Raw genomic sequence first — 144179 nt, forward strand, 5'->3', positions numbered from 1 at the left:
TGAGGACTCCCTCTAACTGTAGTTCATTCATCTAGGTAAAATAATTACTATAGCCCAAGAGAAATTAATGGTCTCCTGCTTCAACGCTCGAGTAATTCACTTGGTTTACCAACTGCCTAAATTCCACGCAAATTTATTGAGCACCTACTGTGTGCCACATCTGATAGGAGTTGGAAATAGAGAGGATACATGATTGATTTCCTGTAAGGGGCTCATGAACCAGTTGGGAAATGATCAAGTATACCATAGCCTAAGTGAGAGAATAATATAGTATAGTATGGAGAGGTGAGGGTAGCTGTAAGATTAGGGAAATCTCCGTAGTGGATAGGAACCCAAGCTTTGGAGCCAGGTTGGACTGGGTTCAAATCTGAGTGATTATGGGCAAGTTATTTAACCTTTCAATGTCACAGTCCTTGTGTATAAAATGGGAACAATGATGCCTCTCTTGTAGGGTTATGAGGAGTAGTACTCCAGAAAGAAGTTATAGTTATAGTGGCAATTGCTAATATTTACCAAACATATTTGCTCCTGGTAAGTAGAAAGATTAGCAATAATATTTGAATTGGGAATTGAAAGATGAGTTAGGGTTTGATTGGGCAGAGGAGAGGTGATAAGAAATTATAGATATAAAAGTATCACATTTGAAGTCATAGAAACATGGAAGTGTATAGTATGTCTCAGGATTATCAAGTACTCTGGTGGCTGGAGCATGAGCACATGGCATAGGGGAGAAGGAGAAATGATAGCTACATGGCATGAGAACTCACAGCCTTCACCGAGGTTTTGGAGTTCATTCTCTATCCACAGTGCCCCATCTTCCCACCCTAGGGAAGTGACACCATTTTATAACGTAAAAATACTCTAAAGATGGGGAAAAAGGCCACATATGCTGCTGGCTGGGCTATACGCTGGAGCAGTCTTTTGGAAGAATATTTAATAATAGGAATCAAAATCCTTTATACTGCTTATAGCTCTTGACCTATTCGTTTCACTTTTAGGAATTTATCATAAGAAATTCACTGGAAGCATTTGGAACAATTTGTATGCCAGGATTTGTAATGGTCAAAGGTGAGAAATAATCTAAATGTCCAAAACCACAGGATTGGCTAATATTCTATTTATTCTATTCTATTATGTATTGGTTAATATTACATTCAAGCATTGGAATAGTATAGAGTCATTAAGAATCATAGTTTTAAAGAGGATATAATGACATAATGTTCATGATCTAATTTAAAATGAAAAAAAGTAGGCTGCAAAGCAGTATATAGTTTAATCTCAATCTTGTGGGGGGAAAAAGGAAAGGATGTGTGTGGGAGAGAGAGAAAGAACAAGAGAGAAATAGGGTGATCCTATTGAGAATAAGTTTAGATTAAGGACTTGATATTCTTTGTTTTAAGTTATGGTTGAATTTATTTATTTTCTTTAATTTTTAATTCTTATTTTTATTCAGACAGGGTCTTGCTATTTGCCCAGGCTGGTCTCAAACTTGTGGGCTTAAGTGAGCCTCCTGCCTCAGCCACCCAAGGAGCTGGGATAACAGGCATCCCTCACCACTCCCAGCTGAGACTTGGTATTCTAAACACTTGCTTTGGGGGCATATACTTGCTCAAGTGATTTGCATAGGAGAAGGACCCTAAGAAGCTATTTGGGAGTGGAAGAACTAGGGCTAGAGACAATAGAGACAGGTCAATCAAGAGTTCATAACCCTAGGGAGGACAGAGCTCCCTTAGAGAAGGTATAGTGTCCCCCAGAGACCACAATGCCAATGGAATGCAGAAGATGTTCGGTGGAAAACCAGCAGACGCTCTCGGGGCTTCCCAGAAATTCCCAGGGGTAGACGTTGCATAAGCAGGGAAAAGGCTCCAAGCCAGTGCATTCAGAATGTGAGCACTGAGTTGACATCTCTTGCAAGCACTCGTAGGCGCCAGTGACTGAAATGTCTGCATTGTGTGTGGCTGTGTCTAGAAAAAGAAGATGAAAAATAGTCATTATCTCTGGGTACAAGATTATGGTTGTTATTTTTTAACTTTTAAATAATTTTTCAAATGTTTCTGTGATGAGTGTTTTGTTTTATTTTATTTTATTTTTTTGAGACAGTCTTGCTCTGTCACCCAGGCTGGAGTACAGCGGTGTGATCTCAGCTGACTGCAACCTGCGCCTCCCAGATTCAAGCTATTCTCCTGCCTCAGCCTCCTGAGTAGCTGGGATTACAGGCATGCACCACCATGCCTGGCTAATTTTTGTATTTTTAGTAGAAACGGGGTTTCACCATCTTGCCCAGGCTGGTCTTGAACATCTGACTTCAAGTGATCCACTCGCCTTAGCCTCTCCAACTGCTGGGATTACAGGCGTGAGCTACTGCACCCAGCCTGTGATGAGTATTTTATAATAAGGAACATCACTCATTTTTAAACCATCTCTGGCTTCCTTATGTTCCTCTTGCCTCCATGCGTCCTGCTGCCCCACCACGCACACACACTCTGTGTTCTCATCTATGCATAAGAATGGAAACTCTGGCTTTTGTTGGGGTTCTGTCCCCCAGGGCACAAGAAGGAACTGGGGTGGAATAGGCCTGGGCTTGACTTGGTAGTTCGTAATCTGCCTAGCTGGTAGCCATGGCGCAGCAAACTCAAGCTGGGTGACCTCCAGGCACTTCATACTTTTTGGCATTAATAAAAATCACCGCACTTTGTTGACTTTGCTATTTCCACCCACAGGGGAATGTACAAATACATGAAATCTGCTAAATGATCCATTTAACTATGTGGTAAACACTCTGTATACCTGTTTACCCTGCCAAAACAGTCCCCTTTGTCATATTTTACTGGGTCATTTGATTTAATTCCCTAAGTCAACACAGGGTTTGTTTTCTTATAAAGGAAAAGAAGATAAGGTTTATCAAAATTAACTGACTCAGGACAGTTTACCTTGAGGGTAAACCAAAGGACAGTATGAGAAAGGGTGCAAAGGAGCTTCTGGGTTCTGGTAATGGTGTTTCTTAATCTGGATGCTGGTAAATTGGGTTTCCTTTGTGAACATTTATCAAGCTATACACAGGATTTGCACATTCTTACCACTCTCACCACAGCCTCCCCCTCGACCCTCTCCTCCTGGCTGGCTCCCCACATCCTTCACTCCCCAGGAGGGTGTCTCATGACTCCTCAGTGAAGGCACTGCCTACTTTTTCCTGTTTGGGTGTCTCCTAGAACCTGCAAATCCCCTTCATAGCACTGATTGCAAGAGAAATAATCTGGCTGCTTTTGTGTTTATTGGTTTCATGTTTGTCTCTCACTAGATTCTAAGTCCACTGGGTTTGTGTGTCCACTGGACCTGCTGCTGTGTTCCCTGAGCCTGGTGCAGTGCCTGGCAACATGGCATGAGAAACAGTTTGTAAGGGAATGATGGAGAGGCAGAGAGGGAGACAGAACAGTGGGGTTGGGAGAAGAAGACAGAAAAGGGAAGGGGAAGGAAGGAGAGAGGAAGAGTTATATCTCTCAAGATCTGGGTACTCTGAGGCATGGCTAGAGGTTGGTGAGTGGGAGCACTCAGGAGTGCGTTGACATGATTAAGTAAGGAGTCTCTGGAGAAATAATTCTCTCTCAGAGAAGGTGGGTCTCCCTGTGGGCAAGATTGGTTCAAGGACTGTAGCCTAGGTTGATAAGGGGAGGATGGGGACCCTGAGCCTAGTCTGGCTCCACTTTTCTTCTGGCTCGAAGTGATTGCAAGAAAAGAGCTATTTCTTTGCATTTCTTTAGGACACTGAGCATTAAATGTCAGCGACATGAGTGCAGGAGCCAGTCACATCAGGGGCAGCCATGGTGTGGCAGAGGAAGTGCAGGTATGGCCACAGCACAATGGCAATGACAGCATTTCCTACACCCACAGTTGGCACTGGAAGAACAGCCCTCACAGGCCAGGCGTAGACAGCCATAGCAGGATCAGTGTATTTGGTAGACACAGGTAGTGGCAGGGGAGGCCCCAGTGGGGCTCCACGACACAGAAACCATCACATACAGTGAAGGAGACCGAGACTTAGAGGGAGAGGAGGGCTGTGGTGGGTCCCATGCATGCCGCAAAGGACTGCATCTCAGGGCAGCTATGCAGTGCTCAGCAGGGAATGCCAGAAAGGCATTGGAAGGATTTAAGGGGCATGCCATATGGCCTTCAGAGTTGGAGCAAGTCCAGCTAAGAATTTACTGTTAGATGTTGCCAAGTTTATAGCCCTCGGCTGGAATTCTCTGGAAAACACAAATCACTGAGAGTTGGCTTCTAAAGAGCACCTATAAATGGGAGGAAGAACACCAAAGAATCAAAGATGCCAGAAAAGAAAACAGCCCCTGGGATTTGTGAACAAGTGTTCTTGACAGGGTCCCTCACCTAAGCCATTCTTCCGGCACAATTATCACCCAGAGCGGCTTGTTTCTTGGCACCTAGAACACTCCATCGGGAGCTGTTTCCCTTTTTAACTCAATACTCCCCAAGACTGCTCTGGGGATAACAGCTCCCACTCTTAGGGGGAAAAATATATTTTTAGAGATGGGAGATGACAAAATCATCATCAATAAGCAAGAAAACTCCCAATTAATTTTCTTGAGACACTGTCTTGTGATATATCCTTGTGGATAGGGCTTTCTGAAGCATTTTCTCACCATTTTTTTCTGAAACTATGGCTTTCCAACATTTTTCATTGCACACTCTATTAGTAAAATCATTTTGAACATGCACCACAAATATCTGCGTATTTATTCACTGATGATGTTTATGCAATAGTGTGTGTGTGTGTTGTTTACTGTATTTATAGTGAAAGTTCTAATAGAAGGTGTCCGCTGGAGTGCGGGAATCCCACTAAACAAACACAAGGCAGACAGGGTAAGCATCACAATCCTCAGCTCATGGATTAATAGACTAAGCCTTGGATGGGAAGGGACCTGCCCAGGTCACACAGCCAAAAGTTGCAAAACTGGGGTTAAAACTCATATCCGTACTTTCCAGCTTCTCAGATTCTTCATTCATGTGCCAAATATCCCTTTCTACTCATCAGAATTTGGGAATGGGCCAGTCATATCAGTTTTTGGTGATTTCCACATTATTACCCTGCTTTACCTATTTTATCATTATTGCCTATAGCATAGGGTATGCCATGCGATCAGGGTTCTGCAACTGGCTTCTAAAGAGCACTTACGAATGGGGATGAAGAACATCAAGGAATTAAAGATGCCAGAAAAGCAAATAGCCCCTTGGATTTGAGAACAGGAAACATGCACTTTACATGCCTCATCTCTTTCTGCCCCATCCAGCAAGCAGGGATGACGCGGAGACCTTCCCTGGGTCTCGCCATGCCCAGGAGTTAATGTGTTCTACAATGTATTTGTAGAAAGAAGATGCTGTGTCTAGTAGAAAGAGATGTGATATGATTGACATGGAGTGGCCACTCTTGACACAGGAGACATGGCAATTGTACTTCCCTGTATGAGAATGAGGCCTGAAGGAATGTTGCTTCCCTCAGTCTTTTCTCAGCAGAGGAGTTTTGTAAAACAAACCAAAACAAAACACCAATTCCCTGAAGCGGAATAAAGAAAGAAACTGAAATATCTGGAAACAATGGAAACTGCAAGAGCCAAGAAATGGGCAGCTTAGGGGCCCCAGGAAGTGAGGTGGGATCAGGCAGAGATAGGCTTGGGGCGGAGGATCTGGAAGCTGTTGCTGTTTACAGTCAATGTCCTCTCTCTCTCCAAGAGGTGGCAGGCCACTGCCCAGTGCTGAAGTCACTGTTTAACGAAGGTGGAGCCTGCCTTTACCTGGTACACCCATATAAGGAAAAGCCTGAGGTCAGGAGCAAGCAGACACCACCAGCACTGCTCTTTCTCCAAGACGGCTGGCCATGCTCTCCTCCTCTGCCAGTCTCCTCCACCACTCTCTAATCTGAGAGCCTGTGGAAACTGCCCGTCTCCCCTCCTCCATCAGACGCACCTGCCTCGGAAACAGGTAAGGTGTGCGTGGTCATCTCCCAGAGCTGTGGACCAAGGCAGTCCTCTAAACATTAGTGAGCACGTACAATTTTCTAGAGAGCTTCATGATGTCACTTCTGAGTTCCCACCTCCCAAGGTACATATTCAGTAGCTCTGGAAACTGGGTGTTTTTGATGCAAGTTGTCCAAGGATATGCTTTAAGAAAAACTAGGGCAAAGTGGGAGTTGATTTTCTAAGAGAATCTAATCCAAACTTTGCATAGTTCATGCAAAGAGAGTATTTCTTAATCATTCTGTCACCTTTGATTTCTGATCATTCTAAGTTGTGACCTTGAGGTCTGTGCTCACCATAAGGGACACATTGATGGCAGAAATCATGTCTTCTTTGTGCACTGATGTGTAGTTTCTGATAGATAGCAGGTGCTTAATAAACATTTGCTAAAGGAAAGAATGGGACCTGGGCCCTTTGTTTTCTAATCATCTAGCTTATTAGTTATAGGAATGAAGTTGACAACTCTGGGTTAACCACAAAAGACAGATCATTACAACTTCAGAGATTCAGGAGGTTCCTATATGCCTCTAGTGGTGTCATGGTCACACATATGTGTCTCTGTAATTGCTAAAGTTGTGTAGTCTTTGAGATGTGATGCTGTTCTCCAGGAGACAGTTCCAGCTGCTCAGCTTGGACCCAAGTTAACCAGATTAGAATAAATGCAGATATTTTCCCTCTATAGTTAACAGTTGGGTCATGAACTACTGACTGTCCCATTTGTCCTGGGTCGCAAACACAACTTTGTTTACCCCCAAGTGGCATTAACTAGACTTTCAATCAGATTATCCTCCTGAATTTTTTCACCTTTGTACCAACCTTGACATAAGTGTTGTGGGTTTTTGTTGTTGTTGTTGTTGTTGTTATTTTGAAGGTTGGAGGAGTGACAGCTAAAGGAAGGCTTACTTATTAGTAGATTGGTTGATGGAAATGTAATAATCTACCAACTGTGTAATAGGCAAAAGGTATATGTAGCATGAGTTCATTATCCCAATTTGTAGATGGAAAAAGTGAGGGACCTGGTGAGTGACTTGCTGCTAAAGTTTATACCAGATGCAAATGACAGAGCTGGAGTTCTGCTGTGTCTGGTAGGTACCCCGTCTTGTCCCCTAGTTATTTGGTTGTATTCAGTTACCCTCTTGAAAGAACACCTTAGAAGAAAAGATGCTATGAAGAAATGCACACATTAGGCCAAGCACTGTGACTCACACCTGTAATCTCAATACTTTGGGAGGCCAAGGTGGACAGATTGCTTGATCCCAGGAGTTCAAGACCAGCCTGGGCAACATGGTGAAACCCTGTCTCTACAAAAATAAATTTAAAATTGGGGGTCTGGGAAAAAATATTAGCTACATGTGGTGGTGCACACCTGTAGTCCCAGCTATTGGAGGCAGGGGGAGGGGTCCATGGTTGAGGTGAAAGGATCGCTTGAGCCCAGGAGGTTGAGGCTTCAGTGAGCTATGATCATGCCACTGCACTCCAGCCTGAGTGACAGAGCGAGACCCTGTCTCAAAAAAAAAAAAAAAGACCAACCTACTGGCCCTGAGTCTCACTCCATATCAAGCGTTGTGCTTGATGCTTCCATATGGTGAGCTGTGTGATTTGGGGCATGCTCCTTAACCTCTTGGGGGTCCCAGTTTCCTCATCGCTAAAACATGGTAGCAACAGTAATCTACCCCAAAAGATCAGTGAAAGGATCAGATGAGATCGTATATGGAAAGCACTTAGCAGTACTTGAGCACATGGCAAGTGCTGAAGATATTTTAGTCATTATTGTTGACATTATTTTAGCCTGGGTTCTCTATAAAACAAAGCCTGAGGCAAAGCTTAAGTGCTACTTTAGCACTTAAGGTAAGACACCAGGGGAGTGAGAGTCAGGGAAGTGGGAAATGGGAGGAGAAAAAGGGGAAGCAGTGAGGGATGATGTGCCACCACCTGGCGTCTCTTCACAAAGAGACATGGCCTGCCACTTGGCCAAAGCAGGGCCCCTCTGGACTGGTGTTGCAGATGCATTGTGCCTTGGAAGAGTCCATCTGAGCAAGGGTAGAGAGGACATTTGTATGTTGGCTCACTCTGTCTCCTCTCTTATTGTTCAAAGCTTGCCCTATGGGGAGTTAACTGTCCTGCACTTCCAGCTTGTGTCTTCTGAGCCCCGTGGCAGCCACTGGGAAAACTAGATCTAATTGCTAGAGGCTTGGCACCTCATCTGAGTCCAGAAGTGGTCAGAACAGCCACTTCTTTGGCTGGAGTAAAAAAAGGACCAAGAGTCCTAGAGACAGGTTGAGGCTAAGAGAACCTGAGATGGCACCTAAGAAAGGTTTAATAAAGACTGAATTATCATTAATATCTACTGAACACTGCGTACAGCACTAATGTTCCTGCCTAGACGTCACCTCTTTCTCCCATGAGAAAACCATAAAGGGGACCTTGGATAGGCTGGTCCATTCCATCTCTCCTCAAGGTTTGGAAGAAGTCAGGTTGAGGGCATCCTAACTCTCTCAGAACGTCCATGGTGGAACATGCCACTGATAGACAGCAAGGAAGTCCACAGCCATGCAAAAGATCAGAGCAGAATCAAGAGGAGGTGTTGATTTTCTACCACCCTTGGGACTCTGTCTTTTGGTCAAGTGTTTCCTAAAGCATGGTATACATGGAACACTAATTTTGGGGGCTGCTGCTGGGGGCTTCTTGATATAAAGCATTTATGATCAAATATTTAGATGAATGTTGCCTCCTACTCTTCCCTCCTCAGAGAGTTATGATTCCAATTTACTTAAAAAGGCTCTGTTCATGCCTGTAATCCCAGCACTTTGGGAGGCGGAGGCGGGCGGATTGCCTGAGGTCAGGAGTTTGAGGCCAGTCTGACCAACATGGTGAAACCCTGTCTCTACCAAAAATACAAAAAAATTAGCCGGGCATGGTGGCATGCGCCTGTAATCCCAGCTCTACTTGGGAGGCTGAGGCAGGGGAATTGCACGAACCAGGGAGGTGGAGGTTGCAGTGAGCCGAGGTTGCGCCACTGCACTCCAGCCTCGGTGACAGAGTGAGACTCCATCTCAAAACAAACAAAACAGGCTCTGAGAAAGCCAAAACAAAGGAACCAGTTTAACTGAGTGCACCAGAGCTTCCCATACTGAACTCCAGTTGGAAATACAGCTTTGGACCATGTGTTCATGGGCTCAGTCTCTTTTGTCTTGATTCCTGAATTCTTAGGGCACTCTTCTCCACTATGCACTACTTTTTGCTTTGCACAAACCCTGTTGAATAAAAAACTCTGCAGTACAAGGGAAGACTGTGTGGTGCATGAGAAGCTTTTACCAATCTGCAGAGCTCATTCTCCCAGGAAACAACCAGGAAAGCTCAGCCAAGCCTTAAGCCCGTTTCCTCGTCTCAATAATAAAGAGAGGTGAACAAGGCGATCCCCAAGGGGTCTCCCAGCCTCTTGCAATCCATGATACTCATGTTGAAAGGCAGCTAAAGGTCACCTCGTCTACCTCTTGTGTTGCCTCAGAGACATATTATTTAGCGAATAAAGAGATCCAAATTGTTAAGACATGTTGTAGGGGTATGAAGTGGAGGTTTGCCCACTGCCACCCTCTCTGGTGAGTTGAACATGAGATGGGACATGTACCATGTCCCACAGTAGTGGCCGGGGCGATGAGCTGCCTCTAAGGACTTGGGCTGGAGGACAGCCAGGGCTCTAGGGTTAACATCCTCACTTTGGCCAAGTAAGTCCTGAGGGACCTTTAAAATTGGGAGTAGCCAGGAGGTTTATTTCCTTTCCCTCTGAAAGAATGGTGCCTCTGGCAGCACTCTGCCCTCTGATCTCCACTGGTCAGCCCTGCCATGTCCGCCTCCCATGCCTGTGGACCAGGTCTGACCAGCATCTCCCATGCAGCTCAGAGGACTGAGCCAGACCCTGTCCCAGCCTGCAGACCAGAGACACAGAGGGGCGCTGTCTCCCATCACAGCCACACACCTGCCTTCGGGAGATGTGCCCAGTGGCGCACTAGAGACCACTGGTTCTCAAGGATCTGAAGCCAGAGGGGTGATGGAGAGATGACAGGAAACGTTGCCCCTGTTCTCCTCGCCAAACATTCTCTTTTCTCCCCACTCTAATCCTTAACCAGACGTGGCTGCCAACCAGCTGAACTACATATACCATTAAGCCCCACCTCAGAAAACTCTAGCTTTCTGCAGGAACTTAAGATACAGTCAGATGGCATGGCCCTGGGGGAGATGAGGGCAGAGGCTTTCTGCAGGGGCTGGCTCCTGGGACTCTACCCAGCAGACCACCACAAGCATGTTCCGTCAACCCAGGGGCTGTCCTGAGCCAGTGCTGCCATCCCCTCAGACCTGTCCTCAAGCCTTCTTCCTCAGCCAGGTCACCTGCCCTAGGTGGGCGTGGGGATTCCTCACAGCTCCCTGCCTGTTCTGGAACATAGGCCAGACAGCAAGAGGGGCGGAGGTCTCCTGGGACTGCATCTACCTCTCTTTTCAGGCATAGGCTCCCAGGCCTGCACCCCCTGCCCCAGGTCCTGTCCTTCCCACCATCTCCCCAGTGGGCCCTGCATGAGCTGGTTTTTAGGCCATTTCTGCTCCTCTCTCTTTCCTCTGTCTTTCCTTCTTGCCCTCAGCCCTTGCCTTCAGAAGCTCTGGCTCTCCCCGTTTCTTAGGTCTGGAGAGAGAAAGAATGACAGAAGGAACAAGGGAAACCTCAGAGGTCTAACCACCACCCTCCCCAGGCTGCCTTTCTCTGCTTCACTCAATCATTTAGACACATTTACATTCACATTTACACACACACACACACACACACACACACACACACACATTCTAAGCTCCTTCTTTTTCATGTTGCTTTTTGACATATTTAATATAGAAAGTTCTTGTTTTTGAAAAACATTTCTCCTCCCACTGGTCCATACCGTGACCCCAGAGATGGGACCCCCATCTGCTTGGATGGAAGCTTGCTCCAGAACAAGAAGGTTGACCTGGGCCTTCCTGGGGACCTTCATCGTGTGTCTCTGAGCACCTGGTCAGAAAAGGGAATGGCTCCCTTAGTTAACGTGCTTGGCCACTGGTACTACTGGATCTGTCTCCAACCCCCCGCCACCCCCCCACCAGAGCTCCCAGTCCAGGGCTCAGCCCACTCGCCTCTGCAGCCTCCACAGGTCAGGCCTGAGAGACCCAGAATGGCCAGGCACAGACTGGGATGCCCAGGTAACCTGGCCAGGGGTCCAACAGCTGGCTCCACTGTCCTTTCTCTCTCCACTGTGTTGTGGCTAGAGGCAGCGCAGGGAGTGGTGGTCTTTAAAAAGCTCCATCTGAGAGTCACAGCATCTGCATTACTTGTTTTCCAGCCATGCCTTGAGAATTCACATCTTGAGGGATAAGAAAACAGGGTAATATTTGGACACAATTCTGGTGCGCCGTCAATGCTGGGCTGGCGTGAGAATCCCTTATCCTGGTGGGCTTCGTCCTCCCTGCGTCTGGGCCATCTCATTCCTCCCACTCTTTTCCTCAGTCTGCATCCCTGCTGACTGGCTGTCCCTGGCTCCCTTTCTGTCACCCAGCCAGTCTTTGACTTTCTCTTTGTGTGGTTGATGTCTTGGCCTCTGCCTCATCCATTTTTCCATTTTCTTCTTCTTCTTTTTTTTTTTTTTAAGATGGAGTCTCCCTCTGTCACCCAGGCTGGAGTGCAATGGCATGATCTCGGCTCACTGCAACCTCTGCCTCCCGGGTTCAGGTGTTTCTCCAGCCTCAGCCTCCTGAGTAGCTGGGATTACAGGTGCACACCACCACGCCCAACTAGTTTTTGTATTTTTAGGGTTTCACCATGTTGGGCAGGCTGGTCTCAAACTCCTGACCTCGTGATCCACCCGTCTCACCCTCCCAAAGTGCTGGGATTACAATCGTGAGCCACTGTGCCTGGCACTCACCCATTTTCTGTTTCTCTTTGTCCATTTAAATGAAAAAGCCTAAGAAGATAGGCTGAGGGAAATCTTTTAAGAATAAACGGATTATATAAATGTGGCCTCAACTTCCAAAGAACCTTAAAAAAAAAAGAAAGGAAAAAGACCCCAAACCTAGCCTTTTGTGGTTCAAGCCTTTGGGAAGTGAGCAGGCCTGGAGCCGAGGGTCTGCCTGGGGAGTATTCGTCTGAAACAGCGGCTCTCAAGACCCTGCATTTTAACTTGGTACCTGGCAGGCCCCAACTTCCTAAGTCCACCAAATTTGTATTTGTTTCAGAAAAAATTTGAATTATCTAAATGAGAAGTGCATCTCTTCTTCAAGGATGAAAAAAGAAAAAAACCATGCCGAGAAATCTAAGCACAGATTAAATATTACACAGTGTTTCTGAGACCCATGTAGTTTTAGTTCCCAGAAAAAAGAATGCTCTACCTCATCCTTAGAATATAGTTGAGTCTACTCAACCCTATCATAATTGAATGACACCTATCAAATACTCTAGGGAGGGGAAAGGAGGAGATTTCCATGCAAAGACAAGTTTCTTTTTTGTGTGTATTGGCACAAACCTAAACTTAATTGAAAGGAATAATACATTCTGTGGGTTCCTATTTTATTGTCTAACAGTATCATTGAGGCTACATAAGAACCTGTCGTCTCAGTTCCAGAAATACAGAATCTTATAGTAGAAAAGCACTTGGAAGAGCGAGACCAACCTCCTTAGTATTCCAAGTTGGGAGACCGAGGCTAGGGGAGGGAGCGATGTGCCCAAGGCCCATAGAGTTTAGTGGAGCTGCACAGATTCTTTCTGTCAGGCAAACCTTCTCTTGGTTACCCCCAGGGTCTCCTGAGAAGGACCCATCAGCAGAGCTCTCTGAGCTTCCTTGCGCTATGATTCAGGAAAAGGCTGGGTCCACACAGCAAGGGCAGTAGGGAGAGAAGAGGCTGGGGTTGCCCTGCCTGTGGAACCTCAGTAAGTCGCTTCTGCTTTCTGCCTGTCTTGCACCAAGCTGTTGATCTCTTTGGCAGTCAGCTACAGTGCTGAACCCAGAGTCACTGTCAGGCAATAGAGAGGTCTGTTCTGTTCTGGGCACTTACTTCTCTGGCACCTGTTCCAGGTCTACGTAGCTTTCTTTCTTTTTTTTTTGAGATGGAGTCTCACTCTGTAGCCCAGGCTGGAGTGCAATGGTGCAATCTTGGCTCACTGCAAGCTCTGCCTCCCGGGTTCACGCCATTCTCCTGCCTCAGTCTCCCGAGTAGCTGGGACTTCAGGCGCCCGCCACCACACCTGGCTAATTTTTTTGTATTTTTAGTAAAGACGGGGTTTCACCGTGTTAGCCAGGATGGTCTTGATCTCCTGACCTCGTGATCCGCCCGCCTTGGCCTCCCAAAGTGCTGGGATTACAGGAGTGAGCCACTGCGCCCGGCCCTATGTAGCTTTCTACATCTGAAGACACGAGAGAGGTTTCTTTCATTTCATTTCATGGCCTCTTCCCTGGCCCTTGGTGGATCAGAGGTTATCTCAGAGGATGAGAAACACTAGCTTACCTGTGCCCCTCTCAGCCCTGATTAGGCATAAAGTAGGATGCCCTTGGCAGGGACAGAGGCATGCTTTGCTCACAGGCCAGATCACCCCAGCTTTGAAGCTGGGGGCAGGACAGGAGTCAAGCCCAAGTGCTGCCTAAACTTCTCCTGTTTCACCTTGAGCCCCACTTTCCCCTTCTGCAAAGTGAGCCCCACATAGTCTTCCTCTGAGGTCTGCCTTTCTGGGGGCCACCGATCCCACCATGGTGTTCAGGCCACACATGCATGGAAACTTACTGAGATGATTCTGAAGTGCAGAGTGGCTCAGGGACAGCACTGATCTGGCAGTTAAGTTCCATCTTCAAACCCAATGTTTAAGCTCATTCTCACACTTAAACCATCTCATATAAGCTCTCTTTGAGAAATACTCACATGTTCTCCCAACTTGCTGTAGATTTGTATACACACCAAATTTTCTGTCTTCTTTCCTCTCTCCCACCCCCTCTCTCCTCCTCCTCCTTCCTTTTCCCCCTCTCTGTCTTCCTTCCTCCTTCCTACCCCCTTCCTTTGCTCTCTTCTCTCTCTCTGCTTCACTCTCTCTCTGTCTCCCTCTCTCTCCTCAAAGCCCTGAGGTATGCCAAAGTGGTATATAGCTGAAAGTGGTTTGCACATCTTTTTCCCACCAGAGAGCAGTTAAGTGCCTATTTTCTCCACTCGGGTAGCTAAATTATTCTCGATGTGTTAAACAGTGTAATTAAACACACACATACACACACAAGTGCACAGGCCCCTTCCCCCACCCTTCCTTGTTCCTTGTCAGCAGAGAGAGTGTCAGCCCCAGCCTTCAAGCTCTGTTAGTTTTAATTTGAGCTGTGGAATTAGTAATGGGTTTTGCTGGAACACTGTTGTGGGAAATAGATTGCTCCTCGTGCAGGGTTTGGGCACCATGTCAAATGAGTATTTGTTAAGGGGAAAACCGTCCCCTGTCGTGTTCTGCTGCATTACATCAGATTTATTTCCATTGTTCTGAAAAACACCAGCCAGGAGAGGGCCACATGCAGCACTCCTGGGCAGGAAACCATTGAATGCAGCTTCCTGTTTCTTAGCTGATTGAAAACAAAATGCAAACAAAATTACCCTTTGTTGCTGGGATATGCTAGGAGCATCCTGCGGACAGGGACGCCAGAGCAACCTGTCACTGGGGCAGGGAGGTGATCTCGTCACTGGCAGAAAGTCACTGAGTGGTTTAGTGCCCAAAATATGACACTGAAGAAAAGCAGAGAGAGAGCTCAGTAGGTTGAAGTTGGAAGGGATCTGCCCAATCCAAAGGCTCTTCTGGGCCCCCGTGTAGAGTCATCCAGCCTCTGCTCAACCATTTCCACCCAAGAGTGCTCACGGCCTTCCTTGTTCTGTGGTAATTCATGTCATTAGAAGTTCTCTTCTTCAGTACCATCCAATAAGGCTGCATGTGAATATTTACATTTAAATGCAAATTGTTTAAAATTGAATAAAAATTAAAATCCAGTCCCTGAATTGCACTAGCCATCTTTCAAGTGCTCAATAGCTACATATGGCGAGTGGCCACTGTATTAGACAGCACAGATATAGAACACTTCCATCATTGCAGAGAGTCTAATCAAAATCACTCTTCCCCAAATTTCTGACTCCTTCCACCCTCTGAACTGCACAGATCACGTGTTCTTCCTTTGCGTTCATATCCTTTCCACTGGACATGTGTTTGGCCTCAGAGACACCTGGCCATCATGTAGGACAGGGTAAGCAGAGGAGGAAAAAGCCCCCTGGGACGGGATAGAGGCTGTGGGACACTGGCCCAGCTGGAGATGCTGACAGATAGCTTGGTCTACAGCATGGCTTAGGGCCAGAGGCAAGGGTGCACCCAGTGTTTCTGTCAGGCAGGTGGAGGAGGTGACAGTCTCAATGCATGGAAAGAACACAACTCTGGAACCTGGAGAGACCTGAGGTTGGGAGTTCAGAGGTGACTGGCAGGTGCCTGGTATGCCCACCAGCTGGTACAGGGTTGTAGTTACTGGGCTCAAGTTCAGGGCCAGGCAGGACACTCAAGGAGTTGCTGATAGCATAATGGACACAAGCTTTTACTATGTGCCACGCCAAGCCCTTTACAAGAATCTTCTCAATTAATATCCGTCTGGTGCTATGAGGCTGGTTTTATTACCTCCACCTCCCGTCCACTTTATAGGTAAGGAAAGGAGGCTCAGAGATATTAAGAGTATTGGCCAAGATCATTCAGTCAGTAAGAGACAGCTGGATTCAAACCCAAGTTTCAACCTGATTCTATGTGCCTGTGAGCACTGTTCCATGCTGCTTCTTTTTCCTTTTTCCTTAAGACACAAGGCAGAGTTCAGTTTTCTGAACTAGAGCATAATATTGGCGGTAGGGAAACTTAGGTGTTGGGAGTACAGTTGTGGGGCCAGAGGTGGTTAAGTATCTGCTCTCTTGGAGCAGGATTATTCTGAAGGGAGGGGGACCTGGGCTGCAGGGGCTGAGTCTGAGGATCACTGTAGGCCCCTCAGTTGGCCTTCTTCCCAGTAAACCTCTCTAGATCTCCGACTCTTCCTCCCAGGAAGGGATTTCCAGGCTTCCTGTCTATTTAGCTGGACTGCCTCCCACCCGTATGGCACATTTTTGCCAATATGAAAATTTGCCACCTCTTTCAGGTGGATATAACTGCATGCCAGGAGACCACGCTTGTAAGCAAAGGGCTTGCCTCCCTGCCAGGCACGCTTATGTTACTCAAACACTCATTTTCAGATACCATTGAGCATGCTGATGAGCCTCTTGGAATGTGGCCCCTAGAACTGGGCTAGCCTGTCGAGAGCAGTGCCTTACTGCTGTTGAATCTGGTCAGAGCCTGCCAAATCTTTCATTTGTCTCATTTTAAATAGGAAGTCAAGTGAGGCATACAAAAGATTTTCAAAATGAAATTTAGCCAAGACAGATCCTGCTATTTACTTGCATAGTTAACTTCTTAAATGTAAAGACAGGTTTGCAGTTCCCTTAGTTAATTTCATCTTCTTGGTTCTGAAGTCATTTAGAATTTTGATTCTGCTATCTGCTTGGTTAATTGCTCTTGATTTCCACTATTAAAAATGATGAAAGAGTTGAAAAGGATCTTCATTTTTATTTCAACATCTTCTTTAAGGACCAAGATAAAAATGTAGAATAGGACAGGACACGGGACAGAGCTCTGTAACTATTACAATGCAATGATTCTTAGCTATTCCAGACCATTCATCCATGATCTCTGGGTCAAACTGCGAATTCTATTTACTACGCTGTATTCTACTTTACTATGCTACGTTGCACTCCACTATCATAGTACGTAATATACAACCTACTCAATGTAGTCTACACACAGGGAATAGGTGGAGATTTTATCAAATACTTTTTAAAAATCAAGACTATATATATATATATATATATATATGTAATTCTCTTCCTTCAAAGTAAGGACTCTATTTTGGGGAAGAAAGGAAAAGGGAGGGAAAATTAAGTAATTGGCTTTGGCAAAGCTATATTTGCTAATACAGATACCAGCTTTATTTCCTAAGTACTCAAAGTATTTCTCTGTAAGTCTATTTCAGATTTTGATATATATGTTGGACTTCATAAAAATATTATTATAGAGCTATAAGAAATTTTTAAATCAATGTTTTGGAAGAATGTGTTAATTACAAATTTTCTATTTTAAAAAGAGAATCTCTTACAAAGTTTCTTACATTAAATTCCCATAAGAATTAATATTGGCTCAATTATAAAAATTAAACATAAGCAAATATTTGTAATACATTTGTATTAGTGTAAAGAATATTGATCTTTTGTTTGTCTTTTGTTCATCAAAAGATACTGTAAAGGGGTTAAGAAGATAGGCCACAAACTGGGAGAAGATATTTACAAGACATATGACCAACAAAAGACGAATATCCAGAGTGAGTATTGAATTCCTACAAATCCATAAGAAACAGACAACCCAATAGACAAATGGGCACAAAATATGAATATTCCTCAAGACAGGGAACATGAATGGAGAATAAACATATTGAGAGATGCTCAATTTTACCAGCAATCAGGGAAACAAATTAAGACATACGAGTTGCCACTTACTCCCACGAGATGGGTACAAATAGAAAGCCTGCCAATACCAAGAGTTAGTGAGGATATATAGCAATGGCAACTCTTTTACACTGTTGGTGAAATTATAAATTGGTACAACCTGGGAAAATAATTTGACATACTTAATGACATTGAGTATGTGAGTTTCCTGAACCCAAAAATTCTACTCCTTGTAATATAAACTAGAGAAACTCTTGCATGTTTATCAGGAGATATGTACAATAACATTTATAGCATTATTTTTCATTAAAACAAAGAGAAGAGCATTAAATGTCCATTGAGAGGAGAAGTACAAATAAATCATAGGATAACATACAGCAGTGAAATAAATGAAATCCCGCTACTTTTTAACCATGGGTGCAGGGAGAAGCAAATTATTGAAGACTATATAAACTATATATAGCACTTAATTTTTGAAACAACTCTACTTAGAATATACAAAAACTGCATATGTTTAAGGTATAAATTTTGATGAGTTTTGACATGTGTATACACATGTGAAATCATCACGACATTCAAGATGAAAAATATTTCTATCACCCCCAAAAGTTTCTCATAACCCATTCCTCCCTCCACCCCTATTTCTGAGCAACCACTGAACTTCCTTCTGTCACGGTACATTAGTTTGCATTTCTAGGATTTTGTATAAATGGAGTCATATAACATGTATTCTACTTTGACTGGCTTTCACATAGCATAATGATTTTAGAGATTTATTCATGTTGTTGCATGTATCAATAATTCATTTCTTTTTATTGCAGAGTAGTACTTTATGGGTACATCACAATTTATTCATTCACTTTTGATGGACATTGGATTGTGTCCAACTTTTGGCTATTAAATATAAGTCTGTTTTGATTATGCACAAGTCTTTGTATAAATGTATGCTTTCATTTCTCTTGGGTAAATTCCTAGGACTGGAATGGCTGGATCATTTTGAAGGTGTATGTTTTAACATTTTAGGACACTGCCACACTGTTTTCTAATGTAGTCATACCAATTTACATATCTACCGAGAGTGTATGAATGTTGCAGTTTTCCATCTCCCCATAAACAGTGTGATCAGTCTTTTTAAATTTTAGGCCATTAGAAAATGGCCTATAGTGAGCTTTCACCGTGGTATGAATTTGCATTTCACTGATAACTTATGATGTGGAACATCTTTTCAAGTTGGGTTATTGCTTGTTTTTATATATTCTTTGGTGATGTGTCTATTCAAATCTTTTGGCCATTTTAATGGTTTTTTTTCTGATTATTGATTTGTAAGAGTTCTTTATATGTTGTGGATTCAAGTCCTTTGTCTGATATATGTGCTGCAAATATTTTCACCTAGTCTGAAATTTGCATTTTTGTTTTTTTAATGGTGTCTTTTAAACTTTCGATGAAGTCTAATTTATCAATTTTTTTTCTTGTATGGCTCATATTTTTTGTATTCTATCAAAAACACATTTACCTACCCCAAGTTTGCAAATGTTTTCTTCTGAAAGTATTATAATTTAAGTTTTACCTTTAGGTCTGTGATCATTTTGACTTGGTTTTTGTGTATGGTGAGAAGTAACATCCATGTTTGTTTGTACTTTTCCCATTTAGAAATCCTGTTGATCCAGCACCATTTTTTTGGAAAGACTTTTCTTTCCTCCATTGAATTGCCTTGAAACCTCTCTCAAATTAATTGGCCATATATGTGTTGCTTTATTCTAGATTCTGTACCCTTCTCCATTTATCTATTTGTCTATATTTTTGCCAGTACAGTAGCTTTATAACATGTATTGAAGTCAGGTTGGGTAAGTCCTTCAGTTTTTTCTTCTTTTTAAAAATTGCTTTGGTTATTCTAGGTTCTTCACATTTAGATGTAAATCTTAGAATCTGCTTATCAATTTCTAACAACAAAAAAAAGCATGCTAGAATTTTGGTTAGGATTGTATTGAACCTATAGAGAAATTTGGAAAAAAACTGCCATCTTGACAGTATTGAGCCTTCCAATAAATGAACCAGATATATCTCTCTATTTATTTAGTTTTCCTTTAATTTTTCTCAGCAATGTTTTATAGTTTTTTCTTTTTCTTTTTTTTTTTTTTTGAGACGGAGTCTTGCCCTTTCGCCCAGGCTGGAGTGCAGTGGCGCGATCTCGGCTCACTGCAAGCTCTGCCTCCCGGGTTCACGCCATTCTCCTGTCTCAGCCTCCCGAGTAGCTGGGACTACAGGCGCCCGCCACCACGCCCAGCTAATTTTGTTTTGTATTTTTAGTAGAGACGGGGTTTCACCGTGTTAGCCAGGATGGTCTCGATCTCCTGATGTCGTGATCCACCCGCCTCGGCCTCCCAAAGTGCTGGGATTACAGGCGTGAGCCACCGCGCCCGGCCTATAGTTTTTTAATGTAGATATCTTTAATGTCTTTAATGTTAGATTTTTTTCCCAAGTATTTTGTATTTTGGATGTTACTATTCTCTTATTTTTTGTTGCTATTATATAATAATATAATTTTTAATATTAACCTTGTATCTTGTGACCTTACTAAATTTAAGTATTAGTTCTAGTAGTTGTTTTGTAGATTTCCTACAATCAAAATGCCAAAATAGGACCTTCTTGTTTCTGATCTTTTTGCCTTTAATTTTCTTGTTGCATTGGCTAGGACCTTCACAACAGTGGCAAATAGAACTAAAACAGTGGGCATTCTTGCCTTGATTCTGATCGTAAAGGGAAGAAAATGCACTTTCCATCATTAAATATTATGTTAGCTGTAAATTTTTCACAGATACCCTCCTGAGGATGTTACCTACTATTTCTAGTTTTCTGAGAGTTTTTATCATAAATTATGTCTTTGTAGCTTTTTACTGTGGTAGATTGCAGGTGGATTTTAAAAAAATATAAATCAATCTAACATTCCTGGAATAAACCCAACTTATGATGTGGTATCTTTCTTCTTCTTCTTTTTTTTTTTACATTATTGGATTTGATTTGCTAAAATTTTAAGGCTCTTTGCTTCTCTATTCCTGAGAATATTGGTCTGTAATTTTTTTTCAGGAAGAAGATTTCTTTATGAGGTTTTGTTTTTAGTATTTTGCTGAGCTGATAAAAATAAGTTCAGCCATATTTCCCTTCTCCTCTATTTTTTGAGGAAGTTCGTGTAAGATTAGTGTTACTCTGTCCTTGAAGGTGTCATAGAATTCACTAGTGAAACTATCTGAGCCTGGGGGTTTCTTCTGGAGAAAGCTTCGGATAGTAAATTCAATTTCTTTACTATATGTGGCATTATTCAGATTTTCTGTTTCTTCTGTGTCAACTTTGATAAATTGTATTTTTCAAGAAATTGATCCATTGTATATAACTTAGCAGATCTGTTGGCATTGGGTGGTTCGTAGTATTCTCTTATTAGCCCTTTAATGTCTATAGGATGTGTGGTGATAACCCCTTTATCAAATGATAATATTGGCAATTTATGTTTTCTCTCTTTCACTCTTGATCAAGTTGACTAGGGGTTTGTCAATGTTGTTGATCTTTTCAAAGAAGCAGATTTTTGCTTTGCTCATTTTATCTGTTGTCTCTCTTCTGTTTGATTAATTTCTGCTCTTATCTGTCTTCTGTTTTACTAATTTCTGCTCTTGTCTTTCTTATTTATGTCCTTCTACTTATTCAGGTCTTCCTAATTCTCTTATGATATTATCTTTGACTCATAAATTATTTAAAAGTGTGTTTAATTCCAGATATTTGGGGTTTACCTAAATATTCTATTGTTACTGAATTCTGCCTGTGAATTTTCATGTAGAAGAACAACATGTAGTTCAGGGAAAAGAGAGAAACTGGGACAATAAATGCCCTTTTCATGTTTCTGGGCAGAAGTAATTTAGGTAATTTATCTGTGTATTCTTACAACTATTTATTTCTGAGAGAGAGAAATACAAGCAGGTTAAGACAAGATTAGAGTCAGATAAATAAATAATAATGAACATCTTTTCATAAAATATTTCATGGTTTAAGTCTCCTTCCATATATTTTCTTATTTGATTTTTCAACAAAGTATCATGTTCCCATTTGACAGATGAAGAAACAGGTGTTTAGTGTGTACGAGGCAGAATGAGGACTTGAGTCAGGATGTTCTGAAGTCACTTAACTCTTATGCATCTTTTCCATGAAATGTTAATAAAAGTTCTCCAATAAAAGGACTTACTGGTTATATGTGTGAAACACTGGGAGCAAACTTAAGTTTCTTTATCGAAGGGCTTCTTGGAGCTTTTTGTGAATTTCTGTAAAGACTGTTCAGTATCAGATGTTTTCCAAAATAATTTCACCTCATAATTTGTTATTTGTGGAGTGTTTCATGAAGCAACTGCTTCATAGAACACACTCAAGAATAGCTGATATGTAATATTTAATCTGCTGACACTCAGGAGATTTTATTGAATACCTACTATGTGCCAGGCCTAGCGCTAGGTGCTGGCAGATCAAGATACTGCTAAGACATAGTCGTGTGGCTCAGCAGTATCTAAGACATATCTCCCATTAAGGAGCCCTTATCATTTTTCCATTAATTCAAATAATGTTTACATACTTATCACTGTTGCTGCTCTGTCATTTGTTCTTGTGTCCACTGGCATCCTCCGTCTATTCTCTGAGAACCTTACCGACATGACCCAATTCCCCTTTGATCTGCACACTCCCTGCAGTATGCAGCCAGGGCTAGGAGAGTTGTTGGATCAGGCTGGGGTTAGTCACTGCCATGGCCTGAACTGTACTGTCCCCCTCCCCCAACAAATTCATATGAAACCCTAACCCCCAACATGATTTTACCTAGAGATAAGGTCTTTAAGAGGCAATTAAACTTAAAAGAGATCATAAAAGTGGGGACTAATCTGATAGAACTGTGGTCTTATAAGAAGAGGACGAGGGAAAGATCTCTTCCCCACCCTCCACCACATACTGGCACTCTGATCTGTGACTTCTAGCCTCCAGAACTGTGAGAAATAAATTGTTAACCCATTTATGGCTAGTGTTCCATTATTGGAACGCTAAGCATGTGGGAGTTATTTATATCCTACTGCTCAAGGTCATCACCAAGGTCTGATTGCAAAACTTTAAAAAAATTGCAATCTCAGGCATAAATGCAGTTAAGCCCCTCAGTTGGTGGTATTTTGCTATGGCAGCCCGAGCTCACTCAGTCACCCAACTCAGCAAAGGATGCAGGGAAGCTCGTTTCATAGACAGCAAGGGCAGCTAAGGAGGCTTTGTAGCCCTGAGCCACAGCTCCTGCTTGCTTCTCAGCCTAATTCTGAGCTTGACTCATGAGCTCACACAAGCTTCTTACATGAAGAACTTTATATCAATTATTTTTGTGATGTTTCTAGCTCCTCTTGTGTGATTTTTCTTGCAACACCCAAGAGCTGCCCCAGCAGCAAGATAAACTTTATCTTGAATATCAGGTAGGCCTTTCAGCAACCTTTTTTTCCCTTAAATTAACAAAACTGGGTCTTCTTCTGCCTTTGGCTACCCTGCAAAGTGAGACAAATTGGGTAGAGAAGAGAGGAAAGAACCAGAAAGCCCTCCCAAAAATGACAGCAGGAAAATCAGGTGGTCCTCTTCTGCTGTGCAAAAAAGTGAAATGTTGTCAGGTGCTGTGGGCCCTTCCTGAGAACATGAGCCTACAGGCTGTTCCCTGGTGAAGCCAAGAGCAACTCAGAGGAAAGAAGAACTATGTGTGTGGAGGCGGAACAAGCTTCCCCTGCCTGCTTCTCCCTTCCCCATCAAGAGTCTCCTCCCAGAACAGCCCATCTCCGCGGCAGCAGACACACGGCCTGCTGCCTGTCCCCAAGCCTTCCCTTCCCCCAGGCCTGGGCAGCCCATGTAGTGAATGCAGAGCAGTAACAGAGCCCAGGGCCCAGGTCTGATTGACCATCCTGACCCTCACCCTGCAAGCCCCTCTGAGCCTAGCCTGTCCTGGATATGAGCAAGTCCTCGTCTCAGACAGTGTTGGGCCTCTGCGCAGTCCTTTCCTGCTCAAAATCACAATGATCATCATCCTAATAACCACCATGTATTGGCTGCTTTGTACTTACCAGTCACTGTGCTGAGTGTTCTGGAAGCATGGTTTCATCTGAGTTTCACAACAACCCTATAACATGTGTAATAGTATCATCATCTCCATTTCACAAATGAGGCAAGTGAATCTTAGAATGGGAATTCCTAAAGTCTGGCCAGTCCCCTACCCAATAGTGGACAGTGGGGGCCCCCGACATGGACTAGGAACTGATCCTCACATATAAGACCTTTGTATGATTCCAAAGGAGAAATGAAGCAAAATTCTTTAGAATTTCATTTTTATATGCAATTAAGGGCTACTTGCAGGCAATCCCATAATTATATTATTAAGGGTAACTACAATTTGGTTTTCATAAACCAAAACTAGCTCATTGCTAGAGTTTATCACACATTGTAATTCAATATTTTCCTGAGAGGTAGGAGGCTTGGCAATGCTATACCGGTTCCACTGTCCCTGAGCATGCACAGAGAATTGGTAGACCCATGATTTTCACAACTCTTCATTATTGAGTGCCATTGCCTTTTGTCTTGAATTGACAATCAATTTCTATCACTGTTTTCTTGCTCTTGAATGATACCTTGACATTTCAGCTTTATCAGTATTTAATTTGTTGTGGGCCCTCTTTTTAACCCTATTGTGAGTGGTGAGACATACTGAATATTTTGTGCCATTATTCTATAAGAACTCAATTGAAGAAATGTACATGTGTATTAGGTTAAACTAAACAGAGCTGTTTGTATTTAACCATTTCTTACCTTAGGTTAAACCCTATGAAACTGACTATATTCAACCATTTTTGACCTACAAAAATGGCAGTTCTGTATGGTCCAATCTAATAGTTCAAATGTAAATGTAAATTATTCATATCTTGTTTGTCAGACAGTTGTATGCACAATTCTCTCCAAATATGCTTGCACAATGACTGGTGATATTCTGTCTACAAATTTGTGCTATCTAAATAACTTGCCACATGCTATTACAAGGTAATTGTAAGAAAATTGCTAAGTTATGTTAAGTTTACATACATTTTTCCAGGATTCAAAATTTTGATTATGAGTTCATATTCTTTTCTTAGAATTTATTCCTTTATAGTCCTTGCTCATTCATTATCACCTGCTTCCTTTTCCACTGTGAAGTGGAAATGGGTGGAACACACGGACCCTGGGATTTTTTGTGCCACCTGCACTGACCCTGGTCGAAGAAGCTTGAAAAGCCCTATTTTAAGGACCAGAGAGGTTTTTCAATTCCCATAACTAGGAAGTGTGGATTCAGGATTCCCATCCAGGCCAGCCTCACAGATGGAGGACGTGGTACATTTTTGGTGAATGGCACCAGTTACATTCCTGTGGCTGCCTGAACAAGAAACCTCAGCCTTCCTTGTCAACTCAAGGAAAATTGGGATGCTAACATTTACTGAGGGACTACTGCATGCCTGTCACTCTGCTCAGTTGGTTAGGCCAAAACTTATTTAATATCATAACAAACCTATGAGATTTATAGCTTCAATCCATACAGCTGGAGAAATAGGTTCACAGGCTTGAATATTCGCTCCAAATTGCAGAAGCAGTATGTAGCTGATGAAAGCAGAAAGCAAACTTCAAAACCCATGTGATATTCACTGCACTATCTTTTCTTTGTTTTCTTTTTTTCCTCCCTATCCCCCATATTCAATTCTCCACCTATGAAATTACACAAAATCTGTCCACACTCCACCATCTTCCCTTCTGATGCTCTAGCACCGTCTCTCCTGTGGACAAGTGCAGCAGCTCCTGGCTTCCTTCCTGCATCCAGTCCCTGCTCACACCCTCTCTCTGGTCCCCAGATTGCTCCTAGCAGCCCCATTCTATGTACAGATCTGATCATGCCCCACCTCTTCAACAGCCCTGCAGAGTTTACGGGGTGTATAAAACATTTCCTCACCCAGCTTTCCAACCTACCTTTCTGACAATCTCTTCCAACACTTCCTACCCACCCTCTGCCCCCATCCCACAAAACCCTCCAACACCCCATGACCTTTCCAATGCAACTCATGGGCTTCTGTGCACTTGCTACTCAGGGAAGCTGTGGACACCTTTTTTTAGCCTATCTACCAGTTCTTCACTTGGCAGTGCTCAATAAATGTTCATGAGATGTACTAGTACTCCATAGCATCTTGCGCACGTGAGAGCACATTGGAAAGCTGTTTTGTACAGCAGATTGAAAGGTTAACTGGGAGTGAGGATGCTTGAATCCTAGTTCAGGCTTAATGACTGTGCCACCAGGGACAGTGCAGACTTAGTCTCAGTCCCTGTAAAGGGTGGTATATCAGAGTGCCCATCTGGGGCTCACATTTGATGATGCAAAGGACTTGATGGCGTACCCCAAAGGTATCCCTTTTTCTCACCAACAGGAAAGGACCTCGGAAGTCTTCTAAGGAGAGTCATGGCGTATAACCAGGAACCTTCAGTGGAGACCTCCATCATCAAGTTCAAGGACCAGGACTTTACCACCTTGCGGGATCACTGCCTGAGCATGGGCCAGATGTTTAAGGATGAGACATTCCCTGCAGCAGATGCTTCCATAGGCCAGAAGCTGCTCCAGGAAAAACGCCTCTCCAATGTGATATGGAAGCGGCCACAGGTGAGTGAGCCCATCAGGAGCATACCCAGCTCCAGGGTCCTCGGAGTCGCCTGCCATGGCACCTCCAGCCAAAAGGAGGTGGGGCCAAACCAAACTGGAAGGAGAATGAAATTCACCGGGTGTCTCTGCTCCAGTGTTGTAGCTACTCAGTGGGATGGGAAGATGCTATAGCAGGAACCAGGAGCCCAGACTCCTGAGTTCTAACCCAGTTCTAACACTAAGTACATCACTAAATTAAAATACCTCAGTTTTTCATCTAAAAAATAGGAAACCATGGGTATGAAATTGTAGTTGTTGCTTTTTGGAGTCTCCTCCACCCCATAAGTGACCCCATCTATCACTCTGTCACCCTTTCTTCTCTTCAGGTGTCAGTATCTTTATATTCTTTTTTCCTTCCCTGTTAGAATTTGCTCAAAGGGAAGATATCAGGTCAGTCATTTACACTATAGGATGAATTGAAATAATCACCTCCCCTCTCTCTTTTATATTCACATTCTCAATCTTAGAGAGGCTTGACCACCTGTAAGAGAATTTTAGACATCAGCTTTAAAATTAGGGAGAAATTGCAGGACAACATTCAGATGTCCCTGACTCCACAACCCCAGCAGATGGCCACTACCTCTACCTTGCAGCCAGGTGAGCCCTCCTGGTTTTTCTAGAACTATCTCAATTTTAGGGCATGACAACTCCACGGAAAATGTCTCAGCTGACTCAACATTCTGATAATCTCATCAGGACTACTGTTGATGCAAAGCACCCGGATAAGGACCACCCTAAGGACCCTCCTTATCAAACCTCTATCCACACTTCTGTAGGCTGCCAGCATAACGTAGAATGAGATAAAATAATAGAATGTCTAGTAAGCTAATCATTATAATATCTGCAACCATTATTGAGCACTGATTAAATGCCAAGCACTGTCCAAACACTTCCCATAAAGTGAAGGTAGGTTACAGAGTAAAGTTATTTTCTAATGGTGGCTACTAATAGGCTATGAGGTCCTCTAAAGTATTTGTCTGGTCTGTGGATATCTAACTCAGTTCTGCACATGGGAAGGAGAACTGAAGACATCAGGGTCTGGGAGGCAACACCTCTTGCCCTATGTTGGGACAGATTTGAAGCTTTGGTGAAGGGAAGGGTTAGGGATCAGGTAGCGTTTGGAATGCTGCTTAGAGAAAAGTGGGGTGTTTCAGCATTCTAGGATCCTCTTATCAGCCATTGGCAGTAAGTCCTCAACAATGACTCTCTTCTTCTAGCCTTTACCTCCTGAGGAGAGCTGAAGCAGAGAATTCTATTTAAAGAAGTTCCAAGAGGTCATTTTTTTTCCTTTGCTATTTTCAGAGGCTGAGATTATTTTAGAAAGTGGTGGGATTTTTTTCTCACAAGGTGCTGAGCAATAGATGTGAGACCATATTTATAGTGTTGAAGAATTTATAACACTTCTCTTTAGAAAGGATTGAGAGATTCTAATTATCTGAATCTCACAACAACTCAACTTGTGATGTCTTTTGGGGGCAAGGAGAAACTGAGGCCAACAGAAGTGAAATTACTTATAAAGAATAATGCCAGGAATCCAAAATAGAGGCAGCCAGGGGCCGAATCTGCTTTTCCCATTACTACTCTCCTCATCCAAAATCTTACCTGAGCTCTACTGCAGGGATTGGGGAGAGGGGTCTTTTTCATTCTGGCACTTCTTTTTAAATGTCATATTTCTTTGTCTTCTTATCACAGTTGACAAGACTTGCCTTTGTGTAGTGCTTTCCAGAGCTTTCCATGTGTCTTCTCATGCTTTATCTCCTTTGTTTTCTCCTAACTTTATAGAAAACTGATGTTCAGACAGTTGATATGATAAGCCAAGGTTACATGATTAGTGAGGGAAGGATCCAGAATTTAAATGAAGATTCTTTCCATCTGCTGCACTTTCCCCCCACTGACTTAAGTGCCTAATAGGGGCTCTGTTGGAATTTGGATGAACAAGTACATGAGTGAATGGATGAATGAAGGACCCTATCTACAGGTGCCTGATGCATGTTTCAAGTTCACACGTTCAAGAAAGAAACCTTAAGTCGACCTATTTTCCAAGCAGGACAGTAAAGGAAAAAGCCAATGCACTCACCCCTTCTACACTGTGATGTCCTTGACCCACCGTGTACAGCTGTGACTGCAGAGAGCACTGGAAGAGGAGCCACATCAGCCTGGCCCAATCCTAGTAGCAATGGCCACACCCACAGAGTGCTGACCATATGGCAGGCCTGGCTTTAGGAGCTTTGACTCATCAATCCTCACAGTAACTCTATGATAAGGTACTGTTATGAGCCTCATTTTGCAGCTGAGAAGCAGAATCAGAGAGTAGGGGGACTTCTGCCCAAAGTCATATAGTTGATGATAGTAGAGCTGGAATTTGAACCCAGGAGTCTGGTTCCAAGACCTGAGCTCCTAACACCATGTTACATGGCTCCTGTAAGGCCTCATCATAAGCTCATGTCCTATTCTGGGCTCCTGCCTGTCACTAGTAATTTTTTTGCACTAGTAGAATCTTCTACCTCATGTGAGTAAAACAGGAATCAATCCCTCTCTAAAGTTGATCTGTCTATGTTCTGCCCTTTTTTCTCTTTTTAGGGATAAAAATGGCACCTGTACCACATATGATTACTTTAAGTACTAAATGAGTACAATACTTAGAACAGTGTCTAGCACAGTATAAACACTAAGTAAACACTAGTTTTTGTTACTGTGATTAATTTGGGAAAAGTCATAAGGTAGCAGCTCAGGGCCTATTCCCTGGGATTCTTGGGTTTTCACAGTCCAGCCATCTCAGCTTCAGCCCTTGGCCAGTTTAAGAAAACTCTTTCAGGGAAAAATATGGGTCAGGGGCTGAAGGAAGGTTGGCAGAGAGTGTAGAAAATGCCTTTCTTCTCATGTTCTGCTTTTTTTTTTTTCTTTTTTTTTGAGATGGAGTCTTGTTCTGTTGCCCAGGCTAGAGTGCAGTGGCACAATCTCGGCTCACTGCAACCTCCACCTCCTGGGTTCAAGTGATTCTCCTGCCTCAGCCTCCTGAGTAGCCGGGATTACAGGCATAAGCCACCATGCCTGGCTAATTTTTGTATTTTCGTAGAGACGGGGTTTTACCATGTTGGTCAGGCTGGTCCCAAACTCCTGACCTCGAGTGATCCACCCACCTCAGCCTCCCAAAGTGCTGGGATTATAGGCACGAGACACCACGCCCGGCCTCATGTTCTGCTTTCTATCACTATTGTTAGAAAGTTGACTCCCAAGCCATAGCTTGCTGAGTGCCTGTCCAGAGGTCTGACTAGTGGCCCTTAAACTTCAACTATATAATGGCTGAGGTAGCACCAAGGTGTTTTAGGCCATCTCCACATTCTAAGTTTTTCCTGACAATGAGAAAGCTCCTCCTGTAGGCAACTGGTAAACCACAAGGGACATCATTCTGTTTTGAGTATTCATCCCAGCTTGGCAGGTTCAACACTAGCCCAAGAGTCAGGGGCATAAGAACCAGGCTTAGCTTTCTATGCCTGGTGCAGAAAAGTTGTTTTGTGTCATATATCTTACTTTCTCTCACCTCCCCACCATCTTACCTACCCTTTCCTTCCTCTGGCTCTTGTCCTTCCTTCCTCTAACAATTAACCCAATAATCTAAACCATTTTGCTGCTGAAACTTTTTCTGAAGTAGAAGGAAGCCCTGTTCACATCCTGCTTCAGTCTGTTCCCAAGCCCTCCCCCTCCCCCAGCCAGGCTCCACAACAGCCCATGATGGTGCCCTGTGCAAATGGCACTGAGAGGACCCGACTCCTCATCAGCCTCAATGCTTCCTACAACCCCGGTCTCAGCAAGGGACAGTGCTAAGGATTACACTTACACGTGAGGTATCTATGTGATATTTCCCTGAGCTAAATTTAGTACTTAGAGTAGACGCCTTTTAGGAGAACTTTTATTTCATGGATAGTTTATCAAGCATGTACATGTGAGAAGTATTATGCTAAGCACTTTACATGCAATGTTTCATTTAATTACCCTCACAGTCCTGTGAGGTAGATAATATTATCATCCTCATTAAATAGATCAGCACCATCCAATAGAACATTCTGTGATGATGGAAATGTTCTTCCTGCACTGTTCAATACAGTAGCCACTAGTCACGTGTGGCTATTGAGCACTTGAAATGTGACTGATGCAACTGAGGGATTAAAGGTTTAAATTTTATTGAATTTAAATTAATTTAAATGTAAGTATCCACATATGGCTTGTGGCTACCATATTGGACAGTACACGATGGTAGACAGTAGAGCTTCACAACAATCACCAATGTTGTCAAATAAACTGAAATTTCATCTTTGTACCCATTTTATAGTAAAACACATTTTACTTCTCAACTGAAAAATGGGCTGTGTGCCCCAAGCACGTTGCTTAACAGGTGTTCGAAGCTCAGCACAGCCGCGTTGTGGCTTCCCGCCTGTGGTCATCCTAGAGGGAGGCACTGCCTATCCAAGTGACACCTTCCTTCCATGCAGCCAGAGCAGTTTCTGAAAGGATCAGTCACTAGAAACGATTCGCCTTGAGACCAAAATATGTTCTTCAGGAAAGGAAGAGGTTAACAAGGTAAAGTTGTAAGTGCAGGTTAGGTTATGAAAACATTCCATAAGGCAATAGGTAACAAAAAATGGCAGAAAGTGACCCTGCCAACAGCCAAGTGTCATTCAGCCAGAGAACTTTAATGCCAATAAATCAAAGTCCTCTAGCAAAAATAGAAAAGGGAGTGATGCTGCCACCTGTCCCAGACTGAACTCTGGCCACCGTGTGAAAGGGCCGAACACTAAGATGCTAAACACAGGGCTCTCTTGTCCAAGAGCAGCATGCCAAGTGAGGATGTGGAAGTCTTTAGAGAGAATGCAGAAATATGCCCAGTGATGTCACATGGAAGACATTATTTCTTGGCATATTTCTCTGTCTACCTCTGGAGATGATTAGGGTAGAGCAGCTGGCTTGAGATCACATCAGAGAGGGTATTTTCTAAGATGCCAGGAGCCCTTGAAATACAAGAGCTCTGACATACCTAATATAACACAGATTACCCCCAAGCTTTGCCTGGAGAAAGGTCTCCACAATCCAGAATTAAGTTCCTAAGATTACTTAGCTTGACTATTGCTGTTGGCTTCTGTATTACTCAGGGTTCTCCAGAGAAAAAGAATCATTAATATATATCCTGTTGACATATTTATTGCTAGTAAATATATCAATATATCTTATATAAATATATCCTAGTATATATCTCATTAACATATTGATGTATATCCTAATAGATATCCTATTGATATATTTATGATGAGAGATTTACTAGGAGGGATTGGCTCACATGCTTATAGAGGCTGAGAAGTCCCACAATATGCCACCTGCAATCTGGAGACCCAGGAAAGCCAGTGATGTAGTTAAATCTGAGTGGGAGGCCAGAGAACCAGAGAATGGATGATGTAATTCCCTGTCCAAGGACAGGAAAAGACCAATGTCTCAGCTCCAGGAGTCAGGCAGAGAAAGGGCAAATTCTCCCTTTATCTTTTGCTCTGTTTAGGCCCTGAATAGACTGGATGGTGCCCACCCACCCTGGGAAGGGAATCTGCTTTGCTAAATCCCCCAACTCAAATGTTAATGTCATGTGGAAGCACCCTCATGGACATGCCCAGAAGTAATGCTTAGCCAAGTATCTGGGCGCTCCGTGATGCAGTTAGGATGGTATATAAAATTAACCATCCCAGCTTCCTTCTGTACTAATAATGTTTCAGAGCCCTCAAAGGCCAAGTCCATCTCACAGGATCTGAAAACATAAAGTTGAGAAGATGCTGCCTGCTGGTGTGGTCAGAGTGAAGAACAAGACACTATGGAGGCAGACACTTGATTCAGAGCCTGTTTCTTGTGTGACCTGGAACAAATCGCTCAACTTCTCTGAACCTGCTCCCTGGCCCTGGCTGGGTCTCAGAATCCCCTGAGAAGCTATGTGAATCTTAAACGCTATCTCTGAATGACCTATGAAATCAAAGTAGTGGGAGGTGGGACACAGCAGTCTCCCTGTCTGTGAAGCTGCTGGGTGATTCACAGTCGGCTGGAGACTGCCCATTGCTGGCAGTTCAGCCTGAATCTAATCTAGGTTCTCATCACACTGGCTTCACTGCCCTGATGTGCCTGGCCCATCTGGTAACAGGTGGCCTTCCCAGAGTCAGCACATTCACATTTTCCCAGCCATCTTTACCTGTTTTCTTAATGGGCCTCGTCTCAGGAAGTCAGCCTGGCAGACTAAAATGCTCCTGGGTATCATTTCCATCCCTTCCTACCATCTCTCTTTCTGGATTATTGGTCACAGCTCTGAAGTCCAGGGTCTGGGAGGAACAAGCAGCTTAGAGGACAGGAGACACAGAAGCTGCTTTTGTGCCCACCTTTGATGCAAATGATTCCTGTGTTTTCCCATAAACTTGAAGTCGACTATTGATTTGTGGTTTAAAATCATCACCATTTAATTTTCATCACATTAAAATATCTTTTTGTTCCTAATTAGCTAAAATTTTTGTTTTTAATTTTTATTATTCTAGTAAATCATAAAAAGTTGTTGTGTGTTTATCAAATGCCTTCATAGCATTTATTGAAAGGATACAAATTTTTCTCCCTTTGGCCCATGTAAGTGCTACTTCATATTATTAGATGTCTGACGTGAAACATCCTTGCATTCTGCATTTCTACAGCAAATCCTACACGATGATAACAAATTATCCAAAATAAGTCTGGTATGTCTGTGTGTTTTCTCTCAGGTTGGGCATCAAGGCTATGCTGGTTTCTTAAATGGTGGCAGGATTCTTTTTTAATTTTTATTTTTACACTGAAACTGTCAATGACACTGGAATTGTCTATTCTCTGAAAGTTTGAGGGAACTCAGAGGAAAAATTGCATGTACCTGTAAGCCTTTATAGGGCATTCGGGTGATACTCTTTGGTAACTTTAAAATACTATTCCAAGGCTGTTAGTCTTTTCTGCTTATTTGCTAACATGAGTTAATGTTAGCCAAGTTAATTTTTGTCAGAAAATCATCAGATTTTTTAATTGATTGGCATAGAATTCTACATCATGATTTTATATTTCTAAAGCCCAATTTTTAATTCTATTTTTATTTGGGTTTCTCTACCATATTTGCCAAAGGTTGGGTCTATGTAACCCTCCCCCAAATATTAGGTTGGTGCAAAAGTAATTGTGGTTTTTGCCATTGAAAGTAATGGCAAAAACCATTATTGGACATTACTTTCAAAGGCAAATAATAGAACAATTTATTTATTAATCTTGCTGTTTTTCTGGTATATAATTCACTAATTATTCTTTTCAGTTCTTCCTCCTATTTTTGTGAGGCTCTTTTTGTCTTTTTCTTTCTAAGATCTATGCATTGACTGCTAAATTCATGTTTTTATTCTATCTTGTTTAATAATGAATGCATCTGAGGCTATGGGTTTGTCTGAGTATAGCCTTTTTAATTTTGCAAATATTTCAAAAGAGGGGGATCAATATTTATTGAACATGTACTATGTCAGACACTGTGCTAAGTATTTCACATCCTTCCTCATTTGTAAATGTAAGGACTGGTCCAGCTTTACAAGGCTGTTGGGAGCCTACCAGAGAGAACCCAGGAGCAAGGTACCTGCCCTCAGCAAGGGTTTGATGAATGACAGCCATTGCCTTGATTGCATCATCATTAGATTCTCTCAAATGTCCTTACATTTTGTATTATTGTTCCCATTTTACACATGAAGAAACTGAGGCACAGCAAAGTAATGGGAATTGTTCAAGGTCTCAAAGTCACGCAGGAAGAAATGTTAGAGTAGGATTCCACAGCAGGTCTGTCTGAATGGGCTTTCCAAGCACACCTACCCCTGCCCTGGGGATCCCTGGAGGGGAGCTAGCAAGACCACAGTGAAGAAGAGCTGTGGCCAAGGTCAAGAAAATGGAGGAAAGCTGTCTTTGTTCCTGGTCTGAAAATGCCACAGCCTCCATCTCTTCTTTACTTCTCACGAGTGGAGGATCTTTGACAGCAGGCCTCCTTTGAGACCTTAAGTCCCCTTTTCCAGTAGAGAGAGGAGACAAGTAAAGGCTACTGAAATGCCCTACACCATTTTAAAACTGGCTCTACTTGGAGCCCTGCATGCAGCCGAAGGCCCTCTGAGCGTCCTTCTCTCTTTCTTGCGTTGGAGGAAATGCCAAAGTTCTGCCCACCATGGCTCTGGCAGAGGGTGGGACCTGGTGCCACCCCAGGGTCCCCCTCACCCGGGTGAGGCCTGGGCCTGAGATTTCCCCTCCCGGCATGTGACGGTGTCAGTTAGTTGCAGAGAAAGCAGTGGGAGGAGTTTGGTAAAATGATCCCCACGGCCAGGATCCTGTGTTTGCAGGCGGGCACACCTTCGTTTTCCCCTTAGTGTGCATCTCTTCCAGGAAACCTGGGCAGTTTATGAAGAGCTGGCAGGTTCTACAAGGCACATGACTCTGTACATGAATGGCTACTGAGAAAATGAATCCAATTCTAGTTTGTAGGCCTGCTCTCTGCAGACTTATTGGTCAATGTGAAAAGAAATGATACAAGGACCAATTACCAAATTATGCAAATCCAGGAACAGCTGCATAGAGAGGAGGCCGAGGTCATCCTGGCCAAGTCTAGAGGACCGGCTGGTGCTGGGGCAGAAGCCAGACCTGTGGCCTGGTGTTCTCCCAAAGTGCCTGGGGATTCCCTTTGGGAACTCTCACAATTTTGGTGCCTGCTGAGAGTTCTTCATATTCTTCCCAGATGTGGCAGCACTGGTGGAATCCTCCATAACCACTTTCTCTGGCTGGCAGGCACTATGTGTGTTAGAAGTTAAGGAAGGACCGGGCACTGAGTACCAGCTCCTCACACAAGTGGACTGCGGCCTTCCAGACCCAGTCTGTGAGTTACCCAGGGAGTGGGCAAAGAGCTGAGTCATGTGTACCTTGTATCCCTTATAGCATATGGCTAGACTTAAACCTGGAGTCCAAAATACCTATGCTAATTTCTGAGATATACCATTTCACAACAAAAGCTTTATTATGAAAGTTATAGTACTTTATTACATTTATAAACCTCTCCTCTAATAAATGTATTCTATTCATTTTTGATGGTTTATTTACAACCTCTTAATAAAGCACTGCCTTGTCGAGATGGAATGGCTATTTGATCCAAGGACTCCAAGTCCTTATTTATGTTATCTCTTCATGTAGTATGCTAATGCATTTATGGCCTGTCTCGTCAGTTACATTTACACTCCGTGACACCTGCTGCCTTCCTGGTAGCAATAAAGGCTGAAGGACGTGGTGAACTTTCCTAACTCGGATTTTAAGCACCTATTTAAGAATTAACCTCGACCCTTGAAAGACAAAGTGAATGACGTCACTTTGGGATACAAAGGAATAAACGATGTTCATAGCTTTTCTCCCTCTTTCCTAAAGGATCTACCAGGGGGTCCTCCTCACTTCATCCTGGATGATATAAGCAGATTTGACATCCAACAAGGAGGCGCAGGTAAGAGTGCAACATCTTCCCTCCGTGCCCTGGATAGGAAGTGGTGGAGGGTGGTGCCTACCCACAGAGTTCTGCCCCACTTCTGAGGGAGAAAGGCCAGTTCCCTTGGTGCTTCTGTGGACAAACTGCTCACGCCCAATCCTGCAGCCTGCAATGAGCAGGGGAAAAGGAGACAGGAAAAATGCAAGCAAACATACACTGAGTTTCTGCAATGACTGTGCAAGACACCTTGTATGTGCAACAACCCCATTTCATATATGTGACAATGGAGAGTGCAAGAGGTAAAATAATTTGCTTAATGTCACACACTCAGTTAGCAACAGAGTTAAGAATCCAGCACTCTCTGACTGCTTCCCACCCCACCAGACAGCCCCAGAGCAAAGGAGCTGCTGAGAGCTGGAGGACATGGACAGTGAAACAGGAGGGGCTGCCTAAGAGGAGGTACCTGGGCTGTTCCAGGTGTGGCCAAAAGAAACCTCAGAAAGAGAAGCCTTGGAGTGAAAGGGCAGAGCTGGCTGGAAAGTGTATAGGAGTTGGGAGACAGCAAAAACAACAACCCTTCTGAGAATACACTCTAAGCTTTCAAAATGTCAGCTTGCAGATGATGGGTCCTGTACTTGAACTTCGCCTGGTGAAATCACCGTGCCTTGGACCAAGTCAATAGAGCCTGCCTGGCCACCAGCCAATGGTTCCCCTGTTAGGGTTTCACCTAACTGGAGAAAGGACCTCTCTGAGGCCATCTTTGTGGCTTCTGTACTGAACCCAGTGCCTGATGTGAAATGGCATTCAAAGACAAATTGATCATGTTAGGGGTGAAGGAGAAAGGACTCAGGGAGGGGAGGAGAGACTCAAAAGGGCTTACAAGGACGTCCAAGGAGAAACTCGAGGCCATGCATCCCTCAAGGAGGAAAAGGAGAGAACGTCCCCCTACTTCTGCACAGGGACGGGCTGAGCTAATAGCAAAGAAAAACATGAATCAGTTTTCCTCAATTGTACAAAGCATCATTGCCAAAATTTGCTGTAACTGAGCACCTGTGGCAAAAAGAGAATCAAAGGCTGGACGTGCTGGCTCACACCTGTAATCCCAGCACTTTGAGAGGCTGAGGTGAGTGGATCACTTGAGGTCAGGAGTTTGAGACTAGCCTGGCCAACATGGTGAAACCCTGTCTCCACTAAAAATAAAAAAAATTAGCCGGGCTTGGTGCAGCTGTGGAGGCTGTGGCAGGAAAATCGCTTGAACCCGGGAGGCGGAGGTTGCTGTGAGCCGAGAGCATGCCACTGCACTCCAGCCTGGGCTACAGAGTGAGACTCCATGAACACCACCACCACCACTGCCCCTTCTTTATCTTGCTTGGAGCCAGTCCCTGTGACTCCCTCCCCTGGTTCTCCTCTCTCAGAGGAAAAAAAATGCATTATTTAGAAGGAAGTGTGTGGCCTCTGGTGGTAAGGACCTTTGAAATTATGGGACGGGGTTTCCAAGTGTGTCCAGTCAGCCTTTCCTGGCTTATCTCCCCTCACAGCTGACTGCTGGTTCCTGGCAGCACTGGGCTCCTTGACTCAGAACCCACAGTACAGGCAGAAGATCCTGATGGTCCAAAGCTTTTCACACCAGTATGCTGGCATTTTCCGTTTCCGGGTACGTGTGCCCTTGCAGCGCTCATTATATGATGGGGTTCTCTGTGAGTACAGGGAAGGTGAAAGTCTTAAGTTTTCTCATGGCCGGGAAGCCTGAGATGAAAGTGACAGTCGTGTTAGTTACCTTCCCTACCTTCAAAAAAAGGATTCAAGCTTATAATCTGACAACACACAGGGAAGATTAGAGTTGAAATGTTTTTGTGTAAATAAAAAGAAATGACAGAAATGATTAGCAAAAGAGTCACTGATCGAGAACCCTGTAACTAACATCGAGTTTTTGTCTCTGTCTATTCCTGTGCCATATCGTGCTATTTTGATTACAGTAGCTTTATAGGAAATGGTAACATCTGGTAGGATAAGTTCTCCTTCATTATTCATTACCATTTTCTCAAAAATATCTTGGTAATTCTTGCACATTTATTCTTCCATGAGAATTTTAAAATTATTTTGTCTATTTTTTTAAAAAAAAGCCACTGTGATACAGAATGCAGCAGCCTTTATGTATTAATTTAGAAAAATTACATTTTTATTATTTTAAGTTTTCCTTTCCAGAAACACGGGATACCTTTCTATTTATTCAGAACTAGTTTTATGTCCTTCAGTAAAGTGTTATATCTATATTGGTGCTGTGTCTTTCTTGATAAATTCATTCTCAAACATTTTATAATTTTGTGGCCCATGTAAATGAGGTCTTTTTCCCCTCATTTTGAACTTGGTGCTGCTAAAAAAGAGAAAAGCTACTACTTACCATATATTAAACTGCATCTAGCCATCTTACCAAATTCTTTTATTAGTTCTTAATTCTTTCTTTAACAGAATCTGGAATGGTTTAGTTATCTAATACTATTATCTGCAAATAGATAATTTTGTGTCTCCTTTTAATATTTGCAGAACTTATTTTGCTCTCTTGCTTTGTCACATTAGCTAGAACCTCACAATTTTGAATGAGTGACAAGAGCCAAATCCTGCCTTCTCTCGACTTCAGTAATGTGCTTCCTTGATTTACTCTTCTTTCAGTACATTCAAGTTGCTAAAAATTGTATTGGAATTTTTGTACCTATCTCATGCATAAAATTGATCTCTAGTTTGTGTTATTTTTATCATGTTTAAGTTCTGCTAGCTTTTTAAAACAAACTGATTGAGCTTTACATACCTTGATTTGAAATAAGTAGAATAATGAGAGCTAATCATTGATTAACTGTTCTTTGAAAGTAAAATAGACAATAGTGAAATTACCTGGGCCTGCCTCCCTTTTAAATGTGATTTCTTTAATTCTTCCAATGTATTCAATAGCTATCCAACAGGTCTTTTATTTCTACCGAAGTTAATTCTTGAAATTTATACTCAACTAGAAAAATCAACTGTTTCTTCAGTATTTTTAAATATATTGCCACCGAGTTGCTTATATGAATCTCTGACAATTCATTTAACCTCTTGTAATCTGTGACTAAATCTACTTTCTCAATCTGTGCTGTATTTTTACTTTTCCTTTTTTTCTTAATTCCGCTTTTCTTTATCCAATCGATCTGTTGTGTGGGTGTTGTTTGTTTTTTTTTAACAAATCAACTTTTGATTTTTATTAGTTTTTCTATTCTTTTTCTTTTGAGGTTTTGTTTTCTATATAACTAATTATTTCAATCCTATCTTTATTAATTCCTTTATGCTTTCTCCTAATTTTATTGTTTTTTGTGATTTTCTGAAACTGCACACTTAATATTCTTAGTCTTTTTACTTTCCTCTGAGATGTGTATCCATAGGTTTTGATGTAAACAGTCTTACTTTTATTAATGTTTAAGATAATACATTTTTAGTTTTTGTATCTTTTTTCATATAGGGGTTGTTTCTTTAAAGTTTATTTGATTTTCAAGTGATTAAGTTTTGCAAGGGATAATCTTTTAGTTGCTGAGTCTCTGTTTTATTATAATCGGAGAATATAATTCATAACTCTCTGCATTTGGGGAGAGTAATAAAGTAGTTTTATTTCTAGCCAAGCCCACAGCAGTTTTTATGAATGGCTCATGGACACACAAGAACAATCTATATTATCCAGTGGTTGTGAGTTTTACATACTGAATCAAGCTCTATGATTTGCAGTTGTGTTATCTGTCATTATGTCTTTCATCTTTACTTATTTTTCGTCTGCTTGATTCATTAGATCATAAAGAGGAGAAGTTCCTCCCATAGTTATTGTTTGGAGAATTCTTATGTTTTCAGGTGCTCTGGCTTTACACTTTTCCTGCTATGTTCTTTGGTGCCCAAAGGTTTATGATCTTGCTATTTTCTTATTGCAACAAAATTTGTACAATATCCCTATTTGTTGCATTTAATGCTCTGGCCTTGGATTCCTCTTTGCCTGATATTCCTATTGCCACTTTGGCTTCCTGTTATGTACATTTCCCTGTTATATTTTTGTTCATCTCTTTATTATTAATTTCATGCTCACTTTGTTATAGGTGTGTTTCTTATAAAAAGCATATTTAAAACTCATTGCCTACCACTGTTTCTCCCACCCTTCATTTCTCCTTAAAATTTTTGTTCTAATTAAACCTTTATTAGATAGAATTTCCTTAATAATTTCCTCAGAATATGTGAGAGTTTTTCCTTTGCTCTCACTTAAAAATGATATTTCAGTTAGGTTTAGGATTCTTGGATCACGTTTCTTTTCCTGAAAAGTCTGTAAACATTGTTTCATTGTCTTGTAGCTTCCAGTGCTGCAGAAGAAAAATCTTATGTTAATCTATTCTCTGGACTTTGACTTTGTATGCGACGTGTTCTTTCCAACTGAGAGTCTATAAGAAGTGCTGGCTGGGCGCGGTGGCTCACGCCTGTAATCCCAGCACTTTGGGAGGCTGAGGTGGGTAGATCACGAGGTCAGGAGATCGAGGCCATCCTGGCCAATATGGTGAAACCCCGTCTCTACTAAAAATACAAAAATTGACTGGGCATGGTGGTGCATGCCTGTAATCCCAGCTACTTGGGAGGCAAAAGCAGGAGAACCCTTAAACCAGGGAGTCGGAGGTTGCGGTGAGCCGAGATCATGCCACTGCACTACTGCACTCCAGCCTGGCAACAGAGCAAGACTCCGTCTCAAAAAAAAAAAAAAAAAAGAAGTGCTCTCTCTCCTTGGAGTTCAGAAATCTATATGTACACCTGCTAAAAATTAATCTTGTCTGGGAATTCAGTGATATTTTTCAATCTGAAGACCTATATCCTTCTAGTCAACTAAGTTTCCCTCTGTTATTTCTGGGCCCCTCCTTTATCCTGCTCTTGCCTCCTTACATTCAACTATTTGCATATTAGGTCTTCTGTCAGGCAGGTGATGCTACTGCTGCTGGTTCAAGGACCACACCAGGGAGTGAGCTAGAGGATCCAGGATTGAGCTGTGTCTGGGCTTGTCCCAGGGTGCCAGCATTGGTGGAGCTACTTAGGTGGTTAGGACAACTCAAGGCCCAGGCAGGACTCACTCTGCCCTTTTGGGTGGTGAAGAAAGTCACACAGTTCCCCAGAAGCAGCTGCAGCACACTGACCTCTGTAGATCTCCTCTCATTGCTGCGAGCTTGGATACTGCTCTCCAAAAGTTATCCAGTGCCCAGGTTACCTCAGATGCTTCACCTGAAACACTCTGGTTTCCCTGTCAGACCACTGAGTGTTGGCAAAATGGCCTCCAGCATGGTTCTTGGAAGGTACAGACATGATCCAAATGCCAGCCCTCCCCACCCAGAGGCATGGACCAGGAAATGCAGGTGGTGGCCTCATTCTTGACCACCAGTCAGGCCCTTTGCATCCTCTCTGAGAGTGGCAAACTTATCTGATGTCCCCTTTGTATAGGGAGAGCAAGTTTGGTCAGCATTACTGGTGTGGGAAGATAGGGCTAAGAGTTATTTTTAAGATGAACTAACCAGAGAAGCTCATTCGAGCCGGGACTTACTCATTCTTAATGTCCTACTGTGTGCCAGGCATTGTCCTAGGTGCTGAACCAAACGGCCACTGAAAAAGAATCTCTACTCTCATAACTACAATCTTGTTTTCATAATCTCACCTTTTGTGATCTCATCTAATCCTAATCACAACCTGTGAGGCAGTTCTTACTCTTACTGCCATTTGACAGATGAGAAAACTAAGGCCCAGCGAATTATCTTGTTCAACATCTGTTGCTAAAGTAATAAGAGGCAAGACCAGCATTCAACTACAGTTCCATCAGCTGACTGCTGTCTACTACATGCTGCCACCCAATTAAGCACAAAATCCAGGTTGTCCTTTTGGTACTCCCTTCTGGGGACTGGGATTAGCTTCCCTCGGTGCTTTGGATGCATTTTGTAATCACCTTCCTAAAACCATCCCTGTTGCCTCTCAGCCTCACTGCCGACACATCTTGCTGCTCACTGCAATAGGAACACAAGTCCACAGCTGTGCAGAACACGCCACAGTGCACTGGCTCATTAGCAACTATTAAAACATCTTTGCTTTGTCTCCACTGACATATCTGTCTCAATCTCCATCTCTGCTCTGAAATTGCATCCTCGGCTGGATGCAACAGCCTGACATCTGGGACATCCAGATGTGGAAAAGGCCATGTGGATGAGCGATCCCATCCACCCAGCCTTCCATGGAGTCCACCCAGTGGCAATTTGCCTTCACCAAAGCTCAGGGCTGAAGCCGGAAGCCCTGCTGCTTCTACACAGGGGAGGCCAGCAAAGAGAATCCAAAAAGCTGGCTTTGTTATGAATTTTCCTCATTTGGCCATGGCCCCGGGTGAACCATTTAGAGCTGAATGCTAAAGATTCAAATAGTCTGTTTTGGAGAGGAACATCTGGTTCATTTGCGCTCTTAGCAGTAGCAATGCCAGCCAGTATCCTTTCTGCTGCTATAATGGCAGGGCCAGCTTGATGGAAGAAGAGGGGGCCAGAGGGAGGCTGTCACTGCTCAGTCCTCCTGAGCCATCCATGTCATCTGTCTCCAGGCCTTTGCCCACAGTGTGCCTCTTGTCTGGGATACCTTCCCTGTCTCCCTGCCACGTGCTTAAATCCTGCCTCTTCTTTCAAGCCCTCAGCTCCTGCAGGCTCTGCCTCTCTCATGCTAGCCCTGCCCCCAGCACTCTCCTCCGTTGGTAGCATTGCTTCCCTATTGCCATTTGTGCACAAGAAGTACCTGGAGAGTTTCATTTGTGTCACTGAAGCTCACAAAGGACTTGCCAAAGACAGGCAACACTTAGAAGCAAAGTGAAGCTAGAACCCAAGTCTGCTTCTTCCCTGACTATATCTTCCTGGACTAAGTTGGTCTGTGACTCATTTTCTCCATCTGCCGGTTGAGCTGACATGCCTGCCTCCTGCCTGGCAACCTGAGCTGGGATTTTGTTTGGAATAGAGTTCATTATTGCATTGTAGAGGTCATGTTGCAACTTTTGGCTTAGGTTAGAGGACCCAGGAGCTCCCTCCTGCCTCAACTCTGTCAAAGCATATGCTTGGCTCTCTTCCAGTTCTGGCAATGTGGCCAGTGGGTGGAAGTGGTGATTGATGACCGCCTACCTGTCCAGGGAGATAAATGCCTGTTTGTGCGTCCTTGCCACGAAAACCAAGAGTTCTGGCCCTGCCTGCTGGAGAAAGCCTATGCCAAGTAAGTACAACCCCGCCGCCCATCAGCCCAGAGTTTCAGGGCTGGTCCTGCCTACCCAGAATACAAACAGTCCCTGTTGGAGCATTGCAGCCTTTGCCACCTGGCTGGACATCTCCATAAACAATCACCATGTGCAAAGGTCCATGTTGGGGCCATCAGGAGGGTCCCACAGGCACATAGTGAAGAGTGGGCAGGGCAGGGGCTGGACAGAGATATGCACTGACAATGATATTATTGCAAGGCTGGTATCAGGGCCCAAAGAAATATATTTAATAATATCACGGTCAAAGTCCGATGAGAGCGCGGAGGAGAGAGTAAACAATTCTGACTCTCTGACTCACAGAAAGTCAGGCTGAGGCTGTGTGGAGATGGTGGCATTTGAGTGAGGCCTCAAAGGATGGGCAGGATTTCAGCAAGGGGAGAGGGGATAGGTGGGAGGAGGCATCTCCAACAATGGGAGTGATTCAAATAAAGGCATCATCAGGGGTGGTCCAGGCAGTTGGGCACCCGGTGTGGCTGCTACAAGGTGGCATTTATGTGTGGGCATGGGGCAGGACATGCTTATTCTCATATGGTCAAAATACCATGACTTAGGAACTGCCTTTAGGTTCTGACAAGCTTAAGAACTTACAAACATCCCAATTCACATGTTGTACTTAGATTCTTTGGGTTGCTTTTATTCAGCAGATGTTTATTGAGCATTTAACCATATGCCAGGCACTGTGCTTGGCACTGGGACAGACGCTCTCAGACTGACTCAAGTGGATGTGTGCAGGACTGTGGATGGGGGGGTGCACGTGTGTGTGTGAGGAAGAGGGCACTGTCCTAAACACCCACACAGGTGATGAAGATACACTCAAACTTTCCATAATCAATACAACGGAAACACAAAGAGTAATGACACATCCGTCTCCTCCTATGCGACTGCAAAAGCTGGAGAATGCCAAGTGCTCGCCAGCATGTGGGGATCCAGGACCCTCCAACAGCACGGGAGGGAGTGTGCACCCAGGCAGCCTTCTGAAGGACAACCCGACAATATTTAGCTTGGCTACACACACTTCTCACACCCAATAGGGACATTCCTGGGGGCCCCTAAGAGGACACATCTGAGGATATTCTTGACTGCCACAAGGTTGTTATGGAGTGTCCATCACTGAGGTCAGTGGGTACAATGGGTGGGCACACTTCATGGAGAGCCACGCAGCAGTCAGAAGCCACAGATCCCATCTGTGCACTGTGACCGGGACGGTCCTTAGAGGCAGGGTCCTTGAGGCCCCGTAGAAGTGTCCTTAGTGGGTGTGAGACGTGCGTGTAGCCAAGATAAGTATTGTCAGATTGTCCTTCAGAGGCTGCCTTTGTGCACACTCCCTCCTGTGCTATTTGGGGGTTCCTGGATCCCCACATCCTGGCAAACACTTGGCATTCTCCAGCTTTCTAGCTTTTGCAAATGAGGTAAGAGGCACTGAGCAATCCCATGCACAGTTATTTATGGAAACGGAAACTCTGTGCCCTGCAATTCTCATTTCACAAGAACACATACAAACAAAAGGTGCATATTGCACATCCTGAAATGCTTGTCTTGGGGTGGAGGAGAAAAAGAATGTGGATAAAAGGAAGGAAGGAAGGAAGGAAAAAAGAAAGTTCATGAAATGAAATGAAACAAATTTAAAAAAAGAGCAAGACCTCGCAGTGATGATATCATGAAGGGGGAAGGCGGCACACCTGGAAATAGGACAGGAAGGTATGCAGAGGCCCAAGGGCAGGGATTCTCATGAGGCTGGTCCCCAGGGCCTGGAGAAAGGCTCTGGCATTGGTTTGGCTGCAGCTGCTGTGGCTTCTGCTCTGCTCTGCTCCTCTCTGTAGCTGGCCCGCTGCTCCTCCTCCCGCCCAGTCACCTGTCTTTGCTGTGCATCTTCCTCTGCTGCCTCCTCACTCCGCATTTCTCAGGACCCCCACTTCCTCTGAACTCCCATCAGGCCACCTGGCCTTGTGCCTCTGTCTTTACCTTCTGCTGCTTTCCACCCGATTCCCTGCCCGGTACCTGATTCCAGTCCAGAGAGTTGGAGTCTTATTGGTCAAGCCTGGGTCAGGACCCCATCGGCCCAATCAGCCATGACCTGGGTCAAGTGGCTACAAAGGGACAGGATCTGGGGAAGGGACACTTGCCCTCAGAAGGGGCTGTGTGTGAGGCAGGCACCTTGAAGGGGCGAGGGAAGTGCCAGAGCTGGAGATCACTGCTAGCAGATAAAAGCAGAGAGGACCATGCCCTTGAGGAGAAAATGAGTGGAGAGCATCATAGGTCCAGAAAATTCTGGAGATCATCCTAACCAGCCTCTCAGCCCACAAATGGAGAAGCTGAGTCTCCATTTGTGATGAGATGGCAGGTGCACATAGTTAAGCTGGGCCTACCAGGTCTTTACTTACCTGGCCAGGGGACATCGTTATCTTCCCCATCCATTCGGCAGCCTTGCCAAGTGCAGTCCTGGGCCCTAGAGGTGGTGATAGCACCACAGTCCACCCCTGTCCTTCTGGAGGTCACAGTCCAAACAGCGAGGTGCCTCAAGACCTCTTTTTGTGCATTCTTTCTTTTTGAGGCAAACTTGTGAAAAACTAAAGTTTTTGTTCATTTCTAGCATCAGAAACAGCTGCTCATTAGCATTTGAGAATGAAGCCCAGATAACAGCCAAGGTTGTTGAACCAATCCACGTTTGGGAGGTTAATTCACTTCTAAGCTACTTATGAAAACACTGCCATTATCTTTTCAATACAGATTCAGCCCTCATCTCTTCAGAGCCTCGTTTTATCCTTATGTAAAAACGGGGAGACCAGTGGTTCCCTGGGAGAATTAGAAATCTTGCAGAAGGAAATGATGACTTTGACCCCATTTTGTTAACTGATGACCTCAAGCAATCATTCAGCTTGAAAAGAAATAGGAACGTGGACCTGGCATCTGCATTCTACTGCTTAAAGAAATCTAGCAGAGGATAAAATGTCTCAAACTATTAAAGCTGTTTAAAAGGTCCCCCACCCCCTCACTATCCAAAAAAGGAAGCTCTAAAATGCAGGGGTGAATCACATAGAATTATAGGGTTTCAGAGCCAGAAAGGACGTCTGTGAGCATCAAACCCCACCTTCTTTGAAAGTTGAGGAAACAGGCTCAGCGAGATGAAATGACTGGCCCAAGATCACACACAGATGAGGATGGGATGAGCACGATTTTCCCTAGTCACTATTTCCCACGCCTTCCCACCATCCCTGACACTGTCAGTCCTACAAGAAAATGATTTGTCTTTTTGCTGCTTGAGGAGCTCAGCGTCTGGCACATGAGGACCACAGCCCAAACGTAGAGAGCCTATCTGTCCAGATGGAGAGGGACCTCTTCCCTCCAAGGGTGCAGGCAACAGCCCAGTGAACACATGGTCTCCAAACTTTCTATTCTCCTTGCTGCTGGGGAGTCTGGAAATTAATTGGTCAAGTCAAATGAAAACCATATTTAGCGTTTTGTTTTCCCCAGAGGTCGTGAAATAGAGAGGAGATTGAGGAGTGAGAGCTAGTAGGCTGCTTACCATCCTTTATGGAATCTCTACAGCATTTCAGCATCTTCTCTGGCTCTATCTGAATTCTTTCCTCTTTCATATGATTGCTGGGCACAAAGACATTTTCCCCAAATGAGGCTGAAGCAGAGGATGGGGACAAGGCTGTCTCAGAATTCCTGGTTCAGGTGACAAGGAATAGCGGTGGCTGCGGTGAACACAGTTCTCTCTCTCTCTCCTTTCTGCTTCCTGTCAGCAAAGGGGGCTAAGAATAGTTGCCATGATCCTGAACATCAGCAGGATCCGTGAGCTCATGTTTAGAACGCAGAAAGATAGCTCCTTGTCAAAACACCCAGCTGCTGCTGGGACAGGTTTCATGGGCATTGTGGATACGTAGTAAGAGAAGACTTCAGAAGACACCAAAGGGCTCTGGCCGTGAGTGGCAGGGAGTGCCTTTGGTTGTCTTGGGTGACTCCGAGGTGACTGCCGGATGCTGTGGGTGCAGGATGTCAGACGGGGCCCACAGGCAGTGAGACAGTGAAGTGACAGAGGGGCCAGGCACTACCGCGGCTTTTCTGGAGTGCTGTTCTTTAGCACAACCCTGTTTGAAGCCAGGAAAGGCGCCCTGAGAGTATCACCAGGAAGGGGCTGTTGCAAAGAGCAGGAGGTAGCACTGGTGGGGAATGGGTTCCCAAACCCCAGTCCTTGTGAATTTCCAGCACCCTCAGCCACGCCCTGGTAATTGGAACAGGAGCCAGAACCCCAACCAGGCACACTCACCACCAAAGGAGGCTCTACAGTTGACTGAGCAAATGCTCCAGAGAGAAAAATCTAGACCCTGGGTCAGAGAGAAGGCGAGCAGGAGGATAAGGTTTAGAACCAGTTTTAAAACAAGTCAAGATTAATCTGTCACATGGGGGCTCCTGTAGAGATGCCCCTTCATTCTGGGAATCCTCAGTTTTCTTTAATAAAAGGCTTTCTAAGCCGTTCCTTCTAAGCATTCGTGCCTGGGGCAGAGTCCTCCTGATAGTGACTGCTTGATACGATACGCATTTGCTGAAGTGAATCTACCGGAATTCTGTGTGATCCCCAGGAGGAGAGAATGTCAGAGGGGGAAACAGTGAGAAAGGAGTGTTGAGGACTCATCCAGTCCACCCTGCAGCTTCCAGATGAAAGGCCAAGGGCAGGGAGGGGAAGGGTCTTGTCCAGGGTGGAAGACCCAGTTGGAGGGAGCAGCAGGATAGACCCAGGCCCTGATCGTGTGTGATTTTGCATTACCAGAACAAAAGCTGCAGCCAGGACTTCCTCCACTGCCTTCCACCCTGTGAAGGGCTCTGCCTCTGCCTGCTCACTGGGGACAGGAATGTGTAGGTCCCTGGCGAGAAGCCCAAGCAACAGAGGCAGCAGTGAGTGTGGCTCCTGCTGTGTGGCTTTGATGCCAGGGTCTCCTGCCTGATCTGACCTCAGTTCCATATCCTTTGTGAGCTTGCCCTGCCTGAATTTCAAGATTCCATGGAACCCTTCCAATTCGTCCCAAGTTCTCAAAACAAATCTGACTGTCCAGCCCCTGCATGAGAGGTTCCTTTGTGACTGATCAGGCCACCCTCTCTCCTGGGGAACATTAGGCCTCTTGGGTCTGACCCTGCCCATCTCCCAGAAACAGAAATGCCATGGGTGGGGGTGGAGGCGGGGTGGCAGGAAGAGATGCTTTGGAGAAGGGGGTGAGGGTTTTAAGCTTTTGGGGTATGTTACCTAAGACTCATCCTTACCTATGTTACCTTCAGTTAAGCCAGTGATCTCCCTAATGATCTGGGGGCGAGTGGGTAACTCTGGGAATGGGAATTCTGGATCAGGGTTTGCAGAGTAAGAACAGTGGCTCCCAATGTCCACTGCCAGCATCAGGGTATGGCTGTGAGCTCTTAGAGAGCAGGAATGGGGTTTTGAAACATATGCCTCTCACAGTCCCTCGCCCACAGTCAGTACTTCACACTGCTGTTAAACTGAATGGGAAGCAGGAGATACTCAACATAATAATATCCAGTACTCATTAAGGGATGGCCGCGTGCCAGGCACTATGCGGAACATAGCCCCATGAAGCTCATTAATGTGCCCAAGTTCAAGCAGCCAAATTTGTGGCAAAGGTGGGGTTCAACCCCTGCCCTGTGGCTCCAGCACAGGCACTCCCAGCCTCTCATCAGTGCTGCCACTTATGGGACTGTGCAGGCCTGGGGGACCAGGGCAGGAAGGTACAGAGGATGGTAGGAGCCCCTGGAGCTGCAGACAGCGCTAGAATCTCCATCCAGGCAAATGGGAGGTGGGTGGCCATGGTCAGGAGTGGACCAGGCAGCCCCTCACCTGGGAAATAGGCAGAGGGTCAGTGCACAAGCTCCCCTCCCAGAGCATCTCACCAAAGGCACCATGATGGTTCATCCCCCCTTCCCCTCCCAGGCTGCTTGGATCCTATTCCGATCTGCACTATGGCTTCCTCGAGGATGCCCTGGTGGACCTCACAGGAGGCGTGATCACCAACATCCATCTGCACTCCTCCCCTGTGGACCTGGTGAAGGCAGTGAAGACAGCGACCAAGGCAGGCTCCCTGATAACCTGTGCCACTCCAAGTGGGGTAAGTCAACGGGGAGCCCTTTTGCACCAGTTCAAGCCTTTCCTCAGCCAGGAATGCTCAGCCAGGGGCCCATTCAGCTAAGGAGGGTATGGCAAGCTGCCACCATTAACGAACACTGATAGCGTGCTTTACCTGGGTCACCTCATTGAACCCTACAGTAGCCTTCTTCTAAGACAGAAATTGCAGAATTCACTTCACAGAAGAAAAGGTGGGCTCAGAGAGGCTACCTAAGGTGCTCACCATCACACAGCTCATAAGTGGCTGGACAAGGCTTCCAATGCTGCTGCCTCAGAGCCTGGACCTACTGCTACAGCTCCCGAGCAATCAGTGGGCTTTACCATGTACTGGAGAACGCAGCTTCAGGTCCTTTGTATTTTGCCGTAAGTTTACACGGAGCCCCCCAGGGCCCTCTGATGCTCACTGGCTCTAATGGCAGCACCCAAGGGCAGCATGACCCATTTTGAAAAGCTTGGGTGACCCTCCAAATTATTTGAGTCTGTTCTGAGACATCTGGTTTCTATCCACGGGGATGCTTCCTTCATCTTGAAACATGTGGGCTTTAAGTCACACATCGCTAATCCAAAATGCCACCAGAAGCCCAAGATGCACTTTAAACTCCAGTTACTCTCAATGTGGGGGTCAAGTGATTCCTGACTCCTGCGAATGTCCCAGCAGACATATTTGTGCTGTGTCTCACTGATGACATGTGGTTGGTGGAGAGAGTAACCCAGGCCCTCGGGACTCCATGGGGTTCTGTCACTCATGGGGGTGGTGCCCTGAGGCATGAAATCCCTGGGGCCTCAGACACCCAATGGCCTTCCAACTCTGCTGCTCTAGAAAAGAGTTCCAGGCCATATACCAGTCCCAAGTGAGTCAGTGGGGCCCAGATGGCTCAGCGGCTGTTTGGACTGTGTTCTTCTATTTCTTTGAAGAACCTGTAGATGTCTAATGTTTGGTCTGCTTTTCTGCCTTGAAGCCAACAGATACAGCACAGGTGATGGAGAATGGGCTGGTGAGTCTGCACGCCTACACCGTGACTGGGGCTGAGCAGGTAAGGCTGGCTGCTGGCCTGTCCAGCTCTCCCCTGGCCTCTGCCCCAGTGTTCCTGTTCCTCTCAACAGGGGCCAGAATCACATGAAAGCCCAAGAAAGATGAAATGAGGATTTATCAACCTCGCCTCTGTGGTGACTTGCACCGTGGACAGCCTCAGCTCCTTCCGTTCATCCAGAAGTTCTGACTCCCAGTGTCCTCCTTTCTGAGAACCCACCAGAGATCTTGCTGTCCTGTTGCTGATCTCAGACAGTTCTGACTGTCTATCTAGACTGGGAGATCAGCCCCAAAGGAGGTAGAATGAACTACCCAGTTGACTCCAGGGAGGAAGTTTTGCCCTGAAAGGGGTTTTATTTGTTACATGCAAGCTAAATTGTTGTAACAAAGACACTCCAAAATATAGGGTCTTAAGACAAAGTTCATTTCTCTCTCAGGTAAGCAGGTGATGCCAGGACTAGTAGGTGGCTCTGCCATCCTCAACATGGAGCTTCCATCCGTGAGCCCAAGACAGCTGCTCTGATCCCTCATCTTCCACCCAGGGGAGAGAAAGAGGCCAGGGGACAGTCATACATCCATATAGAAGGCATGAATTGGAAGAGGCATGCATCATTTCTCTCACATCCCATTAGTCTAAGCTTAATTATATGACCACACCAAGGCCAAGGGAGGCTGGGACATACACTGTCTAGCTGGGCCCCATATGCCCAGATAAAACTTTATCCTCGTGGAAGAGGAGGAGGCTGGCACTGTAGGACAATCGTGCTCCTCAATGGAAGAATTGACTTTGGCTGGACAAAAATGTATGTGATCACTGGCCTGGAAAATACTACTGAAGCACAACCTTCTCTGTTCATAAAGGAAGAAGCTGAGGCCTGATAGGAGAGATGTCTTTCACGAGGTTAGATAGATAGCACCTGAGAGATAGCTGGTCTGGACACTCTGTCTCTTTAGTGTCCGTCTACATTTGTCACCACACTTGCGGTGACAGCACTTCCTGGCCATGGTGTGGTTTCCTGCAAGTGTTCCCCGATCTCTGTATTTCCCACAACACTTGAGGTCTAATAATGTCTCCTAAGCCCTGAGAGACCGAGTTCCAAACTCTAGGGCACATAATTTCCCCCAGGACTTTATGGACCGAGGACTGCAGAGCATCAGGCTCTACGTGTGGCTTTCTCAGACTTGCCTGGCCTCTCCTCCTTTCCCACATGTCCTTCCTCTCTCTACCCATCTGTCTCTCTTGTCCATGGACCTGAGGCCAGTTGTTCCATTGTTTCATGTTTTGATTGGTGTCCCAATCACAAAACCAAGACAATATCTCCAATTTCTAATGAATGCTTTTTGGACAATAGGTAATTGTCCAAAATTGACCTCAGCACTTCCAGATTCGTGGAAAGAGAGCTGTTATCAATTAGTAATACCTGTTTGGGGCATGAGATGAGGAAGTCAGGTACCTTTGCAATGTATTTGCCATTCTTGGACAAGATCCTTTTTATACATTGAGATAGCCTTTGTTTCTCCTTTGAACACAGGGGAGAAGGGACTTGTGTACCCAGAGGTCCAGATGACCTTGGAGCATGAGTCTCTGCAGAGGCTGGCTGTGGAGATGGCAGTGACTTCTGGGTTGCAGAGCAGCTATGTGAACACCTAGGGCGACAAAGGGGAACTCAGGAGTCCAAGTGTGGGCTCAGCTGCCGTTTGGGCTCCTGATCATGACACCCACAGCTCGAACATTTGTGCCCCCATAGTGTACACTTGGAGTTGTTTCAATAATATACTGAGTGGTCTAAGCAGAGCACCTCCCCTGGGAAGACAGGTGATCAAGACCGCATGTCCTGTGTAATCCATCCCTGCTCCACCATTCCATGTAGCTGACACTTCCCAGAATGTGTTCTAAGAAGCACTAGCCTCTATGAAAATGGGTTTCCAAATACATTTGGAAAGTGCAACTCATTATATCCCCTCCTTGGAGATTCAGAGTGTACATTCACATTTTAAAGACTCCAAGAGGCCTGTATGAACAGTGCAAACACTGCTGGTTTTTATTGTACCATTAGCCACAAAACCATTTTTGCTAGGAATAACTATTAACAGCCAATGGAACTGGCATTCAGGATAATTCATTTGAGGAAGTACTACTGCAGGGTAGATAACTTGGGCCACCTCCTGCCCAGTAGCACCTTTTCTGAGCACTGAGCAGGGTCAGAGGCAGAGTCAGAGGCCAGGGAGTGAAGAAGCATGTGGCTGGCCCATTCTTAGGTGTAGCCATGGCCTTGGCCTCGAGTGTGACCCCTGCTCCCCCAGACCAAGGCCTGTGCGAGCACCAATAGGTCACTGTCATAAAGGAGGGACACAAGGGCCCAAGAACTTGACTTGGTTAAAGATTCCTCCTCCAGAGAGAGGAGGTTCTAACTCGGAACCACAAGTGTAAGATTAAAGCAGCCCATAAATGTGGCATGCTTTTTAATCTGCTCGTCCTCCCTCTAGGCAGGACACAGACAGGAAGATAAATGAAATTGGCATTTTTTATTATGCACCTAGCTCAGTCGGCGATTCCCCTGGGCAAAGGGGTGAGTGTTTATCTGCATGCCTCATTTAGCCCTGCCTTCAGCCCCTTTGAATCGCAGGCTGCTTTTCTCCCCCGCGCCCACTGGAGCCCCTGAGTATCTGTGAGGCACTGAGGGTGGCTCATTAAGCTGTTTGGGACACCAAGTGACCATTTCTTGTGTCCCTGCTCCATGGGCTCTGTCAGGTGCTGGCAGTTAACAATAAACTGCGTATCCATCCTGGCTAACACGGTGAAACCCTGTCTCTACTAAAAATACAAAAAATTAGCCGGGCGTGGTGGCGGGTACCCGCACAGTCCCAGCTACTCGGGAGGCTGGGGCAGGAGAATGGCGTGAACCTGGGAGGCAGAGCTTACAGTGAGCCGAGATCGCGCCACTGCACTCAGGCCTGGGCAACAGAGCGAGACTCCATCTCAAAAAACAACAACAACAACAACAACAATAAATGGCGTGCAAGGCCTGGGGTGCCTTAGGGTAGGGCAGACAGGGGTGGAAAACCTGGGTTTGTGCCTCTTGGAGGCATTGAAAGTCAGAGCCCCTTTTGCTGAGGTACTGGCCAGGGAGCGGGGCAGGCAAGGGAAGCAACAGAAAAGAGCCTTATCCGAGCCAGGCTCCTGGGCCGCTGTGTGACTGTGCGGCTCCTGCACAGCAATGCCCCACTGATGAGCATGGGAATTGACCAGGTGGCTCAAGGGTCACAGTCGAGGCCGAGGTCACAGCCACATTCAAGAACGAACCTTTACTCATGCCCAATTCCAAAACTAGGAGCCCGGACTTTGAATATTCACCGTGGCAGGATTGGAATTCTGCCTCTGCCGCTGTCTTAGCGGTCTTGAGGAAGTTGCTTAGCTTCTCTAGCTGTTTCCTTAGCGCACATTAGCAGGCACCTAGCTCTGACCCCTGCCTCCACCTGCAGCTTCTCTTCCACACAGCAATAGTCTATTCTATTCAGAGTGTTGTCCTTCTCCTCTGACCAAGAATCATGGAGCAAGTTCGCCCCTTTCCTCACCCCTCTGGGCCTCTGTCTCCTCAGACAACATTAGCACAGATCGATATCACAGCTACAGCTCAGTCATATTTTAATTCCTCTCGCCACGCTGAGGGCTGCGGGCTCCCGGGGATGCAGGTTCAAGGGTTGGCTGCTGTGTTGTTGACACTTTCCCACAGTCCTGCCCTCTGGCTCAAGTGGTGTGAGGGAGCAAAGGGGTAGACCTCCTTATCTGAAGTGCAGGACTATGAGTTACCCCAGACAGGGGGCAGCGAGAGAAGAAAGTAAGGAGGAAAGGAGGCAGGGAGAGAAGAGGGAAGGCAGGGGGTAAAGAAGGAACGGAGGGATGGAGGGAGGAGAAAAACGGAGTGAGGAAAAAAGATAAGAAGGAAGGGGAAGAGGGAGGAAGGAAGAGACAGACGGAGGAAGAGAGGAAGAAAGGGAGGGAGGGATGAAGGGAGGCAGAGAGAAAGGAAGGAAGGAAGGGAGGGAAGGAAGGAGGGAGGGAGGGAAGGAAGAATAGGAGCAGGGAAGGGAAAAAGGATAGGGGCAAGGGGGGAAGAAAGGAAAGAAACAGAAGGAAGGAGGGAAGAAAGGGAGGGAGGGAGGAAAAGGAAGGAAAGAAAGAAGGAAGGGAAGACGAGAGGCAGTAAGGGAAAAAAGGAGGGTAGGAAGGGAGTGAAGGATGGAGGGAGGGAGAAAGGGAAATTAGGAAGGGAGGAAGGAAGGGAGGAAGGGAAGGGAGGGAGGAAGGAAAGGAAATGGAGTGAGGGAGGAAGGAAAGGAAAGAGAGGGAGGGAGGGAGGAAAGTTCAGGCTGTTGTTGGCCATCTTCTCTCAGACCAACGTGTCTCATCAGCTCCGGGATGCAGGACAAGGAGGGCTAGCCTTGGCTATCTTGGTTCACAGGCCATCTCAGTCTTGCTCAAATCTGCCTCCTCTACCCTCCTCACTCACGACAGTGCTGTTGAGACTGCACCATAGCTCCCACTGGGCTGCTGGCAGAGAATCAGGTTGTGTCTGTGGAACAGAGATGCCATCCATGACAGGGCTTGGAGGAGTCTGGGGACCCATAAAATTCTCTGCAGCCCGAAGCAACATCCCCTGCTGTTTATCTGCTATTAAATCTCAACTCACTCAGGTTCTGGGATTCAGTCTTAGGGAATGATAAAGTTGCATCTGCCCTTGCAAGGGGCTGAGCGGAATGAGGGGCCATTTCCTCGTCTATCTCATTCCAATGCCATGCAGGCAGTAGAGAGACATTGATTTTTTTTTCCCCTTTCAATTTTTTTCTGGCTGCAGCCAAATGAGGTCAGAAGTTAAATTGGTCCTTGGAGGTAAAAGCATCTGCATTCATCCCCCTTTCTGCTGACTTTTGCTGTAGAGCACTGACAGTTTCCTTTTCTGTTTTCTTTACAGATTCAATACAGAAGAGGCTGGGAAGAAATTATCTCCCTGTGGAACCCCTGGGGCTGGGGCGAGACCGAATGGAGAGGGCGCTGGAGTGATGGGTATGGCTTCTGGAAACCTCTCTCCATCCTTCACAGAGCACTTGGTGTCGGTAGAGCCTCCTGCCCATGAGAGCAGGAGCTGTCTCACCACTGTGCATCTCACTGCAGGCCTGTCCAGCTCACACCTACACGTGGCTATTGGTCCAACTCACGCTCCTGTGATGCCATCCGCCAAGCAACTGTGAGGCACCTACTGTGTACACCCTGTACTAAGTGCACTGTGTTAAGTTGGTGTTGTGAGGTATATATGGATGACAAGACCCAGTGCCCACCCTCCAGAAGGTTACAGTCTACAGCAGGGAATCCACATTCCTAGAATTAGTAAAAGTGGTGGGAGGCAAGGCAGGCAGGAGCTAAGCCCCAACTTGGCAAGACACAGATGGACAGAAGGAACTACAGCCCTTGGAGGGACCCATGGGATTCTGATCCTGAGCATGTCACATCATCAGGGTGGAAAAGGTGTCCTAACTGGGGGCAGTTGGGGAAACTGATGCAAAGATCTGGATGATGTTTTTGTCGAATCTACTCAGCTCACCAGTCTTGCCCTACTGCTCCGGATGCCCATGAGTACTCGGTGCCTGGGATATAAATGAAAAGCTGTGCCTGCCCACAATTAGATCAGGAGGGACAGGAGCTAAGATGTCCCATGGGGGCATAGCTGTGTGGTCAGTGCTTTCCCCAGGGAACTGGGCTGGCATTTCCCAGCTGCCAGAGGGGTGGACACCTAGGCCCCCAGCCCCTTGCTGACTATGAAGGAGACAGTAGTCCTGAGAGGACAGAGGGGCCGCAACAGGTTACTTGCTCCTCTGGGCAGCCAGTGAGGCTCAGCCCAGTCGCATTCCTCCAGGGGTCTGTGTCCATCCGTGAAAAATGTGGTGACACAGCAGCTGCTGCATCATCGCCCGTGGGGCTGGGGGTGGGGAACATGATCTGAAAGGAAGTACAATCCGTTCAGACAAACATTAATGGGCCCAGCACACAGTGAAATCAATACAGTGAGGACGGTGCATTCTGGAAGGCAAATACAGAGCCGGCCAGTTCTAGGCCTGATGCCCCAGGCTAAGCTGTGGCAGGACCACTCCGATCCCCCATGACCTTGGCACCCCTGGGAACTCAGCCAGTGTGGGATGAAAGTATGATTGGGATGGAGGGCGAGGTAAGCAGAGATGGAATAAGGGATGAAACAGCACAATGAATTCCTAGAATAAACCTAACTGTGACCTCAGATGCCCCTAGGAGAATCGGGCAGCCGAACCGCCTCCCCGCCCCCGTTTCTCCTCTCTCACCTCTATTCTTTCTTCCTTCCCAGGTGTATCCTTTGCCCTTTCCAATATAAATCCTAATAACCTCTGGCCTTTTCCAGTTCTCCTTCCCAGTCATTACTCCAAGTTGCCAAATATGGCCCAGAGGGTGACAGGATCAGCCAGCGCCCCTGATTTGAGGCTGCCTCTTTCGATAGAAGTAGAGGGAAGGCAAATGACAATGAAAGATTCCCTTGGGTAGGAGAAGAGGCAGTATATTCACAATTGATATTTTGCCCGTGTTTCCCATGCTAAATATCAAATGACCAGTGAAAGCAACAGCGGACACCAGGGTTTGGGGAAGAGAAGCTTCCCGTGGGCTGGCATGTTCAGGGAAATCTTCATGGGTGGGACTGAACTTGAGTTGGCCTTGTGGCGGAGGAAGTATGACTCACTTCAGAAGAGATCACTAGATAGGAGGGGAACGCATAGGCTATGGCACACAGCTGGGAACATTGATAGTCTGTTCCCGGCCAACAAGCCGGCCTGAGGCAGAGGAAGCTGGGAGAGAGAGTGCTGGGAGCTGACACTAGAAAGCCTGATGCCGGAAGTCTGGATTTATCCCCTGCAGGCATGGGCATAAATGAAGGCTTTTGAACATGGCCATGATGTTTGCAGAGCAGGGACTGGGGGAGACGGATCTAGCAGAACCTGTTCTGCTGGATCACTTATTGTACCTTGGCTGACTGCTGAGGGTCACCACTTTGCACCAGAAACCAGGCTGGAAGGAAGTGACGGGGACTGCATAATCACTGTATCCAAGCAGGTGGTCGATTTCTTCCCCACTTCTTAGGAATGGAGATGGATGGAGAGCACCGGATGGTCTAATCTCAGCCATAATTGAAATTTCAGTCGCACACACTTAAAGGCAAACTTGCATGAATCGATAGTGTATTGATTTACACTACATTTATTCTCCATCACACATTGCAGAAAATGTAATTATCACTTAATTTTAAAATTGCCATTTTACAATACCACATCTGACTGCCTCAGCCTGCAGCCGGAAGCCTGAGTGGTGGTCCCTGCCTTGCTGTCCTAGCACAGAGGGGACCCTGGCTCCCCATGCAAGCTCATCCATGAGAAAGGTCTCATTGAGCTTTTGTGCCTCTGAAACCCATTGCCCACAAGCATGCCTCCCCTCTAAGGAGTGGGCTGAAGGAGCAGCTGCTCCCTTCTGCTTGTGAGGGTCTCTTCCTCACCAGAGACCCAAGGACTGGCTTCTGGAACACATCGTTCCAACAAAGTGGGCAGCATTAATTAATTAAGCAAACAAAAAATCACTGTATGCTATTAGGCATGCAATTACTTTTGCACCCACGTAATACATGCCAAGGCATGGGCAAAACACCTGTGATGATAGGATGACCAGCCAGGCTCAGGAATCTCATGGTTCTGGGAGTCTAGTGAGACATAGCCACCAATACACAAAGTAATGGTAACACAGTGGGCTATGGAAGCTCAAAAGACCTGGAACAGAGGGCAGATGGGGGCCAAGCAAGGCTTCCCAGAGGCAATGCCCTTTAAGAGAGAAGATGAGTAAGAGCAGGTTACAGAACTGAGAGGAGGAAGAGGGCGCCTGGTGCAGGGAGCATCAGGGTGAAAGTTGGGCTTGGGGGGGTGGTGGTTTAAGGAAATGAAGACACTATTGCTGGAGAATAGAATTCAAGAGTGGGGGTAAGGTGAGGAAGCAAGAAACTGGTAACATGGAGAGGGTGGCAGAGGCCAAAGTTCTCTTTAAGGAGTGTGAACTTCACCTTAAGAATAATATGGAACCACTGATGGGTTTTAAGTAGGGAAATAATATAATCAAGTTTACATTTTAGAAAGATCATTTCAATGGCAGTGTGGGAACGGATGGGAAAGTGGGCAGAACTGAGTTCAGGGAGACCAGGTGGACATCCAGAGGGAAGGGCAGGGAGCCTGAACTAGGGTAACAGCAGGAGGGATGGAAATAAGTGCCTGGCTTTGAGAGGGGTTTAAGAGGTAGGATCAATTAATGAATGCTATTCGATGATTGTTTGGATGTGGGGGTGTGAGAGAGGGACTCCTCATGTTCTTGCTCAGGCAATAGGAGGTGGCAGAGGATGGGTACAGTCAGGGACAGGTTGATTTGAGGTCACTACGGGACTCTATTGGAAATGTGGGGTGAACTACAGCACAAATCCATCCAGACTTCAGGAAAGAAGACCAGGCTGGGGACAGATGTTTGGAAGTTGTCAACAGGTAGAGAATAACTGGGTCCTGTCCTAGGTAGAATGACACTTGCCATGTGCTCCCCAGGAATGGTGACATGTACAGAGGGTCCCTGTTGACCCACACATGGTTGAGAAAAAATGCACTGGAAAATCTCACCCTGTGGTTTGTTTGTCCATACTCAGGTCTCAGGAGTGGGAGGAAACCCGTGACCCGCGGAAAAGCCAGCTACATAAGAAAAGGGAAGATGGCGAGTTTTGGTATTTACCCTTCTTATACAATGGTGTTTTAAATCTTTTATTGCCCAAGTCTTCAATCCCTACCCTTTTCCCTAAACATTTATGAAGATGGAAAATAGCTTTGCAGAGACCTGTTTAGAGGGAGCCTATTTTCTCTACCAAGACACAAAAACTTTGGATGAAAAATTATTGTAGGCTCCCTCTTGGTGGGAAAGTTATTTCAGTTATGAAATGCTGAACTTTCCAGGACATTTTAATAGTAAAAGAGAATATTGGCACCAAAGGCTTGAAATCTGTGGTTTCCTGGAAGCTAGGATGCATGGTTGTCATGCCCATATCTTCTGTACCATCTTGCTGGGACCCTCGAGCTCCCCAGTTTCCTCTAGTATGACCTCAAAAACAGCAGCAGGATGCAGACTCTATAGCTCTGTGTGAGACATGGGCTTCATCACCCAGAAGTCACACAGGACTAGATGTTTTGAAAACACGTTCTCGGCCATATGCTCACATCTCAGAGCATGACATGTACATTCCTCAGAGGGTTGTCTGGTTTACGGAGTGATGTATTTCAATGGAAATTAGCATGTGTGGAAAGGAGCATGGATCTAAATAATTAAGAATCAGAGGGACAAATATAAATTAGAAGGAAATCTTTCCCAGTATCTCTGGTTTAATCACAGTAGGAGGTGGGATTTTAGGTGTGGAATCCATTTTAGGCTGATAAAGACCTCAACAATAAATTTGGCAAAACACCCTAGGGGAAAAGCAATTTTCCTAGCAGCTTAGAGGACCCAGAGCAGAGAGAGACTGGCAGTCGTCCCACTGACCATGAAAGGGCTCACCATTGGATCAATGGGTTAAGGAGATGGCAGTAAATGATAAAGCTTCTGCCAGGTGACCGGCAGACCCCAGAACTTGACTGTGTCCTTGCCTTGCCCTCCCAGCCACTGGAGCAGAAGGACTGAAAAGATAGAAGGGTGCTTGATGCTGAATGAGCCAGGATCAGACACTGGCCTCTGGGCAGGACAGTGGCTATGCTGTAAAGTCATAGGAACGCCCACCCTGGGGACACAACCACTGGTCACTGAGTGATTTATATCTGTTTTTAACAGGATGTCATGTCAAGATTTCCAACAGAAATTTGTCGCCATGTTTATATGTAGCGAAATTCCAATTACCCTGGACCATGGAAACACACTCCATGAAGGATGGTCCCAAATAATGTTTAGGAAGCAAGTGATTCTAGGAAACACTGCAGGTAATCATGACGCTGGTGGTCACACTGCCCAACTGGAAGCTGGCTGCCCCAGCCCAGCCCTTGCATGGCTTCAGCTCTCTCTGGTCCTTGATTCTGGACCATGAGCCTGAAGCTGAAAGGAGGGGAGTTTGTCAGCATGAAGAGACAGCGACTGCTCCTCTAAGTAAAATGATTGCTGTAGGGGCCAAGCAGGAGAATCTCTGATGTGATTCTCCCCCAGCCCTCCATGCTGTGCCAATATCCTTCCACTAACCCCCTCCTGCTTCCTGGGAGAAGAGTGGGCTCACCACCCTCCAGTAAACGTCCAGGACAAGGGGGAGGGCTGCAGAAAGAACACAGGAAAAGAGTCAGGGACTAGGTTGGACCCTTGTCTTTGCCACATACTGGCCTTGTGATGCTGGAAACATAATTGGTCACCCTGTCCTCAGCCTCCCCAATACTCAGCAGTGGAATTAGTCACACCTGTCTGTCCTTGAGCCTAGAGAGCACTACCTAGGCACAAGGGAGACTATCCCTGCCCTGTCTTGGCAGGTATGTCCCTGCTGAAGTCCCACAGGTAGGCGCATCTGAGCCTGTCTTTGAGCTCCCCTGAGATGAATCTTGTTGATCATGGCCTTGGGAAAGTCACATTCCCTCCCTGTCCCTCTCATTCCCTGTTTGTGCCATTGTTGAGTGAAATAGCTCCCTGTGAAGAGGAACCAGAGTGTGCTTATACATCCTTGATAAAAGAGGCTGCGTAAACAATGCATTTGTGTGTGTGAGTGTGTTTGTTGTGTGTTTGCACCCAGGGATGCATATGCATCCCTTCCTCTGGGCACCTGCCTGTCGAGATGGTTTGTTTGAATGAGCCCATACCCCAGGGTGTCCCTCTTTTTTACCTCCAGGCTCTAGTGATCTACAGAACTTCTGCCCAGAGAACCTTATGACCAGGAGGTCTTGTGCAGAACCTCAAGAGCTGCTGAGTCCATCTTGGACAGCAAATTTACTGATTCCTCTTCCTGAGCTGCACCTCTCTGATTATAGGGCCAAGGCCCTCTCCCCTGGATACAATGCTTGTCAATGAACTAACAAAACCTGTACATCAGGGCCATTTTTAGTAATACCTTACAATGGAAGAAGAAAAGGGAGCCAGCGATCGGGCACCTGCTATGTGCTGCTAGATGCATTTTAATGCACCATCTTATCCAGTCCTCGCAGCACATCCATGCTATGGTGGTCCTCTATGCCTCCCCACTCCCTTGCAGAGCTCCCCCATTGTCAGTCCAATCTTCTGATGTGTATCAGTTCATCTCTATCTTGACTTATCTTCATTCTTCCATGTATTTGAATCTAATGGTTTTCACATTAGCTCGCTCTCTCTTATTCTGGCTTTGATAAGCATGCTTGCATAGAAGAGTACTGCAATTGCCATCTCACTGCCTGTTTTCCTGTCTCTAGTTGTGCTTGGGTGGTTCATGCCATTTCAAGGCTCTGATGGTTACCACCAATGCATAAGCTAACATGTAGCTGGGAACTCTGGAATTTCACTTATCATTATAAAATAGACTTTGACTTTACAGTTTAAGAAATATTTTTCACACAGTAGGGACTATACAAACTCTCCTGTGTTTAAGAGGAGGAAACCAAGGTTTAGAAAATTAACTTGTATCTCAAGTAGTAACTGTGGGGATTGGGATCCAGGCCTTAGGTCTCCAATCCAGAGTTCACAACACAACCCCACAGAGCTCTCTGCATTGGACATGGCCCTGCCCGGGAGTCCCAGGAGTGGAGCTGAGCTCTAGTAACAGCTCTTTCTGATGCAGGAGGACCTCGGAATGATGCTCAATTCAACTTCTCTGTGCAAGAGCCAACAGAAGGCACCAATGTTGTCGTGTGCATCACAGTTGCTGTCACACCATCAAATTTGAAAGCAGAAGATGCAAAATTTCCACTCGATTTCCAAGTGATTCTGGTAAGGCAGCCTGCTTCAGGGTTTTCCCTTGTAGAAATTTAGTGTAAACCTTGAGTTGGGGAGAACAGCTCTGGCCAGGCTTGGAGATTTGACTGCACCACAGCCTTGGAGATAAAGCCCAAAGTGGCTGTAGCATTCATGCAGTCCAAGTCTAAATGTGCAAAAAATCTGAGGCCAGAAAGATGACACTCGACCATGATTACAGTGGGACTCACCTGCCCGTGTCGCCTGTCAGCGTTTTCTGGGATGCTGCAGAATCTAATGCTTGCTACTCAAAAAGTGGTCTGGGCCAAGACCAGCTGTTCTAACAAAGCAGATTCTGGGCTTACTCCAGACCTTCTAAATCAGAATGTTTAAGGACAGAGCCTGAAAATCTGCATTTTCATAAGCTCTCCAGAGGCTTATGCACATTAAAGTTTAGAAATCATTGGCTAAACTTTGGAAGTTGCTTAGGAAAAAAATAAGCTGTCTAAACTATTCTGAGTATAAATCCAGGAGGTGTGTTTTTCTCTTACATTTAGACCAAAGTCGAGTCATCGTCTGGTGGCTGGCATGCAAACTTCTGCTTGGCTACCCTGAGGCCAGGTTTCCTTTCCACCTAGGCTCTCTCTCCTTTCATGGTTTTATGAAACTTTTATTTTAGGTTTGGGGTTACATGTGAAGGTTTCTTACATAGGTAAACACGTGTCACGGGGGTTTGTTTTACAGATTATTTCATTACCCAGGTATTAAGCTCAGTACCCAGTAGTCATCTTTTCTGCTCTGCTCCCTCTTCCCACCTTCCCCACTCAAGTAGATCCCAGTGTCTGTTGCTTGCTTCTTTGTGTTCATAAGTTCTTATTATTTAGCTCCCACTCATAAGTGAGAACTTGCGATATTTGGTTTTCTGTTCCTGCATTAGTTTGCTAAGGATAATAGCTTCCAGCTTTATCCATGTTCCCAGAAAAAACAGCTCTTTTTGTGGCTGCATAATATTTCACAGTATATATGTACCACATTTTCTTTATCCAATCTGTCATTGATGGATGGGCATTTAGGTCGATTCCATGTCATTGCTATTGTGAACAGTGCTGCAATGCACACTCACATGCATGTGTCTTTATGGTAGAATGCTTTATATTCCTTTGGGTATATACCCAGTAATGTGATAGCTGGGGGAATTCATTTTTTAAAATATCATTTAAAAGAAAAAAGCTACGAAGGAAAATCTGATCTCTCTACTCCCTGCTATTCCCCCAAACAATTCACTGCATCCCCCAAATCAAGTGAAGATTCTCAAATCATACACCCCACAGCTTCTTTGCACTAATGTGGATAATTAAGATCATGCACTCATCACATGCTGGGATCCTCTCTCCTCATAATAGAGTTGAAGAGACTGAGGCCCCAAAAAGTGAAGTGACATGGTCAGAGTTAATGGCAGAGCTAAGACTGGCTTCCAGAGGTCCCCCAAGCCTTCAGTCAAACACACAAGTCACCTTTCTGAGCACCAGGGATATCAGAGGTCCTTTAACAGATTGGGCTGGAGCTTGAATTACAGTGTCTCTAGGAATGATTTCAGTTTCTGTTGACTGAGCTGAAGGCAAAATTCACAGCCTTGGGTATCAGCACATTTATGGACAGACACGGCTCCTGGGTACCCCAGACATGGCTGAACAATCCTATGCATTGGCTGTCATTCACACTAATAAGAGGGCCTCACAGTGAGAGAATAAGATTGTGTCTCTCTAATCAGAAATGCTTTGGACCAGACGTATTTTGCATTTGAGGTTTGGAGGATTTTTGCATTATATACTTACTGATTCAGCATCTCTAGTCCAAAAATTCAAAATCCAAAATACTCCAATGAGCATTTCCTTTGCGTATCATGTTGGTGTTCAAAAAGTTTTGGATTTTGGAGCATTTTGGATTTCAGATGTTCAGGTTAAGGATGCTCAACCTGTACTTCAGAAGTACAAGCATGTTCACATTCATTGTCTCAAAAGCCCAATTAGCGCCACTTTTGTAGGTGTGGAAGCTAAAGCTCAGAGAGAAATGACCTATCCAAGGTGCACCTTGGAGGTGACAGGGGTGTTTGATCCCAGGACTTAGGGTCTCAGGTCCAGGGCTCTCAGTAGGGCTTAGGTGCATGCCTTTCTGGTGATACTCATGGCTCCAAAAAAAACAAAGATTCTGGCTCTAGCAGAAGGAGAGCTTTTGTGTTCTGCTCTCCTTGACCATATTTCCATTTCCCAATTTCAGGAATTTGGCAGAGAGAAATCACTGGGGTTTAGCACAGTAGTTTTGAGGTGCCTCAAACCCGCTGATGATATCAAAGGATATCTCTTAAGGATGCAGTAGTACACAGTTGTTATTTTCATCACCACCTGGTACCTGAACACTGTTTCCACTTTAAGGGAATCCTGGTGGGAGGCAGCGCCCAGCCTCCTACTGCAAGCAGCTAGAGGCCAAATATTCCCTCAACCAAGCCCTTGGATGAAAAGTTGTAGACTTGTGACCCAGGCCTGCCCAATTAGATGCTCCCTTCATCTCCCCCTCACCCCTCACACACACACACACACACACACACACACACACTCAGACACTCACAGCCTTGGCAATCGAGGAAATAACCAAAACAGGTGGGAACAACTGAGGATTATTTGCTGTGTAGCCATCTTGTCTGGCCCCTGCCCACCTCTGGGCTGCATTTTCTAGCATCCCATCGATGTTGTGAGCTGTCCTTCCAAGAAGCATCTTTCAGCCCACCCCAGCCTGAGATAGTTTCCAGGGCTTTCAGATGAGAATTCCTGCTGACTCTGGCGCCTTCTAAGAGGACCCTCAGATTTTCCAGCTCTCACCTCTGGGAAGAAAAGGCTAAAGGCAGAAGGAGAGATTTGTGAAAGGCTGAGAAGGAACCGAGGCCCCTGGTCTGCCCAGCCAGGATTGACCAGGTCAAGCACCAAAGAGGCCTACTAGAAACATCTCAGCCAACTCTTCCTTCTTCTGAGCTAAGACAGAAGCCCAGAGAAGGATCAGAGCTGCCCCGGCACACACGCAACTTCTGAGGCTCTGTTCACATGGGTGACCATGGGCCTTGTGTTGATTCACCCAAAGTCTTCACAGTTCAGGAACCCTACCAAGATTGTAACCACCCCATTTTTAAAATCACATCAAGCCCACTTTCCTACTTTTCTGCCAGAGATGTGTTACTTCTCACCATTTACCAATTTGCTGAAGGAACTCTCAGACCCAAGAGCTCCTCAGGCTTCCTGGAGATCCCAGCAGATCTTGCAAGATCCTGATTGAGTTAAATGTCAAAGAACAGTTCAGACCTGGACAACTCAAATGACACTTGGGTTGCTTTCACAGTTCAGCTGAGAAACAGCAAGGTACCTGCTGGCAGCCAGGCTCTCAGAAAGCTGCAGGGCTCAAATGGAGCTCCAAGGCTCCAGTGCTGACCTGCTGATACGATGATGCTCCAGCCGTGGCATGGGTCTGTGACTCCCCAGTTGCTGTGGGAGCACTGCTCTGCTTTATGTCCAACCAGACCTTGATGGGATATGAATAGGCAGGGAAAGGACAGGACAGTGAAAAGGATGAGGGTGGATGAGCCATTTCATCCTCACCTCCCTCAAAGTTCCTCCCCAAGGCCTGGACTTTCTACCTTCCTCCCAGCCCACCCTTGGCCTCCAGAGAAGTCGGCTAAGAGGTCTGTACACATGGGTGGGGCCCAGTGTTAACAATGGAAAATAATCAAGCCAACTAAGGAAGACATCACCTGGTGGTGACAGGGCTTGATTACAAAGCAAGAAGCACAGCTTCCCCGATTCCCAACTCTGCTACTTAAACTGCTGAGCCTCAGTTTCTACACCCATAAAATAGGGAGCCCAACATTGGCTTGCAGGATTATTGTGAATATCCAACACATTACATAAAAGTGCTTTGCAAACTGTAGAGAGGCTTACAATGGAACTGCATCCTCAGGTATTCCTTCTACTACATGAAAAGACTGGAACATGGGTATCTCCCCATTCATAGGCACACAGACATTCCTGCAAGCATCAGGGGTGGGAGTGCAAGAACAGATTCCCATCTATTTACAGTGGTCTGATAGAAAAAAAGAAGTTGATTTCTCAGGGAAGCTCCCAATGTTAGGCAGCTTACATTTGCGCCAGGTTCTGTGCTATCTGTCAAAATTTCCCCCTGCCTTTCAATGCGATCAGCATTGCTGTGAAGAGTAACCACACCTTTCAGGGCTGACCAAAGAATACCTCCTCCTCTCAGACACCTCCTTTTCTGCCTCAGTTTCCTTCCTCTTGCTGTTCTCTGCAATTGAGTGGGTTTCATTTTTTACAACCTCACACAGAGCATGAGTAACCAGTCATCCCAGTTCACCTCTAGGTGTGCCAAGGAACAGGCAGGCCACACAAGGAAGAGGAATGTGTTCCACTTATAAATTTTTTGAGGTTATCCTCATTGATCCATTCCATAAAGCTATCAGAGGAAATCTTGACACCCAGTGGGTCACCAAATCAGTCCACAAGCATGGGGAGATGTGTGGGCTGACATCTTCAGGCTGCAAGAGCCATGGCCTTGGAAAGGGCCATAAGTTCTGCCGTGCTATTGGTGGTTCTCACCATGCAACTTGGAGAAGGTGCAATATTCTCCAGCTCTAATGTTATCACAGATATAAGTAATGTTTGTAAAATTCGTACCTAATAAATTTAGGACAGTCATGTCTGCTTACAGCTATGTGTCTGTTAAAACTAGTCTGCAGATAGGTCCATGAATGCTTTGTCGAATCATGAAAGTTAGAGTGCAATAGTGTTTGAAGACTCTAAGTGATGGTGTATCTTGTTCTTATAAGAAAAATTTCTTTTGTCTTTACTTCATCTTGTTAGACAGTAATATGTCAGTGTTTAAAACATGCTTTGTGGTGGCCAGGCACAGTGGTTCACGCCTATAATCCCAGGATTTTGGGAGGACAAGGCAGGCAGATCACAAGGTCGGGAGTTCAAGACCAGCCTGACCAACACGGTGAAACCCCATCTCTACTAAAAACAAAAATTAGCCAGGCATGGTGGCACGCACCTGTAATCCCAGCTACTCAGGAGGCTTGGGCAAGAGAATTGCTTGAACCCAGTAGGCGGAGGTTGCAGTGAGCCAAGATTGCACCATTGCACTCCAGCCTGGGTGACAGAGCGAGACTCCATCTTAAAAAAAAAAAAAAAAAATGCTTTATGGCATAACAGGTATAAAATAAATTCTTTAAAAGAGAGGAAGAAAAGGAGAAGGAATGCAGGGATGAAACCAATGAGCCAAGCTGTTCAGTTCTGCTTGCCTTTTTGTTTGCGTCTGAGTACCTAAATCTGCCTTTCTCCCTGTTTCCAACAGGCTGGCTCACAGGTATGGCTCAACGTCCTCCTTGCCCTGCACCTCTGCTGCCGTCTGCTGGTGAAGTGTTAGGCCACTTCCAACGCCCGTGGCCTCCATGTGTTCAGTGGCTGCAAATTCAGTCTCGCTAAGTCTTACATCAGACACAGGCCTAGAATCCCCAAACAGGTTCACAAAGCAGGAGAATAGTTAGGTGTCCTGGTCTGAAGCTTCGACCCTTTGAGCTGTTCTCTTGCTAACATTCAAGTGAAACCATCCTCAGGCCCGTGGCCTCTGATAGAGAAGATTGATGGAGATGGTTCCTTTTTATTTAAGATGAGAGCAGCACTAAGGGGTACCTTGGAAAGATCTTTAGCCTCCTAAAGTAGTCAGTCCCCAAATCCTCCATAAGCAGGATGCATGCTCTCCAAATGCAGCTTCAAGGTACATCCTTGAGCCCGTCTTGCAAGAAACTGCCACCCTCCTAAACAGATCATCTGGCTCAGGATTGGTGAAAGGTGACTTGCCCATATGAGGAAGGATGGAGAAGGACAGGTGGAGTTTGGAATACCTATCCTCACAGGCACTCAGACTCACCCCTCTGCCCGTGGCTGAGAGTGCTGAGCCACCAAGAGGGAGGTGCATCTGCCTGGGGACCACAGACGAAAGGGAGGAGCAAGATGTGGCCACAGACAGCAACGAGTGATTACAGCACCTCCGGGCCTTCCAGGGGAGCCTGCCTGTGACGGTGGTTGCCCAGCCACAGAGCTGGGGTCAGGATCTGACTCTGGTCCCTGACACCCCAGCTATGAAGTGGAGGGTTGGGATGGGCATTGAGAGAAGCACTCAGGTGCAAAGAGCCATCAGCGTCTCAGGTCCCAGAGCTGGAGAACAAAGTGGCACTTAATCCAGGAAAAGCACAGGACCCATCCCTAGAACTAGAGTCGAGTCTGTGCATGACCAGTCCTGGGTGTGTGGTTTGTTGATGCTGGATACTCTGAGCAATGGACCAAGAACCCCCACGTTGTTCCCCCACACTCACACTTCCCACTGCCACTGAGCAAGTCTGTTCTGAAGGATCAGGAGCCTGGACAGGGCTATGAGGGGCCAACAGAGGGAGCAGGACAAGATAATGGGTAAGCAGGGAGACTGTTGCCTTCTAATTATAGGAGGCATGCTGCCCACACACCTCTGCATGCCCACTGCCTCCCCGTGCACCCACACATGCATGCGCACTCGCCCATACCCAGAGCCACGGGACACTGCTGACCCTCTGGAGAAGAACTGATTCCATCATTGCTTTTGCCATAAGGGCCCAAGCAAGTCAGGCTCCCAAACATGCTGAGGCTATTGTTAATGTCAGCAGAATTACGTTGGAGATGCCACCCTGCCATACCCCTGGGGCAGTGGCCTATCTCCTGTTTTACCTTGGAGCCCAGCCCTGTCCCTACCCCTGAAAAGAAACTTTCCCCTTTCCCATTTTCCCTGCAAGGCATAGCTCATAAATAATCATTTCCTGCTGCATAACCATTCGAAATGGAATCCCTATGCTTGACTATAGTAGGGAAAATTTGTTTAGCAAGGGGTTTTCATTATATAATATGTATGTGACATCTGGTAATAGGAACTGCATTATATTTGTTGTTTTATCTCTAAGAAAATATTGAAATAAAAGGAAAATGATCAGGGCCCATTATTCTCCAATGAGAAGGAATCTCGGGGCTTCACTGGAGAGATGAAACAGAGAAAGTGAAAAGAATTCAATTCTGTAGTGGTATAGCAGTCCAAAGTATTCTGCTAAACATTCAGGAGAAGGGGCTTTAGGGGCCCCAGAAGAAAATCAGTGTCAAAATGATGTTACTAGTTTCCATGGAAGTTTTCTTTCTATATAAGCAGGGAGAGAAAGCTCAGAAACTCAGGATGCTGTTAGACTCAATGAGATAAAACTGTGTGTAGTATTTCTTTGCATCCATTGTAGTGTCCAGGGTCTAGATGAAATGACAGTCTAAACACTACTGCTTTTTGAGAGTTCAGTTGAGCACTGTCTCCATTTATAGAGCCTGTAATGTTATCTTGGTGAATGCAGAGGGTCTAGAAGGTGGTGGGTCTTTCTTGGTGCCTGGGGTCCATGCACAGAGGAGGCTTTCTCACAATAATTGTGTTTCCTCTAATTCCAGCGGTTCCGGGAGAAATTTCCACCCGTGTTTTTTTCCTCATTTGGAAACGCTGTCCAAAGCTCAAATAATAAATTCCGCCGCAACTTCACCAAGACTTACCATCTGAGCCCTGGGAACTATGTTGTGGTTGCACAGACACGGAGAAAATCAGTGGAGTTCTTGCTCCGAATCTTCCTGAAAACGCCAGACAGTGACAGGTACAGAACCCTCTGGGATTCTAAATGTTTTATTCTACTTAACTTTATAAAAACACATTGTGTCGTTATGGGCAGTGCTCTGTGCATTCGTGCAGCTTGTGCTATGTCACTGGGGACACGATATTGGCCCCACTCTAGAGCAGCTCACCATAAAGGGGGAGCGAGAAAGTCTATGAACCAAGAACCAGACCACAAACAGGATGGGTCCATTGCCAGATGGAAATGCAAAGTGGCAAGGGAGGACTGAGTGGCAAGAGGGACTGAGGAAGGCTTCTTGAGGGAAATGGCACTTGAGCTGGGCTTTGAAGAAAAACATAATTTAATAGTTTAAAAGGGAAGGCGATGGTGGCCATGGGAAGGTAGGTAGAAGAAAAAAGCATGAATGGCAGCAGGGAAGTGGCTGTGCACAGGGCTGCTTGGAGAGTAAGTAGCATCGGCATCCATACAGGAAGGTGGTATTTGGCCAGCATGTCACATGGCCTGAAATGTGGGGTATAGCAGGAAGACAGTGAAAGATGGGCCTGAAAGAAATAGTCCATCATGGGGGGGTCTTCCATGCCAACTTGATCATTCAAGACTGGGACCAGCAAGTGCTCACCCCACTGGGCCCCTTGTCTCCTCTTGGGCCCAAGACAGACATTGCCATCATTACGGCAGTCTTTGCAGCTGAGCGTTGGTGAGACCCTCTAAGTCCAGCATGCCAGGCCGCCATCATACCACCAATAAGAGATGGAACCTAAGGCAGAGCCTACCTGCCATCCTGACAATGGGGGTTGCTGGAAGTGTGTATCTGGTTGTGGAAGGAACCATTTACTAAACAGTTAAAGACCAGACCATTTCCAGCCAAAAGGCTGGGCTCGTGGCCACAGTGCTGTAGCTGCTCACTTCACGTCCTGCAGTGCTGAGGGTGCCCCATTCAGGAACTTGGCATCAATATCCAGTGCCACCTGGGTGCCCTCTATATGCAGGCCCCCTTTGAGTGGTGAACTGGTCATCCTTGTCACACTGTCCTCTGATTTTCTAGGCACCTGAGCAGCCATTTCAACCTCAGAATGAAGGTAGGTACGCAGCAAGGTTTGGCCGGCAAGCCTCATTGGCCCCATCCCATCCCCAAGAGCTTCCGTCTCCTTCTTTGTGCCTCCCCCTGCCCCCAACCAATGAAAAGAGAGACACCATGATAGGCCGATGAAGGCTCAAAGAGGTGGGGTAGGGGGAGAAGACCAGGCCTCCAAGGCTAGGCTCAACCCAGCCCTCTTCCTTCCACAAACTTCAGTTTTCTCATTCCCCAGAAGGGTTTTTCCAACTGCCCAATAAAGCCTCTTTCTCAGATCTTGGCAGGGATTGTTGCGCCCTTGCTGTACCAGATGGGTGGCCTCCTTCCCCAGAAGTCTAACATTGTCTGTTTTCCCTTTGATCCAGGGAAGCCCTTCAGAACATGGCTCCCAACAAAGCATTTTCAACAGATATGCTCAGCAGGTATGGTACCTAGCACCCAGGGGCCTTACGTGGGAGCAGAGAAAGGGGACCTGAGGGAGGGACAGCTCTCACAGGCCCTTATTGGGATGCAGAAAGGAGAAGTGACTTGATGGATTATTTTACCTGCCTCTCTTTCTGGATCATCTCCAGAACTGCTCTGGCTGCCATGCTCAGTAGAGACGTGGCGCCCCACCCAGTGTCATCTGGGGGACATCAAGATGGAATGTAGAGCTTAGAAAGAGAGGGGATAATTATGGGGTGTGAGGTGTATTGCCCTCTAATTCTTTAAACAAGCAATTGGCAGTACCCCTTGAAACCTTTCCTTCTCCTACTCGGCCACCTCCCACAAACCTGGCATCGTTCCTCCCGGGAGCTAGCCAGCTTCAGAAAGCACATACAGCTTCCTTGCTGCCAAACCACCTATGCGCACACAGGATTTCCTTAATGGCTTAATAAACTGTTATAAAGAACTCCTTGACTTGTCAGAATAAAATAGCTGCCAGGGGCTCTGCACAATGGGCCTCTTACCGTTAATAATTGTGTTAGTGTGGAAAGCGGAAAGTGATACCGATGATCATCTCTACCCTGCCGCCTTGAACCAGGAAAAGGCCAAGGACAGGAAGGATGGCAGGCCCTGCCTCTGCATTCAGAGGGTTAATGGGGCAGTGGTCACCCAGAAGCAGCCTGGGCCAAAGTAGGGAAAAACTAAGAATGTGGCTGGAATGAGTGGCCTGTGTTGCAAAGAGCAGCTGAACACAGGAACACGGACCTCCATGAAGTCGGTACCAGCCCAGGATCCAGGTCCACCATCTGGGCTGATTCAGGAGGCACTTCACTCTCTGCATGACAAGGCCGGCCAAGATGATTGTCCTCAGTCTGTAAGCTCCCGAAGGCAGGGATGATATTATATGCATTCCTTGTCCCCAACACTGATCACTGTCCTTGGCCCGAGGAGGTGCTCAATCATTTCTGTTGAATTAAGACAGATCACCTCCCCCAGAGCAGATGCCTGCGTGAAGGTTAGTCCCTGAGGTGGTTAGCAGGGCCTGATTAGGATGCCTGAGACTAAGCTTCCTTCAGTGGCTGGTGGCAAATTCTCACACATGGCCCATGCACCTGTACCTCTAAAATAAAAATGTTTGCCATATGTGAAGATGGGACAGATTTTCTAATCAGGACTTTTCCAAACAACAGCCAAGTTCCTCCTCATAGAGGGTGACTGGTGGCCCACAGGGGGACTTCGTGGGAATTAGAATAAGACCCCAGTGTGGCATTCTGCCAGATACATGGCTGGGAAGCAGAAAAGAGACTAGATTCCAGCCCCCTTTCACCTCTCAGCCAGGCACTCTTGAGCAGGACCCACCTGGCAGTGTTCTGTAATCCTACAAGCTGTCCTCAGGGTCTGTGTCCTCCAAAGAAAGTTTAAAGCAAAATATTCCTCCATGCACTCAGTGTCCTCTCTTCTGATCTTTTCTATCACTTTAACCAGATTTAAACTAATACAATGGTTGCCAGTTGCGGTGGCTGACGCCTGTCATCCCAGCACTTTGGGAGGCCAACGCAGGTGGATCAGGAGGTCAGGAATTTGAGACCAGCCTGGCCAGCATGGTGAAACCCCATCTCTACTAAAAACACAAAAATTAGCCGGGCATGGTAGTGCACGCCTGTAGTCCCAGCTACTCGGGAGGCTGAGACAGGAGAATTGCCTAAACCCAGGAAGCAGAGGTTGCAGTGAGCCAAGATCGTGCCATTGCACTGCAGCCTGGATGACAGAGCAAGACTCCATCTCAAAAAAAAAAAAAAAAAAAAAAAAAACCTAATACAATGACTTGATACTACCACCGGTTCTTCATTCACTGTAGCAGTGGTGACAGCTCCATAACCCAGGGTCTGCCTGTGGGAAAGGAAGGATCCACTTAGACTCTGGGATGAGCTAGGTCTATCCACCAAGTAGCCAGCATTTACCCAGCACCCGGACATTACAAGTCCCACACTAAGCTTTGGGAATCCCAAGGAATAGCTTTTGGGCATCTTGCATTGTGGTGGTCAAGCCAAACATGCAATTTTTTAGGAGACTGTTTAAGCAACCCTCACCTCCATTCTTACCCTCATCTCCTCAGACTCTTTTGGTTGGTTATGGAGTGCAGGACCCAGGGCAGGCTGTGTTCTCACATGGGAATATGGAGGAAAAAGACATGGTCCATGCCCCAAAGCTGCTTTATAGTGGACGATTCCATGGAAGTTGGAACTCTTCATTAGCATGCTAACTGCTGTTCAAAACGAGGTGTCCTGAGTTTCTGGAAGAGAAACTCAGTTGATAGTGGGCACTCAACACCAACTTTCCTGATAAAACCCAAAGTGAGATGTTGGAGAAATGACCCGAAGACCATCTTCAGGCACTGGAAGGATGCTTTCCTCAGGGGCATCCTGACGGGTCATCCTTCGAGGTGAGGACCCCATCCGGACAGGCTCTGGGGCTGTTTGTGCTTCCAGTTCAAGGTGGTAAGGCCAATCCTGGGAGATGGAAGGTGCTGATTCTCAGAAGACCCCCAGGAGGCACCCTATTCTACCTGACCAGTGCCACTCTACAGGGCCACCTGCTGATAAATCTTTCCAGCACCAGCTCCCCATGAAAATGCTTTCCCAGGGCGATAGCAGCATAGCATCCCCTCTTCCCTTCCCAGGCTGGACGTGAGGAACAGCCGCATATAGAACAGCTCCATGTCTCTGTGAAATTGTCATCAAAGACACTGCCTGTCAACCTGCTGGATGCCCCCAATATAAAATCAAATGTAGTTAACTGCCCCAGAAGTGGAGGCCAGGAAGAGTTCCTCCCTCCCCAACCTCAATTGCTTCCTGCTCTTAATCCAAAGAAAACCATGATGTCTCCCTTTTTGCTTCAGTGGCTGGGAAAATTAATGCTAAGTAATGTGCTCAATGATAGCAGTTTCTCTTAGCCCACGTTTCTGGTATTTTTAATTCCTATTATCACACACGTGCACACACACACACATACACACACACACACACATGCACATAGTAGTCATAGTTTTTCCTAGTTTCTTCCTGGAAGCAGTTGGGGAACACATCTGAAGGGTTGAGTTGATTCATTCAACAATACTTACCCTGAGGGGTTCCTAAGTGCCAGAGTTGGTGGGAAGGACTAAACTGCTTTCAGTCCAGTAATGGATACAGAGAGGAATGCAAGATCACCCACACCAGGGGCCAAGCATCAGGAGTGACCAACATGACAGATGTGCAGGGGAGGGAGTCACTACTATGGCTGGGAGCCATCAGGTAAGGCTTCATGACGAGGGCAAGATGGGTACATTGTGGGGACTAAGTGCTTGGAAATCTGAGTGCTTTTACACGGCAGGCAGATGTGCCTCTCAGATCCTGGCACTGATATAATTCCTGCATTCCTTCCTTGTTTGGATCAGAGGCTGGACATTGATGCCACCCAGCTTCACAGCCTTCTCAACCAGGAGCTTCTGACAGGTATGAGCAGCCCAAGGGCAAGCTGGCCCCATCCTCCTCCCTGCTGGCAACCCCACCCCACACCCCACTGTCAACACTTCAGTCCTTCCTGTCCTTCTCTCCTCAGGACCTCCAGGGGACATGTTCTCCTTAGATGAGTGCCGCAGCTTGGTGGCTCTGATGGAAGTATCCTTTGCGGTCATCCCTCCCATGCTCTGAGCACCCCTCTGCTCTGTGGGCTTCCCCAGAGACCTAATTAGGACAGTAGGGAACCCTTTTCCCATCAGTATTTTCTCTTCTTCCCTGTCCCTGAGTTTCTGGGGATTCTCTACTAACTCACTAACGTGCCACAGCAACAATGATAACAGTTACCATCTATCAAGCACCTACTATGTGCTGATCAGTGTACTGGGATGTGTGTGTGTGTGTGTGTTTGTGTGTGTCCTCATAATTCTTGAAGCAATCCCTGTGATACAAAAAAGTATCATCTCATCATACAGTAGAAGATACAGGAGTTCAGAGAGGTTAAGTAATTTGCCCAGATCACACAGCTAGTCAGGACTCATGCTCAGATTTGAAGTTGGAGCTTTCAGCCTCCAAAGTCTATGCTCTAACCTTATCCTAAACCGCCCCTTTATAGCACCGTTGGGAACTATTTTCCCTTTCACCCGTTCGCTTCCCACTGGAGGAGTCTCCATTATTTAAATTTCTTACTTCAACAAGTCCCCAATTCAATCAAGACAACTACCACCAAAACATGGAAAACTGCCTGGTCTACACAGCAGTTGCATCCCAGCATTGCTATGCTGCATTCGTAGCGGGAGACGATGGGCAGAGGCAGTTCAGAGACTCACTCCAGGCCCGTGGCTACAAGTGTGGGACCAAGAATTGAACCCCAGGCTACTGACCCTCCTCCTGATTTCCATTCCCCAGCGAGCCATCCTCCTCCTGTGTACCCCTCGCTTGGCAAGCAGAAGAGGCTGACTCCATGAGTGTAGACCCCCAGATGCTGCCCTGCCAGCCCCTCACTTGGCAGTGTGCTGTCTCCTGAGACGCATTGCCCTGCTCCCGCACCATTGACAAGGCTGAATTGGGACTGTGAAGCCGGCTGTTGTGAAACAAGAGGGCTTTTTTGATGAAATCATAAATCAGGCCCTGTCTCTGCTGGCTGTGTTTTGGAATCTATCAGAGACACAGCCCATCTCCCACAGAGGAATCCAAATGGTCCTCATAGTGCCACGGCCCAGGGTGAGTAACCCTAGGGGAGGTCACATTTGCTGGACCCCTGCAAAGCAGACAGGTGTCTTTCAGCCTTCTTCCTACTCACTCACTGGCTCCCCTTCCAGTTCTCAGAGGTTAATGCTTTTCCCTTCGTTACGCATCACTGAACCCATCATACGGCACGGCCAGGGCTGGCTTTAACATGCCCACGGGATGCATTCCCTCTACACTTATGCATACAGGGCTCTACGTGCTCGTCTGTGGCTGTTGCTTCTGGGGTTGCCATGACCCCTTCGTGCTCCTCCCCAACTTCTGGAGCCAGAGGGCCCACTCCAACTTGTGAAGGCTGTGTTCTAGACCCCTCTCTTCCCTCGGATGCAAGTGATACTGGCCTCCTTTCCTCAGGAGTTCCTTCTTCCAATTGCACATTTTTCTTTGTAAAACAAATCTAAGCCAGGTCCCTTTCAGATACAGCGGGAGCCAGCTGGCGTGGGGCCACGTCTAGGTGACAATGGACCAACTGTGTTGCTAGTGATGAATGGAGCTGCTCTGGCTTCATTGGCAGGACAGCAGCCCCTCTGCACCTTGCACGCTGGCTGGTTCACTCTTAACTCCTTACCCAGCTGAAAGTGAATGGGCGGCTAAACCAAGGGGAGTTTGCACGACTGTGGAAGCGCCTTGTTCACTACCAGGTATGGGCACATTCTCTGTGACTAGCACTCTCATTCTGTCCAGTTAGCAAGGATTTACTGGGTGTCTAACCCTGCACCAGGGTTCAGGGGTATGAAAGAAGAGGAAATCTCACCCCTGCCCTCAAGGAGAGCTCGCGTGTTGTTTGGGGAGACGTAGTGCAACTCTAGAAGGCACAAGGCAATGCCCAATTAGGTGGCGGAATGAGGGATGTGTTGGAGGTGGGAGGAGAATGCTGTCCCTGTAAGCTAAAGCTACCTGCTAGCATCTCCCCCCACCCCCGCCCCTGCATCGCTGCAACACCTGCTAGCTTATCTCATTCCCGTCCAATCCACCTGCCAGAGGATCTGTCGAAAACACAGGTGTGGCGTGAGGCCTCAATGTGGCCTCCCCATTGTTCCTAGGACAAAGTCTAAGCCGTCAGAGTGGCACGCAAGACCCTCTAAGTGGGTCCCTATTTGGGGCCCAGGAGAAGCCCTTTCCACTCATCCCACTCTCTCCTTTAGACTCCAATACAAGTCTAAAGGAGACTCACTATTTCCTGTAAACGTCACACCTGTGCCCCTTCAACCTGCCCCTCCTGCCTCTCCCCTCCCTGCACCCTGAGACTGGCCGGTGCCCACCTACCCTTCATACTTCAGAATTTTTCTTGTTATATGTATACCCACACATGCCAAATAGAAGTATAATCTGTTTTTAAAAACTAATAAATGCCAATAAATACATCAAATATCTAGCCATGTCACTAAATATTTTCATAACATGTTTAAAGGCTGAAAAAAAGTGTTCCTGTGTGGCTATTTCAGTATATATCCCCGGATCCCTGACTAGGGGTCACTTGGTTTCTCATTTCATTGCAGGGCACTGCGACGGCCGGCATGTCCATTCCCCTGGGTCCCCCAGGGCAAGGGTTCCCTCATATCCATCTTTCCCCAGAGCCTCCCTAGTGTCTAAAACACAGCAGGGGTTCAAAATGCTGAATAAATGACCGAAGAAATTCCGAATGAACGAATGAATTCCTGAGAACAGTCTAGGTCTGTCCTTGCACTCACCAAAAGCCGAATAAGGCCCCCAAAAAGCTGTCCAGCTGCTATTTTGCAACAGTTGTCTCCCACGGTTGGCCTCAGTCACATGCCTGTGTGTGGGTACTTTGCTTTGGAGTAGCTCCTGGGGACAGGTAGGCATAGACCCAAATTAGGGTCCTGAGTTCAGTCCTGCAGCACTTACACACCTAATCCAAGGCAAAATGTTCCCTGCCTGAGTATCAGTGTCCTCATCTGTGAAGTATGATGTTGACCAGGATTATACAGAGAATTGGATAGAGGTAGAAAAGGCCTGGGTGGGTACAAAAGCCGCTCCATACAAAAGTGATATGTTCCGGTTGCCACCTTCTGCCCCTGTGCTGGGCTACAGGAAGCAATTCTAACCTGCTTTCAATATTTTCTATAGAGCATTCACTAATGTGCAAAGCACTCTCCCAAGCACTTTATAAATATTTAGTCATTTACTCCCTGCAACAAACCTATGAGGTAGGCACTGTAATTAGCCCTATGCTACAGATGAGGAAACTGAGGCCTAGGAAGATTAAGTCATGGCCAAAAGTAATACACCTGGTAAATAGTCCACGATTTAAACCCTAGCAGTTTGGTTGTAAAGCCTGTGCTCTTAACCACTACCCTACACAAACTCTTTGGAGAGCCCTATGCTCCCCTCAAAGGTAGAAAACTGCCCTATGTGTCAGGACCCAGTCTGGCGGTGCAGAAGAGGAAGGAGCATGGGTGAGGAGGGAAGCAGCCACAGCCCCTCAGCGGGCAGCCAGGATGGTCAGTTCACCAGGTGTGGCCACTGTGTCCTCCCAGTCCTCAGTGCTGTGACCGTGCCTTCCTCTGAGGTTTAGGGAAGCAAGCTCCCAAGATGGAAAAGGAGTATTCAGGACCTCTCCAGTCTTCACACAGACTTCTTGCTTCTCTTCCCCTATTAGCATGTTTTCCAGAAGGTTCAGACAAGCCCTGGAGTCCTCCTGAGCTCGGACTTGTGGAAGGCCATAGAGAATACAGGTACAATGGGGACTTTGGAGCTGTGGTGCCCAAGGTCCGGGGTGGGGGGGATGTGTGATGCCCACACCCCTAGTAGCAAGGCTGGCACAACAGTGCCAGGCAATCAGGAGAGAGGAGCGCTGCAGCTCTCCTGTCCTCCCCAGTTCACACTGACCCTAGGGGGCCTCCACGGTTGCAGACTCAAACATAGTTGCCCTGTCTGAGTTCTCACATGCCAGTCAATTTTCCCAGATGTCTTTCCTCCCCAGCACAGCTCTAATTGTGAGAAAATAGCCACCGCGTGATTGATACCCTACCAGGAATCGAGCTCGCCTATCTCAGTATCTGGGCCATCAGGGTTAAATGCCCACAGGCTGGCTAATGATCTCTCTCTCTTCACAGAGAGTTTGGGGCTAAATTAAATCAAATGGCATCTGTCTGCTTCAAGTAGGCAAAAGCTTTCAGCCCTGGGATAATGATAATAATCCCTTAGGGTGCATAAGTGCTCCATGGTTCACCAAGCACTTCTGTTCGTGTCATCTCATTTGACTGTCTCGACTACCCTGCAAACTGGGAAGGGCAGGAATCATTACCTCCACTGTCCCAATGGGGAAAATGGATCACAAAAAAAGTTGCACAAGGAAATGGCCACCTTCCTTTAATAAAATCTAAATCACATTTCCCCGGGAGTCACTGGAAGGAGAGTCTCCATCCTCCCTTCTGTGGATCCTGGCCTGGAGACAGGGCAGAAAGATCAGACTGCTGCCCCCACCTGTAGCCTGGATCCTCCCCTTAATGCTTCATAACGTGGAGCTGGGACTCTCAAACCCGAGCTGCCTCCTAATCCCCTTCAGGGCTTGTTAAAGCACAGATTGCTGCACCTCTGATCAGGAGGTCTGGGTGGGGCTCAGGAATTTGCATTTCTAACAAGCTCCCAGGGGATGCTCATGCCCCTGGTCTGGGGACCACACTTTAAGAATCCATTAAAGACGAAATCTTTTAAAAAAGACCTCACACGTGACTCCAGAATAATAAAAGAGAAAAAAGTAGAAAATTGTTCAAATTCAATTCAGTAAGACTTCAGCAGCCAGGCAAGTAAGTGAAAGGGGCGATGGAGCTCACAGTCAGAAAACAGATGACTGAGAACGTGGCAAGCAGGAGAGGACCTGGCTTATCTAAAGGCAATTGAGTTCATGTTTTATTAACTCCGCTAGAGAAACCACCTGTGTCTCTGGCTGCCGGAGGCTCACGGGCCACCAGGCTTGTCCCCATGATGGATGGTTTGGCTTGCAGGGTTCTACTTGCTCTCTAAGTCTTGCAAAGCCTGACTATGTTCCAGTGTGCACTTTGCCCCTGTGAGGTCGGTGCCTCCCTGGAGCTTATAACTAGAAGCACAGGATGACAAGGCGCTGAGCTCCTGCCTGCCTGAGGCCACCTTCTGCATTCTGCTCTCCTGCCAATAGTCAGTCTTTTCCCTGGATGGACTTAGGACAGTCTCTCCTCCTGCCAGGGGCCACTCCCACCTACACTAGCAGCACCCATAAACAACCCACCTATAGTCATGGGTCAGGAGGAAGGTTGTCAAGGTCATCAGCAGAGAGAAGTTTGACAGAGGCAGGGCTAGAAGCAACCCCCAGGTGTCCCAGCAGCTCTCCCATTACGTGGGAATGATCAGATGATTGTGAAGCCTGATGTGTCCCCAGAGCGAGGTCTTCAGTATCTTCACGTGGTCTCTGGCCAGACTCCAGAACTAGGTTCCTGGGGCCTAACAACCAACAAGAAAGAGAAGACACTGAAGGGAGGGGGCTGAGTGGGAGGAGTTGGTGGGAGGTTGCCGGGCCCTCTGAACAGGTCTCTCAGACCCTGAGAGGCAGAGGAACCCTCCAGCCATAGCCTCCTCTCACTCACTCATTCACCTGTGGCCCCAGACTTCCTCAGAGGGATCTTTGTCAGCCATGAGCTGCTGCATCTGGTGACACTCAGGTACAGCGACAGCATCGGCAGGGTCAGCTTCCCCAGCCTGGTCTGCTTCCTGATGCGGCTTGAAGTCATGGCAAGTAAGTGTCACCGAGGGGCATCCCAGAGACCTTGGCAGTGACTGAGGAACACAGGAGAGGACCGGCCACCCCCTACCCCACCCCAGGCCTGCGTGAGGCCTCAGCAGCAGGGTGGGCTGGCAACCTGCGTGAGGTGCCAACCGAGTCTGTAGATGGTGTGACCAGCTCCCTCTGCACCCCCTCTCCCCTGTAGTTCCCCATCGCAGGTCTCTTTTCCTCATCACCCTGCCCAGCCCCTCTCTCAGGAACAAGGTTAATTGAAATCACGCTGTCCCCGTCTCCAGGTTGTGTTTATCATTGAAACCTGCTCTTCAGTTATGTAATGAAGGATTTTGGTCTTTGTTGAAGGAATTTCACACACAAGTGAATAAGTGGGGGCAGGAGGTCCCTCCCCAGGCTTCAGAAATCCAACTGTGTGGGCCAAAGTTTCCACACTTTCTAGCAGCGTGACCCTTTGTTTTTAATGAAATCTAGTGTGAAACCCCGGGCCACAGTGGGGCCGCTGTGATTGCGGGAGAGAGGCCAGACCCCTCCCCACTCATAATCCTCTCACCGCCACGCCACGAGGCACTGCTGCAAAGCCTGCAGCTCTGAGCTGGGCAAAAAGATTGAGAGACTAAGGCTCTGGGAAGGTAAAAGAGAAGCCTGAGGTAAAAGCCTTGGCCCCCACACAGTTCTCAGTTGTACAGGGGAGGTCCCCAAACTGTATCACTGAAAGAGTGACAAGCCCTCACATCCCCACAGCCTAGTGTGGGTGGATGCAGGGGCAGGGAGTGCAAGGAAGCTGGGAGAGGGAGAGGCGTGTGGGCAGAGCAGGCACACAGCCCCGCTGAGGAGGTGAGCCCTGAGCCACTCGCCCCATGCAGAGCTCAGCTGGACAGAGAAGAGGATGGGTGACAGGCACACCCCATGGAGCAGGAGGGGCTGCTTTACAGAATCACCTCCTGTGCTTCTTATGGGCCCAGGCCTGCCTCCCCTGAACTGCCTGGATTTCTTCCTCCTCAGTCAGTCAAAACCTTCCCTTCTTTACCCTAGAGACTTTCCGCAACCTCTCTAAGGATGGAAAAGGACTCTACCTGACAGAAATGGAGGTGAGGTACCTTCCCCTCCCCGGGGCAGGCACAGTCCCAGGCTGCCTCCCCTGACTTGATTCCAGGGGGCATTTTTCTCCCTGAGGATATTGAACAATCTGTCAAAGGCCAGCCAAGCTGTCCCCCCAACCTCCAGTTACTGCCTTATATATCGCTGGCCGCCAGGCTGCTTTAGGATCTTGGCAGACAGATTTTATTTTTTTCCAATAGCTTAATAAAGCAGAGGATTATGTGGGAGTCATAAATCCAGGAGGGAACAGAAGGACAGCCCGCTGAGCTCACTGTACATTAAACTTATTCCCATTGAGTTTTAGAGGCTCCTGACCAGCCAGCTGGTAGACCTAAGATATATACGTCTCACTGCCTGGTTATTCAGGGAGTAGCAGAAGATGTGCTGTGAGACAACCCCACCCCGTACCCTGCTTGGGTTGGAATTAGCTGGAAGGGGTGATGAGACTGGACTGAGGTCTTCCAAGGGAGGAGGGTGGCATTTGCCCTGCTCTGTATTAAGCTAACAAGTGTAAAGAATTGTTGTAATGATGATGCTTATTTTTCAGTGGATGAGCCTGGTCATGTACAACTGAAGCAAAGAGGAAAGCAGACCCACGGCTCAGGTAAGACATGGTAGCTTTGGAGTCTTTCCCTCCTGGGAGCATGAGTCCTCCTTCTCCTCTAAGAACTGCACGTAAGACTCTCTCCTTGGGAGAGCCTCCCCAGGGATGACAGACCCTTACATAAGGGAACCAAGGCTTAGCTGCTCAAGGCCCTTGAGTTTCAAGGCCAATGCTGCAGATTTCATGCAGACAATGTAGACCAATGGACCTTTATGGAAAGGCATGGCTTGAAAGGCATGAATGAGGGTTTAGAATTCTTTACTGAAGTTCCAAAGAAAAAAAGTATCTCTCATCACAGGAAGGGCAAGAGAAATGGTAGAAATGGAATGGTGTAGAGCAACAGAAATGGTAGAAATGGTCAGGCCTTGAGGAGAGAAGAGCGGGCTCTAGCCCCAGCTGTACCATTGTCTCACTGTGCAGCTTTGGACAGATGATGAACATCTGTAGGCATCAGTGTTTATCCCTCTAGCATGAGTGTGCTGAAGAATTAACACTCACGTCATTTCCTCTACATTTTTTTTCACGAAACAGACCCTAGAGTTACATAGTCCACACCCTAACCCTGCTGTAGCAGAAGCCCCATCAGTCTTCTAGAATCCTTTAGGACAGGGGAGCTCAAGATGTTGTGGTTCCCATTGTTGGACATCTCCAAGTGTTAGGTATTCCTTAGCTAGAGGCAATCATCTACTTCCCTGAAAATTTCTACTCATGCTTCTGGCTCTACTCTCTGGACCACTGTAGAAAAAAATACTGGACATGCAAGACCTACAAATATTTGAGGATACCTTTGCTGTTTTGCCCAAAGCCCATCTTCTTTAATTATTCCTGTTGGTTTTCATCCAGACCTCCTGGTGACCATTCTCTATGTGCCAATGTACCTTTGAAGTATACAGTTCTCCACGCAGCCGACCTGTGATCAATATCACCTAAAACTCGATTGTTTTTGTAAACAGTATTTAATCTCCCATTCATGTACCTTGAAGTCAAGAGACAGACACTGTCTCCATAAATAATGTTTTAGCATAAATATTTCCTGATGAACGCTTGATGCTTTCTAATGATCGCAAATGAATACTGCAGAGATCATAGTTAATTTGACCCAATTGTATTTCCTTGAGTTCTCCTTTCACTCCTTTTTAAAAACAGAACATTTGATTATTTTCAGTTTTATTGTGTCTGTTCCAATCTGCATGATTTCTAATATCAAAAATGATTCTTCAATTGTATATTTAAGCTAATTTGATACACAGGGCCTAAAGGCTTAAACTTTCAAAATAACTGGATTCTCTCTTACTATCTTTTCTCCTGTACAGGGTCCCGATTCTCTCTTAACTAATCTTTCCACCCTTCCTATTTTTAAAAAATGTGTCAGATAGAAGGATAATATTAGAGGCATTATTGTGTTTACTTCAGTTTCTTTCACTAATGCCTATCATCAGCCCCAGGAGCGCTTCCCTAGCTTCCTCATTAATCACCACCCTCTGGCATCACATCATTAAAGCACATCCACTCACTCTTGGCTTGTGGTTTGCTTTACAGAATTGGAGGCAGGAAGGTGAAGAAGTTCTGCCTCCAAATCTACAAACCCACTTTCCTCTGTAACTATTTCCCTCCTTCTTCCTCATTACCCTTCACCTTCTCAAGGGCCTGATTGAATGAATTCTCTCTTCTGTCTTCTGAATACTAAACCTGTCTCTGTCTTCTGGAGTCATTTAACTCCCATTTAAAAATGTGTATCTTTTAAATTTCTTCATCTCCTACCCCTTCCAGCTAAACTCCACCTCTTTCCTCTCATTGCAACCAAATTTCACGGAAGAGCTCATTGTCTACACATTCTCACTTCCCACTCTCCCTGCTAACTGCTTCAGTTGAGATTTCTTAGACATCATCTCTCTTCCCTGACTTTGGCATGGCCTCCCTATCTGATTTTCCTATATCCACTCGTATCCCTCAAATCAATTTCCTGCAGCCAGACTACACTTTTTAAAATTCAAATCCAATCATTACATTCTCCAGGTTTAAAAACCCTTCAATGTCCTCCCATTGCTCACAGGAAAAATCTGGCATCATTAACATGGACCACAAGAGCCTGTCTCCTCTGGCCCCTGCCCACCATCTAACCACAACTTGTGCCTCTTTTTCCTTCTCTCTACTCCCACCACACCATTACACGTTTACTTCCTTCTATTTTCCATGCTTTTCCCAGCCTCAAGCCTTTGGCCTTTCTGTCTGCTCTGCCTTGGCTATCAGTCACCAAACTCCTGATCCTTTATGTCTTAGCCCAGTTGGGTTCCCATGTTCTGGGTTCCCATATTATTCACTCACATATCCCCCCTCCCCAGTCATAACATTCAATACACTTGGTTGTAGCCCATTCCTTCTTTTAAAGAAATATATTGAGATATAATTCACACATTGTACAGTTTGCTTATTTAAAGTATAGAGTTCAATGGTTTTTTGCATAGTCAGAGTTGTGCAACAATCACCACAATATGATTGTTATAACATTTTTATCACCACAAAAAAGAAACCCCATGCCCATCTAGCATGCCCACAGCAGTTGCTCCCCAATTGTGTCCCACCCTCTAGCCTGAGGCAACCACTAATCTACCTTCTGAATCTGTAAGTTTACCTATTCTGGACATTTCATATGATTGGATTCATACAACATGTGGTCCTTTATGACTGGCTTCTTTCACTTAGCGTAATGCTGTCAGGATTCATCCATGTTGTAGCATGTATCAGTACTTCATTCCTTTTAAGTGCCAAATAATATTTCATCTATTCCTCAGTTGATAGATTTTTTTTATCTATTCCTCAGTTGATAGACATGTGGGTTGTTTCTAGTTTTGACTATTATTAATAATCCTGCTATGAATGTTTGTACACAGGTTTTTGGGGGGACATATGTTTTTATTTCAATTGGGTGTATAGTTATGAGTGGAACTGCTGGATCATATGGAAATTCTATTTGTAACTTTTTGAGGAACCATCAAACTGTTTTCCAAAGCAGCTACACCATTTTACATTCCCATCAGCTGCAAATGAGAATTCCAGTTTCTCCACATCCTCAGCAACCCTTGTCATTGTCTGTCTTTTATAGCAATCCTAGGGAGTGTGAAGTGATATCTCACTGTGGTTTTGATTTGCATTTTCATGATGACTAATGATTTTGAGCATCTTTTCAGTGCTTATGGGTTATTTTATATCTTCTTTGGAGAAATGTTCATTTAGTTCTTTGTCCATTTTTAAGCTGGGTTATTTATATTTTTACTACAGAGGAGTTGTAGATGTTCTTTGTATATTGTAGATATGAATTCCTTATATATTTGATTTGCAAAATTTTTCTCCCCTTCTGCAGGTTGTCTTTGCAGTTTTTGACACTATCATCTGTAGTATATGAGTCTTTAATTTTGATGGAGTCTAATTTATCTATTGTTTTCTTTTGTCTCACATATTTTTGGTGGTATAGCTGAGAAATCATTGCCCAACCCAAGGTCAAACTATTTATTCTGGTTTTTCTTCAAAAAGTTTTATAGTTTAGCTCTTACATTTAGGTCTTTGATCCATTTTGAGATCATTTTTTACATGGTGTGAAGTAGGGTTCTAATTTCATTCTTTTGCATTCATTCATTTGTCCCAGCACCAGTTGCTGAAAAAACTATTCATTCTCCTGTTTCTTTGTCTTGGAACCCTTTTCAAAAATCAATTTAATATAATAATTTATCTATGGACTTTCCTTTCTGTTCAATTGATTTATATGTGTATCTTATGCCAGTATCACACTTTGTTGGTTGCTACAATTTTATAGTAAGTTTTGAAATTAGGAAGTGTGAGTTTTCCAACTTTATTTTACTTTTCAAGACTATTTTGGCTCTTCTGGGTTCCTTGCATTTACATATAAATTTTAGAATCAACTTATCAGCTTCTGGGATTTTGATAGAGATTACATTAAATCTAAAGGTCAATCTGGGGAATATTGCCATCTTCACAATATAAAATCTTTTGTTCCATGTGTCTCTTCATTTTTATAGATCTTCTTTAATTTTTTTGAAAAATGATTTACAATTTTCAGTGTAGAAGTCTTACACTTTCCTTGTTAAATTTATTCCTAACTATTGTAGTTTGGGATGCAATTTTAAATAAAATTGTTAATATTATTTTCAGATTTTCATTGCTAGTGTACAGCAATAGAAATTATTTTTATATTGATCTTATATCCTGCAACCTTGCTAAACTTGTTTATTAGTTCCAATATTTTTAAAGGGCTTCCTTAGAATTTTATATATTGAAAAATCATGTAATCTGCAAGTAAAGACAGTTTTATTTTTCCACTCCAATATAGAGGCTTTTTATTTCTTTTTCTTGCCTAATTGTCCGGCTAGAACCTCTAATACAATGCCAAATAGAAGTGAACAAAGCAGACAATCTTGTGTTCCTGATCTTGGGGGAAAACACCCAATCCTTTGCCATTAAATATGATGATCACTGTGCGTTTTTCATAGATACCATTTGCCAGGTTGAGGAAGTTCACTTATATTTGTAGCTGGCTGAGTTAACACACTTTTCATTACTTGCTTGATGTCGGTATTCTCTGCTAGACTATAAGCCTGGGTATGTCTTGTTTGTTGCTATTTCCTTAGCACAAAGCGAAACACCTACCATGGAGAAACTAGTTGGTAACTTTCTCCCAAATAACCGAAAGAAATTGTTCTTTCAGGTTTATACCTTCCTTTGTTTTGTTCTCATCCCAGCATTTGTTAGTATTAGCTTATATCCTAGTCTTCCTGCTATTTTAGCTATTCTCTATTTTCTTCCCCTTTATGGTGTACTGGGAGGCAGGTAGTTAATATTATCTTGTTATTATCTCTAATACATCATTACCCATATTATCTTATGAAGGCCTATTTTTCCCTCACTTTTTTGAAAAATTTGAAAATTTCCCTCACTTTTTTGAAAAAGTTGAAAGTGTCCTGGTCACTTCAACTCTATCCAATATTCCTTTACTTTGCTATTACAAAGTTTCTTTCTTCTAGGAGTTCCAACACTCTGAGGTCAGCAAAGAGACTTTTATTGTTAGCCAGGATTCGATCCAGAGAAGTCCCTCTCTTTGCTCACTTGATCCTCTGTGTTACAAATTGTCACTGGAGCGAGCAAAGGCTTTGTCCTGAGTTAAGCGAGCTTCTCCCAGAGATGAGGGTTATTGGAGCTCCATCACCAGTCTACTTGGTTTCCAGGTCACTCCCTACAAACTGTGTACAAGAGGTCTTTTATCTGCCCTTGGACTCACCGGGCAAGTTGAGGTATACTTTCGTGGTAAGAATACTTCTGTTCCTCTCTCTGGCTCATCTTCAACCCATCTGCTCTCCTCTGACCTAGCAGATTGGGATATAGGTATATGCAACTGGGCTGAACTCCTCTTCCTCTCTTCCCATCATATATATTTCTTTTAAACAAAGTGTATGCCTTGTTGTCACACTGCAGGCAATACCTATATTAAAATATGTTAAAATATGTTTAAATATAAAGTTCATACTTGAAAGAGTGCGAATACTTATCTCATTGCTCTGTGCTCCTTGGACACTTGAGGCTGTATTGATTTTAATTGATTTCAGAGTCTAGAGGTTTAATACACGGCAAATCACACCCTGCTGAGAGTTTGTCTAGCTAATGTGATCTACATCCATGTTGATCTGTCAATATGCCAGTGAAATGCCTTATTCTAACAAAATTGTCATTTATAACAATTTCCCACTGTATAAAAATACAGTTTCTTGAGGAAAGGGCCACCTTCTCCTAGTCTGCAGGATTTAGGTGAAATATGACAACAGTGGCCCTGGTCTTACAGATGACCAACAACCATTTTCTGCAGGATGAGTCTACTTCTAGCCTAGTAAATCCATCTCTCCAATCTCATTCTGTTCATCAAAAGAAATTCTTTTCGAGAGACCTGGCTAGATGTTGGGTTGAAGACTGACACCCCAGGGCAGATGGAACTGTCAGAGTTCAAGTTAAACTCTCCTATACTTGTGAGTTGAGAGTTGTGAGTCTGGATGTGCCTCTGGTGATGTGAAAACACTCAACACCATTGGCAAGCATACACCTGGTGGTTACCAGGCACCTTGAGATGCCAGGGTGCCCAGCCTTCTGGAGCTGGCATTGGAAGAAAAATGTATCCAACTGGGAAACTGACATGTACACTCCAAGGGCATAAACCAAGGAGGAGGAAGAGGTGGAATCCAGGAAACAGAAGATCCAACACTAGACAGAGGCAGGGAAGTCCAAGGACCAGCGTTGTGCAGCAGAGCAAGAGAGTGAGCCATCCCGAGAGGAGCTGGAGGGGCGGCCTTTGGGGAAAATGGGAGCAATTTTTGATCAGATTGCTTAATTATAGAAAAAATAATGTTCAGAGGGATTTTGAAATTCTGCTGGAGAGCTATGGAAGAATTAGTAGGATAATGACTTAAACTAAGCAGACAAAAAAGTGAGGTAGTTATTAACTCCTGGAAGAATAAAGAGTTACAGAAGAGAGAAAATGTGATCCTAGAGTATTTTTTCACTCAGCAGTTAACAGTACATATATAATTGTAATAAAATACAAATGGAATATTGATTTAACAAAAATGTGACATAAATATATCAGAAGGAGGGAAGATGTAGACATGAAAGGGGGTTAGAAGCAACCCCACCCCATCTTGCATCATAAGAAGTCAATAGGCATTTAAAATTGACAAATCAAGAATTAACTGCATAAGCATATTACCTAGAAATATGGAGGTAAACATCAGAAGAAAGAGTTTAGGGAGGGGAATTTGGTTAGAAATGGGACAAGAACATGCTATTTTTCCTTCGTGCCTTGTAGTACTCTTTGAATTTTTTAATTATGTATCTTGGACTGAATTTTCATGAAAAAAATAGGCAAACTAGCAAGTAGTCTGAGAGACAAGAGAGGTGGAGGGAGGCAGGGAAGAAGAGTTGAGGCCTCTTTACCCCATGGGTAGGGCAGCTGGCTGATTATTGCAGAAAACGTGACTATGCACGAATGTCACTTTATTCCAAGCCCCCTGCACTTGAGAAAAACCACTCCTCTGCAGAAGTCCAAAGCTAGCCATCTGGAGCTTGGATGGGACACAGCTCAGGGCTGTTGTTACTGTAACAGCCCCTGGCCTCAGCCCTTCCAACCTGCCTGGAGATGGTAGGAACATGTCTCCCCCAAGTTTCCCTCCACTCCAGTGCCAGCCCTCAAGGTGCTAAAATGGGCTATGATATGAACTGAAGCTTGGGGCAGGACAGGTGCGGGGGTGCCCTTTAAGGAATTTTGAAGAATGGGGTAGGGTCATCGATTAAGGGGCCACGGGCATGTTGGGGTCTGTCAGCCTTGCCAGCAGGAAGCACCAGTGCTTCCTCTACTGTGGGATGATCCAGAACAGCATCTTTGGAATGGGGCCCCACTTCCGTGGTCACTCAGAGGAAGGAGTTTCTTTACTCACCCTTGGCCTTCTGCATTTGCACCTCCATGTCTTTCTCTAGGACAAGCTCCCAGTGATCACTCAAGAATCTGGCTCTCATTCTAAGAGGCTGTGCTGCCCACTGTGATTGTGATACATCTAAACCGGCCCTGCGTGAAACCAAGTCCACGCTGTCTTCCAACAGCCTGGGTTCAGTCCTTGGCTGGCCCAGGCCCAGTTAAGCCTGTGGCCACCAAGCAGCTCATGTGAGCACTTTGGGATGTGCTCAGTCTACGTTGCCCTGGAAAAGGAAGCAGGAGATGTCTCCCTGTGGGAAAGGAGAAGAGAAGTTGTCTCTGAGTCCCCTGTCACCAGTTGGATTCATTTCTTGGAAGAGCCAGAATGAGCCAGTTTGCCCACCCTCGGGTGCTATGGGTGACACAGGAGCTGTCCACTGGGTGTTTGCAGAATAATTACACTATCTTATGTCTGAATCCTGATGATTTCACAGCTAAATGGCAAAAATAAAATATGTTTCCCATAAAGGTCTCTCATTCATATTCTGTCTCAAAAATACATTTGGGGAAGAGGAAAAGTACCCAGCAAGGCAGACGCTTCCCTCACTCTCTCCTCATCCATGGTGTGGTCACCGGGTGTCTCAAAAAGCAGAGGCCCACAGAGGATGGAAGAGATTCCACAGCATAACTGGGCCAGACCCCACTCAGAAGAATTTGCAGTTGGAAAGCTCATTTCTGGATGCATCAACCCAGTAGGGGAATCATTGCAAATGGGTGTGTGAAAAGGACAGGAAGGTGAGAAGCTTGCTGGGTGTGACTTTCTGAGTGGCACGGTCAGAGGACAGGATGGTATGGGCAGGGCTGCATCATCACACACACACCCATGCCAGGAGCAAGGGCAGTGCTCGGCAGTGATTGCATGCTGTATACAAGTACCAAACACGCAGCCAGGTGACCTCATCCACAGGGACTGTTGTAAAGCCTTCACAGTCATTTCAAGTAGAATAGCTACCTGCCTAAGGCGTTGAGCCCCTCTTGCTAATGCTTTTGAATAGTGAGAGGGTCAGACACACAGCAAAGTTTGGGACAGGTCACTTTGCCTCCCAGTCCCCTGCTTGGTTAGCCAGGATAGATGCCCATGGTTGTGAGCATGGACTTTGGAGTTAAAGCTAATGTCTAAAGATCCTGAATCCCAGGCTGTCAGCCTGCCCTGTTACATAAGATTTTCTGCATGCAAAAAAACGGGGACTGGCAGGTCAACAGAGACTCTGATAAGTGGGAAAATCCATAAGAATGAATAAGCCATTTCCTGCAGGATTCAAAGATGACCTTCACCCAGGCATTCAGGTAGAAAGTCCAGCACACCTGCACAATTTGCTGCCACAACCACATGTCATTCCAAGCTCCTTTTGGGCCTGCTTGCATCCTGGAGGACAAGCAGAAATGGATGATTCTGCAGGCCTAGGGTCAGTGGTGAGCAGCCCCAGGGGTCTGCACAGGCTGGACTGGTGTCCTTAAGATACAGGGCAATTTTCTCCCTCACAGGGCTTTGATCAGGGACCAGTCATTAATTTTCTCTTTAACAGGATTTAAAGGGGCAGGGTCCTCAATTGCTTGATTGAAAAACTGACTCTCCCTGTCATGCTGGGGCTCCAGAAGGCTCAGAAAGGCTCCAGGTGGCCATGGCAGAGGGGCCCGGGCTTCCCTGCTTGGAGCTGGGGGAGATTATATTCCAGTCTCCCCAGGGAAGGGCAGGGCCTTGATCCTAGCCCCAGCACAGGGCAGACCAGCCAGCTCACCCCGAGGCTGCACCTCCTCGGGACTCCCCATGTCCTTCAGCCAAGGTTGAGAAAGGGCTCCAGAGCAGGGCGGGCTTGACAGGCTGACGATCTCAGACAAACCCTGGCCCTGCCAGCCTCTTACACGTGGGTCCTGGGATGGGTTGCTTTGTCTCTGCAAAATGAGGATGTGGGCAAGGACCATGGCTGGTGCCCAGATGGAGGGGTGGGATCCCTCACGGAGCAAATGACAAAGGCTCAGGTACAAATCCCACCTGCCCCCCAGGCTCCCTAGAGCTTCTGCCACTACAGCCACCGTATGATGGAAGCAAGGTGTCCAGATGAGATTCCTGAGGCCCCGAGAAGAGGTGGCCATGACATTAGCAGTGGCAGATACAATGTGTCTCTGGGACACATTTAAAGTAGTGTGTAGAAGGAAATTTATAGCACTAAATGCCCACAAGAGAAAGCAGGAAAGATTTAAAACTGACATCCTATCACAATTAAAAGAACTAGAGAAGCAAGAGCAAACACATTCAAAAGCTACCAGAAGGCAAGAAATAACTAAGATCAGAGCAGAACTGAAGGAAACAGAGACACAAAAAAACCTTCAAAAAATCAATGAATCCAGGAGCTGGTTTTTTGAAAAGATCAATAAAATTGATAGACCGCTACCAAGACTAATAATGAAGAAAAGAGAGAAGAATCAAATAGATGCAATAAAAAATGATAAAGGGGATATCACCACCAATCCCACAGAAATACAAATTACCATCAGAGAATACTATAAACACCTCTATGCAAATAAACTAGATAATCTAGAAGAAATGGATAAATTCCTGGATGCATACACCCTCCAAAGGCTAAACCAGGAAGAAGTCGAATCCCTGAATAGACCAGTAATAGGCTCTGAAATTGAGGCAATAATTAATAGCTTAACAACCAAAAAAAGTCCAGGACCAGACGGATTCACAGCTGAATTCTACCAGAGGTACAAGGAGGAGCTGGTACCATTCCTTCTGAAACTATTCCAATCAATAGAAAAAGAAGGAGTCCTCCCTAACTCATTTTATGAGGCCAGCATCATCCTGATACCAAAGCCTGGCCGAGACACAACAAAAAAAGAGAATTTTAGACCAATATCCCTGATTAATATCAATGCGAAAATCCTCAATAAAATACTGGCAAACTGCATCCAGCAGCACATCAAAAAGCTTATCCACCATGATCAAGTGGGCTTCATCCCTGGGATGCAAGGCTGGTTCAACATACGCAAATCAATAAAAGTAATCCATCATATAAACAGAACCAAAGACAAAAACCTCAGGATTATCTCAATAGATGCAGAAAAGGCCTTTGAAAAATTCAACAGCCCTTCATGCTAAAAACTCTCAATAAACTAGGTATTGATGGGACGTATCTCAAAATAATAAGAGCTATTTATGACAAACACACAGCCAATATCATACTAAATGGGCAAAAACTGGAAGTATTCCCTTTGAAAACTGGCACAAGACAGGGATGCCCTCTCTCACCACTCCTATTCAACATAGTGTTGGAAGTTCTGGCCAGGACAATCAGGCAGGAGAAAGAAATAAAGGTATTCAATTAGGAAAAGAGGAAGTCAAATTGTCCTGATTTGCAGATGACATGATTGTATATTTAGAAAACCCCATCATCTCAGCCCAAAATCTCCTTAAGCTGATAACCAACTTCAGCAAAGTCTCAGGATACAAAATCAATGTGCGAAAATCACAAGCATTCCTATACACCAGTAACAGACAAACAGCCAAATCATGAGTGAACTCCCATTCACAATTACTTCAAAGAGAATAAAATACCTAGGAATCCAACTTACAAGGGATGTGAAGGACCTCTTCAAGGAGAACTACAAACCACTGCTCAATGAAATTAAAGAGGATACAAACAAATGGAAGAACATTCCATGCTCATGGATAAGAAGAATCAATCGTGAAAATGGCCATACTGCCCAAGGTAATTTGTAGATTCAATGCCCTCCCCATCAAGCTACCAATGACTTTCTTCACAGAATTGGGAAAAAGTATTTTAAAGTTCATATGGAACCAAAAAAGAGCCCACATTGCCAAGACAATCCTAAGCCAAAAGAACAAAGCTGGAGGCATCATGCTACCTGACTTCAAACTACACTACAAGGCTACAGTAACCAAAACAGCATGGTACTGGTACCAAAACAGAGATATAGACCAATGGAACAGAACAGAGCCCTCAGAAATAATACCACACATCTACAACCATCTGATCTTTGACAAACCTGACAAGAACAAGAAATGGGGAAAGGATTCCGTATTTAACAAATGGTGCTAGGAAAACTGGCTAGCCATATGTAGAAAGCTGAAACTGGATCCCTTCCTTACACCTTATACAAAAATTAATTCAAGATGGATTAAAGACTTGCATGTTCAACCTAAAACCATCAAAACCCTGGAAGAAAACCTAGGCAATACCATTCAGGACATAGTTGGCAAGGACTTAATGACTAAAACACCAAAAGCAATGGCAACAAAAGCCAAAATTGACAAATGGGATCTAATTAAACTAAAGAGTTTCTGCACAGCAAAAGAAACTACCATCAGAGTGAACAGGCAACCTACAGAATGGGAGAAAAATTTTATAATCTACCCATCTGACAAAGGGCTAATATCCAGAATCTACAAAGAACTTAAACAAATTTACAAGAAAAAAATCAAACAACCCCATCAAAAAGTGGGCAAAGGATATGAACAGGCACTTCTCAAAAGAAGACATTTATGCAGCCAACAGACACATGAAAAAATGCTCACCATCACTAGCCATCAGAGAAATGCAAATCAAAACCACAGTGAGATACCATCTCATACCAGTTAGAGTGGTGATCATTAAAAAGTCAGGAAACAACAGGTGCTGGAGAGGATGTGGAGAAATAGGAACACTTTTACACTGTTGGTGGGACTGTAAACTAGTTCAACCATTGTGGAAGACAGTGTGGCAATTCCTCAAGGATCTAGAACTAGGAATACCATTTGACCCCGCCATGCCATTACTGGGCATATACCCAAAGGATTATACATCATGCTGCTATAAAGACACGTGCACATGTATGTTTATTGCGGCAATATTCACAATAGCAAAGACTTGGAAACAACCCAAATGTCCACCAATGATAGACTGGATTAAGAAAATGTGGGACATATACACCATGGAATACTATGCAGCCATAAAAAACCTAATGAGTTCATGTCCTTTGTAGGGACATGGATGAAGCTGGAAACCATCATTCTCAGCAAACTACCACAAGGACAGAAAACCAAACACCACATGTTCTCACTCGTAGGTGGGAATTGAACAATGAGAACACTTGGACACAGGATGGGGAACATCACATACTGGGGCCTGTCATGGTGTGGAGGGAGTGGGGAGGGATAGCATTAGGAGATATACCTAATGTAAATGACGAGTTAATGGGTGCAGCACACCAACATGGCACATGTATACATATGTAACAAATCTGCACGTTGTGCACATGTACCCTAGAACTTAAAGTATATTTAAAAAAAAAGTGACAGATACAAGGTTGAAGCATAAGTCCCCTGGTTCAGTGATTGTGGCCTCTCCAGCAACTAGACTTTAGGCTGGTGCCCAGTAGAGCAGAGGAAAGGGCTGGCCTGCTTCCCTGGAGCTGGGGGTTACCCCAGTGAGGTAGCCATCTGACAGCACATATGCACACACACACTCACTCCAGGGCAGCTGGGTTCCGGACAGCAGCTACATGTGCATACAGACTAGCGAAAGAGTTTAAATGGTGAGGAAGGAACAGAGTGTATCAGCCAGGTCTAGTCAGGAAAAAAAAAAAAAACCACTCAAGGTATTTCAAGAAGGAAGGGATCTAGTCTAAGGAATGAGGCACTTACAAAGCAGTTGGATTGGTTAAAGGGGCAAAGGCCAGGAAGGTCACCACTAACTCCCAGGCTCACCACTAGCCTTAAGAGAACCAAGAAGCTGCTACTGCCACCCAAGCCAGACACTACAGGGAGCTGCCAGTAATGGTCCAGACCTCCTGTAGCCTAATGCCAGTGACTTGCAAGACAAAACCTCACATCTGCTGAAACCCACCTGACTGCACACCCTGCTGGAGACAGAATCATATGCCTTCTGCCTCTCTTCTGCCTTCCAAATGTCACCCACATGTATCTCGAGGGTGGGACTTAAAATGTACCTGGATCTGTCCTGGCAAGGGTATTTCTCAGGCTTCCAGCCCCTGCCAAATAGGAGAGAATATAGAAAGTGGTGTAAAAGCTGCCAGGTGCCAAGAGACAACAGCCAGCACAGAGAGGAGGAAAATGGAAAGAGAGATAGAAAGACAAAAAGATGGAGATGGGGACCTGAGGAAGGCAGGAAACTTTAGACAGACAAGGAACAGATAGATGAGGCATGGCCGGGAGCGATACAGACAAATTAGATGGGAGAGACAGAGGATATGACAGAAATAGGAAGATTGAAACAGAAGGAAGAAGACTGGGGCCACAGGTGCTGGTGGGAGTATTGGCGATAGAGTCCAGCCACGTGAAATCCATTCCCAGTGGAAATGCTGAGTTGCCCAACGCTCATCAGAGTTGTTTTAACTCTGTTCGTCTCAGACTTCTGAGGCTATGAGTTTCAACATTTATGTATGTAGGAATCGCCTTGAGTAACTTGTTTACAATTTTTTCTGAGATCCTAATCCAGAAGGTCTGGGGCTGGCCCTGGGGATCTGTGATTTTAAAGCTCCCCAGCTGACGGCACATGGTCCTTGGGTGACATTTCAGGAATCACTGCTTTTGCAGCTTTACTGACTGGTGGCAATTCTCCAGACTGCAGCAACCAGGGTGACCGTGAGATCCCTAATGAATGCAAGCTTAAGGCCTACTGTGTTCTGAGGCTTCTTACCCGTCCCACCACAACCACACTCTGCTCCCTGGGATGTCACCAAGATCCCTTTCTACCACCTCCCAGTTCCCAGAGAACTGATGTCCTTGTTGATTTTTACCTCTAAACAAGCTAATTAAGCAATAATCTTAAAAGAATCCATCACTCTGACAAGGTTGTTGATTAACAATCCTCCAGCCAAGCCAAAGTGCTTAATATCTCAGCAGAATGGTCAATAATGAGTACAGCAGTGGCACCTGGCTGCAGCAAAGCAGGTGATAGCTGTATCTGAGAAGACGGGTGCAGAATGGGTAATGGACTCGACCTTGCCGCCTGGTGGAGGACAGAGGAGGGGAGGGTGGACGGGCTTGGGGCTGCACAGATGGGCCATCTCTAACCAGACTCTAGACCATCCTTTCTGAGGCCACCAAATGCCCCCAGAGGACTTCTAAATCTCGGAGAAACTCTGGATCATAGGAGAAGGGTCATGTGAAAGGTGGTTAGACACATGGACAATTTTGTTTTTGTTTTGTTTTTGTTTTCCAAGACAGAGTTTTGCTCTCATTGCCTAGGCTGGAGTACAGTGGCACGATCTCAGCTCACTGCAACCTCCAGGGTTCAAATGATTCTCCTGCCTCAGCCTCCCAAGTAGCTGGGATTACAGGCACCTGCCACCACACCCAGTTAATTTTTGTATTTTTAGTGAAGACAGGGGTTTCACCATGTTGGCCAGGATGGTCTCGAACTCCCGACCTCAGGTGATCCACCCGCCTCGGCCTCCCAAAGTGCTGGAATTACAGGTGTGAGCCACCACGCCCGGCCGACATGGAAAATTGTGCAGCCGTGTCAGTGATATACCCACTCAAGTTAGAGAAGAGACGGGCAAGACGATAAAATGACTGCCTTTGAGAGAACAATGTTAAGTCCAGGCTAATGTATCTTTCTCTTTTCTACACTTAAACACTCTTATTTTAAACACCTCTCTGTTCCCTTAAAAAACATTTTCTTTCTTCCGCCTTGGAGGATAGGCTCTTTGACCAAATGGAATGTGGTAAAACACTGTCCCCTGATGGTCAGAATTGTTGCAGCTTCAAATCCTCCACAGTCCAAAGACTCCTGCCCATTCAATCAATATCCAGTGTGGGCCACAGAAGATGGAGCCTCCAGGCAGCCCGGCAGGAGCATGCACTATCCAAGCTGCCACAGCTCCATCATCTCCACTTGACTTCATCTTGGTCTGAATCCTATTCTCACTTTTGCTGTTGTTTGCATAAAGATTGGATGAGCTTGACAAGGACTCTGGACCAAAAGGAAGGAAACTGGCCCCACCTGTGATCTCTGGTCACTGACATGCCATGTCATCTTGCCTCTTTAAGAGTTTCCAGTTCCGTTCAACCACAAAGTCAGGCCCTGCCTATGGCTAAATTGGCAACATTAACCCACAGTGTGAGTAGGGCAGGGCCTAGGTTATATTCTCAGTCTTGCAACTGCCTCTCTGTCTGACCTTAGTCAGATTCTCCAGATGGGGGTTTTGCCTGGCCCCTAAATTCTTTCCTTCTAACTTTCTTGTTCTCTGAGACTCTGCCATGGCTTATGCTTAAGGGGCTTTCCTAGAGCCCAGTTCTCCCATTTCCCAGCCTGGCAAATAAAATCAATTTCGCTTCTGTTAGAGCCATTGCAACTTCACCACCCATGTATTGAGCCTGGAGTAAGTGCTCAATAGGTGTTAAGGGAGTGAATGAATGAGCACATGTGGTGTAAAGATACGCACCACGGGGGAGCGGACAGAGCACTGGGTGAGAACTCTGGAGTCTAAAGTTCAAGTCCCGGTTCTGCCTCCATGCAGCTGTGTGCCTTAGGGAAATGGCCTTCTCTTCTGAGCTTCCTTCTCCAAAAATGAAGGGGCTGGACTTTCAGATTTCTAAGGTTCCTTCCATGTCACAAACTTAGGGATCCAGGTCCTAACACATTCTACTCCGCAATCATCAGCAAGGGGCAGCAATTAGCCAGAAAAAAAAGAGCCCCTTCAATTCAGCAACAGCAGCTCTGCTGAGACCCATGCTCTCGGGGCAGTAAGTCAAAACAGTCCTCTCTTTCCTCAGCTTGGGAGTTGCTGCTTCTCTTATGATGCTTGTGACAATGAAAATTAAAAACCCTTTTCAGCCACCTGAGGTTGGCATTTAAACCAGCGTACACATTGCTTTGGGGGAGGTAAAAAAAAAAAAAAAAAAGGCCACTGTGCAGCTGCAATAATGGTGAGACAGTGACACCTAGTGGTCATCTCTACTAATCACTGCTCAGCACTGCAAGCCAGGAGCTTGCCAGAAGTGAGGCCCTCCCTATGGATAAATTGGCAATATTAACCCATAGTGTGAGGAGGGCAGGGCCTCGGTTGTAATCTTAGTCTTGCAACTGCCTGTCTGTCTGACCTTAGTCAGTTTCTCCAATTGTGGGTTTGGCCTGACCCCTAAAGTCCTTCCTTCTAATTCCCTTGTTCTCTGAGACCCTGCCATGGCTTATAACTTACAGTTGGGAGTCCTAGGCCCACGTGGAGCGCAGGATATCCCTACCAGGTAGGAGCAGCTCTGAGACCCTGGGGTTCAACACTGGGACCCTGGGGTTCCACCCTCACAATCATGCACATCCCTGTCCACACATTCAGTTCCATGCAGCCACAAGGAAGGACCACAAAGCCAGGCCATCAACCATGGATGTTATAGCCAAGGGCTGCCTCCGTTCCAGCCGCCAAGGTAGGAGAAAGTAACCAAATCAGCCAGAGAGAAGCCTGGGGGAGCTGACTTTCTGTTGGTGGCAGGGGACAGTTCACCTGGTTTTGCCCACTTTACGCAACAGAATCTTGTCCTATTGCTGGGGTCTATAGGGTTCAGATATCCCTAAAGAACAATGCAGATGGGTTATTCTTAGCACATTTTACTCCCTATATGTACACCCCACAAACTACAAAGGGTGGAAAGGGGAGCTATAGGTTGAGGCTTTAGAACCTCCCCCACAGGTCACAAGTGCTCACAGTTTAGCATGGTTGGGGACATAGTGGCTGAGCTTGTTGGGTCTTTCCTGAGTTCCGTATTATTCTTAACCTAGAAGAGCTGGGCTTTCTGCCACTTGAATCCTGTTTCTTATCACCAGTGTTTGGTCTGTGTTTATGAGTCTTTCTCCAAATGTCACCTGTCAGTACTGCATCGTTTCTACAGAAGACCTTGGTGCCTTCCAATATGCCCACCACCAAAATGCTGGGTGAGGCTGTGCTGATTTCCTCACCCTTACTCCTCATGGTTTTCCCCAGACCATGACCAGGAGGTATGCAGTGGTCACACTCTGTGAGCCCTCAAAGGAGGAAGTCATTTGTTCAGGTTGGGGTTGCAAACTCCAGAGCTGCTATAGTTTCTGGTGGTGTGTGGTAATTTTCCCTTGTCATTAAATGACATATGTAAAAATGCTTTTCTGGGCCAGTTGCGGTGGTTCACACCTGTAATCCCAGCACTTTTGGAGGCTGAGGCGGGTGGATCGCTTGAGGTCAAGAGTTCAAGACCAGCCTGACCAACATGGTGAAACCCATCTCTACTAAAATACGAAAATTATCTAGGTGTGGTGACATAACTTGTAATCCCAGCTGCTTGGGAAGCTGAGCCAAGAAAATTGCTTGAAACCAGGAGGCAGAGGTTGCAGTGAGCTGAGATCGCACCACCGCACTCCAGCCTGGGCAACAGAGTAAGACTCAAAAAAAAGCTTTTCTGGAGGTGGAGAGAAGGTGAACTATTATTTTAAAACACCTAATATATAACAGAGTCCAGTCAGGAGACAAAAATCACACCAGCAATTTGAATAAGGAAAATTTAATATAAAAAATTATAGGCCAGGCATGGTAGCTCATGCTGTAATCCCAGCATTTTGGGAGGCTGAGGCAGGTGGATCACCTGAGGTCAAGAGTTCAAGACCAGCCTGCCCAATATGATGAAACCCCATTTCTACTAAAATTACAAAGATTAGCCGGGCGTGGTAGCGGGTCCCTGTAATCCCAGCTACTTGGGAGGCTGAGGCAGGAGAATCACTTGAACCCAGGAGGTGGAGCTTGCAGTGAGCCAAGATCACACTACTGCACTCCAGCCTGGGCAACAAGAGCAAAACTCCATCTCAGAAAAAATATATATATTTTATGAAGTAGTAAAAGGTGTTAACTTCTAAAAGGGGCAAAAGAGGACTCTAAGGAATACAAGAATAGTAAGTGCAGGAAGCAGCCGCTACCTCTAGGGCTGGGAAGATTACCCAGAGAAGGAGGTGAGAGCACAGATGAGAGTCCCACCTTGAGGGAGAGAGTGTGGCTGCAGACCACTGGGCAGTGGAGAAGGTCCGGGGTGCCAGTGGACTGGAGCTGGAGTACAAGAGCCTCCTCTGCTGGATGCTGGAGAAAATCACTGGAGAAAGCACCATTGGATTTCCCCCTGCTGGGACAATCACACTGAGGGAGAAAAAAGGCACACTAGAGCCAAGAGGAGGAGCTCGTCCTCTGCTATACCTTGCAGTGTCCAGGAGGAGCCAGAAGGAGGAGCTGGTCCTTTGCTATACCTTGCAGTTTCCCTCTAGCACCCTCTACTGACACAGTGTAACATTGCAACAGCTGACGAAAGAGAATTAGTAACAGGGTCCAGCTCCAGTATTACAAAGCAGGGCAAAGAAGAGTGGTTTTGCAGTTGACAGGCAATAAATTGACAACAGGCACACCTACTCTGTGCCAGGCCCCATGTTATGCATTTCCAGCATGAATCTCATAATCTCATTGATAATTATTTGAAATAGATATTATAATTCCCATTTTAATGTTGAGAAAACACTAAAAGCTAGGAGAAGTAATCTGAGAAAAATATGCAGCTAGTATACTTTAAAATATGCAACAGGGTTGAGCTGATGTTTCACTGATGGGTATGTGACTCTAGAGTATGTGTTTCTGGCCGGGCACGGTGACTCATGCCTGAAATCCCAGCACTTGGGGAGGCCAAGGCAGGCAGATCACCTGAGGGTCAGGACTTCAAGACCAGCCTGGCCAACATGATGAAACCCTGTCTCTACTAAAAATACAAAAGTTAGCTGGGCATGGTGGCGGGCACCTGTAATCCCAGCTACTCGGGAGGCTGAGGCAGGAGAATCACTTGAATCCAGGAGGTGGAGGCTGCAGTGAACAGAGATCACACCACTGCACTCCAGCCTGGGCAACAGAGTGAGACTCTGTCTCAAAAAAAAAAAAAAAAGTAAAGAGTATGTGTTTCTGCATCAAGCTAGCAATACCTGTCACTGTAAAGGGTTAAGGACAGTACAATGTTGTTCTCCCTCTCCCAACCTCTTCTTCTCTATTAAATCACATAAGCCTTCCCAGCATTGGTTCTTGGACTCTGCCTTGGAGAGGCAGTGAGGCAGGTGCCCCGTAGGTGTCCTAAGGGCATGATTCTCAAGCCAGAATCACTGGGAAAGTGGGTGAAAACACTTTCCTGGGCCTACCTCTGCAGAGTCCAATTTAGTAGATTTAGGGGGACTTAGAATCTGCATTGAATAAACTCCCCAGATGACTCTAGTATACTGCAAGAGAAGAGCACCAATCTCCACTGGGCTAGGAGTGGAAAGTGAGGAGCTGCCGAGACTTTGATGGGTGGAGGAGGGGCTTCATGCTAACAAGCTCTCTTGGCCCCAGCGCCCCATGGGAAGGTCAATATTGTACCTGGTTTTCCAAATGAAAATCAAATAAGGCACATGGATCTGCTTTATGGGTGATAAAGTTGCAATGGCTCTAACAGAGGTGAAATTGATTCATATTTGTCAGGCCGGGAGATGAGAGAACTAGCCTTCAGGACCCCTTGGCCTCTTGCCTGGCAGCCCCTGTAGACATATTTTTGGACAGGAGGTATTTCAGAGTGAGAGCATGCCAGAGGTAACTTCACTTAGCTCAGAATGGAAGCCACCAGCTTTTGAGCACCTGTCGTGTGACAGGAACTAGGCTCCATTATCTCCAGCCCTTAAACCCCCTTACAAGGATTAATACCAGAATGCTCAGATGAGGAAACGGAGGGGTCTTGCCCCAGGCCATGAAGACACAAGGGGCAGAGCGCGGGTTGGTTGTACTCCAAAGCCATGCTCTTTCCACTGGCCCACACAGCCCTGGGAGAGGAAGACAGCTCCTGGCCCAGGCGTGCCTGCTCAAGGGAGAACCAGCCAGTCCCGAAAGGGGCTAAGCAACGCTGTCCTGGGCTGGGGAGGGCTGTTTCAGCACCACCTGCCAGGAGGGCCTAGAAGTCTAGAGATGAGAGTGAGAGAGATTGACAGGAAACCTGGATGGTGCCTTTGTAAGGTACAGTGATCCATCTCAATAATAATTGTCACCTCGTCAATATTAAAATATCTCATCAGCCTTCACGAGTCACTGTAGGAATGGCCAGCTGTAAACTCACATCTAGAAAAAGGGAAAATTCAGAAATGTCTCAAGTGCCAGCCTGTTCAGTCCTATAAACTCTTCCATGCCATGCTGTCCATCCAGTGCAATAAGCAGAAAACTTGGTGAGTATGGGCTGACTCCAGGCCAAAACGAGCTCATATGCGTCTGTGACTCCACGAGACTACAAGCACCTCAAAAGCAGCAGCTCTGCCTCACCCAGGGTGATCTCCAGGGGCCAGCTTGCGCCTGTTGCCTGGAGAGCCCTCAGTAGGAAGCTGTGTGGCCTGTCCAAAAATATGCCTAAAGGAGCTGCTAGGCAAGAGGCCAGGAGGTCCTGGAGCCTAGTTCTCCTGTTTCCCAGCCTGACAAATATGAATCAATTTTACCTCTGTTGGAACCATTGCAACTTCATCACCCATAAAGCAGACCCGTGTGCCCTATTTGATTTTCATTTGGGAAACCAGGTACAATATTGACATTTCCCTGGGGTGCTGGGGCCGAGAAAGCTTGTTAGCATGAAACCCTTCCTCCACCCATCAAAGGCTCCACCCCTGCCACCTACCTCCCGGCTGTTCAGCCTTGGCCCTAACCTCTGGGCCTAGCTGCTCTCCTCTGTCAAGTGGGCATTTTAAAATACTACCACTTGTCCAAACCTACAGAATGTATGTCACCAAGAGTGAAGAAAAACCTCCGGACTGCAAGTGATCATGCTGTACAGATGTAGACGCATTGATTGTATCACATGTGCCACTCTGGTGTGGGATGCTGGCCACGGGGAGGCTGTGCATATGTGGGGGCAGAGGGTCTACAGGAACTCTCTGTACTTTCTGCTGAGCCTTGCTGTGAACCTAAAACCGCTTTGAAAAAATCAAGTGTATTTAAAAGGCAGGGAGTTGGGAATACTGCCTCTTGAGGTTGCTCTGAGAATTGAATAAGATATTGTTGTCAATGCACCCAGCGCGGTCTTTGGCGCACAGTGTGGTCCATGGTAGCTGAATGAGGGGCTATCACCCTCCTGAGACCCAGGAGGAGGCTGAGGGCAGTGACAGATGCTCACTTCTAGCACATCTCATCTCCCACCGGGAGCCCTCCGGGGTGGGGATAGGTGAAAGAACGGAGGACCAGATGATCTTGCTAGTACTCAGGAGATAGGGCAGCAAAGATGACTCAAGAGAGAATAACAGGCCCAGGCCTAGGATCAGCCCCTCCCTCCCTCTCTAGCAGACAGATCTTCTCAGAGCCAACAGAAGAAATGGGAGACGACTTGGCTATTTGGCAAAAGCACAAATCTGGCTGGGCTATGCCCCGGCTCTCAAGTCCTCATTTGCTCCACAATAATCTCACCAGGCACACTGGCCTTTCCTCCCACTGGGTGGACCCTGCAGTCATTATGGGTGCCATTCAGCCGAGCAGGAAGAGAACAGGCTGGTGTCTGTAGACCTGCATTTCAGGCCCCATTCTCTGGCTGTGTGACTTTGAGAACATCTCTCCCCTCTCTGTGCCTGTTTCCCCAGGCCAGCTTTTCTCCCTTCCTTCTTTCACTGAATACGTCACTGAGTGCTATCCTTGAGCCAGATAATCCCTGAGGGTCCTTTCAATGTGATATGATTTGTTTTTGTTTTTGTTTTTGTTTTTTGAGACGGTGTCTCGCTCTGTCGCCCAGGCTGGAGTGCATGATCTCAGCATGGCGTGGAATGATCTTGACTCATTGCAAGCTCCGCCTCCTGAGTTCACACCATTCTCCTGCCTCAGCCTCTTGAGGAACTGGGAATACAGGCGCCTGCCACCATGCCCGGCTAATTTTTTGTATTTTTAGTAGAGATGGGGTTTCACTGTGTTAGCCACGTTGGTCTTGATCTCCTGACCTTGTGATCCGCCCGCCTCGGCCTCCCAAAGTGCTGGGATTACAGGCGTGAGCCACCACGCATGGCTAGAATAATGTATTTTAAATGCATTGGAGAAATATAAAACATGCAGACACGAAATATACAGATAAAAATGGAAATGTTTTCTTAATCACGGGAGACAGCACTTTTCCTCCTGAGTTCTGCCTTCGAATCTACATTTCTGTAGACTTCGTGAACATGAATGTTTGCTTGGAAAGTGCCTGGATAGCTTTGAAGTCTGCAAGGCTGTGATCTTGCCCTCAGGATCTGGCTGATGTTGGTCAATCGCCTGTCTCCTTGCAAAAGGAGGGTAGCGTGAAGCCAGGACAAACATGGATACTTCCTGGACCACAGCTCTTGAGTTCTCTTGAAGTTCCCTCCACAGCCACACCTGTTCTCCCTGCCAGACTGGTCCCCTCGCCCAGAGCCTGTTGAGGAACCAGATCTCTGGGGGAGGCACAGGATGTGGAGGAACATGTATGAGTTTTGGCTTCAAACAGATATCATTTCAATCTTAGCTCTGCCATTGACTTGCTGTGTGACCTTGGGAAGTAACTTACCATCTCTGAACCTTGTTGCCCTGTATCTATTTAGCAGAGAGAATAAATCTCTCTCTGACAGGGTCGTTGTAAGTATTATATAGAATGACACAGGTCATGTCTCTGGCCACATAAATAGCTGAACCACTTTATTTAACGAGATAGTTGGAATCTCGTCCTTGGATGAGATAAACCGTATAAAGCGTTAGGTCATGCCTAGGTAAGAACTCGCCTCTATTGGCTACTATCATCATCATCATGTTGCTCATTTTCATCACCATCTCAATCATTTTATCCCTTCCCTGTGACCTCCAGGTGGCAGCATGGGGCCGTGGAGCCACAGCCCTCCTCCTCAGGCTGTCACTTCAAAACTGTGAGTGGGCAGGACCCTTGGGTGACACTCCTTGGGTGACACTAACCTGAGTTGTCACCATGCTAGCCAAGTGAGGAGCACTTAAACACCTTATTTTCATCCTTAGGACCTTCTGCAGGAAACGGTTATCCACATCGTATATGGATGAAAGGTGGGCTCGGGTGGGAGGAGCCACTAGTGGAAGTGGAGCCAGGAATCAAAGCCAGTCTCCGCTGCCTGCCAGCTGGGGCATTTGCCCACTGCGCCGGAGCCTCCGAGTGGGTTCCAGCATCTCACCTGGCAGGTAGGAAAGTGAGGCCAAGGAGCGAGGGGACTAGCCCCAGGATCGGGCTCCTAGGAAGGGCTCCTTCCCACAGAGCCCAGTCTCCGGGAGTGGCCCGTCAGCCGCGGCCCCAGCACTGACTTGAAGTTCAACCTGGGCTCCCTGGAGGGTCTTGGCAACCTCAGGGAAGCATCCCATGACTCGTCTCTTTCTGCCTTGTCCATTGGGACCTCTTCTGATCCCCAAGTAATCTTTGCTACCAGAAGCCAAAGTGATTTGTGGAAACTTCCTCCAAATCCCCAGCTAATCCTCTTCTTTTAGTGAGGTCCTTTAGCAATCACATTTGCTGCTTGGTGACCTCGAATCCCCTTATTCTCAAAGGTCCCTGGGGAGGCACATGTGCAGATGTGTGTCCCTGCTGGGGCCTCTTGAGCTGGTCCAGGCCAGAGCAGCATGTCTCTGACCACCAGCTTGTCCCACTCAACTTCAATCTGCTTTCCTCCCTCCTAGGGGTCTCACTTTAAAGTTGGCCAGGGAGAGGCCTTAGGTCTGTGCCCAGTGGTCTGTGGATAGGGCTTGCTAGGGACTGGGCCATCAGCTGAGAAGCCCCAGTCCCCTGGCCTCTCCACACTGATTGACTCTCAGAGGGATCCTCATGTTTGAAGTTAGGGCCTCAGTTTCCTCCTCTCTTAAACAGGGATAACATTAGTCGTACCTCAAAGGCATGCAATGAGGAGTTACCAAGGTAATATATCCAATGAGGTTAAAGAAATCAGAATCAATTAGCTATGGTTACCTAGAGTATCTACCTGCCACCCCCACCCCCTCAAGGACTCCTATCTGTCTCCACCTCTAAAGGGGTGGACCCCGGGGGACGCAGCTGCTCACAAAGGCTGAGAGATGTGATGTGGGGCAGTTCTTCAGCAAGCCAAGCCCACTGTGGGCTTTGCAGGTTCTGGGGACTCCCTGTCCCTCAACAATTCTGGCTGGGAAGGGGTCCAAGAACCTGCAGCTGTAAGAAGGTGCGCTGAACAGAGGAGAGATTTGAGATGTGGCTACACAGGGCCAGGGAGGCAGGAGCTGGGGAGGGGCAGCATCTGCCTCCCAGCCAGAACAGAGAGGGTGGTCCCAGCAGTGCCCAGGCAGTGGGGGAAACCACAGGCTCAGGCAGGTGGCAGGGGAGAAGCAGAGGGGCTGGGCAAGGCAACTCTGTGAACTGAGATAATTTATTTAATCTTTGAGCACAGTTACAGTATATATTTTGTGACCCACAAATCAGCAGGGTTCCCACTGCCCCCAAGAATGAGATAAGATTGGCTCTAGCTCCCTGTGAGAGTTCAAGTTCAGGTCCCTCCCGGGGATTTATGCTGGTGCCCTGGCCTCCTGCCCCTGAGCTCTCTCCCCCTCCCCTCTGAACTCTGCAGCTGCTCTCTTATCTCTTCCTAGGTGTTAGCCTGCTCATGGAATCCTTTTTCCTTTCCTATGGCCATGCTATACTGGGAAAAAATGAAAACAAAACTCACCCTCTCCAGGATAGATGGTTCCAGGCCTTTTCTGGGATCATGCCTTGCTTAGGCCAAAGCTCAGGACCTCATCTCGGTCATCGAGGAGCTGCCCCTCCTAGGGACACACAAGCACATCCTTCTCCAGCTGCACTGGGAGATTACGTCCCAGAGACGGGAACCTGAGTGTGTGTCCTGGCAGCTTGTGTGTCAGATACACAAGGTCATGGCTTCAATTTCCTCAGAAATGTGTCATAATGAATGTGACCGACATCTTTCTCCTCTCTCAGCCTAGAAATCCTCAGCACTCTATTCCCTGGATTTCCTCTAAGGAAACTGACATGCAAGGAGGCAAGGAATAGGGGTCTTGCTCCCTAATCAGCTATCAAAAGTGATTAAAAAATGCATTGCCTTCAATCAATAATTTTCTATTTAAATATAACAGAAACATTTTGCTCACAATAAAACTTTATGCAGGAGCTCCAATACATATTTAAAAAGTGAAAACAGAACTGCTTGGCTGAATCTGGGAGAGGCAGAGGGAATGATAATGCCTGCTCCTGGGCTTGTCTCTCCCAAACCCCATGGGAATCTCTGAGGCACTCTGAGCTCTGGAGATCAGAAAGAGAAATAAAAACTGTGTCTTTAGCCAATGTAGTCATCCCGCTCAACTCTTAGTAAGATAAATGTAAATTAAAACTGCACTGAGATACTATTTTTGCCCTACCAGATTGTCAAAGATCCAAAAGTTTGGAAATGTTCTGTTTTGGCAAAGGTATAGGAAACAGGCACTCCTATGCATTTTAGGGGAGACTCTAAATTAGTGTAGTGCCTGGAAAGGGCAATATGGCGATATTCATAATACAAATGCACATACACTTAGGCCTAGAAATTTCATGAGCAAGAATTTATGCTACAGATTATCTCTGCACATAAGGGAAATAAGCTTATAGTACTGTTTGTTTAACAGTGTCAAAGGCAGTAAACAACCTAAATATCCATCAATGGGTAGTTAAGTAAATAGTATGTGATTAAACTAATGTTGTACCCATACTGTGGAATATTACAGAGTTATTAAAATTAGAAAATTCTTTGTGTTGATCAGGAAAGGTCTTCGAAACATATTGCTAAGTGAATTTAAAAAACAAGAAAACAGAACAGCATGCAAAATATGCTACCATTTAGTGTAAAAATAAGTGGGGAGAGGATATGGAGGTATTTTCTTGTAATTGCACAAGATATTTCTGAGAGGATAATAAGAAACAAGTAACATTGGCTTCCTAGAACCAGGTGGCCAGAGAATAGGGATGGGATGGAGATGTTTATTGCATACTCTTTTGAATTTTGAACCATGTAATTGTGCATCCTATTCAAAACTTAAATTTAAAAATGTGTAAGAACAAACAACAAAAAGAAAATCATTGCATGAGATAAAACAAAGGTGTACATTATTCTTCTGCTTTAACCATACATAGAATAATCTGTACTCTCAAAGAATCCAAAAAGTAAAAATACAAATAACATTTTTAAAGATTACCTAACAAGTAAGCTCCAAGACTCTTAAACTCCAAAGCTGTGGATTTCTGGCTCCTGCTTAGGGTGTAGAAAGCTGCAAAGAGCGTTGCTCTCATCCTTACCAAAAGAAAAAGCCAACAATCTGCAAAATGACTTTTCTTGATCTCATCAGAGAACTGGGATTGCAAGTAAAAAACTAACCCAAAATGTAAGAAAAAACAGGCACCTCCAAAGGGAGACAGAACACAGGTACTTGCTTACATGTCAGACTCCATACAAATTGGAAAGAATTCAGCCAAACTTCCTAACAAATATGTGGGGGCTGTATAATCGTATAGACCCCTTGGGAGCTGTAGACATAAGGGGAATCCACGGTCCGTTGCAATCTCCTCTCCGTGGACCACACTGGATGCTCACAAGAAAGGAGGAGGGTGAGAGACATAATCAGACCTCTCTCCGGGTTCAGGGGAAAAGTGTTGCAGGAAAGCTCAAAGTTCCACACAGACCCTTCTCCCTATATCCCCTATGGAAAAAAAAAAACAAAACGAACAAACTATTGGAGAAAAGACAGCAAACTTTGTTGTCCTTTGGGAGCAGGTGAAAATCTGTCACAGCTGGGAGAAGAGAAGAGTGAAAACCGTCTGCCCTGGGTGAGGGGAAAAAATATGAGCACACCAGTAGAGTCTCCTACAGAGAGAGAAGGGACAGGATCACTGAAATATCTCTGCCCTTAAGACACAGGGCCATAGCTTCTGCCTAAGACTGAAGCTGAAGCAGAATAGCAGACAATGCCCTCAACCCTGCCCTGTTCTACAACTTTAGGCTAAAAGGGTTAAGTAACAAGTAACAGCAATCTATTGCTGGAGGAGGATCAAGAGTATGAAGAGAAATTTTCTTGAAGGTGTAGCCACAAAGGGAAGTCCTGAAGCTGATGGTGAAATAGACATTAAGCAACACCCTCTGGCAAAGCAGCTACCACCCCAAACACAAGGCACTTCAAGAGAAATTTAAAGCCTATGATGCACTAACAGTAGCCATAGTAACAGTAAAACCTAAACACAGCTCAACTCCTGACTAGTTTGATCAAACCTCCATAACAAAGGCCCAGTAAAAGACAAGGCATGCCCATTTCCAGCCATAAGTCTGTACTGTTCTGCACAATATGTCTGACTTTCAACAAAGAAGTTACAAAGAACACAAAGAAGCAAGAAAAAAATAACACCCTATAAAAAGATAAGGCAATCAGCAGAACTAGACTCAAACTTACCAAAGGTGTTGAAATTATACAAGAAATATAAAATAACTCCAGCTAATATGTTAAAAGTTTTAGTGAAAAGATGGGCAACATGTATAGTCAAGCCAGTAATTCCAGCAAAGAGAGCAAAACTAGAAATAAAAAACAAATGGAAATGCTAGAAATGGAAAACAAGGAGCTGGAGAATGCTATTGAAAGATTCATCAGTAGAGTTGACACAGCTAAGAAAAGAAACAGTGGATTAGAAGTCAAGTCAATAGAAATTATTCAAACAGAAACACAAAGAGAAAAACAAATGAAAAATGGAACAGAATTGAAGACCTATGGGACAATATGAAACAGTCCTAACATGGATGGAAGTGAAATCCCAGAAGGTGAAGAGAGAGAGAACAGGGCAGAAGCAGTACTTGCAAGGATGGCTGCTCAGAATTTTTAAAAATAACGGCACCAAACTAGATTCATTAACCTAAGAACAGCAAACAGGATAGAAGAAAAATAAGAGAAAGAAGGAAGAGAAAGGGAGGCAGGAGGAAGAAGAGGAGTAAACCTAAACATATTATATTCAAACAGCTAAAATCCAAGAACAAAGAGAAAATTTTGAAGGTAGCCAGGGAAAAATGACACATATCATAGAGAAACAAAGGAGAGAGTATAGCAGACTTCTTTTCAGAAACTATGTAAGCCAGAGGACAATGGAACGACATCTTTAAAGTGCTGAAAGGAAAAAAAGACTAACTCAGAACCTATTCCCACTGAAGATATCTTTCCAATATAAAGGAGCCATAAAAAATTTTCAGGAAAATAAAAACACCAAGTCCATTGCCAGCAGACCAGTGCTACAAGAAATATCAAAGGAATTTCTTTAGAATAAAGTATATGATAGTAAACAGAAACCAGTACCTACAAAAAGAAATAACAAGCATTGGAAATGGCATAAATGAAAATAAATTTTCAGTTGTTCCACAAGATAATTGTCTGCCTGAGGCAAATTGCTTGTAATATCTTGGGTATTTATAGCACATATAAAAGAAAAATGTAAGACAACACCGGCACAAATGATGGGAGAGAAAAATCAGGAATATATTGCTGTAAGACCCTTACTGTACAAATGATGCAATATGATAGTATTTGAAGTTAGACTGTAATGAATATTTATATTATAAGTATTAGAGAAACCACTAAAATAAATTTAAAATGAAATAAAAATAACCTAGTAATAGATATAAAATAGAATAAGTAATATTCAATCTGAAAAAAGAGAAAAATAAGGAAAAATGAAATAGGAAAACAGCTAGCAAGATTGTAGATTTTAATCCAAACATATCAGTAATTATATTAAATGTAAATTGCCTAAATATACTGTTATAGACCAAATAGTGTCTCCCTAAAACCCATTTGTTGAAGCCCTAACCACTAGTACCCTAGAATGTGACTCTATTTGGAGATAGAACTTTTAAAGAGGTAGTTAAAGTTGAATGAGATGGTAAGAATAGAGCCCAATCCATTATGACTAGTGTTCTTATAAGAAGAGAGATACCAGAGATATGCACACACACAGAAAAGGCCACAGGAAGACACAGGGAGGAGGCAGCCATCTGCAGGCCAAAGAGAGAGGCTTCAGCAGGAACCAACCCTACTCTCACCTTCATCTTGGACTCCCAGCCATACTCTCACCTTCATCTTGGACTCCCAGCCTCTAGAACCATGAGCAAATACATTTCTTTTGGTTAGACCACACAGTCCATGATATTTTGTTATGGCAGCCCTAGCAGACTAATGCATATGCAAATTAAAAAGTGCAATTGTCAGATTGGATTTTTTTAAAAGACAAAACTATATTGTCTCTTATTATACAGTTAGGATAAAACTAAAATAATGGGGAAAGATGTATTATGCAAGCCTTATTTAAAAGTAAGCTGGAGTGGCCACATTAATGTTAGACAAAATAGACTTCAGAACAAGAAATATTACTAGTCATAGAGGTGGCCAGTATACAATGATTATAGGGTAATTCCACTGAAAGACATGATAATCCTAAATATGTACACCTAAAATGAGAGCTAAAAAATGATATAACTGAAAGGAGAAATAGACAAATCCACATTGTACGTGGAAACTATAATGCTCCTCTGTAAATAACCAATAAAAGGAGTAGTCAGAAAATCTCTAAGGATATAAAAGACCCAAACAATACTGTCAATTAACTTGATCTAATTGATATTTGTAGAATAGTTCATACAACAAGAGCAAAATTCTCATTCAAGAACACATGGAATAGTCACAAAACAGATCATATTCAGGGCCAGTTTTAAAACTTACACATTCAAAGGAATTTACATAATATAAAATAAGTTAATTGACCACAGCAGAATTAAACTAGAGATCAAAACCAAGAAGATATCTGGAAAGTCCTCAAATAGTTGGAAATTTTAAAACACCCTTCTACATAATCCATGGGTCAAAAGGAAGTAACAGAAAATTAGAAAATAATTTGAACTGAATGAAAATATAAACAAAATATCAAGCAATCAAGCATTGTGTGATGCATTTCAGTCAGTACTTTGAGGGAAAATGTATAGCACGAAATACTTACATTAGGAAGAATAAAGGTATAAAATAAATGACTAGTCTTCCACCTTATAAAACTAGAGTAGAAAGCAAATTAAACTCAAGACAGGCAGAAGAAAGAAAACAATATCAATATAAGAAAGGTTAGAAATAAATGAAATTCGGCCAGGCGCAGTGGCTCATGCCTGTAATCCCAGCACTTTGGGAGGCCAAGGCAGGTGGATGACCTGAGGTCAGGAGTTTGAGACCAGCCTGACCAACTTGATGAAACCCCGTCTCTACTAAAAACACAAAAATTAGCTGGGCGTGGTGGTGTGTGCCTGTAATCCCAGCTACTTGGGAGGCTGAGGCAGGAGAATTACTTGAACCCAGGAGGCAGGGATTGCAGTGAGCTGAGATTGTGTGACTGCACTCCACACTGGGGAACAAGAGCAAAACTCTGTCTCAAAAAATAAAATAAAAATAAAAAATAGAAATATATGAAATTGACAGAAAAACAATATAAAAAAGTCAACAAAATGAAAAGCTGTCTCTTTGAAAAAAAATGAATAAAATCGATTAACTTCTAAGCCAGACTGAAAGAGAAGACCAAATCACCAAATGCATTAAATATTTCAGTTTCATATTCTGCGATATATGCAATATCTATATTTTGAAATTTATAAAACACTGATAAAAGACATCAAAGAAAGCCCAATATTAGGATGTCAATTCACTCCAAATTGATCTACAGATTTGATTCAATTCCAATAAAACTCCCTGCAAATTTTTAATAGAAATTGACAACCTGAGGCTAAAATTTGTATGGAAAGGCAAAGGAACTTGAATAGCCAAAACAATCTGGGAGAAAACAAAAGCAAAGTTGGAGGAACCATGCTACCTGATTTCAGGACTTAGTATATTTATCATAAAACTATAGTAATGAGGTCAGTGTATGATTTTGGAGGGAAAAAGAAAAAAATAGATATGTCAATGGTACAGAATATAGAGTCCAGAAATAGATACACACATATAGTCAACAACTTTTTTACACAAATAGAAAGGAAATTCAGTAGAGAAAGGATAGCCTTTTCACAAATGGTGCTGAAACAATTAAATATGCATAGGCAAAAAGTAAACCTCCAATCCATACTTCCCACTCCAGTGTAAAAACTACCGCAAAATGGATCATAAACCTTAATGTAAAATTATAAAACTTCTAGAAGGAACACAGAAGAAAATCTTTGTGACTTTGGGCTAGGCAAAAATGTCCTCAACTCAATACTAGAAGCATAATTCAGAAAAGAAAAAAATTGCTAAGTTGATTTCATCAAAATGTTAATAACTTCTGTTGTTTGAAAGACACTGATAAGAGAATGAAAAGACTAACCACAGACTGGCAAAAAACATTGGCAAATCACATATCCAAGAAAGGATTCGTATCCAGAATATAAAAAGAACCCTCAAAACTCAATAGTAAGTAAAGAAGCAACTGAAATTTTTAAAAGGGAGGGCAAATACTTGTAACAAAATAGATTTGTAGATTGCAAATAACTACTTGAAAAGGTGTGCAGTCCGGGCATGGTGACTCATGCCTGTAATCCCAGCACTTTGGGAGGCCAAGGCAGGTGGATTGCCTCAGGTCAGGAGATGGAGACCAGTCTGGCCAACATGGCGAAACCCCATCTCTACTAAAAATACAAAAATTAGCCAGACATAGTGGTGCATGCCTGTAGTCCCAGCTAGTCGGGATGCTGAGGCAGAATGGCTTGAATCCAGGAGGCGGAGGTTGCAGTGAGCCTAAATCATGCCACTGCACTCCAGTCTGAGCGACAGAGCAAGACTCCGTGTCCAAAAAAAAGAAAAAAAAGGTGTGCAACATCATTAATCATTAGGGAAATGCAAATTAAAACCACAATGAGATATACAATTAAAATGGTTAAAATAAAATAACCTGACAATACCAAGTGCTGACGAGGATGAGAAATGTAGGGTCCAGCCCCACAGGGTCGGTGGGTTTTTCTCCCCATGTGTGGAGATGAGAGATTGTAGAAATAAAGACACAAGACAAAGAGATAAAAGACAGCTGGGCCTGGGGGACCACTACCACCAAGACGCAGAGACTGGTAGTGGCCCTGAATGCCAGGCTGCACTGATATTTATTGGATACAAGACAAGGGGCAGGGTAAGGAGTGTGAGCCAACTCCAATGATAGGTAAGGTCATGTGGATCACGTGTCCACTGGACAGGGGGCCCTTCCCCGCCTGGCAGCCGAGGCAGAGAGAGAGAGGGAGAGAGAGAGAGACAGCTTGTGCATTTATTTCTGCTTATCAGAGACTTTTAGTACTTTCACTAATTTTGCTACTGTTATCTAAAAGGCAGAGCCAGGTGTACAGGATGGAACATGAAAGCAGACTAGGAGTGTGACCACTGAAGTACAGCATCACAGGGAGACGGTTAGGCCTCCGGATAACTGTGCGCGGGCCTGACTCATGTCAGGCCCTCCACAAGAGGTGGAGGAGTAGAGTCTTCTCTAAACTCCCCTGGGGAAAGGGAGACTCCCTTTCCCAGTCTGCTAAGTAGTGGGTGTTTTTCCTTGACACTGACGCTACTGCTAGACCACGGTCTGCTTGTCGATGGGTATCTTCCCAGATGCTGGTGTTACCGCTAGACCAAGGAGCCCTCTGGTGGCCCTGTCCGGGCATAACAGAAGGCTTGCACTCTTGTCTTCTGCTCACTTCTCACTATGTCCCCTCAGCTTCTATCTCTGTATGGCCTGGTTTTTCCTAGGTTATGGTTATAGAGCGAGGATTATTATAATATTGGAATAAAGAGTAGTTGCTACAAACTAATGATTAATGATATTCATATATAATCATGTCTATGATCTAGATCTAGTATAACTCTTGTTGTTTTATATATTTTATCATACTGGAACAGCTCATGCTCTCGGTCTCTTGCCTCGGCACCTGGATGGCTTGCAGCCCACAGAGAAACAATTGGAATACTCATTCAGTGCTGGCGGGAATGAAAAAGGGTAGAGCCACACTGGAAAAGAGTTTGCCAGTTTCTTATAAACAAACATATAACATACAGCCCAGTTATTCTATTCCTAGGATTTACCGTAGGGGAAAACAGGTTCACATAGAAATCTGCATGTTTACTGCAATTATACTCATAATGGCCTCAAACAGGAAACAACCCAGATGTCCCTCAGCTGGGCAATTGATAAACTGTAGTACGTTCATGGAGTACTATTTGGCAATAAAAAGGAGTGACTACTGACACATGCTGCCACAGGGATGAATCTCAAAAGCATTATTATGCTAAGTGAGAAAAGCCAGACTCAAAAGGCAAAATACTGCATGCTTCCATTCATATTACATTCTGGAAAAGGCAAACTATAGGAGCAAAAAACTGGTTAAATGATTGCCAGTAGCTGGATGTATGGAGATCAATACAGAGCAGATGGGGGAAGTGTTTAGAATCTTGGGACCATTTGGCTTATATCTTGATTGTGGTGCGGGTTACACCAATGTATTTGTTTGTCAAAACTCACAGTACTGTATACTAAAAAGAATGAATTACTGTATGTAAATTATACTTTAATTGTTAAGAAACAGTGGGTGGAGGGGATGGCTATACACCTATCTACTTATGTTCTAGAACTTCCCCATGGCCACACAGCTTATAGGGGATATAACCAGGATTCCACCTGTCAATTTTCAAAGCCCATGTTCTTTCCACAGAAGCCCTCTGCCTTTTCTTAGAGAAAAGTAAAACAGCACTTGTATTGTTCTTTACCATTTAGAAAGCACTTTTTAAAAGTCCTTTTCCATGGCGCAGCTGATTCAATCCTCACAAAGCCCTCTACAATATTATCACCACTCTCCTGTAACAGATGCAGAAATTGAGGCTCAGAGCGATTTGATGAGCTGCACACGGTCCTCCAGCGAGTCAGCAACAGGCTTAGAGCTTCTGACTCTAGTGATGGTTCCTGCCCCCCATAGCTGTAAACCTTGGTATGGAGGGTGCTATCCCCAGGGACTCCCACACTGTCTGGCTTCCTCTGTGACCTGGTGGCCCCTCCAGGAAGGGTCCCCACCCCAAACTCAGGCGAGCATTTACCCACTCATCCATACACTAAGTAATGTCCTATTCTCCAAGAGCCGCTGGAACTGCTCTCTTGGCAGGGGCAGCTCAGGGCTCTGCAGCCCCCAGCACAGCCCGAGTTCCACTAGGAAATTACCTTAGGGTTGAGTCCCTTAGGTCAACTCTTATCCCCTTTCTACCAGATCCCAACCCTGTCTCTCCCTTTCCCAACCCCTGGTTCTTGAGTCTGTAAGACATCAGCAGAGCTGATGTTCTCTGGGTCTCAAATTTGGTCCTTTCTCTAGATTTGGTCATTTTTCTCTCTCTCTTCAATTATTTGATACCTGAACCCAGCATCTGTCTGTGACTCAGCTAAAGAGACCTGAAGCCAAGTGCTTTCCCACCTCCTCCCTTTCTGATTTACTGCCTGGAGACCTTTGCAGCTCTGACAGTCCCAGCACCCAGATCACACGGGAGGCACCTGCTCACCCTGTAGGTAGGAATCCTCCAACCCACACTTGAGGCATTGGTGTTGGTAATTTAATTTAAATGCAGAATTAAAGATGCTCATCCTGGTAACAGTTCATCTTACTGTGTTTCTCAGGCTTGCCCTAAAAATCCTGAATCTTGCTTCAGACTTCCCTTACCCCAGGTCTCAGCTTTGGGTCACCTGCAAATGGGGTACCTCTGCTCTCTGTGATTTCTTGGAAGCTAGAGAGCAAAGTGATCTTTCTGACCTGGTTCCCCCAGCCGCTACCCTGGCAGGTGTCTCTCAGAGCTCTCTCTTGCCCTCATCCAATTTCCCGTAACATTAAGTGCTCAGTGAACTTGGAGGCAAAAATATAAATGAACAAATTCACAGTTTCCTCTTTGTTTCTCCTGTTCCTCCTGTCTATCTGCCTTTCTATCCACCATGCTAGATAAGTCTGAATCAGCCATAGAGAGTCACGGAATTTTAGCTGTTGGACCATGTGCCTGCCTCTGGGTGTGTGCACGGATGTGCGTATGTGTATGTGCGTGTGTGTGCATGTGTGGGGGGTATGTTTATACAAAAGAAGTGTGTGACAGACAGAAGCAAAGGCAGGAAGAAATGAATAGGAATGACACGTTTTTTTTCTTGAAGGGAGAGAGCCAGAAATTACATCCGCTCAAAAATATCCTGCCTCTTTCATAGATAAATATAGCATCATGAGTAGATGTATCACTGAGTGATACTTTCAAAACAAATCTGGGAAGGTCACTTGAAGAGGCTGTCACTGCTGACTCTCTCCCCTTGCTCGAACGTCTCCCAATCCCTCATTCCCTCCCAGAGCTCTCAGACTATGGTCAGGAATAAGAGGTGGGGGAAGTGTGCAGGCTTCCCACTAGGCATTCTAGAAAGGGGAGAATAGCAGGAACAATGGCGCTGCTTGAAACAGACTACTGGCCAGAGGCTCCAGGTGACCAAATGTCTCCCTCACAGGGAGGCACTCAAGAAGCCACGTTTCCCTGTTATAGAGAAGTAAAAGCTCAGCACAGGAGGCCAGCCCCATAGAAATGTATTTACCAGGTGTGCTGGTTGGTAGCAGGTAATTGGAGCTTAAGAATACTTGACTTAGTTCCAAGGGGTGGAGCAAAATCGTTTAATCCCCGGTGAGGTGCAGGCAGCTGCCAGCCAGAAGGGACTCCAGCCCCTGACAATGGGAGGCATAGCGGTCATAGCACTGTGTACCAGCTGAGTATCAGTTCCACTTAGACTAACATGCAACTGATCCTTCCAGCAGCCCGCAGAGGTAGACATTGCCATCCCATCTACAGCTGGAGAGACTGAGGACAGGAATGAGTCAGTGATTTATCCAGGGTCTCGTGGTCAGTCATGGCAGAGCTGGGCTTTGTCTCTTCCAAGTGTCAAGAAAGGTCCCCTGCCTTCTACTCACTCCACATGAAGGAGAAAAGAGGTTCTGCTGGCATGCCGGCCCAGCCTCGCCTGTCAGCAGAAGCCCCAGCCAGCTGTGATCATGGAAGGACAGCTCCTGGGTCCTAACCCCTGTGAGAACAGAGAGCTGTCAGGTAGCTGCAGATCCTGCATGAAGAAGCAGGGGCTAGGGGCCATTTTGCAGTTCTGAGCTTCTCAGCTCCTGATTCATGTGGAGCACCCTTCCAGTGCCTCAAGGCAAGGCTCAGCATTGGTCCAGCCAGCTTGGCTGTAGGCTGGGACACCTCTCTTACCTGGACAAGTAGTATCACCCTTTGCTGTGTGTTCTGAGCTTCTTAACATCTGTATTCATCTGCTCGAGCTGCCATAACAAAATATCATAGACTGAGTGGCTTATTTCTCACAGCTCTGGAGGCTGAAAGTCCAGGATCAAAGGACCAGCACTGTCAGGTTCTGGTGAGGGCTCTCTTCCTGGCTTGCAGGCAGCCACCTTCTTGCTGTGTCTGAGAGAGAGAGAGAGAGAGAGAGAGAGAGAGAGAGAGATAAACAGAGAGAGAACTGTATTCCATTGTTTCTTCTTATCAGAGCACTAATCCCATCTGATCAGGACCCTACCCTTAGGTCCTCATTTAACATTCGTTACTTCCTTAGAGGCCTCATGGGCTGGGATTTAGGGCTTCAACATATGAATTGTAGGGGAACATGAAAATTCAGGTCATAACATCTTTTGAAGTCAGGCTTGGATTCAGTTTTAACCTCTACCCCTCTCTAGCTCTGGAAAAGTTCATGCCTCTTATATTACTTTCCTGTTGTTGCTGAAACAATTTATCACAAAATGAGTAGCTTAAAATGACAAATATGTATGATCTCACAGTTCTAGAGGTCAGACACCAAAATCAGCCTCACTGGGGTAAAGCCAAGGTGGCGGCAGGGCTGCGCCCCTTCTGCCTGTAGCTAGGAGTGTCTTCACTTCCTTGACTTTTGCAGCTTCTAGAGGCTGCCCACGTTCCTCGGCCCATGGCACCACATCACATGGACAACAGCTTCCATGGTCACATCTACTCTCTGACTCTGGCCCTCCTGCTTCCCTCTTGTAAGGACCCTTGTGATTGCATTGAACCCACCTGGATAATCAGGGTCATCTCCCCATCTCAAGATCCTTTACCTGATCACATCTGCAAAGTTCCCTTTGCCATGTGAGAAAACCAATCCACAGGCTCTACAGATGATGATGTGGACTTCTGATTTACTTTGGGCTTTGTGGGCTGAGGGAGTCCTGAAGTGGCCCAGCTTGGGGCCTCTCCATCTTGTGTTTATTAAACTGGCCTGGATCATCCTGAACCTTGCTTCGGATTTCTCTTACACAAGGCTCCCCGCTCCCTGCTTCTGCATTGGGTCAGCTGCAGTTCTGCCCTCTGGGCATCACTGGAGACACAGAGCAATGCACAGAGCAATGGCTCCTGCTGACCCGGCCCCGGACGGTACCTCCTGGGGTTCTCTCTCGCCTCTCCATGTGCCTGAAGACCAGGCATGTTCCTACTGAAGCTGGGACTCAGCAACACCCGACGTTCCTCTCAACTCCTCCCAGCCTCTGGACTGAGGCTGACCCTGAAGTCCCAAGTCTGGTTCTCAGCCACACCTGCCCCACACCGAGGCCTGAACCAGGAGGGCTTGGAGCCCATGGCAGTTGGTCGAGCATGAAAATCCCGCAGGCCCAAGGCCACGTGGTGTACCAGGGGAGACTGCAGGTGGGGGTGGGGTTGTCTCCCTCTTCATGGATCTTTCCCCTGTGGGCAGCCCCCACCCCCAACTTCAGAAACCCAGCATCTTCACACCTCCCATCCCCTGAGAGCAGATGTGACCAGCTCAGCTTGGAGCTGCCTCAGGCTCTGGGGTTTGTCCCCAGATCTAGGCCACAAGCCTCCCATCGCAGGGAGCGGGGAAGGGGTTCAGGGCCGTGGACTCACTGGAGGGGCAAGGAGGGGCCGCTGGCCCTGAAGCAGGCCTCCCACGCAGAGCTGGTGAGGGCAGCTGGGGTGACATCCCCAGACTAGAGCCAGGCAAAGCCCCTGTTCAAGGCTGGAGCCCCCAGGGATTCCCCAAGGCCTCTGAGTGGGGGCTGTGGCGGGGTGGCGGGTCAGCTTCTGTGAATGAAGCCTGTGGCTCTCCAGATCTCCACATCCCCCAGTGTGGCCTGGGCCTGTTGTTGCCTCAGCACTGGAGAGGGAGGAGGGCTGAGAGAGCCTCTCTTCTTCCACAGTTTGAGCTGCCCCCTCACCAGCTGTCTAGTCCCCTGTTTCCCTTGGGCTGAAGCTATGTGGAGAAAAGGACACTCCAATTGAGCCCCTGCTGGCAGGAAAGCCACACAAGTAGAGTGACCACACACTTTCCTGCCTAGAACCTCCATGGACATCTCATGCCCAGCTTCCCAGCCTCCTCTGTCACAACTCCTTCCATTTCCCATGAGTTCCAGCCATAACGGCCCAGTGGCCACACCCGAAATCATGCACCTCTGTGCCTCTGAAATTGCACCTCTGTGCCTCTGGAAATGCACCTCCAGCCCTCTGGAAATGCGCCTCCAGGCCTCTCGAAATGCACCTCGAGGCCTCTGGGCCTTTGCACATGCTCCATCTCTGCTTCTGCCGTCTTTCCTTTGCTCCACCCCCTCAGGGGGCCTAGCCATCCCTCAAGCCCAACTCAAACAGCTGCTTCTCTGTGGTGCCCCTCTTGCACCCCCAATGTGATTACTGCTCCTTCCTCAGTGTCCCCAAAGGGTGTACACAGCCCTTCCCTGACATGCAGGGCACTGGCAGAAGTGTGGTCTCTGTGTGCTTTTCTCTCCCCAGGATCGTGAGCATCGTGAGGGTGGGGAGCAAGTCTTATTTTTTGAAACCCTAAGGACTGCCACGAAGCTGGACTAAAGGTGTTCAGGAGGGGTTCACTGCCTTTATGAGGCACCAGCTGTGTACAATGTGTTGCCCAAGCATTAATGTTCTGGTGTTTTAGCAACTTTATAAACCAGGTGGAAAAACAAGATACCCACCCTGCCTGGCAGGAGAGGCTCTCACTAAATTGAACCAACGAGTAAGCAAGATTCAAAGAAACAGAAGAGCAATGAAAGCAAGCATAGTTTATACCGGGGGTCTCCAGAGTTGGGCATGCCCACCAAATTCATTTGTTCCCAATGCAGGATCAAAATGTGGATCCTCTGTTTACATTTATTTGTATCCTTTTACTTTTCCATGCTTTTCTTTTTTAAAAATTCTAATGTGTATAATACACAGATCTGTACAGTAATTTATGTCAAATAATTTGTAAATGAATACAATATACATTTAACACGGGGCAAGCTGAAAGATGTTTTATTCATATAACTTTGGAATAAATTGGGTTTAAACTATGCGAGGTGACAGCCCTGTAGTAGGGGGAGCATCAGAAATGCTTCCTGGTGACATGGGCACCTCCCAATCCCATTCCCCCTTCATTAAGGACATGGCCCCTCAGGGTCTGAGTTCCTGCCCAGATGACAGGTCCTGTCCATCCACTACCTGTGGCTCAGCCCCTGCCACCTGGTGCCATCATCTTTCCAAGCCAAGGCAGTGATCCAGGGACACTTTCTCCTGAATAGGGTACTTGGCCTGCCCTGCTCCCTCCTAGGGCCTCACCTCTGCCTGCAGGAAGGAGGGGTGGCTGGAATGGGCCTCTGCTGAAGCCAACCTGGGAGCACAGTTCCGACATGGGGAATGTGGATGGAATTATTTTCTTCAGATTTCCCAACAAAAATAACTTGGAATTTATGTCCTTGGACATGCTGTTCCATGTTGCTGCTCAAATTCCTCCCACTGCTGCCTAGGAGCCTTTAGATTTGCAAACAGCCCGGTCTTGGCATTTGGAGGTCAGAGCCATCCATCACGACCGGGCATTTTATTTTAACAGGGATTCTTTAAGTTCCCACTGAGCACCAGGCCTGAGGCTAGGCCTTGGTGATTCCAGATGAACTCAACACAGAAGGGGAGAGGGGCAGGGACCTCTTATTCGTGATTTTATTGTTATCTTTGTGCTGGGTACTTAGTAACAGATGAAGGCCTCCTGCCAACCTATGAGGGACAGATGATCATTTTCCCATTTTACCAATGAGGAAATCAGGATCTGGCAGGCTGAATGTCTGTCCTCTCCCCACGCTGTCACCAGGAGGGATGAGGGATCCCACCCGAGACGCTCCAAGGCTCAGACTGGTCAGGCCACAGGAGAGGTGAGAAAGGCTCGTATTTGGCTCTGGCCTGACCCACTGGGACCCGGCTTCTGGCTCCTCACCTGGTGATGAGGCAGGAGGGTCGCATGCCCCCTGAGGTCTCTGCCAGCCCTGACCTTCTTGGCTCTGTCTGGGCTCATCCGACCCTACCCTGCCTTCTCCATCTTCCAGTCTGAGCCAGGAGCCCTTCAAACGGTGGGCCACGCAACAGGGACCTGGCACCACTGTGGGGTTTCTGAGAAATTGCAAACAATGACGACAGGCAGTTTTCTTCCTGAGAAGTAGGGAGGCACATGAGCCTTGTTCTCCTCTGTGCCCATTCCACCATAGGTGCAGGGAAAAAGTGTCACCCTTTCCTTGGTCTCATGGCCTCTGTGGCATTCTGTGAATGAGTCTGAAAACAAGCCATTGCAGGGAGGGAAAAATAAGCCGCTTACCCCAGAATGGCTCTCTGAAGCTCTGCCGGCCACCTCCTCTCGGGCCTTTGCAACAGAGACACCCTCCTATGTTGACAGGGTAGGTCACCCTAGGAATCACGCAATTCTCTCTTAGGTGTGAGCTTGCAGCACTCCCGTGAGGACAGGCTGGGTCAGGAGCCCACCCTCTGCTCTGATGAACTCCCATGGACCCAGGATGGAAAGGCCACAGATTCCCTTTTGCAGCTTTCCCTGGTGGAGGGACCGGTTGAGGGACAGGCTCCAGGCCAGAGGCACTCCGCTTCCATCCAGGGAGAAAAGCTGTGCAGACACGTTTCCCTCGCTAGTCACCAGGACTGAGAGCCGGGAACGAGTGAAGCTGGGACCAGCTAGGCCATGGTGCCAGCTGTGCCTGAAGCAAATACTAACAACAGCTATAATTAGCAGTAATGACCCGAATGGCTAGCTTACTGTGCTGATGGATTTACAACAGGGGCGGTGGGGCTGTGGAGAGAATTCGAAGGGTCTGTGAACTTGAATGGGGAAAAAATTTATATCCTTATTTTCACTAACCTTCCACTGAAATTGAGTGTCTCCTGCTCTTCTGAATGTAGTCAACAGGCCTCAGACATTTTAGCAGCATCTGCGACTTGCCAGTAGAAATCAAAGTTACATTTCATATTACTGTACTTGTTACGATATCTGAAATTATTGTTTAAGCTAATCACTGCTTCAGAATTATGGAGGTTGCGAGATCTGTCACTAGATCTTGTTTGTCGTGTTAAGAAGAATCTGTGATGTGATATCAGAAATTTTAGCTTTTATAAAAATATTGTGATAACTGTATTTCAATGTAATTGGTGTTATCCTATGTCTTCTGTTTCATACATTTAAAAATATAGCTCTGAGGAGGGATTCAAAGCTTCACCAGGCTGCCTTAACGAGGAAGAGAGGGGCTGCTCTACTGGCATAACCTTGAACAATGCTCCCAACCAGCCAGTGTGGGGGCAGGGCTGGAAGGACCTAGGTTGGCCTGCATACATTTTGGGGGTGCAGGTCTCTTTGTTCAAAAAAAGTTTTTCAGGGGCTGGGCGCGGTGGCTCACACCTGTAATCCCAGCACTTTGGGAGGCTGAGGCAGGTGGATCACTTGAGGTCCAGAGTTTGAGACTAGCCTGGCCAACATGGTGAAACCCCATCCCTACTAAAAATACAAAATGTTGCTGGGCCTGGTGGCACACACCTGTAGTCCCAGCTACTCAGGAGGCTGAGGCAGGAGAATCACTTGAACCTGGGAGGCAGAGATTGCAGTGAGCCAAGATCGCAGCACTGCACTCCAGCCTGGTGACAGAGTGAGACTCCGTTTCCAAAAAAAAAGAAAAAAGGAGTGTTTCAGGAAGGCCAGCATGACATCATATAAAGGTGGGACTGCTCTGGTAGAATTTGGGGGCAGGGGGTCCTTGGAGCTTCCTTACCCTGCCTACCCAGCCCTTTCCATTAGATGCCCTCCTGCCCTTCCCTGCTTCCAAAAAAGCTCCATGGACTTCCTCAGTTTCCTCAGAGCACATTTGCAAATCATGGACCTAATGCAGCCCCTGTCCAGGATCACCTTGTTGGTGGCATAACTTCCTATACAGCCCTGCCCATCAGAAGTCCAGGATGCCCTGGTTCTAGGCCCACAAGGCCTCAAGCTTGACTGTAGGCAGATCTGGGGTAGAATTTGGGGGATGTCATTTATGATCCCAGAATGAGTCCTACCATGCATTCCTGAAAAAGACCAGGAGAAGGCCAGGCGCAGTGGCTCACGCCTATAATCCCAGCACTTTGGGAGGCCAAGGCAGGCAGATCACAAGGTCAGGAGATCGAGATCATCCTGCCCAACAGGGTGAAACCCCATCTGTACTAAAAATACAAAAGTTAGCCAGGCGTGGTAGTGAACGCCTGCAGTCCCAGCTACTCGGGAGGCTGAGGCAGGACAATCACTTGAACCAGGGAGGCAGAGGTTGCAGTGAACTGAGATTGCACCACTGCACTCCAGCCTGGGCGAAAAGAGCAAAAACTCCATCTCAAAAAAAAAAGGAAAAAAAAAAAAGACCAGGAGAGAGAGGGGTTCCTAGCCCAGAGGGCTCTCACCAGCAGCTCAGGAGTTAAAAACATGGGCTTAGAAAACTCTTAAGTTCAAATACTTTTCCACCGCTTACTAGTGGTGTGTGCCATCCAGTCTCCACTTTCACGTGGTAATTAGGAATAATAAAATTTCCCACATTTATAGGTTGTTTTGAGTTAAACGAAAAAATGCATGTAAAGAGCTTAGCCTGACCCAGCAAATGCTCAGTAAGTGGCTGTTGCTACCTGAGCCCGTTCTCTGGGGAAGATGTTTGCACCTGCCACAGCCTCTGCCCTCCTCATACTTTCCCTCTAAGGCGTCTCCCCATTGGAGACCACCTCCAGGCTTGTTTTCACCCTCCAGGTCTGAAACTCTTAGTCCCTCCAATCCTTTCCAAACATGTCACTTGGCATTCTCAGGGTGTTTTGTTAGCAGCAGCCACAGCTCACCCAGACGGCACACACTGTAGCTATTATCTAATCATCTAATAATTAGCTTGACATTTATAAAGGGCCTTGAGGGATAACTGCTTGGGGTAACTGCTGTTTTCAAATGCGAGGGTACCGTAATTTTGCACCTGTGCCAGGCTAAATGTGAGCAGGAGGGAACAGTGACCCAAACCTCTGCCTGCCCTCAATTGTCCTTAGTGTGTTTAAGCAGAAGCAGATTTACCCAGAAGCTAACAAAGCATAAGCGTCAAGACCCCTTATCTGCACAGTCCTGTGTTTTCTGTAAAGTTTGCAAAAGTAGCATATGTTTGCTTTTTTTTTTTTTTTTTCCCTTAAAGAGGTGCTTCAAAATTGTATGAGCTGCAGGTGCCACAAAACCTAACCCACTCCTGGGTTTAAATCAGAGCTGTCTCTTGGATCAGTCCTTCCTGGAAGCCTACTTCTCCTATTGTTGCCATTAAGAACTGGCAAATGGGTTTGGGGCAGAAGATTAAGGAGGGGGCTGCATTGTGGGCTAAACATGGTGATTTGCTAGATCAGAATGGAGCCCCAGACTTTCCAGCATTAGGGAGTCAGAGTTCCCTGCTCTGCCACCTGCTGGCTGGAAGACTTGGGTGCCACCACACAATCTCAGCCCAGGAGTCCTCCTCAGTAAACTGCCATTTAGAAGCCTGACCTGCCCACAGCACAGCCAGAGGTTACTATGAAGAGCAAACAAGCTCTCTGTCAATATGCTGAAGTGGCTGTTTGGTGGTGACTGCAAAAACACACAAAACATTGACTTAAAAGGCCAGCAATAAACTCCCTCCCCAGTCCATGGCAAGTAAGTCATGCATGGAATGAGGTACATAGCTTGCATGTGCCTTACTGGACTAAGAAATACAATAGGGAAATTACTCCCTAGGCCTCATTAGTAGGAGTACAGGTTGTGAGAGGCGAAAGCAGTCATCTGCCTGGACACCTGGGGGACCACAGTCTTCCCACTTCTACAGCCTCAGGCCTTTGGGAGTAGCCCCCAGGACAGATGACCAGGGAAAGGATATGGCTTTGGCCAGGACACGGAAGAGAGGGGTGAGAGGTAGAGAAAAGCTCCCACAGCAACAAGGGCAGGCTCTCATTATTGCTGTTAGTGGCCCCACCTCCCAGCTGGGCTCAGACCCCAATGCCCTCTGACAACTTCCCTTCTGGTTTCCCCACATCTGATTAGTTAAGTCCTAAAATCCCCACCCTCAGTATCTGTTGCTTCATCCCCTTCCTCCTATTCCTACAGGCCATCTTCTGTTTCTGATCTGGACTATACTGGACTATAGCAACAGACATCTAACACAGGGCTTCCAACAAATGGGCTACAGGTATGCTAGGGTTTTATCTCCTTGGCCCTGGACACAACCAGACCAGGCTTGGGGAAGCTGGGGCCTCTGGACTAGCATCTTGCAGCCCCAGGAAGCCTCCTTTGGTACTCCCAGTATGCAATGCAAATGTCATCATTTTTATCTTGCCTCTACGTGGAAAATTTGGGGAATGCTAACCTCCCAAGTGCCCCTTTCTGCCCACTCAGATGCGTCCTGGGCACTGTGGCCAGGTTGATTTCCATGGAGGCCAACTATAATAGTGCAGTTCACCTTCAGAATGGCAATCAAGATTCTGCACGGAATGACGGTTGCAGCAAGCCACACCTGGCCACAAGGGCAGGTGGAAAGACCCAGTGCCAGGGTCCTTCTCACAGCGTGGTCCTGTGAGTTGCGATGTGTGGAGAAACATAGGCTGGGAGCACAGCAGACTACGCTCCTTCTCCTAGGTTGTGGTTCTCAGATTCTATGGTGTACATGCATCACCTGCTACACTTGTGAAAAATGCAGATTCCAGGGCCTCCTCCCTTCCCCCTACTCCCTCCCCAGCCCCTCACCAAAATTTTAAACCAGGGGATTTGCAACTAGTCCAAGAAATTTACATTTTTGAGAAGCATGCTGACTATGAATGCAGGTGTTGCACAAACCCTACTTTGAGAAACAGTACCCCAGAGACCACAGCTAATTGCAGATTTCACCCAGTCAGCCCAAAAGATGAAACACCACATATGGACAGGAATTAGCAGTAAAAAACTGTGTTTCAGCCAAAAACTTGAAACCAAATACGTCACTTGGAATAATTCCATAAGAATAAGAGATCATTAAAATACGGAAAGTGGTTGAAAGGAAGACCATCTGTGCAAACCAAAGCAGTTTCGAGGAACCAAAATAAGTTACTCAGACCCGAGAACATTCTCCCAGAAGGGCAAACCACATGAAAAATACAAAATGTAATCCTAAAGAGAAAGGAAAGTCTTGAGATTCTAGAAATAAATTATTTATAATCTATAACCAAAGCAGCCCATTGGGCAGAAAAATACAGCAAACTGCTCTCTACAGTGTGAGCAGATGGAAGACATTGAATACGCACATGACCAAATATGAATGGCACGAGTTCCTTTAGGGGGTTCCCAAAGTGGAGTGAACTTCATCAATAGCATTATCATCTGCGGTGGGGGCGATGCTTCAGCAACAATTCCAGCAGCTCCGGGACCTGTCCTGTCATTCAGCTGGGTGGTTCTACAGGCTGTCACTACCTTTTCTGATTCCCAGATGGAGGCAAGGTTGGCTCACAAGAATACCATGAATGTATCAGGCAAGCGGCACTGAACATCTGAAATCCAGACCGACTTGAAAAATAGAGATTGCACGTTCACCATAATGTTGTGGGATGTTTGACCCTCAGTCAGCAGATGTTTGCCATCCTCGTGGGTTATTCCTGCCATTTGCTCCTTTACTTCCTTTTGCCTACCGCATGAACCATTTAATCACACTTCAAAACTCTGCTCAGTATGTGGAGTGGAGCGGAGGGCTCAGGAACCATTCTGGGTGGTAACAGACTGTGATTAAACAGAGACTCTTCAGAGTCTTTTTAACCAGGACAAAGCTGTGGTTCTTCCCCTTTGCTCGGGGACAGTGGAGGCCAGAGAAGACCGGGAGATGGTGCTGGAAGGGGCAACTCCACCTGGTTTACTAGCACCTCATTTGGGCTGGTTCACACCCATGGGATGGGAGCTCACTCACACTGTTTCCCCAGAGGAAATGTAGGACTTCATGACGTGCATCAACCTGAGATCTCAGTGACCTGGATCAACAATGTTTCAGGGGGAGGTTGAGAATCAGCATAAAGAAGCAGTTAGCGACTAATATGGTTTGGCTCTGTGTCCCCACCCAAATTTCATCTCAGTTTGTAATCCCCATGTGTCCGGGGGGGGGACCTGTAATCCTCACACATCAAGGGAGGGAGGTGATTGGATCATGAGGGGTGGTTTCTCCCATGCTGTTCTCATGGTAGTGAGTGAGCTGTCATGAGAGCTGATGCTTTTAAAGTGTGGCACTTCTTCATTCTCACTCACACTCTCTCCCGCTGCCTCCTGAAGAAGGTGTCTGCTGCCCCTTCTGTCATGATTGTAAGTTTCCTGAGGCCTCCCCAGCCATGCTGAACTGTGAGTCAATTAAACTTCTTTCCTTTATAAATTACCCAGTCTAGGGTATTTCTTCCTAGCAGTGTAAGAATGGACTAATACAGAGATGGAACATGTTTTCAGCTTTTATGTGAGGCTCTGTTTTTAACCAGGATGAAATATCTATCAGGGAAAGAAATACAAAAGCCTCAATGGGACCCTTTTAGAGGTACACTAAAAACACATCCTGATAAATGCAAAATGGCCAAGTTTTAAGATAAGCATTGAGCTGGAGCCGAATGTTGCTATCATAGATACCCTTTAGAATATAATAATAAATAGGAAATGTTATTTAAATGAGTAATAAGCATTACCCTTTTATTATTAAAATATTTAATGGTCAGATTTCTAGTCTGCCTTTATAGTGCAGGAATAATGATGTCTTAGCACGGTCTGCTGTGAGATTGCACCTCGCATTTCACTGGGTGCTGCATATTTACAACACTCACTAGACATTCATGCTCACTGAGACCAGCACACACTGCCAATACAGGCTTCTCATGATGGTGATGTTGTCCATGTTATTAATCTTTCCTTTCTCTTGAACTAAAATAATTCCTTTTTAACTCCTTGATATAAAGAAGTCCCAACCAGGACTTCTTGAAAGCCTCATGGCACATATTAAGTTAAATAACTAAAAGTGAAAAGTAGCTCTTACAGGTTAATTCTCCCCACCTGAGCATAGGATGTACCCCGAGACTGCAGCGAGGATCAGCCTACACACAGGTGCTCACGGGCTCTCAGAGAAGGGGTCTTGGAAGCTGTAAAAGCGTCAAGCCAGACAAGCCATTGCACTCAGCAGAGCAGGGAACCCTAAGAGTTACAAGGTAGTTCAGGCTTTGACTTGATTATGTAACCAGCTGTCCTAGGCCCTGAATAGAGCAACCGATCAACTGACCAATGGTGATTCAAACTGACAAGTTTAAACTAAATATGCAAAATGCGTTGCTATACACTGAGAAGAAAGTGAAGGCAAAGGTGCTACAGCCAGAAAGTGCTGAGCATGGGCAGCAGTGGTCATGGTGGGCTACCTGGAGGGGGTAGGGTATGTCCCAGACCTGCAGGATCCTACAGGAGTGGGTTGACTGACTAGAGAGAAGAAAACATTAGCTGGGTGTGGGGGCTCACGCCTGTAATCCCAGCACTTTGGGAGGCCAAGGCAGGTAGATCACAAGGTCAGGAGTTTGAGACCAGCCTGGCCAATATGGTGAAACCCTGTCTCTACTAAAAATACAAAAATTATCCTGGTGTGGTGGTACACACCTGTAGTCCCAGCTACTTGGGAGGCTGAGGCAGAAGAATTGCTTGAACCCAGGAGGCGGAGGTTGCAATGAGCCGAGATCGCACCACTGCACTCCAGTCTGGGCAACAGAGCAAGACTATGTCTCAAAAAAAAAAAAAAAAAGAAGACATTGACCACTTATTCCTTTGCAATTCCTGACCAAACACATCCCTCAGAAGTAAGCAACACAGTTTATAAACTAGAAGACAGCCAAGGGAAGAAAGGGACAGTAACCTGGCCCTTGTGTCATTCATGACTTTTATCTCACAGGTGAAGATCTTGAAGCACATCATTCTGTGACTGCCCTAGGTCACATTGCTGGCAGATGGTAGGGTCAGATAAGCAAGGGCAATTCAGAGTCCCATAAGACCCCACGGCCCCAACATCTCTTGTAACACAAAAAAGCTGCCTTCCTTTCTCCTGCTAATAGGAGAGTTGGGTTTGGCTATACAATGAGGAGTTTGGCTTGGTTAGATTCTTTGAGCTGTCTCTGTTTTGTTATATTTTGTTTTGAAGGGTGATATGGTTTGGATATTTGTCCCCTCCAAATCTCATGCTGGAATGTGACCTCCAGTGTCGGAGGTGGGTCTAGCAGGAGGTGTTTGGGTTATGGGGGAGGATCCTGCATGAATGGCTTGGTGCCCTCCCCATGGTAATAAATGAGTTCCTGCTCTATTAGTTCATACAAGAGCTGGTTGTTTGAAAGAGCCTGGCCTCCCTCTTGCTTCCCTCTCTTTTGCTTCCCTCTCACCATGTGATGTACCTGCTCCCCCTTCACCTTCTGCCAGGAGTAAAAGCTTCCTGAGGCCTCCCCAGGAGCAGATGCTGATGCCATGCTTCCTGTACAGCCTGCAGAGCCTCTATAAATTACCGGCCTCAGGTATTCCTTTATAGCAGCACACAACAGACTAACACAAAGGGGTTAGTGAAGGAGGGAAAGGGTAAAGAAATCACTTCGTTTTTTCCCTGGTGGTAGAACCTAGATGCAGGCAAGAAAACCCCCTACTGGGCCAAGCCCCTGAGCAGCAGTGCCGTGGCCCTCCCACATGGATCATGCTCCTGTTGCCGCTAGAACAAGTTCGCACAACTTTAGCGGCTTAAAGCAACACACATTTACACCTTAGAGTCCCTTGGTCAGCAGTCTCACTGGGCATCAGCAGGGCTATGTTCCTTCCTGGAACCTCTCAGGTAGATTTTGGTTTTTTGCCCCTTTCTACATCCTCTTGCTTGTGCTCCCTTCCTCCATCTCCGAAGCCAACAATAGCCTAAGGTTAGTTCCTCTCACATCACATCCCTCTGACCCGCTCTTCTGTCTCCATCTTCCACTTTTACAGACCCCTGTGATTATGCTGGACTCATCCACCTAAGCCAGGATATAATCTCCCAATCTTAAAGTCAGCCACAATCTCAATATCATCCACAACCTGAATCAAACATATTTACAAGTTTCAGGGATTAAAATGTGGACATCTTTGTGGGGCCCAGGCACTATTCCACATCACACCTGCTAAGGTCAGAAGATAGCATATATTTTATTTGACAATCTCCTGACTTGGCTTGTAATTTTAAGTATTTGGAGAGATGGTATGTGGCCTCCATTTGCACTCTTGCTCTAGGTCTCACAAATGTTGGGGGTGCTCTGGTGGGAGCAGCGTTTGTCCCAAGGTGACTGTTGCCACGGCAGGTCTTAGTGGAGTGGGAGGCACCGAGTACTCAGCTTTGGCCAGCAGCTGCCCCTGCTGGAAGCAGTTTCCCAGGTGCCCCCAGCCCGTGGGCCTCCAGAGGAGTACGTCATCTTCCTTGTCTTATCTCTGCCTCAAACCCAATTCTCTGCGTCCCAAAACTTTGCTCTCCTTACAATGGCATTCGTCCCCCAAAAAATAAATTTCTGGTTCTTTTTGCCTTTTACTTTTACATAAAAAAAGGGAGACACAAGGAAAGGAACATCCTACTCATCCCAGCCCTAGTAGTACAGACACATCAAAGCATGCCAAGCCCTTCCGGAAATCAGAGCATGGCTGACATCATCCTGCCCACATCGCTAAGCAACTGTGGGATCAACATCTGTTTCCATGGAGATGTCTCATCATCACCATTCGCCAGGCAGAGCTGAGAAGCGCACCAGGAGAAATGAATATGCTGGGCTGTGCCAGAGAATAACAAAACCCGGTGGCCGTGAGCAAAAAAGCAATCATGAGGGTGAAAGGAGGATGAGAGAGACATGAAGAGGAGGAAGAGAGGGAGAATGGTGCTGGATGGGGTTCGGCAGGAAGTCACTGGCCAGAACCAGGCCAAGGTGGACATTACCAAGCCCAACCCTCTCACTGCCTGAGAGAACCCCAGTTTCAGACTGCTGATCCGTCTTGTCCAATGCTTCACAGGCCATGCTGGGGCTAGAACCCCAGCCCTGTGCCTCCTAGCCCAGGCTTTGTCTCCTTTAGAATGAAGGCACTCAGGAGCAACGATGCTCTGTCTCCTGTTGGTTCCAGGCAAGCAGAGATGGTTCCTACTCCTTTTCCTCTGCCCCTTGCTCTGGCCTGCCTAGCATAGTTCCTTCTGAGGATGGTGGCTCCTGCTCATCCAAGGCACCCCCTGTCTCTGTAAGGCGTGGCCTCTGATGTGAAAGTGGTGGAGGGCAATGGAAGGGAACTGACTTTACTGAGTGCTCACTATGTACCAGGCACTGTGTCTCATGTTGATTATAGGCCATCTCTATTCTTCCCCAAATTCCTCCTGTGAGCACGAGAATCTCATTTAACAGGCAAGGAACTGAGGCTCCTCTGAGTTCTTATTCAATGTAATGATAAGAAGAGCAAACACTTAGAAATCGCGTACTATGCACTGGGCATTGTTTGAATCTTTTTCAGATATTAATTCATTTCATCCTCACACCGAGCTGTGAGGGGAGGAGTATCATCCATCAGTTAAATAGATGGCAGGGGGAGGATTTGAAGCCTGGGGTGACCTTCCCACTGCAGTCCGCTGACCCTACTGTCCTCACTGAAGAGAACGGCTCAGGAAGTTCAAGTCAGGCACACAAGAATGAGCTGATGATGGACTGGATGTTGGAACAGGAAGCCAAGTGGGATTTTTCCTTGTGTCTCAGAATTGCAGCCAGTGGCCAGAGCTGACAGTGAAAAGCACTGAAGACCCAGCAATCCTGAGTTCAGAAGTCCACCTGCAGTGGTGCTAGCTCCCACCTACAGACCCAGGGAGAGATCTGTCTCCCAGCAAATGCCAAGTGCTCTGCCTGCCTTCCCACTGGCAGTGTTAGAAGAGGCAAGGCCTCCCAGGGAGGGCGGGGGTCATGGTGAGAGGCTACCCCTCTGCAGCCCGGTGAGAAGGTCTGAGATTCCCTTGTTCCTGGGGTGTCTGCAGCAAGGGAGGCCAGAGGCTGGTTCCCAGACTGCGCCAGTGTTCAGCGCGCCGCAGACCCAAAGCCAGCTGTGGAGCTGTGGTCAGAGCCTCGGGTGCATTCTGGGAATATGTGTCTGACACAGGGCCTCCCCCACTATGGGGAAGAAGAGGACCCATGGCTGGCTCCCTTGACATTTTGGGGTTCACTTGGACCCCAAGATCAGTGCCTACCTCTGGTCTAGAGATTTCCAAAGGCAGAGGCCTGGTTGGTGTGGCCTTGGCCAGCAGGGCGCAGAACAACAGAGATGGAGGGTGTGTCTGGGAGGAACACCGGGCAGTCCCACCCCGTACCCATTCTTCTAGCTCTCAGACAGTCCAGATGAACACGCTAGAAGGTCCCTGGGGTCTATGTAAAGGGTCCCTGGGGTCTATGTAAAGGGTCCCTGGGGTCTATGTAAAGGGTCCCTGGGTTCTATGTAAAGGGTCCCTGGGGTCTATGTAAAGGGTCCCTGGGTTCTATGTAAAAGGTCCCTGGGGTCTATGTAAAGGGTCCCTGGGTTCTATGTAAAAGGTCCCTGGGGTCTATGTAAAGGGTCCCTGGGGTCTATGTAAAGAGATCCTGGGGTCTATGTAAAAGGTCCCTGGGGTCTATGTAAAGGGTCCCTGGGGTCTATGTAAAGGGTCCCTGGGGTCTATGTAAAGGGTCCCTGGGGTCTATGTAAAGGGATCCTGGGGTCTATGTAAAGGGATCCTGGGGTTAGCACAGAGCAGGTGCCACATAGGCCACTGGGGCAAGTAACGGCGCTCCCAACCCAGGATGGGATTTGTGGGTGCTCATTTGCTGTCAGGGCTGAAGGTAGACACAGCTGCCCTCTGGAGGAGTGTGGGACTCAGCTACAGAGTGGACCGTGGGGAGCTGACCACGAACCCCAGAAAACGTTGTGCACCATCTATGCAGAGAAGACCACCTCATCAGCACCACCAGCATTGGCCAGAACCAAATGAAGCCAAGGATACCAGGGAGAGAAAGAGAGACAGAGAGACAGAGACAGAGATGACAGACAGTATGTGGTCTGCAGCACTTGAAATATTTACTATCTGACCTTTACCAAAAAAGTTTGCCAACCTTATTTGTAGCCTGATTGGCTGCGGGTGCAGCTATAAAAAAGGTACAACATTCACATTTTAAATTCTATATAAATCCTTCTGTCACTTGTTTCTTTCACTCAGCATTATGTTTTTAAGACACCACTACTATAAGTGAATATATTACAGTTTATTTATTCATTTTCCTAAGTGATAAATATTTAGGTTGCCTTCAACTTTTTGCTATAAAACTGCTAGAAACATTCTTGTTCATGTCTCCTTGTGCCCCTGGGTAAAGTTTCTTGGAGATATATACTTACAGGTGGAATTACTGGGTCAGGGAATATAGACTGCTCCAACTTTATAAACTGTTGCCAAATTGCTCTCCAAAAATGTTGTATCAATTTATGCTTCCACCATTAGTATTTTCAAGTTCTCTTTACTCCATGTCTTCATTCCACTTGGTACTGTCAGCATTTAGAATTTTTACTAATCTAATCATGTGAAAAGAATATCTCATTATGGTCTTAATTTGCATTTGTCCAGACACAAAAAGGATGTGCTTTCTCTTCTGTTCATATCTTTTGTTCATTTGGGGAGCTATTCATTTCTAGGCATTCTTTACATATTCTGTATATGAATTCTTTTTTAGTTTTATGGATTGTAAATATCGTCTCCCAACATGTGGCTTGTGTTTTGCTTTGATTTTTATGTTTTGTGAGCAACAGAAATGTTTTATTTTAATGTAGTCAATTCTCAACCTTTCGCTAAAGTTTATAACTTCTGTGTCTCTTCTAAAAGATTATTTCCTGCAGACGCCTGTAATTCTAGCAATTTGGGAAACTGAGGCAGGAAGATCACCTGAGCCCAGGAGTTTGAGACCAGCCTAGGCAACACGGGGAGACCCCCATATCTACAAAACATTTTTTAAAAATTAGCCAACCATGGCACACACTTGTGGTCTCAGGTACTCGTGAGGCTGAGGTAGGAGGATTGCTTGAGCCTCGGGAGGTCAAGGGTGCAGTGATTTGTGATTGCACCATTGCACTCCAGCCTGGGCAACACAGCAAGACCCTGTCTCAAAAATGAAAATAAAATAAACTATTTCCTGGCTCAATTTGATATAAAATTATCTTATGACACATTTTTAAGCTCTGCTTTTCCCATTTGAATCTCTAATCTATCTGGAAATTATTTCTTCGTGCCTCAGTAAATAAACATTATTATTTTTTCATTGAGATAACCAAATATTACCATCATTTGCCATTGACTTACAGTGACATTTCTGAAATATGTTTAGTTTCCACTTGACTACTGATCTATCCATGTGCCAATACCACACTGCTGTAATTTACTGTATGTCTTGATATCTAGTCGGAAAAAGTTCACCATTCCTCTTCCAAACACCTTTGAAATTTTTGGTCTTTTGTTCATCCAATTAGATTCTACAATAGACTTTCAGGTTCCATTAAAAACAATGAGATTTTTATTAGGATTGCATTGAAAACATAGACTAATTAGGAGATAATTAACATTGTTATATACGTACTTCTTCCACCTGTGAGCATGATGTATCTCCCCACTTATCATGTCTTCTTTGGTACCTTACAATAACATTTTGTTTTGTTTTGTTTTCATAAAAATCTTGCACAACTTCTACTAGATTTATTTCTAGGTAAAAACTTTTTTTTCTTATTTTTTATGCCATTTGTAAGAGAATGGATAGCTGTCCATCACAAGTCTATAACCTTCTTGGATTATGTGAAGTTGCTGCTGGGGGCAACTGCACAGCCAGAGGCTGAATACCTCGTCCCTCCTGGTATCCAAGTGTGGCCATGGCATTTGTGGTCCCTGAGGAACATGATCAGAAAAGCAAATGGGTCCTGCCCTCTGGCCCTTCTCATGGCCATATGGTTGCAGCAGACTTCAAAGTGTTAGAGGGCAGCCAAGAGAGGGAGAAGAACCTAAGTTTCTGAATCACCAACAACCAGGAACACCCACTTTGAAACTTCTATGTACACAGCGGACTGAAGTCTGATATGGCAGTTGGCTCTCTAAGTAATACACTATTTGGGTTGAGTTTTAACTTAAAAATTATCTTTTCTGGCCGGGCTCAGTAGCTCATGCCTGTAATCGCAGCACTTTGGGAGGCTGAGGCAAGCAGATCACTTGAGGTCAGGAGTTCAAGACCAGTCTGGCCAACATGGTGAAACCCCGTCTCTACTAAAAATACAAAAACTAGCCAGACATGGTGGTGCAAACCTGTAGTTCCAGCTACTCAGGAGGCTGAGGCAGGAGAATCACTTGATCATGGGAGGTGGAGGTTGCAGTGAGCCAAGATTGTGCCACTGCACTCCTCCTGGGCAACAGAGTGAGACTCTGTCTCCAAAAAACAAAAAACAAACGAACAAAAAAAAATTATCTTTTCTACTCAATGTTGTCAGTGAATTTAAGAAATACATATAAGTGGCCGGGTGTGGTGGCTCACGCCTGTAACCCCACCACTTTGGGAGGCTGAGGCAGGCAGATCACGAGGTCAGGAGATGGAGACTATCCTGGCTAACACGGTGAAACCCCATCTCTACTAAAAATACAAAAAAATTAGCCGGGGGTGGTGGTGGGCGCCTGCAGTCCCAGCTACTCGGGAGGCTGAGGCAGGAGAATGGTGTGAACCCCGGAGGCGGAGCCTGCAGTGAGCCGAGATTGCGCCACTGCACTCCAGCCTGGGTGACAGAGCGAGACTCCATCTCCAACAAACAAACAAACAAACAAAAATATATATATGTATTTTGTGTATGTTTGTATATTTTTATATTAATAAAACATGCTGAAGTGTCTAATAATTTCTACTCTCAGATTCTATGTACAGAGTCGTGCTATCTGTGAAAATGGTAACTTTGTTTCTTCCTATTCACTTAATATACTTGTATTTCTTCTTCTCATCTCCATCCTTTGGCCAGGACCTGCCTTTCTCTCTTTTCCCAGTATAACAGTAATCTTTCTCATGTTTCATCATTAAGTATGAAGTTGTCCAGGATTAGGGATGTATGCCATCTGTTGAGTTAAGGAAGTTTCTTTCTACTCCTAGGTACCCAATCATTTTTATTATGAATGGATATTGAATTATAGCCAGTGCTTTTACGGCATCTATTGAGATAATACATACATTTTCTCTTTCATCCATTCATGTAGTGAATGAATAGATAATCTAATATTAACTCATCTTGACAATCTTGGGCTAACCTTGGTGATGAAGAATTTCTTTTATACATTAATTAGTTTCTTTATCTCATAACTTGTTTAAGATTTTTGCACTCATGTTCATAAGTGATGTTTAACTATAATTTTATGTTCTCTTGTTTTCTTGGTTTCAGGACGTTTTTGCTAATTTCTTTAAATGAGTTAATTTAAGGAGCTAATCTCATCTGTTTCTCATCTTTAGGACAGTTTGTATTTTTCAAAGTGTATATCTAGTCCTGAAATTTTATAGGGGAAAGGAGAGAGAATGACTAGCCTATTAAGCCATCTGGTGAGAGTTTCTTCTTACTTTTATTAGGTAATTATTTAATTTATTTAAATGTATATTCAGATTTTATATTTCTCCCTAAACGATATTTTTAATATTTTCTCTGAGATGTCTATTTTGCCTAAAAGTTAAATTTATTCCCATAAAATTGTCCATACTTATCCTGTTTTTTAAAAAACTCTACATTTTTGTTTTTTTTAATATTGTTTATTCATGCCTCCTCCTTTTTTTTCCGTGATAAGTCTTACTGGAGACTTTTCCACCTTATTCATCTGTTCAGATAACCAGCTGTGGGCTTGATTGATTTTCTCTAATGTACATTTTAATTTCATTGTATTCATTTCTGCTCTTAATGCTATAGTTTCCTTCCCTGTACTCTCTATTTGGATTTACTCTATGGTTCCTTTTCTTATTCTTAGGTTGGCTATTAGCTTATTAATTTTTAGTCTTCCTAACTTGCTAATATCAATACTACGTATCTCTGTCATTTCCACCTTAGCTGGATTCCACATCTTTTTTTAACCATAATATTTTTACTTAGTTCAGTTCTAAGAATTTTCTACTTTCCGTTATAATTTTTTAATCCATGACTTACTAGAGGGGTGTGTGTGTGTGTGTGTGTTTTAATTTAAAAATGTGTGAGGAGATTTGGTTATTTTTTATCACTGATTTTTAATTTAATTCTGTTCTGGCCAGAGAATATGGTTGGTATGATACTGATCTTAAGAAAGTGGTTGAGACTTGTTTGCCTCATTCATAGATAATTTTTGTAAATTTTCCATGTAGACAAATGGATATATGAATGAATAGATGGATGGGTAGGTAGGTAGGTAGATAGATAGATAGATAAATGGAGATAGACAGACACATAGACAGACAGACAAATGGAGAATGCTATAATTTGTTATAAGGGAATTTGAGAAAAATGTGTATTTTCTAATCGGTGAATGTGAAATTCTTCATGCATCTATTTAAATCAAGTTTGTTACTGGTGCTGTTCATTCCCCAGTATCCTTACAGGAGTTTAATGATTTAACAATGATGAGATATGCTGAAGTGCTAAAGGAACTCGCTGTGAATTCAGATTTCTCAATTCCTCTTTTACGTGCATTAGGCTATGTCTATCTTTTCTTGTAGTGCTATAGCTAGATAAGATTTCTTTTTGTTAGCATTTCATTGGTATATATTTTTCCATCCTTTTACCCTTTGGAGTTCTTGGGTTTTTTAGTATGTTTTTTGGAGTCCTTAAGTTTTTTATATGTCTCTTGTCAGCAAAATAGACTGTTGTTTCTTTGTTTCAAATAGTCCAACAATTTCTATTTAAACTAGAAAGTTTAGTCCACTTACATTTACTGAGATGATTAACAAATTCAGATTCATTTCTAGCAAAGGCATGTTGGTTTCTCTATATATTGCTTTTTAATTTAATTTAGTTTTGTTTTTTCAGAGTTTATTGAGATATGGTTGACATACAATAAACTGCACAGATTTAAAGTATACAATTGGATAAGTTCTGACGTACGTATAAACCCATGGAACCACCAGCACAGCCGAGATAATGAACATATCTATCATTCTCCTGAGGCTTTCCTATTCCCCATTGTGATTTCTCCTTCCTGCCCTCCCCAGGCTCCATCCCTGAGCAAACACTGATCTGTTTTCTATCACTATAGATTAGCTGGTATTTTCTAGCATTTCAGATATATGTAATTATGAAATATGTACTTGATATTGTTTAGCTTCTTACATTCAGCGTAATTACTGTGTGGTCGGCCATGTTCATTCGTTTTTATTGCTAAGCAGTGTTCTATTATGTAGATATTCTTTAATGTGTTTATCCGCCCACTTGTTAATGGGCATTTATTACAGATAAAACTGTTATGCACATTTGTGTACAAGTCTTTGTTACAGACATGTGTTTTCATTTCTCTTGGTAAATACTTGGGAGTGCAATGGCAAAGTCACATAAGAGATATATGCTTAACATTTTAAGAAATCGTCAAGCTGTTTCCCAAAGTGATTATACTATTTCATATTCCCATAAGCTGTGTATAAGAGTTCTACTTTCTTCCACATTTTTACTAAAACTTGGTAGGGTCAGTCTTTAATTTTCTCTTTTCTAATAGATGTTTAATGGTATTTCACTGCAATGATTTTACTTTGCATTTATAATACAGTGATTTTAATTTGCATTTACCTAACTACTAATGATGTTGAGCATCTTTTCTTTTTTTTTTGTTTTTTGTTTTTGTTTTTGTTTTTTTTTTGGAGATGGAGTCTCACTCTGTCGCCGCTGCTGGAGTGCAGTGGCGCAATCTCGGCTCACTGCAAGCTCCGCCTCCCGGGTTCACGCCATTCTCCAGCCTCAGCCTCCGGAACAGCTGGGACTACAGGCGTCCACCACCACGCCCGGCTAATTTTTTATATTTTTAGTAGAGATGGGGTTTCACTGTGTTAGCCAGGATGGTCTGGATCTCCTGACCTCGTGATGCACCCACCTCAGCCTCCCAAAGTGCTAGGATTACAGGCATGAGCCACCATGCCCGACTGAGCATCTTTTCACGTGTTTATTTGCCATCTATCTATCTTCTTTGGTAAGGTGTTCAAGATTTTTGCCCATTTTAAATTAGGTTTTTAGTTTTATTACTGAGTTTTGAGAGTTGTATATATTCTGCATACAAGTCCCTTATCAAATCTTTGCTTTGCAGATACTTTCCTCCAACCTGTGGCTTTTCTTTTCATCCTTTTCACAGTATCTTTTTAAATGCAGAGGTTTTTAATTTTGATGAAGTCAGGTGTCAGGTGTATTAATTCTTCCTTTCATGGGTTGTGCTTTTGGTGTCATATTTTTTAAAGTCTTTGCCTAACTCAAATTTACAAATATTTTCTCCTATGTTTTCTTCTAGAGGTTTTATAGTTTTAATTATTATATTTAGGTATATGATCCATTTTGAGTTAATTTTTAGATATAATGACATATATGAATTAAAGTTCATTTGTTTGTTGTATGCAAATGCATATCCATTATTCCAGTATCACTGAAAAGTAGAGACCTTATTCTCTGTCTATTTAATTTTGGATAATTTCTGTTACTGTCTTGAAGCCCTCACTCACAACTCTTTACCATGACCTTCCATCAAGTACTTTTGAAACAGAATGGAGGAAGGAGATGACCTTTCTTAATGGCAACAGGTTTAAAACTTGGGTAATTCACTCCCGCTGGAGGACAGGCACAAAACTCCAGCCACTTCCCAGACCCTTCTCTTTTACAAGGAAAAAGCCTTAAGATACTGGAAGGACAGGAAATCAAGGGCCCAAGCAAAAATCACTTTCCCTGGCTGAAGGTAAAAGGAAAGGCCATTTGACATTGGAGGAGGGGTTGGAAACTCTTCTGCTCCTCATCTGCTACTGGTGAGTGGCAAGAAACCCAGTCAGTCCCAGGATTCTGCACTGATACAAAGCACAGGACTGATATCACTGGAGTTGGGACCATAGTGAGGCAGGCAGCTCTCCCCTGTCTAAGATACCCCACAGGCATGAGGCAAGTTATAGATGCCACAAAAGGAAGAAGCAAGAATAATGAGGGCCAGGTGCACAGAGCCTGCCTAAGACTAAGACTAAATGAGAAAAATGAAGAACCCCACCTACCCCCAGTATGAGCCTTGTGCTGAGTAATGAGCAATAACAGAAAAACATAAAGGGCTCCCCTCTGTGGTGGAGGCATGCAGGGTCCCCTGAAAGCTGAACAGGAAGTAGAAACACTGAGAAAACTCTTCTGGCTCCCCAGGCCCTATACTACATACAAGACAGCAGCAACCCACCACTGGAGGAATTTGAAGTATGTGTTGCCCTGAAGTAAGTTATTACAACTACAAAACTAAAACCCAGCACAACTAGTGATTTTACTTGACTCAACCCCCCCACACTAACAGCCTGGCAGATACAGAGGGATACCTACTTCCTGGCATAAACACAAGTTACCTCAATCTTTACTGTTATTCACACACAGTGTTTGGAACACAATTTTTAAAACTACAAAGACACCCTCATACACACATTTACGAGACACACAAAAAAGCCAGAAAATAAACAACCTATTGTAAAGAGATAAAACAATTCTCAGAACCAGACCCAGAGACAGCACAGATGCTGGAACTATCAGGGGCTTTAAAATAATTATGATTACTTGGTGGAAAGGGGTCTAGTGGAAAAGGTGGACAACATATGTGAACAAATGGAGAATTTCAGCAGAGGTGGAATTGTAAACGAGAATCAAATAGAAATGCCAAAATAAAAAAAAAGATACAGAATTTCTTTGATGGCTTTTAAGCAGACTGTATGTAACAGAGGAAAGAAACAGTGAACTTAAAGATAGGTCAATCAATAGAAATTATCCAAATTGAAACACAAAGAGGCAAAAAATGGAAACAATAAAAATAACAATTGAGAAGAGCATCCAAAAGCTGTGGACAATATCCATATCAATGATCTAACACTGGGATCCTAGAAGAAAAAGAGAGCAAGGGCCAGGCACAGTGGCTCATGCCTGTAATCCCAGCACTTTGGGAGGCTGAGGCAGGTGAATCACCTGAAGTCAGGAGTTCAAGTTCAGCCTGGCCAACATGGTCAAACTCTGTCTCTACTAAAACTACAAAAATTAGCTGAGCGTGGTGGTGGGCACCTGTAATCCCAGCTACTCAGGAGGCTGAGGCAGAAGAATTGCTTGAACCAGAGAGGCAGAGTTTGCAGTGCACCGAGATTGCGCCACTGCACTCCAGCCTGGGCAACAGAGCGAGACTCTGGCTTAAAAAGAAAAAAAAAAGAAAAAGAGAGGGAGAAGAGAACTATTTGAACATACAATGTCCAAGAACTTTCCAAAATTAATTAAAAGCCACAAACCATAGTTCCATGAATGTTAGCAAACCCCAACAAGAATA

The 144179-nt window shown here is 45.5% G+C and overlaps 1 protein-coding gene across 1 annotated transcript; it reads left to right on the forward strand.

Moving 5' to 3' along the window:
- Positions 1-5856: 5856 nt before the first annotated feature.
- CAPN13 (calpain 13) lies at positions 5857-90734 on the forward strand. The gene is made up of 24 exons (XM_054475334.2): positions 5857-5988; positions 17397-17482; positions 26090-26319; positions 35821-35893; positions 37414-37529; positions 43005-43141; positions 49123-49297; positions 50274-50348; positions 55318-55409; positions 59092-59166; positions 60258-60403; positions 62206-62354; positions 67731-67742; positions 69887-70083; positions 71108-71141; positions 71503-71559; positions 75000-75057; positions 75164-75222; positions 76881-76949; positions 78929-79004; positions 80912-81040; positions 82076-82131; positions 82689-82745; positions 90276-90734. The coding sequence occupies exons 3-23, from the start codon at positions 26122-26124 to the stop codon at positions 82713-82715; spliced, it is 2010 nt and encodes a 669-aa protein (XP_054331309.1). The 5' UTR covers positions 5857-5988; positions 17397-17482; positions 26090-26121; the 3' UTR covers positions 82716-82745; positions 90276-90734.
- Positions 90735-144179: the final 53445 nt, after the last annotated feature.

The sequence above is a fragment of the Pongo pygmaeus genome, chromosome 12, assembly GCF_028885625.2.
Source record: "Pongo pygmaeus isolate AG05252 chromosome 12, NHGRI_mPonPyg2-v2.0_pri, whole genome shotgun sequence".
NCBI lineage: Eukaryota > Metazoa > Chordata > Mammalia > Primates > Hominidae > Pongo > Pongo pygmaeus.

Bases quoted from the DNA above. Each gene is read 5' to 3' on its own strand.
- CAPN13 (XM_054475334.2), top strand. From the start codon at position 26,122: ATGGCGTATAACCAGGAACCTTCAGTGGAGACCTCCATCATCAAGTTC. The intron at 37,530-43,004 runs GTACGTGTGCCC...GCTCTCTTCCAG, and splicing joins CTGGCATTTTCCGTTTCCGG to TTCTGGCAATGTGGCCAGTG. The intron at 79,005-80,911 runs GTACAATGGGGA...CTGTGGCCCCAG, and splicing joins GAAGGCCATAGAGAATACAG to ACTTCCTCAGAGGGATCTTT.